Source organism: Scyliorhinus torazame, chromosome 7, assembly GCF_047496885.1.
Source record: "Scyliorhinus torazame isolate Kashiwa2021f chromosome 7, sScyTor2.1, whole genome shotgun sequence".
NCBI lineage: Eukaryota > Metazoa > Chordata > Chondrichthyes > Carcharhiniformes > Scyliorhinidae > Scyliorhinus > Scyliorhinus torazame.
Window position 1 is genome coordinate 185,998,744 of NC_092713.1, and position 121,896 is coordinate 186,120,639.

The following is a 121,896-nucleotide window of genomic DNA, read 5'->3' on the forward strand; positions in this document are numbered from 1 at the left end:
CCTTTTCGCATCCTTTAACCACTTATTATTTTTCTTTCTTCAATCCTTTAAAAAAAAAAATTCCCCCGGGACCGGACTTCAAACTTCTTAAAAAAACATCTTAAGCGGGAACCACCCAATGTGCTACTTCCCCTCTACATGCCGCGTCCTGGACTCGGGCCTGTTGCCTCTACTGCCTCGTGTTAGGATCTGCCCCCGCCACTCCAACTGCCACGCATTTGGTCTCGACGCCTCCGCTCCAGCTGCCCGATAATCCTGCAGGGTTCTTCACCGGTTTTCAACTGGTTCGATTTGCCGCCCATCCCCTCGGCCCTTAAGGCCGAAAACAATCGGAGGAAAAAAAACGGGAAAACCCCTGAAAAGAGCGGGCACCGGCGAGCCTCTTCTTGATGCGGCCGCTCCGCTCGTGAGCGCCACCTGCAGTCATGATGGTTATAATTATGATGCGTTTAGTTATGAATTGTTTCATTATGATGCGTATAATTATGATGTGTATAATGATATGTTTGATTCTGATGGGTATAATCAAAGGGCAGCATGGTAGCATAGTGGTTAGCACAGTTGCTTCACAGCTCCAGGGTCCCAGGCTCGATTCCGGCTTGGGTCACTGTCTGTGCGGAGTCTGCACATCCTCCCCGTGTGTGCGTGGGTTTCCTCCGGTTGCTCCGGTTTCCTCCCACAGTCCAAAGATGTGCAGGTTAGGTGGATTGGCCATTCTAAATTGCCCTTAAAGGTTAGGTGGCGATACGGGGTTACGGGGATAAGGTGGAGGTGTGGGGCTTGGTGGGGTGCTCTTTCCAAGGGCTGGTGCAGACCCGATGGGCTGAATGGCCTCCTTCTGCACTATAAATTTGATGATAGATAATTATGATTGATGGGTATAATTATGATGGGTATAATGATATGTTTGATTATGATGGGCATAAGTACGGTTGGCTGGACTTCTGTCCAGCGACGACACCGGGCTCAGGGAGAGCGATCGGGCGGAGAATTGCACGTCAGACGAAAATCGGGGACCACGCCGGGCACCCTACTGTATGCCATGCTCGACAGCGGTGTGAATTCACTATACATCACACACCGGTGGACATGCAAATTGTATAGTAATCTCTGTTGGCATATCATTAATGGGTCCGATCCACCAATTCCAGGCCCCCCATAATGCTCCGCCTCCGCCAGCAGGAATTACACATGGCGAGGTTCACTTGTGGTAGTTAAAATCGGGAAACAGGGGCCGTGGTTGCTGAGAGAAAAAGAGGGGGTACGGCCAGTGTCTACCGTCGCTATAGTGATGTTGCTATTGCTAATTGGGAAGTGGCAATCCAGACTAAGTGAGCATCGCACAGTTCCCAAGTGGGTCCTCATGTTTAGGCATGCCATGTAGCATGTAGGGGTTATTGCCTAGCATCCCAATCAGATCGTGATCCCTGGACACTGTGCCTGAACACTGGATGCAGTAGCCAACATCCAAACACCCAGGCGCTGGGCCCCAGCCCCGGGGACATTACGGCTGGAGGGTGTGTGAGTTCACCAGAGAGGGGACATGCGTCCGGTCCAGGTACCATTACATGTGGGTGTCTGGGGTGCAGTGTGTGGGGTCCAGTGAGCAGGGACCCTTGCTGCAGCTTGAGGTGCATGGGCAGCGTGTGCCATGGGTTTGGGGTGGAGCAATGAGGGGGACTGGAGGGACCCGGGGTGGAAGAGACCGCTGGTTGTTAGTCTCACACCTTCTCCCAAATCCTTACAGATGTTGCACAGTATGGATTATATTTTGGGCCCAGTGGAACTTGCCCTGGTGGTGCTGCTGGCAGGCCAGGCGGCCAGATGCCAGAGGCGGTGGTGGCAGCAGCTTTGACAGAGACATGAGGTGCCGGCCTATGTGCTGGGCCCTGCCCCACACCCTGCGGACCCAGCCGCCCATCAGGCCAGGGAGGGACCCAAAGGGGAGGCCTGCAACTGCCCAGGGTGTGCAGGCGTCGCTGGTCTTTCGAATAGATGATGGACAGCGTGTGTCGCAGGAGACTCGGCCTTAACAAGGAGACGGCGTGGCACCTGTGCCATGTCCTCGTGGACTTGCCACTATGTGGCGGAGGATACCCGCTCCCGGTGGCCTTCAAAGTCATCACAGACCTGAAGTTCTCAGCCTCAGAATCATTCCAGGACTCAAGCAGGGACTTGTGTGGCATCTCACAAGCTACAGCCCACAAGTGAATCCGTGAGGCCGGGGCAACTAACTATTAAACTTTGACACAGACCAAGCCCAACAAGATGCTCGGGCAGCAGGATTCTCCACAATCGACAGGATATCCCAGGTCCAGGGCTAGTAGATGGCACACATATTGCCTTGCGCTCACCGGGCCATTAGGGAGTGCTCTACATCAACAGGAAAGGGTTCCACTCCCTGAACCTGCTAGTGTGCGACCTCCACATGTGTGCAGACTTCCCAGGGCGTGTGCATGACAGCCAAATCCTGGGGCAGTCGGACAGCCCGTGAAGTGCAGTGGGACGGTTGGCTCTTGGGGGGATAAGGGGTGCCCGCTGAGGACCTGGCTAATGATACCAGTACGGAGGCCGGTGGCCGATGCAGAGACCTGAAACAAAGAGGCCCATTCGGCCACCCGTACTTTCATTGAGTAGTGCATCAAGCTGTTCAAAGTGCAATTTTGATGCATTGACCACTCTGGTAGTCCTTCCAGTACACCTCCCAGAGGGTCACCCGCTTTGCGGTGGTCTGTGTGCCCTCCACAACCTGGCACAGCAGCAGGGTGATATGCTGGAGGTAGAAGGGTAAGAATATGGCCACCAAGGAGGAGGAGGAGGAAGGCAACGCCAGACCAGGAGGGCTGGAGGACAGGTGGAAGCGGAGAGGGTCCGGCAGGCCAAGAGGGCAAGGGAGGCCCTCATCCTCACCCGCTTCACAAATGACGTGGCCTCGTCCATCATGCCCCCTTTGCACATCAGAGGTGGAGGCAGCCCGCTGCTTTCTATATCCCGTGGCCTTCATGCCCCTGACGGGCATCCTCTGGGGGCTCTAGGTCCGTAGAACCCCGGCTCACTTGCCGGCAGCACATGACCCGCTGTGCCAAACTGTACCGGGTGCTGACCGCCAGACGTGTGTCAGAGGGCTGAAACCCGGATGAGCGAGTGGCCGCTGTTGCCACTCCATAGTTTAGATCTGGGTTGGCATCCAGCACCCCCTTCTCCTAGTCGATGCCCATACGGCCCTGTGGTTCACCTTGGGATGGAGGGGCAGCTGGATTGAGTCCCGACTGCCCTGTATCATCTGGCTCTATCACCCTGGTGGCTCCCCAATGACTGCACCATGGAGTCAACACCCTCGACGATGCTCCTCAGTGACTGGGCCATCCTCAGCAGTGCCTCGGCAATGCCCACCTGCGACTGGGACAAGCTCCACAGCACCTCGGCCATTCCCATGTGAGAGCGAGACAAGCCCTGCAGTGCCTCATCAAGGTCAGCCTGATACTGGGTCACGTCACCCATCGAGTCGGACATTCTGCCGAGGGCCTCAGCCATGGTCGTCACAGATTGCGCTACGCCTTGGACACCTTCACTCATACTGCTGACGTCAAGCACCAGGCTCTCCACTGCGGTCACCATCCTAGCAGTGTTGGCCTCGGTGCCACTCATTGCCGGCGACAGCTCCAGCGCCCGTAGCCTCTGGGACTCCGCTCTGTGTACTTGCTGGAGGGTCGCTGGCATCCCCCTCTGAATCTCACAGCCGCACACTATCATCTACATCAGCTCCAGGTAAACCTGTTCCAGAGGATCAACATTTGACTGGGACCCAGCTGGGTCCTGGGATCCAGCAGACCTGTGATTGCTGTCTCACCTGGACGATTCTGTCTTCACCAGATGTACATCAGCAACTATGTGGTGCTCATCGGATTGTGCCCCAGAAGCCTGACCACTCCCATTGCCCACTGAGGTGTATGTCTCTGCGCTGGAGTAGGGTGGGGATGACAGCTGTGCCGCGACTATTATGATGGCATCATCGGAATTCTCCTCCGAGGTGTTCTCATTGGAGGCGATGGAGAGGGCTACCCCAGATGGGCCGGCACCGTTGGCTGGAGATCCTGCGGGAGCATGGACAGGTGGTCAGTGGGAGGGATGGGTCAGTGTGTATGACATTAACAACTCACTTGTGACATGTGGCCGGCCGGTGGATCATCACCTCTGCGATGTGTGCTGACCTCCACGTTGGTGATCGCTCTGTCCTCGGCCACCCCAGTCACCTCCAGGGCCCGTTCCTCATAGGGGGTCAGGACTCTGATGTCTGACACCCCCCACCCATCTGGGCCCATTCCCACCAGTTGTGGGCCAATTTTTCTGCAGTGAGAGGGGCATGGTTACTCGTGCATGCATGGAGGCTGTGGAAGGGTGCTTCGGGAGATGGGCCATAAGGGGGCTGGTGGGTGGTAGGTGGGGGTAAGAGTGTGTGGTGGATGGTGGGGGTCAGGGATCAGGTGTGAACTCACCAAGTGGCCCGATGGAGGTCATTCATCTTCTTACAGCACTGGATGCCGGTCCTTCTGGTCTCGCTCCCCGAGCTGACAGCCGCTGCCACTTCCTCGCAGATGGCGGTGACTGGTTGTGGCTGACTCTCCTAGACCCTCGGGAGAACGGGTACCCCGTTGGGCCTCCACCGCATCCAACAGTCGTCCCAGGTTGGCATCACCAAAATGTGGGGTGATCTCTGCGGTGGCATGGCTGCGAGTGGAGTGGGGTTGTTTGTGCAGGAGTGGTTTAGATGCTGCTATCAATTGTTAGCGGGGGTCTGGTGAGCGCAGTCCCTGGTAAATCAGCCGATGAACCATGATTTGCGGCGTGAATCCCGTGTGGCCTCGTTAAGTGGACGAATTAATGTTTTATAGCACTGAAGGCCTCGCTGTACCGAGCGTCAGGGAGCTTGCGGCATTTCCTGCTAGCTACAACAGGTACAGTACGGGCTTAAATAAAGAGTAAAGCTCCCTCTACATTGTCCCCATCAAACTCTTGCAGGACAGGTACAGCACAGGGTTAGATAGAGTAAAGCTCCCTCTACACTATCCCCACCAAACACTCCCAGGACAGGTACAGCAAAGGGTTAGATACAGAGTAAAGCTCCCTCCACACTGTCCCCATCAAACACTCCCAGGGCAGGTACAGCACGGGGTTAGATACAGAGTAAAGCTCCCTCCACACTGTCCCCATCAAACATGCCCAGGACAGGTACAGGACATGGTTAGATACAGAGTAAAGCTCCCTCCACACTGTCCCCATTAAACACTCCCAGGACAGGTACAGCACGGTGTTAGATTCATAGAATTTAAAGTGCAGAAGGAGGCCATTCGGCCCATCGAGTCTGCACCGGCTCTTGGAAAGAGCACCCTACCCAAGGTCAACACCGCTACCCTATCCCCATAACCCAGGAACCCCACCCAACACTAAGGGCAATTTTGGACACTAAGGGCAATTTATCATGGCCAATCCACCTAACCCGCACATCTTTGGACTGTGGGAGGAAACCGGAGCACCCAGAGGAAACCCACGCACAGACGGGGAGGATGTGCAGACTCTGCACAGACAGTGACCCAAGCCAGAATCGAACCTGGGACCCTGGAGCTGTGAAGCAATTGTGCTATCCACAAGGCTACCGTGCTGCCCCGAGGCCGAGATACAGAGTAAAGGTCCCTCTACACTGTCCCCATCAAACACTCCCAGGGCAGGTATAGCATAGCAGTGAGTTAAACTTCCTGCACATTGTTGTATCAAACACCCTCAAGAGAGTCAAAATACTGTAGGTACAGAGAAAACTCCCTCTACATTTACACTTCCAACCATCCTACGATCAGTAAAGCATAAGTTATTTATGGAGTAAATATCTTTCTACAATGTCCCTTGAAACATTAGCAGGACAAGTACAGGACAGGGTTAGATATGGAGCAACACTCCCTCTACACTGTTCCCATCATGCCCAGGCCTGGTTAGATGAAGAGTAAAGCTTTTTCAAAATTATCCATCTCAGGAGAAGTATGGATAAGACAGAATAAAATTTCCTCTACACTGCCCCATCAGATATTCTATGTGCAGGTATACCATTGTTATGCTACATGGTAAAGCTCCCTCTACAGTTTAACATCAAATACTCCAAGGACCAGGACAGTACAGGCTGAATAGAGCGGAATCTCACTCTGCACTGTCACATAAAGCACGCTCAGGTCAAGTACATTATTGATGCTCCATATGCATTTTATCCATAAAACACTCCCCTAACAGGTACAGCACGGGGTCAAATACAGAGCAAATCTCCCTCTACATTGTCCCCATCAAACAATCCCAGGACAGGTACAGCACGGGGTTAGATAGAGAGTAAAGCTTCATCTACACTGTCCCCATCAAACACTCCCAGGACAAGTACAGCACAAGGTTAGAGACAGAGTAAAGCTCCCTCTACACTGTCCCCATTAACACACCAAGGACAGGTACAGCATGAGGTTAGGTACAGAGTAAAGCTCCCTCTACACCATCCCCATCAAACACTCCCAGGCCAGATACAGCATGGGGTTAGGTACAGAGTAAAGCTCCCTCTACATCAGGGTTTATCAAAGTGTGGGTTACGATCCACCATTCGGTTGCATGCAGATATTGGGAGGGCCACGGAGCGATCAATTGCGCCATTCCTGCAGTGGTTCCAATCACGGGAGAAGCACCCAACAACCGCTACCTTCTGTTACATTGAGAATGTTGGCAGCTGTCACCTTTTAAATGAAAATAAATTAGGCTGTATGGAGTCTTCCAGCGGGAAGCGGCAACAGAGAGCAGGTCACACACCCTACATGTGCACTTGACGTCAAGCACCATCCAAGTACGTGATTTTGGTCACGGAGCAGTATTGCTTCCATTTTCCAGCTGCTGGCAAGCAAGGCAAGTGAATTGTGAAGATGAAGGGTTTTCTTAAAAGTAAGAGACAGCCAGAGACTCAAATAGAGACTCAAATCAGCAGTTAACCAATTGGATAAGATCTCACAACAGAATTGGTTGGAGAGAGCTGCCCAGGAGAGTCCTGGGCAGAACAGAGCAAAGCTCATGTTAGTTCTGTGCAGACCTCATGGCCTCTGGATAATAGCCTACAAAGGAGAAACATAATTCAGGAACAAAGATGTATAAAGGTGATATCTTGAGGTACGGTTTTGTTAATTGTGCCAATGCAAATAAGGCAGCACAGCCCATGTGTGCTATATGCAAGAAGGACTGGAAAATGAGAGGAGAAGTTTCAGATTTTGAAAGAGAAATGGTAGGTGGAAAATTCCTTTTGAAGTTGAGACTCAGAGTCAGTTATTAACTTAAAACTGTCTCCAAATTAAAAGGCTAAACTTCTGCAACTGACCTGTAATATATTACGAATGTGAAGGAAGCACAGTGTATAGCGAGCCTTATTCTGTATGTAACCCAATGCTGCACCTGTCCTGTGACTGTTTGATGAGGACAGTGTAGAGGGAACTTTCTTCTGTATCTAACCTTGTGCTGTACCTGTTCTGGGAGTCTTTGATGGGGACAGCGTAGAAGGAACTTTACTCTTATATTTAACCCCATGCTGTACTTCACCTGGGAGTGTTTGATGGGGTTAGATATAGAATAAAGCTCCCTATACACTGTGCTTCCTTCAATATCCAGCTCTCTTTTGAGACCTCCTATGGAATCCACCTCCACCACTCTCCCAGGCAGCGCATTCCAAACCCCAACAACTCTCTGAGTAAAGACTTTTCACCTCATCTCACTCCTAGCTTTCTCGTTGGCCATCTTGAAATTGTGACCCCCTAGTCACTGGCATACCAACTATTGGAAACAGAATATCCTTCTTTACCCCATCAAAATTGTTCATAATTTTGAACACCTCAATAAGGTCGCCTCTTAATCTTCTCTACTCCAAGGAGAAAAAGCCCAATTTCTCCAAACTTCCCTTGTATCTAAAAATCCTCATTCCTTGTATAATTCTAGTAAATCTCCTCTGCACTCTCTCCATGGATTTAACATCCTTCCTTAATTAAGGTGCCCAGAACTCAACACAATACTCCAAATGTGGTCTGACCAATGATTTGTCGAAGTGTAGCATCACTTCCTTGCATTTATACTTCTACCAAAATGCATTACCTCACATTTCGCTGCATTGAAGTTCATCTGCCAGGTGTCTGCCCATTTGGCCAACTTGTCAATGTCCCTCTGAAGCTTCATTCTCACAATTGGCCAAATTGTCAATGTCCCTCTGAAGTCGCTCAGCATCACCCTCACAATTCACTATTCTCCCGAGCTTATATCATCTGCAAAGTTAGAGATTTTGCACAACATTTCTATAAATTAGAAACAGCAATGGTCCCAACACTGAGCCCTGTCTCCAGCTTGTCTCCAGTCTAAGAAATGCCCACCTATACCTACCCTCTGTTTCTTATCTCTTAGCCAACTTCTAATCCATGCTGCCAAAGACACATCAATCCCAAACATTTTTAATTTGTTAACTTACCTGCCATGTGGCACTGTATCAAATGCTTTCTGAAAGTCCAAATTACAACGTCCATGACACTACCTTCATCCACTGCCTGTGTAACCTCATCACAAAACTCAATTAAATTTGTCAGACATGACCTGCCCATGACAAAGCCATGTTGATTTCCTAGTATTAACTGATTTTTCTCTAAGTGTATATTTATTTAATCCCATATTATGGCCTCCATCATTTTTCCTACTATTGAGGTCTGTAGTTTCCTTGGGTTATCCTTTGCTCCTTTCTTAAACAATGCCATCACATTTGTAATCCTCCAGTACCCCGGGACTAATCTAGTTCAGAGGGGCCTGGAATATTTCTGTCAATAGCGCTGCAATATGCTCCCTTACCTCTCTCAGCAATCGAGGATGCATCCCATCTGGGCCTGGCGACTTCTCCACCTGGTGCTCAGTTAGCCTTTTTAGCACCTTTTCTTTATCTATTACTATACTGCGTAGTTGCTCAACACCCACATTTTCAACTGGGCCATTGTCACCATTTTCCAGTTCAGTAAAAACAAAAGCAAAGTGCTCATTTAGTACCACTGCTATATCCTCTGCTTCAGCGAGCAGTTTACCCTGCCTGTCCCTTATGGGCCCCACGCTTTCCTTCAATAATCTTTTACCATTAATATGCTTGAAGAACATTTTGCAATTTGTTTCAGCACAGCCTGTAATCCTTTCCTCATGCTTTCTCTTAGCCTTCCCTATTCCAGCCTTAGCCTCTCTCCTGCATTTGAGATACTCATCTTGATTTCTATTGCTATTTTGTATCAGCCCCACTGCTTCTAGCCTTGCACAACCTACCCTTTAGTCACTTAATAGGCTGGATTCTCCGGTCTCCCAACTGCATGTTTCTCAGTTGCAGTAGGCGGTATGCTGTTCGCTGGTGGCGGAATTCTCTGTTCCCGCCGCTGTCAATAGGATTTCCTATTGAACCCACCCCACGTCACCGGGAAACCCATTGGCGAGAGCGCATGCCGGTGGAACCAGAGAAACCCGCCACCAGCAAACAGCTGGAGAATTCTGGACAATATCTCCTACCCTCCATCCAATCACAGACCTTCCCTGTTGTTGTTTTTTCCCATCTTCTCCTCTTTCATCTGCGTAACCCTATTACATTCTTAGCTTTTCCCAGTTCTGATGAAATATCACCACCTGAAACATTTGCTCTGTTTCTCTCTCCACAGACGCAGCCTGATCTGCTGAGTATCACCAGCAATTTTATTTCTGAATGCAGCGGCAGTTTGATACAGTGTGAAGCTTCCTCTACATTGGCCCCTCTGTCCCTGCCAGGACAGGCAAAGCATGGGGACAATACAGAGTAAGGTCCAGTCTACACTGTTCCATCAAAGACTTCCACAGCAGGAACACCATGGATTAGCTCCAGAGCAAATTCCCTCTACACCTTCCTGTCAGCAGATCTCTGAGGAAGAGGAATTAAGTACAAGGTGGAGGTCCTCCTACATTTTTACATCACATATTCCCAGGGTGGTTACAGCATTGTTTAGATTCAGGGTAAAGATTCCTCCCCATTATTCCATTAAAAACTCCCATTTCTGCTCCAGTATGGGTTAGAAATAAACTAAGATCCTTGTTGCCCTTTGACACACAGCTTACCCCTGTTCTGCCATTAACACATTCTGATCTCTTAATGTGCCACTATCACACCCTTTTTAGTCATTATCTCCAACAGTTACATTCCCTTTGTCTTTCTGTCCATGGTGCAGTGAGACATAGCTTCTCTTCTTTTGCAATCAATTCCCCTTGCAATAAATGACCACATTCTCTTAGCTTTCCTAATCACTTGTTGTACCTCCATACCAGCCTTTTGTGATTCAATGCGCGCAGGGTTACGGGGATAGGGTAGGGGCACGGACCTCTGTGGAGTGCCCTTTGAGAGGATCAGTGATGGGCTGAATGGCCTCCTTCTCCACTGTAGGGATTCTATGGTGTTGTACAGGACACTAGGCAGGCCTTAGTTGGGGTATTGTGCACAGTATTAATCTCCTTATTCAAGGAAGGATGTAAATGTGTTGGAATCAGTTCAGAGACTATTTAACAGACTAATACCAAGAAAGGACAGACAGATTGTCGTGTGAGGGCCCCTAGATCCCGCTGTCATCTCTCCCCGTTTAGATGATATGCTTCTCTTTTATTTTTCCTGCCAAAATTGACAATGGCACATTTTCCCACATTTTACTCCATTTGCCAGATCTTTGTCTAGTCATTTAAACGACATATATCTTTTTGTTAAGCCTCCTTATGTCATCTTCACAACTTACTTTCCTACCTTTCTTTATATCAATTGAAAATTTTGCAACTGTCCCATCCATCCCGTCATCCAAGTTATTTATATGAACTGTACACAGTTGTGGTCCCAGCACTGATCCCTGTGGCACAGCACTTGTTACATCTTGTCAACTCTCAGCTTCCTATTAGTTAGCCAATCTTCTATCCATGCCAATATGTTACCTCCTTTAACATGAGCTTCCACAATAACCTTTGATTGGCACTTTATCAAATGCCTCTAGAAGTCTAAGTACAGTACACCCACCAGTTCCCCTTTATCCACAGCACAGGTTACTTCCTCAAAGAACTCCAATAAGTTGATTAAACATGATTTCTCTTTCACAAAACCATGTTGACTCTGCCTGATTTCCTTGAGCTTATCCAAGTGCCTTGCTATAACTGCTTTGATAATGACTTCTAACATTACCCTACAATAGATGTTAAGCTAACTGGCCTGTAGTTTCCCGCTTTCTGTCTCCCTCCCTTTTTGAATAAGGGAGTCACACCGGCTATCTTCCAATCCTGTGAGACCTTCCCGGAATCTAGGACGTTTTGGAAAATGAAAACCAATGCATCAGACACTTCTTCCAAGACCGTAAGATAAAGTCCATGAGGACATAGGCACTTGTCAGTCCACAGCTCTGGTGATTAATTTTCCTGAGTTTGTCTCTCCCTTTCATTTTCTGATTTATAGCTGCTTTTGGGATGTTGCTTATATTCTCTGCAGTGAAGGTTGATGCTAAATACCTGTTTGAATCATCTGCCATCTCTTTGTTTTCCATTAACAATTCGCCAAACTCACTTTCTATAGGCTCATTTTGTTTTGTTTTTTGAAATAATTTTTATTCAAATTCTCACAAAATATCAACAACAAAATACAGAAAGAAAAGGACAACCCCCCCCCCCATATACATAAATAATAAATTAAGAGCCTTCATCAACACAAAGGCAAATATACACACCCCCTCAAGAAAAACGAACCCCCAACTGCGCCCCCCCCCCCCCCACCCCCCGGGGTTGCTGCTACTGCTGACCTTCTAACGTTCTTCCAGAAAGTCTAGGAACGGTTGCCACCGCCTGAGGTTCCCTTGCACCAATCCCCTTAAGGCAAATTTCACCCTCTCCAATTTAATAAACCCCGCCATATCGTTGATCCAGAATTCCACGCTTGGGGGCCTCGCATCCTTCCACTGAAGGAGAATCCTTCGCTGGGCTACCAGGGATGCAAAGGCCAGAATACCAGCCTCTTTCGCCTCCTGCACTCCCGGCTCCTCTGCCACCCCAAATATTGCGAGCCCCCAGCCCAGCTTGACCCTGGAACCTACCACCCTCGACACCGTCATCGCTACACCCTTCCAAACGTCCTCCAGCGCTGGGCATGCCCAGAACATGTGCGTGTGGTTTGCTGGGCTCCCTGAGCACCTAACACACCTGTCCTCACCCCCAAAGAACCGGCTTATCCTTGCCCCGGTCATGTGAGCCCTATGCAGCACCTTAAATTGTATGAGACTGAGCCTCGCACATGAGGAGGAAGAGTTCACCGTCCCCAGGGCATCTGCCCACGTCCCCTCATCAATTTCCTCACCCAACTCCTCCTCCCACTTACCCTTTAGCTCCTCCACCGAGGCCTCCTCCTCCTCCTGCATCACCTGATACGTTGCCGAGATACTCCGCTCTCCAACCCACACCCCCGACAGCACCCTGTCCTGTACCCCGCGTGGCGGCAACAGTGGGAACTCCACCACCTGCCGCTGAACAAATGCCCTGACCTGCATATATCTGAAGGTGTTCCCCGGGGGGAGCCCAAACTTCTCCTCCAGCTCACCCAGGCTCGCGAACTTCCCGTCCACAAACAGGTCTCCCATCCTTCTAATACCTACCCTGTGCCAGCTCAGAAACCCTCCGTCCATCCTCCCCGGGACAAACCGGTGGTTCCCCCGAATCGGGGACCACACCGAGGCCCCCACCTCCCCCCTGTGACGTCTCCATTGCCCCCAAATTTTGAGGGTAGCCGCCACCACCGGGCTCATGGTATACCTCTTTGGAGGAAGCGGCAGCGGCGCCGTCACCAGCGCCTCCAGGCTCGTGCCGACACAGGACGCCATCTCCAGCCTCTTCCATGCCGCCTCAACCCCCTCCATCACCCACTTATGCACCACCACCACATTGGCGGCCCAATAATACCCACAGAGGTTCGGCAGCGCCAACCCCCCCCATCCCTGCACCGCTCCAGGAACACCCTTCTCACCCTCGGGGTCTTCTGCGCCCACACAAACCCCATAACGCTCCTGTTAACCTGCCTGAAGAAGGCCCTAGGCATCAGGATGGGGAGGCATTGAAACAGGAACAAAAATCTCAGGAGCACCGTCATTTTAACTGACTGCACCCTACCCACCAGGGAGAGTGGCAGCACGTCCCACCTCTTAAACTCCTCCTCCATCTGCTCCACCAGTTAAGCTTATGCGGGGCCCCCCAGCTCCTAGCCACCTGGACCCCCAGGTTCCTGAAACTCCTCTCCGCCCTTTTTAACGGGAGCTCACCAATCCCATTCTCCTGGTCCCCGGGTGCACTACGAACAACTCGTTCTTCCCCATATTAAGCTTGTACCCGGAGAAATCTCCAAACTTCCTAAGGATCCTCATCACCTCCGGCATTCCCCCCATCGGGTCCGCCACATATAGCAGAAAATCATCCGCATAGAGCGACACCCGATGCTCCTCCCCACCCCGCACCAGCCCCCTCCAGTTCCTCGACTCCCTCAACGCCATGGTCAGGGGTTCAATCTCCAGTGCAAAGAGCAGGGGGGACAGAGGACACCCCTGCCTCATCCCCCGGTGTAGCTGGAAATACTCTGACCTCCTTTTGTTTGTGGCCACACTCGCCACCGGGGCCTCATACAGCAGCCTCACCCACCTGACAAACCCCTCCCCGAACCCAAACCTTTTCAACACCTCCCACAGGTACCCCCACTCCACCCTATCAAAGGCCTTCTCCGCATCCATCGCTGCCACTATCTCCGCCTCCCCTTCCATCACCGGCATCATTATAACATTCAAGAGCCTCCATACATTAGTATTCAACTGCCTCCCTTTCACGAACCCCGTCTGATCCTCGTGTATGACCTGCGGCACACAGTCCTCTATCCTCATGGCCAAAATCTTTGCCAGCAACTTTGCATCTACATTTAAGAGTGAGATCGGCCTATATGACCCACACTGTAGGGGATCCTTGTCACGCTTCAGGATCAGGGAAATCAGCACTCTAGACATCGTCGGGGGCAGAGCCCCCCTCCCCTAGCCTCGTTGAAGGTCCTTACCAACAGCGGGCCCAGCAGGTCCGCATACTTCTTGTAAAAGTCAACCAGGAACCCATCCGGCCCCGGTGCCTTCCCCGCCTGCATGTTCCCTATCCCTTTGACCAACTCCTCCAACCCAACCGGCACCCCCAAACCCGCCACCTGCCCCTCCTCCACCCTCGGAAACCTCAGCCGGTCCAGGAAGCGACCCATCCCTCCCTCCTCCAGTGGGGGCTCATACTGGTACAGTTCCTCGTAGAAGTCCCTGAAGACCCCATTGATACCCACCGCACTTCGCACCGTGGTCCCTCCTCCATCTCTAACTCCCCCGATCTCCCTAGCTGCCTCTCGCTTCCGAAGCTGGTGCGCCAGCATCCAGCTCGCCTTTTCTCCGTAATCATATACCGCCCCCTACGCCTTCCTCCACTGCGCCTCCGCCTTCCTGGTGGTCAACAAATCGAACTCAGCCTGGAGGCTACGCCGCTCCCTAAGCAATCCCTCCTCCGGGGCCTCCGCGTACCTCCTATCCACCCTCACCATCTCCCCCACCAACCTCTCCCTCTCTCTCCTCTCCCCCCTCTCCTTGTGTGCCCTAATGGAGATCAGCTCTCCTCTGACCACCGCCTTCAGCGCCTCCCAGACCACCCCTACTTGTACCTCCCCATTGTCATTAGCCTCCAGGTACCTCTGTATACACTCCCGGACCCGCCCGCTCACCTCCTCGTCCGCCAGCAACCCCATCTCTAGGCGCCACAGCGGGCGCTGGTCCCTCTCCTCCCCCAACTCGAGGTCCACCCAGTGCAGAGCATGATCAGAAATGGTTATCGCCGAGTACTCCGTATCCTCCACCCTCAGAATCAGCGCCCTGCTCATGACAAAAAAGTCAATCCGGGAGTAGGCCTTGTGGACGTGGGAGAAGAATGAGAATTCCCTGGCCCCCGGCCTCGCAAACCTCCATGGATCCACCCCTCCCATCTGGTCCATGAACCCCCTCAGCACCTTGGCCGCCGCCGGCCTCCTGCCCGTCCTAGACCTAGAGCGATCCAGTGCCGAGTCCAGCACCGTGTTGAAATCCCCCCCCCATTATCAGGCCCTCTGTCTCCAGGTCCGGAATCCGGCCCAGCATACGCCGCATGAACCCCGCATCGTCCCAATTCGGGGCGTATACATTGACCACCACCACCCGCTCCCCCTGCAGCTTGCCACTTACCATCACATACCTACCGCCATTGTCTGCCACAATGCTCGACGCCTCGAACAACACTCTCTTCCCCACCAAGATCGCCACCCCCCGATTTTTTGCATCCAATCCCGAATGAAACACCTGCCCTACCCACCCCTTTCTCAACCTTACCTGATCCACCACCCTCAGGTGCGTCTCCTGAAACATGGCCACATCCGCCTTCAGGTGCGCGAACACCCGGGCCCGCTTGACCGGCCCATTCAGACCCCTTACATTCCAGGTTATCAGCCGGATCAGCAGGCTACTCACCCCCCTCCCCCGCCAACTAGCCATAGCCCTTTCTAGGGCAGCCACGTGCCCGCACCCCCCGCACGACCCGTTCCCCACAGCGGCAGACCCCCGTCCCGACCTACTCTACAGACTCCAGCTCCCCCTTGGCCATTCTAGCAGCAACCCGGTCCGTCCGTCCACCACCCCACCCCCCCCACCCCCCCCCAAGCTATGTCCCCCCCTAGCTGCGTTGCTCCCCCCCCCATTGCACTCCTGTAAGTCAGCTGACTGCTGACCCCGGCCACTCCCGCCGCTCCATCGACCCCCCCCCCAGTGTGGAACTTCCCCACCCTTGTCCACCAGCAGGATCTCATCCATTCCATTCCCAGCGCGGGAGAAAAAGCCCGCGCTTCCCAGCTCCGGCCCAGCCCCTTCAGCCCTGACAGCGGGAAAAAGCCCGCGCTTTCCACTTGCCCGGCCCCGCCTCCCCTGTCCCAGATCCCTTTCCAGGCCCTGTCCCACTACCCCCAGCTCAGGCCTCTTTCTTCCCCCCCGCGGAGCCCCATCTCCCCTACCGACCATCAACCCCCCAAGCAGTTTACCCCCCCACAAGCCCACCCGGCGGACCTAATCAAAACAATGTCCAATCAACCCCGGAAAAACAAAGAACCCCCCCTCAAAACACAACCCAACAATCCCCAACCATCCCTCCACCGCGACCCCTCGTCCCCGACCCTTCGTCCGAGTCCAGTTTTTCGGCCTGAACAAAGGCCCACGCCTCCTCCGGGGACTCGAAATAATGGTGTCGATCCTTATAAGGTGACCCACAGACGCGCCGGCTGCAGCATACCGAACTTCACCCCCTTCCTGTGCAGCACTGCCTTCACCCGGTTGTAACCGGCCCTCTTCTTCGCCACCTCTGCGCTCCAATCCTGGTAGATCCGGACCTCCGCATTCTCCCACCTGCTGCTCCGCTTCTTCTTGGCCCACTGTAATACACACTCTCGATCAGCAAACCGGTGGAATGCACCAGCACCGGCCGCGGCGGCTCGCTGGGCTTGGGCCTCCTCGCCAGCACTCGGTGGGCCCCCTCCAGCTCCAAGGGCCCCTGAAAGGCCCCTGCTCCCATCAGTGAATTCAGCATGGTGATCACGTAGGCCCCCACGTCCGATCCCTCCAGCCCCTCCGGGAGACGCAGGATCCGCAGGTTTTTCCGCCTCGACCGGTTCTCCATCTCCTCAAACCTCGCCTACCATTTCTTGTGGAGCGCTTCGTACGCCACCACCTTCACCGCCAGGCCCAGGATCTTGTCCTCGTTCTCCGAGACCTTCTGCCGGACCTCCCGGATCGCCGCCCCTTGGGCCGTCTGGGTCTCCAGCAGCTTATTGATTGGAGCCTTCATCGGCTCCAGCAGCTCTGCTTTCAGTTCCTTCAAACAGCGCTGGAGAAGCTCCTGCTGCTCTTGCGCCCATTGCCTCCACGCTGCCTGGCCTCCGCCCGCCGCCATCTTGGTCCTCCTCCCTCGCACCTTTCTTTGCGTCAATGCTACTTTTTTTATCGCCCCACTCCTGGTCCAATTCATACACTATCGGGGGAATGTTGCTGTCCCCTTCCCACACCGGGAAACATCGAACAAGCGCTGTTACGGGCCCTAAAAAGAGCCCAAAGGTCCATTTTTAGCGGGAGATGCCGAACGTGCGACTTAGCTCCGCATAGCCGCAACCGGAAGAGGCTCATTTTGTTAACTCATTTCTTTTAAAAATATTTATATAAACTTTTACCATCTGTTTTTATATTTCTGACTAACTTTCACTCATACTCTAATTTCCCCCCCTTATTTTAGTCATCCTTCACTGCCCTTATATTCTGTCTAATCTTCTGACCTTTCACCAGTCTTTGCACAATTCCATGCTTTTTCTTTAAGTTTGATACTCTCTTTAACCTTTCTAGTTAACCACGGGTGGTATGTCCGTCCCTTGGACTTTGTCTTACTCTTTGGAATGTATCTATTCTGTGTATCCTGAAATATCCCTTTTGTGTTTGCCACTGCATTTCCATTGACCGGAACTGATGGCATCCTTTCTGAGCAGGACCGAGAGTTCCATACGGTATGTTGCCTACTCGGTGCCAGGCTGAGGGACATCTTTAACCGGCTTGAAAGGATATTGAAGAGGCGGAGGGGGGGGAAGATCCAGTTGTTGTGATCCACGTTGGGACAAACTATATCGGCAAGACTAGGAAAGCGGACCTGTTTGGGGATTATCAGGAACGAGGAACATTATTAAAGACGAGGTCCTCAGGGTTAGATCTTTTGATTACTACCCAAGCCAAATGCAAATTGACATAGGGATGAGAAAATTAGAGAACATAGAACATAGAACATAGAAAATACAGCACAGAACAGGCCCTTCGGCCCACGATGTTGTGCCGAACCTTTGTCCTAGATTAATCATCGATTATCATTGAATTTACAGTGCAGAAGGAGGCCATTCGGCCCATTGAGTCTGCACTGGCTCTTGGAAAGAGCACCCTACCCAAAGTCAACACCTCCACCCAACACTAAGGGCAATTTTGGACACTAAGGGCAATTTATCATGGCCAATCCACCTAACCTGTACATCTTTGGACTGTGGGAGGAAACCGGAGCACCCGGAGGAAACCCATGCAGACACTGGGAGGGTGTGCAGACTCCGCACAGACAGTGACCCAAGCCGGAATCGAACCTGGGACTCTGGAGCTGTGAAGCAATTGTGCTATCCACAATGCTACCGTGCTGCCCTTAAGAACAAATAAATCTACACTATATCATTTTACCTTAATCCATGTACCTATCCAATAGCCGCTTGAAGGTCCCTAATGTTTCCGACTCAACTACTTCCACAGGCAGTGCATTCCATGCCCTCACTACTCGCTGGTAAAGAACCTACCTCTGACATCCCCCCTATATCTTCCACCATTCACCTTAAATTTATGACCCCTTGTAATGGTTTGTTCCACCCAGGGAAAAAGTCTCTGACTGTCTACTCTATCTATTCCCCTGATCATCTTATAAACCTCTATCAAGTCGCCCCTCATCCTTCTCCGTTCTAATGAAAAAAGGCCTAGCACACTCAACCTTTCCTTGTAAGACCTACTCTCCATTCCAGGCAACATCCTGGTAAATCTCCTTTGCACCTTTTCCAAAGCTTCCACATCCTTCCTAAAATGAGGCGACCAGAACTGTACACTGTACTCCAAATGTGGCCTTACCAAAGTTTTGTACAGCTGCATCATCACCTCACAGCTCTTAAATTCAATCCCTCTGTTATTGAACGCTAGCACACCATAGGCCTTCTTCACAGCTCTATCCACTTGAGTGGCAACTTTCAAAGATGTATGAACATAGACCCCAAGATCTCTCTGCTCCTCCACATTGCCAAGAACTATACCGTTAACCCTGTATTCCGCATTCATATTTGTCCTTCCAAAATGGACAACCTCACACTTTTCAGGGTTAAACTCCATCTGCCACTTCTCAGCCCAGCTCTGCATCCTATCTATGTCTCTTTGCAGCCGACAACAGCCCTCCTCACTATCCACAACTCCACCAATCTTTGTATTGTCTGCAAATTTACTGACCCACCCTTCAACTCCCTCATCCAAGTCATTAATGAAAATCACAAACAGCAGAGGACCCAGAACTGATCCCTGCGGTACGCCACTGGTAACTGGGATCCAGGCTGAATATTTGCCATCCACCACCACTCTCTGACTTCTATCGGCTAGCCAGTTCGTTATCCAACTGGCCAAATTTCCCACTATCCCATGCCTCCTTACTTTCTGCAGAAGCCTACCATGGGGAACTTTATCAAATGCCTTACTAAAATCCATGTACACTACATCCACTGCTTTACCTTCATCCACATGCTTGGTCACCTCCTATCCTTCAGTACCCTTTCCATGACTTTGCCTACCACCGAAGTAAGACTAGCTGGCCTGTAATTCCCAGGGTTATCCCTAGTCCCTTTTTTGAACAGGGGCACGACATTCGCCACTCTCCAATCCCCTGGTACCACCCCTGTTGACAGTGAGGACGAAAAGATCATTGGCAACGGTTCTGCAATTTCATCACTTGCTTCCCATAGAATCCTTGGATATATCCCGCCAGGCCCGGGGGACTTGTCTAACCTCAAGTTTTTCAAATTGCCCAACACATCTTCCTTCCTAACAAGTATTTCCTCGAGCTTACCAGTCTGTTTCACACTCCTCTCCAACAATATGGCCCTTCTCATTTGTAAATACAGAAGAAAAGTACTCGTTCGAGACCTCCCCTATCTCTTCAGACTCAATACACAATCTCCCGCTACTGTCCTTGATCGGACCTACCCTCGCTCTAGTCATTCTCATATTTCTCACATTTGTGTAAAAGGCCTTGGGGTTTTCCTTGATCCTACCCGCCAAAGATTGTTCATGCCTAAAACACATGGCTAAAGGAGTGGTGCGGGAAAGGGGGGGTTCCATTTCATAGGGCACTGGAATCAGTATTGGAACAGGAGGGATCTGTCTTGTTGGGACGGTCTCCACCTGAACCGATCTGGGACCAGTGTTCTAGCGGAAAGGATAAATAGGGTGGTCACAAGGACTTTAAACTAGCAAATTGGGAGGGGGGGGGGTGGTGGGGAGGGTAAAACTACAAGAAGTAAAATAGTTAATGGGAACCAGAGCAGCAGGTCAGCATGTAAGAAGGTAGAGGTTAATAGGATGAACAGGCAGGGCCAGTCCAACGACTATGGGGGGAGAAAAGAAACGTAAAAAAATCAAAATGTAAGGTGACAATGGGAGTGAAAATTGGGGATGAGGGTGTTATCAGAGATTAATAAAGGAGGCCAGAAAGTGTGAAAAGCAATGTGCACAAGAAAATCCTGCAAGGAAAAGACAAATCAGTAGGATATATTTAAAAACCTTGTACCTAAATGCACGCAATATTCGGAATAAGGTCAATGAGCTGACAGCACAAAATAGAGACAAATGGGTATGATTTGGTGGGGATTACTGAAACATGGTTGCAGGAGGACCGGGACTGGGTGTTGAATGTCCAAGGGTATTCCGAAAGGATAGACAGGATGGAACAAGAGGTGGATTTACTTTATTGGCTAAAGGTGACTTCAAGGCTGTATTAAGAAATTATATTGGAACGAAGGGGCAAAATGTTGAATCGATCTGGGTGTCTTTGTTCATGAATCGCAGAAAGTCAGTTTGCAGGCACATGTAATTAAAAAGGCAAACGGAATGTTAACGTTTATTGCAAAAGTACTGGACTATAAAAGCAGAGAAGTGTTCTTCAAATTGTATCGGGTGTTGGTGAAATCTCATCTGGTGTACTGTGTCCAGTTTTGGTCTCTTTATTTGAGGAAGGATGTGGTGGCATTGGAGGCAGTTCAGAGGAGGTTCACCAGATTGATACTGGGGATGAAGGGGTTGACATCTGAGGAGAGATTAAACAATTTGAGTTTATACCCGCTGGAGTTCAGGAGGATGAGAAGGGATCTGATCGGGGTATATAAAATACCAAAAGGGGTGATAACGTAAATGTAGACCAAATGGTCCCCCTTGTAGGGCAATCTAGACTGAGGTTACAGATAAATGTTGAGAGGCGGAAGATTTCGGACTAAGGTGAGGAAGAACATTCTTCTCGCAGCGAGTGGTGAATTTGCCGAACTCACTGTCCCCTAGTGCGGTGAGGTCTGAATCATACAATGGTTTCAAGAAGGATATATATATATATTTATGATTACGTGTTAAAGGGATATGGGGAGCAGGTAGGGAGGTGGATTTGTGACCAGGGAGAGATCAGCCAGATTGAATGGTGGAGCAGGCTCGAGAGGCTGAATTGCTTAATTCTGCTCCTAATTCCTATGCTTCCCCTTCCATTTTGTTTAAATTCCTCTCTGATGCGCTGCAGGAATTCACCACGGCTCCTTAGGGAACAAATTCCAATCCAAAGGCCACTACCATCTAGAAGGACAAGAGCAGCAGACACAGGGTGACACCATCACTTGGACGTTCCCCTCCAAGTCACTCACCATACTGACTTGGAAATATATCGCCGTTCCTTCGCTGTCACTGGGTCAAAATCCTGGTTCTCCCTCCCTAACAGCACTGTGGGTGTACCTACACCCCATGGACTGCAGTGGTTCAAGAAGGCAGCTCACCATCACCTTTCCCAGGGCAATTCGTGATTGGCAATAAATGTTAGTCCTGCCTGTGAAACCCACATTCTGTAACTGAATTTAAAAAACACACAACAGGAACAGGCCATTCAAGCTGACAGATCTGTGCCTGTGTTCACACTCCACACAAACCTCCTCTCACTTCACTTCACCTCACCCTGTGAGAATGTTCTGCAATTCCTTTACCTCTCATGTACATTTCTAGAACCCCTTAAATGTATCTATTCTATTTGCCTCAACCACTCTTGCGAGGTTAAGTTCCACTTTTTCTTATCACTTTGGGAAAATAAGATTTTCTTGTTCGACTTATTAGTGATTATCTTATATTGAGGGCCACTAGACTTGGTCATCATCATGAGTGGAAGGATTTTCTTTACAAATATTTGGATCACAACATTCCAAAACCTTGGACAGAGTTGCGAAATCTATACTCTTGTGACCGGCTTCACTGTAGAGGTTTATGCTTGAGATATTACAACATTCTAGAGGTCTTAGCTGCAATGGGCCTTCATGAACTGAATGGAATAGATAGTGGTATCCGTGATAGTTCCTTGCTCTTCAAATAGTGCCATTAGCTTGTTAACACTTCATATTTGACACCTCATACAAAAGGTGACAGCCACTTCCTCTCAACCACACTGAAGTCTTTCCACTGAGGTTCTCGAGTGGGTCTTGAACCCACAACCCTTGACTCAGAGGCAAAGCACTGCCAAAAGAGCCAAGTCGCTGTCTTCAAATAGAAGATTCAGCAACAAAAATAGATTTGGGATGACTCAATGTGTGAATGCATCCAGCCAGGATCAAACTGAATGGTACAGAACCAAACAATCCCAGCTTCAATCTCCTGTTTGTGTGGTGTGGTATTTTTGCTCCAGTCTAGCGCTAACGTTACCCAAATGGTTAAATGAATCAGATTTGTTGTCCTTCAGAATTTAAATCAACATCATCTTAATGTCAGGATGAACAACTGCTCTGCTGTTAAACTCTGCAGAAGGGGGTCTAGTTGTAAAAGTGCTACATATATTTGATCTCGAATAGGCCTTGACAGTTTTGAATAGCTGCCAAGGGAGGTCAAAGAAAGGGGTTCTGTCTTCCTTGAATGGGCTTTTCCACCTTAGCTGGCTACTGGACTAAGGCCTCCCTCCATTTCGATGCAAGAATTCAGTCTCTCCTCCCAAGTCAGGGCCTGCCAACACAAAGAATAATTTCCCTGTAATTATGTGGTTCCTTTAACAGATGCGCTGAGGAGCTGATTGGCACTTTCTGTAAGAGAAATGCAAGATGAGAATCCCCCATCTCAGCTGTCCTAAGAATGGAATTCTATCAAAGTGTCAAAGGGCATTCAACATGTTCTTGTCACTCTATTATACACTCTATCCTGCTCAAAATTCTACATTTTTGCTGTTCCTTAATTAAGGTAGGAAACTAAGAGTACATCTCTGAGCTCACATCTTTGACCAGTTTACCTTCTTTTTGTATCACAATCTCAGGGACCCCAGAGCTCTGTGATGATCACATTCCATACAGAATTGCAACCTCCCAATCAGTTCTAATCTCTATATATTCACCCATCTCCTGAAGGCATTTCTTCATACAGTCGTCACAGTTCTTGTCAAATTCTGTTCCACACTTTGATTAGGGGTGAACATCATCAACTCCTCGGAACAGGAGGAGGCTATTCAGCCCCTCAAGTCTGTTCCCCTATTTAATGCATTGACCTGAACTTGGTTTCATAACCTTTGATGTCTAACAAAAATCAATTAATCTTAGTTTAGCTTTCAGTTGACCCTGAATCTCAACAACGTTTTGGCAGAGAATGTACCAGAGTTCCTGATGTGTGAAGATGTGTGTGGTGATGTGCATCAATGTAAATGCATGTAGGTTAGGTAGACACTAGAGGGAGCACCAGTGACATCACACACATACGCAACCAATAGATCAGTTAGATAGGACATGACCAATGGACATTCACGATACACACGGAGGTGTCACGACCACAGGGGGGCATTACACCAACCCATATATAAAGGACACCACACACATGATCTGCCTCTTTCCAGTGGAGACAGTCAGTGAGTAGAGACACAGGGTTGATTCAATATTACACCCACCACGTGGATTGCAGCAACTGGTTAGTCAGTCTGGGTAGCTATAGTAGGATTAGAAGCAGTGTCGAACCCGAGTAATAGAAGTGTAAATAGTTTAATAGACATGTTCAAGTTATCTCCACGTCTGAACCTTCCTTTGTCAAGTGCACCACAGGAAAGCCGCTTATGTTACACCTACAACATAACAAATCATGGTACCAGGACTGAACTGTTTCAATCCATATAGCCGTACCTCAGCGTACAATGACAACCAGCAATACCCAGGCAAGATGTTTGAGATCCGGGTTCCGCAGCAGCTCCGATGGCGATCTCTGCGAAAACTGGCGGGTATTCCAGCAAATGTTTGAATTCTTCCTGGTAGCAGCCGACCTGGACGACCTGGCCGAAGCTGAAAAGACAGAGCTACTGCTCACCATCGCCGGTGTCAGAGCAGAAGAAATCTTTTAAAAATTCAAGTTATCCAAAGGGCAAAACAGGAGCGACTTCCAGGCATTCCTGGACAAATTCGGCAAATACTGTGAGGAAAACACACTCCAACCAGCAAGAAAAGGTAAGAGAAGCGCCAATACTCACCACGAGGCCGAGATCCCGGAGCAGAGAACAGTTTTGATTGGCGGCCATCTTTCTAAAGGGACTGCACTTGCGCAGTTGCGAGACGCCGCGCATGCGCAATCGCTTCCGACATAGTACGTCACATGCGTCATGACATCAGAGGCCCCGGACCACGCCCATTTAAAGGGGAAATGTCCCAAATCAAAGAAAAAATCTTTTAAAGCCGTAAAACGACCTTATTTCACCTGGAATGACAGCACAATGCCTCAAATTGAACCAGGAAATGAAATTAACCTCCGAAGAACCCTGCAACAAGCAGTTACCTACGCCCAAACTGATGATTCCGACCTTGAATACTTCGATACCGACCTTTACAGTTTCTCTGGACCTCGTGAGCCCAATGCCAGCTCCGACGCAAACAGTGGTAATATGGTCCTAGAAGACAACGACTCAGACGAACCTTTCACCTTGAGAGGCTACCCCAGTATCAAATCCGAACCGTGTTGCACATTGGCGACCCCCGTACTGAATCCGACGCAGGCGCGGATTCGTTCTTCGGATTTGAGGATCCTCAGACCAGCAGATATGACATCCCGACTCGGGAGTGCAGGATGATGCTGCAGCCTGAAACCAAGAGACAGAGAGAGGGACAAGCCCAAAGAGAGCGGCCTGCTGCCATACAGAGCGTGGTCCACGCACCGCTCAGGGTTCCCGACTCTACGAAAGAAGGTTTTTAAAAGACATCTCGTAATCTTCTATATTCAAAGGAAGATAAGCCTTGCCAACACAACCTGTGTTCGTGGTTTGGTTAATTTATACTCCTATAGTTTGAGTGTGAGACCGCAATTACTGAGGGAAGGGGTATGGTCAGAGATTACACCCACACAGCGTCATGAGCGGCATGGTAGCACAGTGGTTAACACTGTTGCTTCACAGCGGCAGGGACTCGGGTTAAATTCCCTGCTTGGGTCACTGTCTGAGCGGATGCTGCACCTTCTCCCCGTATCTGCATGGGTTTCCTCCGGTTCCCTCACACAAGTCCCAAAAGACATGCTTGTTAGGTGAATTGGACAGTCTGAATTCTCCCTCAACGTACCTCAACAGACACTGTAGTGTGGTGACTAGGGGATTTTCACAGTAACCTCATTGCAGTGTTAATGTAAGCCAACTTGTGACACTAATTAGGATTATTATTATGTATCTCAAGGAGGCAATACCCAATGGGATTCGAGGATGAGCTGGGGTGACGATTCTGCGTGGCTAATTAGCCAGGCGTTGTACGATTATTTTGTACCAGCTACTAAATTCCAGCAGGCTTCTCGAGACACATTAGCATTAACCCCTGCCTCACTTAAAAAGGTGATTTTCCAATTGATCAGTCACACCCTCAGTTAGATGAGTGCATCCCTCCCCCACAGAAATTCCCCACAACTCAGCTCCAATTTAATTTGCATACGAGAGATAGTGTCCCCAGGGAGGGGAACATCCGTCGACAGTGGAGATTGTCTGTAGTCAGCCTATTTACTGTGTGCAGTGGTGGTCTCCAGCAAAAAGGATTTGAAGCATAGGAAAAAACTGAAGGGCCGGTATTCTCCCTTCTGGGGACTAAGTCCCCATGCTGTCGGGAGAACCGGCGCCAACCACACTGGCATCAACAGCCCCCGAAAGTGTGGAATTCTCCACACTTTCGGGGGCTAGTTGGACGCCAGAGGGGTTGGCGCCGCTCCAGCCGGCGCGGAAGGGACTACGCGAGTTCGCGCATGCGCCGAAGTACCGGCGTGATCGCGCGCATGTGCGGAACCGCCGGCGTGGTTCCCCACATGCGCAGACCGGCTGGCGTATTTTGGTGCATGCATTTCTCTTCTCCGCGCCGACCATGGCGGAGCCCTGCAGGGGCCGCGCGGAAGGAAGAAGTGCCCCCACGGAACAGGCCCGCCCGCAGATCATAGGCCCCGATCGTGGACCAGGCCACTGTGGGGGCTCCCCCCGGGGTCAGATCCCCCACGCGCACCCCCCCCCCCCCCCCGAGGACCACCCCCGCCGACCTACCTGCCAGGTCCCGCCGGTACATGAGTTGAGTGATTCACGCCGGCGGGACTGGCCAAGAACGGACGGCCGCTCAGCCCATCGGGGCCCGGAGAATTGCCGGGGGTGGGGCGCTGCCAACGGCCCCTGACCGGCGGGGGGGGTCGGGGATTCCCGCCCAAGGTGTTACTCGAATTGATGAAATGTAACAATCAAGATAGACTGGCCAGGGTGGAGATCTTTCCAGGGAACAGACATGAAGAGGAGACTTGACAGATGCCTTCAAAATTATGAAGGCGTTAGATGGGATGGAGAAATTGTTTCCACTTGTTGGTGAGGCCTGAACAAGAGGTCGTCACTGACAGATCAAATAAATGCCTTTATACAGAGAATGCTGAGAATATTGAACTCAAAAGGTCAGGATCCCTCCAAACTCACCATTTGCTGCCCATGGGATCTTCCAATATCGCCATAATCTTTGACGGTTTGCCTGTCCCACGACCAGGAAACCCACCGGGCCGGGGGGGGGGGTTGTCTTCTGAAGGACCGGAAGATCCCGCTGGCTGGAAGAGTCGTACAATCGCAGCCCAGGTTGAAGGAGCATTTTGATGTATGCATGAGAGAGGATGAAAGAGAGGGATCTGGGAGCAGCATGGCGGGATGGACGAGAGGATGGTCATGTGGATCGTACATAATCACTTGTATAGAAGGTGAGAACAAAGCTTTCTTTTAATTTCATTGTTTTCATTGGCAGCGAATGCTGTCTTAAAAGCACAGAAAACTCTGCTGACTTCTCCCAGACCAGAGGAAATCCACCCTCCCCCACGCCCTGAATCTGCAACTTCAGGAAGTTCCTTGCTCACCTTGAATTCATGCCAGGCACTCACTCCGACCTGGCAGGACCCACACTCGCAAAATGGCTGAGAGGTGGAGTAACAGTCGCATGTGGCCCAGCCTAGCTTTCCACCCTCACATTACCTGGAGGAATTTTCAACCTCAAGGCCTGATGTACCGTCAATTACCACGAGACGAGAATGGTGAAACAATCGAGGCTTTATTGCACAAGATGTTGTGCCTCCTGCAGCTGGAACCAGAATGGGAGCAACGCAGGAGAGCTTACACTTTTATACACTGCCTGCTGAGAGGAGCCAGCAGGCAGGGATTTACCATTGTATCTTTAATACACAGGCAGTGCCGTAATACATACAATATATCATTAGTGGTGTTTACCACATTCACCCCCTGTTTAAACAAGAGTCCGACGGGCGTGAAGAATAACATTACAGATTAAGTCTGTTGGGGGGCTTTGACCCTCCGCTGCGATCGCCTCAGTCCTGGTGGTGATGTGGGCGCCGACATGGTCACCTGCGACTCCGGGAGCGTGTTGTCCTCTCCTTCATCACTACTGAGTGGATCCAGTGGGAGGACGGATCCTGCTCAGGTGGGGGCTGCGGTGAGGTGCGCTGGAGGGAGGGCGGTTGGCGCAGGGGTGAATGTGGCAACCGGGGGGGAGGGGTGGCAGTGTCAGGTTGGGGGTCGTGGGCGGGGACCCAGTGGGCACCAGGTCCCGGAGGGAGACTGTGTCCTAGCGCCCGTCGGGGTGTGCCACGTAGGCGTACTGCAGGTTGGCATGGAGGAGGTGGACTTTCTCGACCAAGGGGTCTGATTTATGGCTCCGAACATGCTTCCGGAGAAGGACGGGTCCAGGAACTGTCAACCATGTTGGGAGCGAGACCCCGGAGGTGGACCTCCTGGGGAAGGCAAACACACATTTGTGAGGGGTCTCATTAGTGGCGGTGCAGAGGAGCGACCGGATGGAGTACAGCGTGTCGGGGAGGAACTCATGCCAGCGGGAGTCCGGGAGATTTTTAGACCGAAGGGTCAGCTGGACGGCCCTCCAGACCGTCCCGTTCTCCCTCTCCACCTGCCCGTTTCCCCGGGGGTTGTAGCTGGTCGTCCTGCTCGAGGCGATGCTCTTGCTGAGCAGGAACTGACGCAGCTCATCACTCATGAAAGAGGATCCCCGGTCGCTGTGGATGAAAGTGGGGAAACCGAACAGAGTGAAGATGCTGTGCAGGGCTTTAATTACTGTGGCAGAAGTCATGTCGGGGCATGGGATGGCGAAAGGGAACCGGGAGCACTCATCAATTACGTTGAGGAAGTACACGTTGTGGTCGATCGAGGGGAGGGACCCTTTGATGTCCATGCTGAGGTACTCAAAGGGGCGGGAGGCCTTCACCAGGTGCGCTCTATCTGGCCGCTTGATGTGGTTGAAGGCCTGGCGGGCCTCAGCCGTCAGGGGAAAAACTGTGGACTTGATAAGTGGGCAGTCCTTGTCCGCATAATTTGGGACCCACTGGGCATAATACGAGAAAAACCCCAGGCATCATTTCAGGGCCTTGGGGCAGTGGGGGAGAGGGAATTCGAAGAGGGGGCGCATACGGTCAGGGTCGGGCCCTAGGACTCCATTTTCCACTACGTAGCCAAGGATGGTTAAGCGGTTGGTGCGGAACATGCATTTCTCCTTATTGTAGGTGAGGTTAAGGAGTTTGGCGGTATAGAAGAATTTTTGGAGGTTTGCGTTGTTGTCTTGCTGATGGTGACGTTATCTAGGTACGGGAAGGTGGCCCGCAGCCCGTACTGGTCAACCATTCGGTCCATCTCTCGCTGGAAGACCGAGACCCCATTGATGACACCGAAGGGGACCCTGAGGAAATGATAGAGGCAGCCATCTGCTATGAATGCAGTGTATTGGCGGATGGGGAGCTGGTGTTAGGCGGACTTCAATTCTACTGTGGAGAAAACTCGATACTGCGCAATCTGATTAACTATGTCAGATATGCGTGGGAGCGGGTACGCGTCGAGCTGCGTGTACCAGTTGATGGCCTGGCTGTAGTCAATGACCATCCTGGGCTTCTCCCCAGTCTTCACTACCACCACTTGAGCTCTCCAGGGCCTGTGCTGGCCTCAATGATCCCCTCCCGCAGGAGCCGTTGGACCTCCGACTTGATAAAGGTCCTGTCCTGCGCACTGGACCGTCTACTCCTCGTGGCGACGGGCTTGCAGTCCGGGGTGAGGTTCGCAAACAGCGAAGGTGGATCGACCTTAAGGGTCGTGAGGCCACAGATGATGAGGGGGAGGCCAGGGTCCGCCGAATTTCAAAGTAAGGCTTAGGTGGTGGCATTGGAAATCAAAGCATAGTAACAGGGCAGCGCAGAGGTGGAGGAGGATGTAGAGCCTGAAGTTGCTGAACTCCACGCCCTGAACGGTGAGGGTCGCGATACAGTACCCCCGGATTTTAACGGAATGGGATCCGGAGGCCAGGGAGATTTTCTGGGTGACGGGGAGTACCGGGAGGGAGCAGCACCTTACCGTAGCAGGGTGGATGAAAGTCTCTGTGCTCCCGGAGTCAAAGAGGCAGGTTGTCTCATGCCCGTTGATCTTCACCGTCATCACAGCGGTCGTGAGGTTGCGGGGCCGAGACTGATCCAGGGTGATGGAGGCGAGCTGCGGAAGATGTTGGGTTGTCCTGGGCTGATCAGCGGTGGCGGAGGTATCTGTAGGCAGCGAACGGCCAGATGAGCAGGGGTCCTGAGGCGCAGTCCAAAATGGCGCCGAAGATGGCGGCGCCCACGGGGCGCACATGGCGGGCAGCATCAAAGATGGCGGCGCCCACGGGCCGCATGTGGCTTGCGGTGGAGAAGATGGCGGCACCCCTGGATTGCACGTGGGGGGTGTAGTAATGCCGGGCCTGGAAGCAGCGGCGACCGACCGGGCCTGGCAAATGGAAACAAAGTGTCCCCTCTTCCCACACCCGTTGCAGGTCGCGCTCCGTGCCGGGCAGCGCTTCCTGGGATGTTTCCACAGAGTAAACACAAAAATAACACTTGGGCCTCCCGGAGTTGGCTGGCTGCCGTGCGGCGCAGGCTTGCGGTGAGCTGGAGTCGTCAGCTGGTGGAGCCCACTATGCCCACGAGGGTGCCGCACAGTCTGGGGTGTAGGCCTCCAGATTCTGGGAGGCCACTTACAGTGAATTGGCAAGCTGCCTAGTCTCTGCAAGATCGAGCGTACCCCCTTCCAATAGCTGCTGGCGAACGTACGTAGACTTCATGCCCGTGACATAAGCGTCTTTGATTAAAAGTTTGATGTGTTGGACTGCCTGGCAGTCACAGTTCCTAGTGAGAATCTGCAGGGCCCGCAAGAAATCGTCCAGAGCCTCCCCCGGGAGTTGCCGTCTCGTGGCCAGGAGGTGCCTGGCGTACACTTGATTCACTGACTTAATGTAATGTCCTTTCAGTAGTGTCATTGCTTCTGCGTAGGTAGACGCATCCCGGATGAGGGGAAAAATTTCTGGGCTCACCCATGAGTAGAGGACTTGGAGTTTCTGTGGGTCCGAGGGTTCTTCAGTGGCTGCTCTGAGGTACCCTTCAAAGCAGGCTAGCCAGTGCTCGAAGGCAGACATGGCGTTGGCTGCGTGAGGGTTCAGCTGCAGGCGATCAGGCTTGATTTGGAAGTCCATCGTTTAAAATCTTGTGGAATAAATTGATGTACTTTTATTGGATGGCTTTATTGCACAAGATGTTGTGCCTCCTGCAACTGGAACGAGAACAGGAGCAGTGCAGGAGAGCTTACACTTTTATACGCCACCTGCTGGGAGGAGCCAGCAGGCAGGGATTTACCATAGTACCTTTAATACACAGGCAGTGCCGTAATACATACAATAGATCACTAGTGGTGTTTACTACAAGGCCATAATCACTGGGTTCAAGTCAAGGGATAAATTTCCGGCCTGAGGCAAGAACGTGCTGGATACCCATTGACCCCGTTCTTCGGGCAGCTGAAATGGGGATTCTCATGTTGCACGTTCCTGGCAGAAACTCTCCCTGGGTGGAAGTCTCAGAGGCTTGGTGAGGTGAGAAATGTTACTGGGTCTTTGAAAGTTAAATTATGAGGAAATTAAGCTTAAACCTGATTTATATTCCCTTGAATGGCAGAACAGACCCAAGGAGCTGAGTAGTCTGCTCCTGTGCATAGAATGTACACATTCCTGCATTCTTCAATTCATATACAGAGAATATTTGCGTAATGTAGAGGAGGAGGTGGATGTGCATTGGCCATCGCCTACAAGAGAAGGACAAAAGGAAGGAGGGACAAGAGAGGACGGACAGGATGTAAGTACTCATCACCCCTTGTTTACCCCCCCCCCCCCCCCCGCCCCCATCAAACAGCCCTCTTTAAATCTATGCAGTAATACAGCAGATAAGGTTTAAAAAACACCAGGTTGACTGAATAACAGGTACCTGGTGATATGCTATAAATAGTTTGAATAAAAATGTCTGCAGGGAGTCTGAAAGGTCGCAGCTGTAGCCTGTCATCTCCATGGTAAGGTGGTGATGGCTGAGTGGCTAATGTTGTCATGGCAATAACGTCTCCCAAGTGATGAGGCTGCAGATGGGCCTAGTCTGAATTGGAAGCCTGTGCTTATATTTTGGGCATGAAAGATCGCAGTTGCCAGGCGAAAAATAAAACCGAACATTTCTGCTTATTTAACTGTCCTAGCTTATCGGCAACAACCATAGATCAGATATATATACTTATCATAGGGATCCAATGAGATACAATACACCCCAGCATCGCCAAGCAAATGAACGAGGAATTTCTGACAAATGGTCACATATTACTTCCATAATTTGTCGCTGTTTTGTAAAAATGATATTGGTAAACTTACGTGCTTTTTATTCACAAAGCAATAACAGAATCTATTCAAATTGCAAAAAAATAAAACCTGTGCTTCCATGTCAGGCCCCCTTGAGAGCCTCACTTCACATGTAGTAGGTTATTTTGAAGTGCAGGGAAAGTAGACTCAATGATAATTTTCAAATTAGAATTGAATGATTGATTGAAGGGAGAAATATCTGCAGGACCATGAGGAAAGAGCAGGGAAGTGGAACTAATTGGATAGCCCTTTCAAAAGGTGTGATGGGCCAAATGGCTTCCTCTGTACGGTACCATGATTCTATCTCCTGATTCTAAAAGAGCATGTTATTGTTATTTAAAAAGGCATGATTTTGAAAATGTAACTGAACTCCAGGACTCACAGGATAGAAAATAGTTTTTGCTACCCTCTCACAGCTCTCAATGACACCCAAATCCCTTATAATTGCCCATGTGCTCCCAGTTTATAAGTTGTGTGTGGAAGTGGTCATGTTTCCTCCTGTCCCCAAATCCACCAGACAGAAAAAAACAAACCTCTCTGGGCCTCTCCAAAAAGCTGACACAAGGTGAAATATCTTTCCAAATGGGAATGAAAGTGCTAGTAACAGCAGTTATCCAAGGTAATGGGACTAGCAGCAGAATTAACAGCGAAACCTATGTTTGGACAGGATACCTTACATCGGAAAGACTTAATTTACTGTGCCAGCAATCCCAGAATCAAAGTACAGGATACATGAATACTTTTTGCTTGTGTTTAATGCCTGTGACATGTCCAGTAATATAATCAGATCTTAAGGGAATCCAACACTAGGGGGCCATCAATGTAACAGAGTCACTAAAAAATCCAATGACAGATCCAGAAGAAACCTTTTTATTCAGAGGATGTGAAAGACGTAACCACAAGGTTTGGTTGAGGTGTATCGTACAGATACAAATAAAAAGAAGCTGGATAACCGTATAAAGGGTTGAGAAATAAAAGGATATGTTGATGGTGCTAGATGGAATAAAGCGAGTGGCAAGATGGAGCTGAATAGCCTGGTTCTATGATGTCAAATCTATGGAAAGTGATGATATATCTGTACCTTGGGGTGGGCTAAACCTAGTTGAAATCTTTCTCAAGTAGATATTGAAGAAATGGAACAATTAGAATTTGGCCCAATGTTCTGATTTATATTTATCCCTGAACCAACACCTAAAAGAGATTACCTGGTGATTATCACTTTGCTGTTTGTGTGGGTTTGCTGTGTGCAAAATGATTGTTAAATTACACGAGTGAGTAACTTTGAAAGTATTTGATTGGCTGTGAAATACTTTGGAACATCCTGAGGTTGTGGAAGTCTGTTTAGGTAGACTATTTGACTAGAATAATGTGTGCACATAATTGTCCTGCACATTGCCTTCTTTTCCAGAGGGCCATTTAAGTTCAGGGATGCTTGGGGATATGTTGTTACCTCTCGGTGTCACTGAGGCCTCACAAACAGTGTTGTTATCCTCACTCACAGGCTGAGAGTCAAACCTGGGCCTGCTTCTCCTTAAAGAGGAGTCTGCATTGATCTAATTCCTCTTCAGGGGCACCCCCATACTCCGCTGATTTGTAGTCGCTGTGAGAATGCAAAGCAGATTCAGCAGCTAATTTGTGCACCGCACGATCCCATAAAGCACATTGAGTTAATAAGCAATTGGTTTTGGTGGTGTCGGATGAGAGAAAATGTTGGCCACTGAGAAGGCGGAAACTTCTACATCCAACTCATTTCAAAAGTTTGATTGTGCAGTCTTCCCTCAGCACTCGATGGAAGTGTCAACCTAGGTAAGGTCTTCTAATCTGGAGTAGAACTTAAACCCAAGATCTTTTAACTCAGTGCTGCCAAACATTAACCGAACTGACAGTCAAGAGGTTTGCTACTACACCAGGCTAAAGGATAAAAAGGACCTCATAATGAAGTAAAGTAATATAAAAGTAAAGGCGCCATAGTCCCAGATGAGCGTAGGCTGCTTTCCCATTTGAGGGAGAGAGCTGACTGGTGGTGATTTAACCTGAGGATCACCACACCTCAGACAAGGGGCAAGGTTGAGAAGGCAAGGCCTTCATGAAGGCCTCATAATAAATAATGGAATGGAATTGTGTAAACATATCCCGAATGAGGATTCAGCTTAATTGTGGGATAAATGGAAGGGTATTCCACCATCTTCTAGACAATCCCTTTTGGACCATTGAGAAATCCAGTACTACTTTACTACATAGAAAGATCCCGGATAATTAGGGGTGTTTTTAAAAAAGTTATTTACGGGATGTGGGCATAGCAGCTTAGGCCAGCATTTAATGCCTGTCCCTAGTTGCCCTTCAGAAGGTGGTGGTGAGCTGTCTTCTTGAACCGCCACAGTCCCTGAGCTGTAGGTAAACCCACAGTGCTGATAGGGAGGGAATTCCAGGATTTTTCTCCAGCGACAGGAATGGTGAAAGGTCCCAAGTCAGCGTGGTGAATGGCTTGGAGGGGAACCTTCAGATAGTGGGGTTCCCAGGTATCTGCTGTTCTTGTTCTTCTAGATGGTAGTGGTTGTGGGTTTGGAAGGTGCTGTCGAAGGAACCTTGGTGAGTTATTGCAGTGTATCTTGTAGATTGTATACATTGCTGCCACTGGTCGTCGGTGGTGGAGGGCTTGGACGTTTGTGGAAGAAGAAGCAATCAACCAGGTTGCTTTGTCTTGGATGGAGTAAAGCTTCCTGAGTGTTCTTGGAGCTGCTCTCATCCAGACAAGTGGAGAGTATTCCATTACACTCCTAGCTTGCGCCTTCTGGATGGTGGACAGGCTTTGGCATCAGGAGATAAGTTACTCGCCATAAGATTCCCAGCCTTTGATCTGCCCTGGTAACCACAGTCCAGTTCAGTTTTGTATCAATGGTAATCCCCAGTGTAGTGATCTCTGCATATCAATGTATGTAAATGTAGTACAGTTAATTCAACACTAGATGTCTCACTATCAGATGGTATAAAAGACTTCCCCACTCTTTCTGAGGGGGTGTGCTTCAGGAGAGTGAAGTGACAAGACATAGATTAGCTAGAGAGAGAGCAGTTATAAATTATTTCATTACTATATTGTGTAGTTAGTTATCTTTACTGTATTTTATTTCTTTTACTAGTACAAAGGACTCACAGAATATTATTTATATTACTCATTAAATTAGTTAATCTTTAAAAGAAGATTATTGTTTATTTCCTCAACTCGGCTGGTTCAAAGAGTAATATATATATATTACATAAAATAATATAACACCCAGGATTCAGCGATGGGGATTCAGTAATGGTAATGTCGTTGAATGTTAAGAGGTGGTGGTTAGATCCTCTCTTGTAGGAGATGTTCATTGTCTGACACTTGTGTGGCGTGAATGTTACTTGCCACTTGTCAGCCTAAGCCTGGATATTGTCCAGGTCTTTCTGAAATAAGACATGGACTGCTTCATTATCTGAGGTGTCACGAATGGTGCTGTGCCAGCTTCGAACATCCCCACTTCTGACCTTATGATGGAAAGATGGTCATTGATGAAACAGCTGAAGATAGTTTGACCTGGAACATCACCCTGAGGAACTCCTGCAGTCATGTCCTGGAGCTGAGATGATTGACCTCCAACCACCACAACCATCTTCCTTTGTGCCAGGTATGACTCCAACCAGCGGAGGGTTTTGCCCTAGAGCCCCATTGACTCCAGTTTAGCTAGGGCTCCTTGATGCCATACTCGATCAAATGCTGCCTAGATGTCAAGGGCAGTCACTCTCACCGCACCTCTGGCATTCAGCTCTTTTGTCCATGTTTGAACTAAGGCTGCAATGAGGTCAGGAGCTGAGTGACCCTGACGGAAGCCAAACGGAGCGTCCGTGAGCAGGTTATTGCTAAGTAAGTGCCACTTGACCGCTTCCATCACTTGACTGATGATAGAGAGTAGACTGATGAGGCGGTAATTGGCTAGGTTGGATTCATCCTGTTTCTTGCCTGCAGGGCAATTTTCTTGGGCCTCTGTTGTTTGTCGTGTACATAAACAATTTGGAGGAAAATGTAGCCAGACTGATTAGTCAGTTTGTGGATGACACCAAGGTTAGTGGAGTGGCAGATAGTGTTGAGGATTGTCAGAAGATACAGCAGGACATAGATAGATTGGAGACTTGGGCAGAGAAATGGCAAATGGAGTTTATTCCGGACAAATGTGAGGTAATGCATTTTGGTAGGTCTAACATAGAGGGGAAATATACCGTAAATGGCAAAACTCTTAGAAATATAGAAAGTCAGAGAGATCTGGGTGTGCATGTCCACAGGTCTTTGAAGGTGGCAACACAAGTGGACAAGGTAGTCAAGAAAGCATACGGAATGCTTGCCTTCATTGGACGGGACATCAAGTATAAAACTGGCAAGTCATGCTACAGTTGTATAGAACTTTGGTAAGACCGCACTTGGAATATTGCATACAATTCTGGTCACCATTCTACCAGGAGGACATAGAGGCTTTGGAGAGGGTACAGAGGAGGTTTACCAGGATGTTGCCAGGTCTGGAGGGTGTTAGCTATGCGGAGAGGCTGAATAGACTCGGTCTGTTTTCATTAGAAAGACGGAGGTTGAGGGGTGACCTAATAGAGGTCTACAAGATTATGAGGTGCATGGATAGAGTGGATGGACTGGCACTCTTTCCCAGGGTGGAGGGGTCAGTCACCAGGGGACATAGGTTTAAGGTTCATGGGGCAAAGTTTAGAGGAGACATGCGAGGCAGGTTTTTTACACGAAGGGTGGTGAGTGCCTGGAACGCGTTGCCAGGGGAGGTTGTGGAAGCAGATACATCAACGGTGTTCAAATGGCATCTCGACAAATACATGGATAGGATGGGTATAGAGGGATAAGGCATAAGAGAGTGCTGAGGGTTTTGGCAAAGGTTGGTACCATGACCGGTACAGGCTTGGAGGGCCGGAGGGCCTGATCCTGTGCTGTATTGTTCTTTGTTCTTACCTGGTGTGGCCTACATGGAACTCCAGATTCCCAGCAATGTGATTGACTCTTAACTACCCTCTGAAAAGTCCCAGCAAACTACTCAGTTCAAGGGAAATTAGGGATGGACAACAAATGATGACCTTTCCAGTGACACCCACATCCCATGAAGGAATAAAGAAAAAAAATATTTTAAAAGTTGTTGGTCTTTAAATGGCTTCTCTCTGAACAGGGGCATCCACGATCCTTTAAAGGAACAGGTTTGATCCTGTGAGAGATTCATTTACCTCGCCAAGTTGGCATTCAGGGAGCAGGTGAGTCACATTGAGCAGACAATCCCAAGATGTGTTCTCCAGTCTGACAGCTAAAGTCAGCATCCTCAATGTTTGTTTGTGTTTCGACTCAGCTTCTTCCAAGGAAGAGGTTTGACTTTCCCGGTTTTCAATACGGCCTTCACCGAGCCTGCACCCAAACAGGAGCCAGCATTCTAGCACTTTACCCACATCCCAGTGTTTGCTGAAGAAGGTCAGTGCAGAACTGCAGGTCAGGTGGCAGCGATGGTTAGTATAGCGAAATCATTGAATCATAGAATTCTAAGGGGTAATTTATCATGGCCAATCCACCTAACATGCACATCTTTGGACTGTGGGAGGAAACAGGAGCACCCGGAGGAAACCCACGCAGACACGGGGAGAACGTGCAGACTCCGCACAGACAGTAACCCAAGCCGGGAAGCAAACCTGGGACCCTGGAGCTGTGAACCAACAGTATTAACCACTGTGCTACCATGCCGCACGGTTCAATGTCACCACTGTTGCCTTGAATCAAAAGGCAGTGAGTTCAAGTCCCACTCCAGGGACTCAACCCTGTAATCCAGGCTGGTTCATCACTGCAGTTTTGAGGGGGTGTTTCACTGTCAGGGAGGTTGGTGTTTGGGTGAGAACTGAAATTAAGCCAGTTCTCCCAAACCGACGTAAAAGGTTTCATGGCAACTGTACGAAGAAGAGAGGAGAGTTCTCCCAATGTTCTGACCAATATTTATTCCTCAATCAGTAGGAGAATGTTGATAATTTATGTGAACCTCCTTCCATCCTACTTCATTGCAGCGGATCAACATAACCTGCTGTTTAATTCACCTTCATTTATTTATTCACTTCAGCTACTCCATGTTGCAGCGAGTTCCACATTCTCCTCATTCTCAACATACATCTTGAACGGTAAAATGTCTTAAAGATGCATCGGAAAAGCATTATCAAACAAAATATGATCCCAGGACATGTACAGAGATATTCAGACAACTAATGTTTCACTGTCAAGGAGGTTGCTTTTTGGGTGAGAACTGAAATCTCCCAAACCAACGTAAAAGGGTTCATGGCAACTATACAAAGAAGAGGGAAGAGTTAGGAGAGTGATAGATAGAAGCCACAGGGACATAGTTACACCTGAGAACAAAGGTAGCTGGGTAACAGTTAGAGGTGGGAAGAGGAGGAAGCAGTCAGTGCAGGGATCCCCTGTGGTCGTTCCTCTCAACAATAAGTATACTGCTTTGGATACTGTTGGGGGGGGATTACCTAGCAGGGGTGGGCTGCAGTGACCAGGTCTCTGGCACGAGGTCCGGCTCTGGGGCTCAGAAGGGAAGGGGGGAGATTAGGAGAGCACTAGTTCTAGGGGACTCAATAGTTAGAGGTACAGACAGGCGGTTCTGTGGGCACGGGTGAGACTCTCATTTGGTTTATTGCCTCCCGGGTACCAGGGTCCATGACGTCTCGGATTGTGTCTTCAGGATCCTTAAGGGGGAGGGGGAGCAGCCAGAAGTCGTGGTGCACATTGGTACCAGTGACGTAGGTAGGAAAAGGGGTGTGAATGTAATAAACGAGTTTAGGGAGTTAGGTTGGAAGTTAAAAGCCAGGACAGGCAGAGTTGTCATCTCTGGTTTGTTGCCGGTGCCATGTGATAGTGAGGCTAGGAATAGGGAGAGAGTGCAGTTGAACACGTGGCTGCAGGAATGGTGTAGGAGGGAGGGCTTCAGGCATTTGAATAATTGGAGCGCATTCTGGGGAAGGTGGGACCTGTACAAGCAGGACAGGTTGCACCTCAACCAGGGGGGCACGAACATCCTGGGAGGGAGGTTTTCTAGTACTCTTCGGAGGGTTTAAAATAATTTAGCAGGGGAATGGGAACCGGATTTGTAGTCCAGTTGCAGGCATGGAGATGGGTTGAAGTGTGTATACTTCAATGCAAGAAGCATCAGGAATAAGGTGGGTGAACTTAAGGTATGGATCGGTACTTGGGACTATGATGTGGTGGCCATCACGGAAACTTGGATAGAAGAGGGGCAGAAATGATTGTTGGAGGTTCCTCGTTATAGATATTTCAATAAGATTAGGGAGGGTGGTAAAAGAGGTGGGGGGTGGCATTGTTAATTGGAGATAGTATAACAGCTGCAGAAAGGCAGTTCGAGGAGTATCACCCTATTGAGGTAGTATGGGTTGAAGTCAGAAATAGGAAAGGAGCAGTCACCTTGTTGGGAGTTTTCTATAGGCCCCCCAATAGCAGCAGAGATGTGGAGGAACAGATTGGGAAACAGATTTTGGAAAGGTGCAGAAGTCATAGGGTAGTAGTCATGGGTGACTTCAACTTCCCAAATATTGAGTGGAAACCTTTTGGATCAAATAGTTTGGATGGGGTAGTGTTTGTGCAGTGTGTCCAGGAAGCTTTTCTAACACAGTATGTAGATTGTCCGACCAGAGGAGGGGCAATATTGGATTTAGTACTGGGTAATGAACCAGGGCAAGTGATAGATTTGTTAGTGGGGGAGCATTTTGGAGATAATGACCACAATTCTGTGACTTTCACTTTAGTAATGGGGAGGGATAGGTACGTGCAACAGGGCAAGGTTTACAATTGGGGGAAGGGTAAATACGATGCTGTCAGACAAGAACTGAAGTGCATAAGTTGGGAACAAAGGCTGTCAGGGAAGGACACAAGTGAAATGTGGAACTTGTTCAAGGAACAGATACTACGGGGACGATTCTCCGAGCCCCACGCCGGGCCGGAGAATCGCCGCAACCGCGCCCCGACGCCGGCACGTGATTCTCCGAGGTGCAGAGAATCGGCACCATTTGCGCTGGGGCGTTTGACGCGGCGCCGGTCGCGGGCCGCTGGAATTGGCGGGGCCGCCGATTCTCCGGCCCGTATGGGCCGAGCGGCCGTGCGGATACAACAGAGTCCCGCCGGCGCCGTTCACCCCTGGTCACTGCCTGTGGGAACTCTACGCGAAGGGTCGGGGAGCGGCCTGTGGGGCGGGGAAATGCGCTCCTTCACCGGGGGGGCCTCCAATGGTGTCTGGCCCACGATCGTGGCCCACCGATCAGCGGGCAGGCCTCTCCCACCCCTGGCCTACTTTGTTGCGCGGCCGGCCCCTGAACACCGACGCCATGTTGAGTCGGGGCCGGCGCGCTGAAGAAGTACCCCACGCTTGCGCAGGTTGGCGCGGTCCAAATGCGCTTGCGCGGGTTGGTGCGGCGCCCATTTGGCACCGGGAAGGGAGGCTGGAGCGGCGTGACCTGCTCCAGCGCCGTGCTGGCCACCTGTGGGAGACAGAATCGGTCACACCCGGGCCCGTTTCGCACCGTCGTGAAACGCGACGGCATTCACGATGGCGCGAACACTTGGTTTCCATTTTGGAGAATTGCCCCCTATGTGTCCTTGATATGTATGTCCCTGTCAGGCAGAGAAGAGATGGTCGAGTGAGGGAACCATGGTTGACAAGAGAGGTTGAATGTGTTGTTAATAGGAAGAAGGAGACTTGTAAGGCTGAGGAAACAAGGTTCAGACAGGGCATTGGAGGGATACAAGATAGCCAGGAGGGAACTGAAGAAAGGGATTAGGAGAGCTAAGAGAGGGCATGAAAAATCTTTAGCGGGTAGGATCAAGGAAAGCCCCAAGGCCTTTTACACATATGTGAGAAATATGAGAATGACTAGAGCGAGGGTAGGTCCGATCAAGGACAGTAGCGGGAGATTGTGTATTGAGTCTGAAGAGATAGGAGAGGTCTTGAACGAGTACTTTTCTTCTGTATTTACAAATGAGGGGGGCCATATTGTCGGAGAGGACAGTGTGAAACAGACTGGTAAGCTCGAGGAAATACGTGATAGGAAGGAAGATGATTTGAGCATTTTGAAAAACTTGAGGATAGACAAGTCCCCCGGGCCTGACGGGATGTATCCAAGGATTCTATGGGAAGCAAGAGATGAAATTGCAGAGCCGTTGGCAATGATCTTTTCGTCCTCACTGTCAATAGCAGTGGTACCAGGGGATTGGAGAGTGGTGAATGTTGTGCCCCTGTTCAAAAAAGGGAATAAGGATAACCCTGGGAATTACAGACCAGTTAGTCTTACTTCGGTGGTTGGCAAAGTAATGGAAAGGGACTGATGGATAGGATTTCTGAGCATCTGGAAAGACACTGTTTGATTAGGGATAGTCAGCACGGATTTGTGAGGGGTAGGTCTTGCCTCACAAGACTTATTGAATTCTTTGAGGAGGTGACCAAGCACGTGGATGAAGGTAAAGCAGTGGATGTAGTGTACATGGATTTTAGTAAGGCATTTGATAAAGTTCCCCATGGTAGGCTTATGCAGAAAGTAAGGGTACATGGGATAGTGGGAAATTTGGCCAGTTGGATAACGAACTGGCTAACCGATAAGAGGTCAGAGAGTGGTGGTGGATGGCAAATATTCAGCCTGGAGCCCGGTTACCAGTGGCGTACCCCAGGGATCAGTTCTGGGTCTTTTGCTGTTTGTGATTTTCATTAATGACTTGGATGAGGGAGTTGAAGGGTGGGTCAGTAAATTTGCAGACGATACAAAGATTGGTGGAGTTGTGGATAGTGAGGAGGGATTTTGTTGGCTGCAAAGAGACATAGATAGGATGCAGAGTTGGGCTGAGAAGTGGCAGATGGAATTTAACCCTGAAAAGTGTGAGGTTGTCCATTTTGGAAGTACAAATATGAATGTGGAATACAGGGTTAACGGTAGGGTTGTTGGCAATGTGGAGGAGCAGAGAGATCTTGGGGTCTATGTTCATAGATCTTTGAAAGTTGCCACTCAAGTGGATAAAGCTGTGAAGAAGGCCTATGGTGTGCTAGCGTTCATTAGCAGAGGGATTGAATTTAAGAGCCGTGAAGTGATGATGCAGCTGTACAAAACCTTCGTAAGGCCACATTTGGAGTACTGTGTGCAGTTCTGGTCGCCTCATTTTAGGAAGAATGTGGAAGCTTTGGAAAAGGTGCAAAGGAGATTTACCAGGATGTTGCCTGGACTGGAGAGTAGGTCTTACGAGGAAAGGTTGAGGGTGCTAGGCCTTTTCTCATTAGAACGGAGAAGGATGAGGGGAGACTTGATAGAGGTTTATAAGATGATCAGGGGAATAGATAGAGGAGACAGTCAGAGACTTTTTCCCCGGGTAGAACAAACCATTACAAGGGGACATAAATTTAAGGTGAATGTTGGAAGATATAGGGGGGATGTCAGAGGTAGGTTCTGTACCCAGCGAGTAGTGGGGGCATGGAATGCACTGCCTGTGGAAGTAGTTGAGTCGGAAACATTAGGGACCTTCAAGCGGCTATTGGATAGGTACATGGATTACGGTAGAATGATGGGGTGTAGATTAATTTGTTCTTAATCTAGGACAAAAGTTCGGCACAACATCGTGGGCCGAAGGGCCTGTTCTGTGCTGTATTTTCTATGTTCTATGATGTAATTTGCTGCAAGTTTTATATAGGGAATCCAGAGGTCAAGTCAGGGTTGCCAATGGCGTAACGATTAAAATGTGACTTGCATATATCGGAGGGTTTTGGGCTGCAGGAGGTAACAGAGATGGGTAGGGAGAAGGTGATGGAGGGATTTGAAAACAAGGGTGAGAATTTTAATACCGAGACATCGTTTAACCAGGAACTGGTGTAGTTCAGTGGGCGATGGGCGAACGGAACTGGATGGGGATAAAGACATGGGCAGTAGAGTTTACAGAGGGTAGAATATGGAAACCAGTCAGGAGATGGTTTGAATAGTCAAATCCATAGGTAACAATGACATAAATGAAGGTTTCAGCACCAGATGAGCTAAGGTAGGAACGAGGAGGCAATTACGGAGGTAGAAATAAGGATCTCACTGATGGGGTGGACATGCGTCCAGAAGCTTACCTGCGAAGCAAATATGAGCACCAAGATATGATTGAAGGTCAACATTCAACTCATTCCCTTTCTAAAATTGACTACAACTTCAGGATGCCAGGTCCGTGCAGATTATTGTGGTCTGTTACTCAGGGCTGTGATGTGACACCACCCTTTTCCCAAACAGCAACAATCACTGAAGTCAACAAGAATCTCAAGTTTCCCATTCCCTCATTACGATTGGAAACCCCACAAAGATTTATACCGTGTCCAATCAGGTACAAGCAGATTTTTAACATTGATGCTGTTGATAAAATCTGATCACCAATCGAACTGGCCCTGGAAAGTTAATTTTATAATCATGGTACGCTGCTCAATAATTAATTAGTAGAAAACTATTATTAAAATCTTTAGCTTAATGTATTTTCAGAATACTTTAGCTGTCATATTTGTGCCCAATCTTTAATTTGCTCTATGTAAACATATGAAATGAATTTTATTTCAAAGCTTTATGTTTTCCATTTGAGTGTCTGTGGTGTGATTGGCTCCTTGGGCAGCTCCACCCTGGGAACCTATCAAATCTCTGCATTGTAGAAGGAGGTCCTTCGGCCCATCGAGTCTGCACCGATCCTCTGAAAGAACACCCCACCTTGGCCCATTCCCATGTCATATTCCCATAACCCCACCTGACCTGCACACCTTTGAACACTGAAGGGACAGTGGAGTATGCCAGTTCACCTAACCTGCAAATCTTTGGACTGTGGGAGGAAACCGAAGCACCCGGAGGAAACCCAGGCAGACACGGGGAGAACATACAGACTCCGCACAGTCACCCAAGGGCGGAATCAAACCTGGATCCCTGGTGCTATGAGGCAGCAGTGCTAACCGCTGTGTCCGAACGAAGAACATTGCAATCAGTTACAGTGAGAGAGGACAGTACGAAGTCTTACAACACCAGGTTAAAGTCCAACAGGTTTGTTTCGATGTCACTAGCTTTCGGAGCGCTGCTCCTTCCTCAGGTGAATGAAGAGGTATGTTCCAGAAACACATATATAGACAAATTCAAAGCTGCCAGACAATGCTTGGAATGCAAGCATTAGCAGGTGATTAAATCTTTACAGATCCAGAGATGGGGTAACCTCAGGTTAGAGAGGTGTGAATTGTGTCAAACCAGTACAGTTGGTAGGATTTCGCAGGCCAGATGGTGGGGGATGAATGTAATGCGACATGAATCCCAGGTCCCGGTTGAGGCCGCACTCATGTGTGCGGAACTTGGCTATAAGATTCTGCTCGGCGATTCTGCGTTGTCGCGCGTCCTGAAGGCCACCTTGGAGAACGCTTACCCGGAGATCAGAGGCTGAATGCCCTTGATTGCTGAAGTGTTCTCCGACTGGAAGGGAACATTCCTGCCTGGTGATTGTCGCGCGATGTCCGTTCATTCGTTGTCGCAGCGTCTGCATGGTCTCGCCAATGTACCACGCTTCGGGACATCCTTTCCTGCAGCGTATGAGGTAGACAACGTTGGCCGAGTCGCACGAGTATGTACCGCGTACCTGGTGGGTGGTGTTCTCACGTGTAATAGTGGTATCCATGTCGATGATCTGGCACGTCTTGCAGAGATTGCCATGGCAGGGTTGTGTGGTGTCGTGGTCACTGTTCTGAAGGCTGGGTAGTTTGCTGCAAACAATGGTTTGTTTGAGGTTGCGCGGTTGTTTGAAGGCAAATAGTGGGGGTGTGGGGATGACCTTGGCAAGATGTTCATCTTCATCAATGACGTGTTGAAGGCTGTGAAGAAGATGTCGTAGTTTCTCCGCTTCGGGGAAGTACTGGACGACGAAGGGTATTCTGTCGGTTGTGTCCCATGTTTGTCTTCTGAGGAGGTCGGTCCGGTTTTTCGCTGTGGCGCATTGGAACTGTCGATCGATGAGTCGAGTGCCATATCCCGTTCGTACGAGGGCATCTTTCAACGTCTGTAGATGCCTGTTACGCTCCTCCTCGTCTGAGCAGATCCTGTGTATACGGAGCGCTTGTCCATAGGGGATGGCTTCTTTAATGTGTTTAGGGTGGAAGCTGGAGAAGTGGAGCATCATGAGGTTATCCGTGGGTTTGCGGTAAAGCGAAGTGCTTGAGGTGACCGTCCTTGATGGAGACGAGTGTGTCCAAGAATGCAACTGATTTTGGAGAGTAGTCCATGGTGAGTCTGATGGTTGGATGGAACTTATTAATGTCATCGTGTAGTCGTTTCAGTGATTCTTCGCCGTGGGTCCAAAGGAAAGAAATGTCATCGATGTATCTGGTGTATAACGTCGGTTGAAGGTCCTGTGCGGTGAGTAGGTCCTGTTCAAACTTGTGCATGAAGATGTTGGCGTATTGGGGTGTGAATTTGGTCCCCATGGCTGTTCCATGCGCTGGATGAAGAACTTGTTGTCGAAGGTGAAGACGTTGTGATCCAGAATGAAGCGGATGAGTTGCAGAATTGTGTCTGGAGATTGGCAGTTGTCGGTGTTGAGTACTGAGGCTGTTGCAGCAATGCCGTCGTCATGGGGGATGCTGGTGTAGAGTGCCGAGACGTCCATTGTGACACAATGTTCCTGGTTCAACTGGTCCATGGTTGCTGAGTTTCTGTAGGAAGTCCGTCGTGTCGCGACAGAAGCTGGGCGTACCTTGTACGATGGGTTTCAAGATGCCCTCGATGTAGCCAGAGAGGTTCTCACACAGGGTCCCATTGCCTGAAACGATAGGGCGGCCTGGAGTGTTGGCCTTATGTATTTTCGGGAGGCAGTAGAGATCTCCAATGCGGGGAGTACGTGGGATGAGAGCACTTAGGGTGCTCTGATGATCTGGATCCAAGGTCTTGATCAGTCTGTTAAGTTGGCGGATGTGTTCCTTGGTCGGATCTGCGGGTAACTGTCTGTAGTGTTCTTGGTTGTTCAGTTGTCGGTATACTTCTTTGCAGTAGTCCGTTCTGTTCAGTATGACAGTGGCCCCTCCTTTGTCTGCTGGTTTGATGACGATGCTGCGGTTGGTCTTGAGAGCGCGGATGGCATTGCGTTGTGCTTGGGTGACGTTCGGGGCTGTCTTGTGAATGCGACTGATGAATCTGGCATTGATGCGACTCCTGACGGCTTGAGCATACATGTCGAGTCTAGGGCAGCGGCCTTACGGAGGGGTCCAATTCGACTCTTTCCTCTTCGGTTGCCGCACCGCAGATCTCTCGGTCTGCTGTTCCGGTTCATTGGTAGACTGCTTGGGTTCGCTGTTGGCCTCTTGGGGTCTGTGGAAGAATTCCCGGAGCCTCATTCGCCTGATGAATTCCTCCGTGTCTGTCGCGAGACTGATGGGGTCCATTTTGGTGGTGGTGCAGAAATTGAGCCCTCTGCTGAGGACTTCGATTTCATCTGGTTGAAGGGTGTAGTCTGACAAGTTGACAATAGACTTCCCTGTATTAACAAAGAACAAAGAAATGTACAGCACAGGAACAGGCCCTTCGGCCCTCCAAGCCCGTGCCGACCATGCTGCCCGACTAAACTACAATCTTCTACACTTCCTGGGTCCGTATTGTTTTCTACTGTGGTACCGGGGGTGGCTTGGTTGCTGCTGGTGGTGATGCCGAGTTTCTCAAGCTTTCTGTTCTTGGTGTGCATATAGGTGGTGTAGTATCGTTGTCTCATCTGTTTGGCGGTGTTCCGCAGCTGGTCTGCTGCATCCTGAGCGCAAGTTGAGAATATGGCCTCTATCTTGGTTTCCAGGTTGCGTCCTCTGCTGTAGAGCTGGCGGACGAGGTGGTTGAGGAGTGTGAGAGAGGTGCGCTGGCAGAGTCTCTCAGCGTAGTCTGTGTTGTAGGTCGACTTGAGTGGGTTTGTGATCTGTAGCCCTTTCGGGATCTTGTCTGCTTTCTTGCATCTTTGTAGAAACGTAATGTCAGTGTCTATATGCAAGATGTTCATCTTCATCAATGACGTGTTGAAGGCTGTGAAGAAGATGTCGTAGTTTCTCCGCTCCGGGGAAGTACTGGACGACGAAGGGTATTCTGTCGGTTGTGTCCCATGTTTGTCTTCTGAGGAGGTCGGTGCGGTTTTTGGCGCATTGGAACTGTCGATCGATGAGTCGAGTGCCATATCCCGTTCGTACGAGGGCATCTTTCAACGTCTGTAGATGCCTGTTACGCTCCTCCTCGCCTGAGCAGATCCTGTGTATACGGAGAGCTTGCCCATAGGGGATGGCTTCTTTAATGTGTTTAGGGTGGAAGCTGGAGAAGTGGAGCATCGTGAGGTTATCCGTGGGTTTGCGGTAAAGCGAAGTGCTGAGGTGACCGTCCTGAGGTTACCCCATCTCTGGATCTGTAAAGATTTAATCACCTGCTAATGCTCGCATTCCAAGCATTGTCTGGCAGCTTTGAATTTGTCTATATATTTGTTTCTGGAACATACCTCTTCATTCACCTGAGGAAGGAGCAGCGCTCCGAAAGCTAGTGACATTGAAACAAACCTGTTGGACTTTAACCTGGTGTTGTAAGACTTCGTACTGTGCTCACCCCAGTCCAACGCCGGCATCTCCACATCAGTGAGAGAGGAGACAATCCTGCATCTCTCTGCGAGGCTCACTTTCGGTTCAGGGGGAGCATTCTTGCTTCACCATTGACCAATAATCCCAGGTTATTAATCAGGTCACGGATAGTGTCACTGAAGAACAGATTGTAGATGAGAAACGGGAGGGCCGAGGGTATCGCCAGAGGTCATGGTGTGGGAGCGGGAAGTGTAGCCATTTATTCTCTGAGTAAAGATGTTTCTCTTGAATTCTTTATTGGAATTAAGGCTTCCATCAGGTTATCACTCAGCGTTCTCTTTTCTAAAGAAAAGGGTCCAGCCTGTTCGTCAGAAAAGTTTATAGTGCTGTTCACAACTTTGGGGTGAAGGCATTTTACAACCAGTTATGTTTTTTTTTTAGTATTTGCTGTTGTAATATAAGAAACGCAGCAGTCAATCTATATACAGCAAGGTCCAATAAACAGCAATGAAACATTGACCAGCTGGTATTTAAGTGATGTTGGTTTGTTGGTTAAATATTGCCTGGGGCACTGTTTTTCTTTTAATACCTTTTACATGAGTCCGAGGGGGACACACTGGACCTTTGTTTGACATTCCACCTGGGGACTGTAACCATAGAATAGAACCATAGAAGGAGGCCATTCGGCCTATCAAGTCTGCACTGATCCTCTGAAAGAGCACCCTACCTAGGCCCATATCCCCATAACCCCACCTAACCTGCACATTATGGACACTAAGGATCAATGTAGCATGGCCAATCCACATAACTTGCACCTTTTTGGACAATGGGAGGAAACCAGAGCACCCGGAGGAAACCCACACGGAAAGTGCGAACTCCACACAGACAGCCACCCGAGGCCAGAATTGAACCCGAGTTCCAGGCGCTGTGAGGCAGTCGTGCTAACCACTTTGTCACCGTGCCGCCCTCACTCTGACAGTGCAGTGCTCCCTCAATACCGCATTGGAGTGTCAGCCTGGGTTATGTGCTCAAGTCTCTGGAGTGGGACCTGAAAACTGGGACATATAATTCAGAGGCGAAATTGCTACCACTGAAATTGCTACCACTGAGCCAAGCGTGACATCTGCATGTACCACAAGTTCAAGGGGAAAATCGTGACCTGTGACTCAGTTTACTCTTGAATCAAAGCCAATACCATTCCTGTCCTCCTCCGCAAAACTAAATAAGATGTTGGGAAGACACGAGAGTAAATAGATTCTCTCTTAGTTCTTGCTCATGGCCCACACGTGTGGTCAAAGAGGAGTTAGTCAGAATTTCTTGTTAAAATATTTGTTCTTGGGATGTGGGCACCCAAAAGGTAAATCTGGGTTTATTTATGACGCCCATTTACCTGGTAGCTTCATGGTTCTGGAACTGACTGAGCAATCCAGAGATTGTGAGATCAAGTGCTGCTATGGAAAGTATTGATTAAATTCAATAAAATTGCTTCCCTGAAGATTAGCAGTGGAAAATGACTGCAAAATCTTCCAGCTTGTAGTTTAACAAAAGAAAATCAACCAAGTTCATTCGTGTCCACCTCAAGCTGGTCTTTTTACACATGTGATAGATATTTCTCAGATTGTTAAGTTTAGGGACAGTCTCTTTAGTTTAGGAACAAATGAAGGGGTCATATGACCTGTTCTGAATTCTGCCTGACAAGAAGCCTGGATGGCATGGCAGTTAAAGACTAAAGAGAGGCCTGGGTTGTTTTGCTGGAAAGCAAAGAACAAAGAACATTACAGAGCAGAACAGGCCCTTCGGCCCTCGATGTTGCGCCGACCTGTGAAACCAATCTAAATCCCATCTACACTATTCCCTTATCGTCCATATGTCTATCCAATGACCATTTGAATGCCCTTACTGTTGGCGAGTCCGCTACTGTTGCAGGCAGGGCATTCCACGCCCTTACTACTCAAGGTGTTCACACTTGAAGACAATGGCAACCACCTCTGTGTTTATAATGGTCAAACTTAGTCTCCAAAACACTAGGAAAGGTGGTGAGAATGTTGGGCTGCAAACAGTTAAGTTTTAAACTTTCCATTTACTTCTAAGATAAAAGAGAGCTTGGGGGTCACATGATGTGAGCGTGGGAGCGGCTCCCTTTTCGCAAGCTCTGGCGCCACTCGTCTTTTAATCCTCTATTTTATCCGAATGCGCATTCTATAATTATCTTTTTTGGGGATATATATGTTCACTATGTCACTGGATGATCCTGGCCAGAGTTTGGTGATGAGGAGCCAAGTTGAATCAGAGAGAATCCTCATTTGATTGAAGCTGTCGGAGATGTCTGGGTTGGCGCCCAGCTTTTAGTGGCGGTTTTACTGGTAAGTGGGCCCATGCCTCACCAGTGCTGTCAGCATCTGGATGACGGCTGCTTTTGTGAAGGATGTTTTGGGTGGTGATCTTGGCTCCATGGCGCAGGTCTTTTGGTGCTCACTTTGATGAACTGCAAAGTATATTTAGGAGAATGGTGGAAGCGCTATAGGGAATCCTGGTATTTGATAGAGCAATTTCCCTTGTGGGAGCCGGCCTTCGGTTTGTAGAAACCCTGCTGTACAGTGTGTCGTCTATCCTGACTGACTCAAGAGGTGGGGGCCAGACAAGAAGTGTTTGTGGGTCTGGTCTCTTGCGAGGAGTGGGAAGCAAGTTACCGATAGGGTTTGGACATTGGCTGCTATACTTTAGCAATCTTGATTTGGAGGCTGTGCGCATCAGGTTCGACGGAGAACATTGTATCCAGCCTATGATGTCTGCGGTTGAATTTGGCCCCGACCACTGGTCTTGTATTGCCCTGTTCTCAATGGTCTTTGTGAGGGGTTGGAGGTGGCTGATCGTGTCGAGTTATTCCCACCCCTCCCTCCCCCCGGCTGAGGCCTAGATTCCATGTTGCCTGGGGGTCGGGGAGATGGCATGGCGGAGATGAAGGCCCTTCATTTGATGGAATTTTTGAGAGATTCTGGGGGTTGTTCAACAATCCTGTCATGACTTTGGTCTTTCCAAGTGACATAGATGGTGCTATTATCCTGCAGTTTCAATAATCTGGGACTTTGTTCCCTTGTGATTGTGCTGTTGATTTCTTGTTGTTGTCTTTTGTCCTGGCAAGGGTGGGCAAGGTGTGAGCACAGGAGTGAGGGTCGTCTGTAATCCTGTTTTAGCAAAATCTACATTGAGTCGGTAAAGTGATATGTGGTTTGCGCAGTCTTGCTCCTGTTTTTATTTCTGCTGCAATCCTTGTAGTTATGAGAAGGGAGTGCATTTTAGACCCCTCTATACTTGAAGATGAGTAGAGCCATGGTGGGTGATGGGTGGTAGGATTAGTTAAGACCCCATTGGATTGAGGATAACCCCCCAGTTAGAGTTAATTGTATCGGGTTCTTATTTTGCTTTTTTTGCCGCTCTGAATTTTGAGAATCCATGCGCATCTCCTTCAAAGGCCCAGGCAGATCATGCATCCTGGAGAATCCTCCTGATTCTTCCTTGGGGTTGGTTTGTTTTAGAGTTATTAGAGTAGGGGGAAATGAACAGGAGCAAACACCGGGGTGGGGGTGGTTAATCCTTGTTCAGATTTTCTGCATGCTGTGCCTCTATGTTGTTGGAGCCCTTCTGTCATGTGGGGGTAGGTTTTATGGGGGACTTAAGCACCCTCCTCCAAGTGGCCTTATATTTGGTGTATTGATGATTCTTCCTCTGTTCAGTGGTGAGGTCTCCCCAACTGAGGCTGACGTGATTTTCTTTAGCATTAATGGGGGTGGTGCAATGCCCTGGGTGGTAGGTTTTGGATTGTGCAGGGTGTCCTGGGGGTATTGACTCCCATATGACAAAGGGTGCTGGACTAGGCCAGATCCAGTGCTATGGCTGGTACACTGTTGCCCCCTTATGCTTAAGATGTCTCTGCTTGGAGACACTTGGGTCCGCGCATGTGCGTGGGTTGCCTTCTCCGCGCCGGCCTCTGGGCAACATGGCGGAGCCCTAAGGGGCCTGACGTGGAAGAACATAGCCCCCTTCCCCCACCCGGGATTAGACCGCCCACCGATCGGTAGGCCCCGATCGCGGGCAGGCCACCGTGGAGGCCCCCCGGAGTCGGATCCCCCCCTACCCCACACAAGGACGGCTCCCGCAGCCTGAATGCCGAGGTCCCGCCAGGTATGACCACACGCGAACAACGCCGGTGGGGCTCGGCTGAACTCGGCGGGCACTCGGCCCGTCGAGCGCGGAGAATCGGCGGCGGGGGGGGGGAGGGGGCTGTGTTGAGCAGCCCCAGACCGGCGCCGTGGCGACCGCGCGGCTGCCATTGCCGCTGATTCTCCAGTCACCGGAGGACCGGCGGAGAGGCATCGGAGCGGCATCGCAGGATTCGTGGCCCCCCCCACGGCAATTCTCCGACCCCGCGTGGGGTCGGAGAATCCCGCCCCCTTTACCTACAAAAATAATGTTTAGTCAAAAATGCTTTTAGTCTGTTTGTTACCGGAAAAATCTTAAAATGTGACATATTATCTGTAATATCCAGCACGGAACCTACGGGATGGGACTGTGTGTCTTCCCCATGCTGCTGTCGGAGTACGAGCTCCCCTGCTGGTGGCGGGATATCTCAATTAACCCATGTATATAAGGTCGGCCAGTAAGGTCCTGACAGGAGAGAGGAACCCAATAGGGTTCTACTGGATTGTATATATATCATTTGTGTAAAATGGTGTTTTATTTTACTCAGTGTGGAATCCCTGTGTCCTTATTAAATTGTCATTTCATCGTTTTAGCTAGCAACTAGAAGTTTGAATTTCTTTTTGAAGCTTTCGGTGTCAATCGGGATCAAAGCAGGTTGATCTGCATTTCACTCCAGTCCCGGGCTATGTGATTTACTCGAAATATCCGTATGAAACTAGGAATGGCCAATTACGGGAGCACATCCAAAACCCATTTAAAAATAAAAGTGGTCACAGCCTGGCCTATTCATTCTGGTCAAATCCACTGGGTGGGCTAATGTCACAGAGCTGTTGTATTGTTGTATTATAGGATTGATTTCTCACAATTCAGGTTCAGCTCAGTTAGCTGGACAGTTGGTTCATGATGCAGAGCGAGGCCAAAAGCATGGGTTCAATTCCCATACCAGCTGAGGTTATTCATGAAGGCTCAACTTTGCCCCTTGCCTGGGTCAGCTCTCCCCCTCAAAGAGCGTCATCTGGGACTGTGGCTACTTTTCATAAAATACTATAGCATGGAGTGACAGGATCTTGGTTCACACCTTCACATTTGCTGTTGTTACAACACCCTGGGCTAATGCGCAGTCGATTCTAGCCCCACAGACCCCGGAGTCACAACACAAGTAAATTAATCAATAATTCATTTGAATTTAATCTTTGGGCTTTGACTGCTCAATCAGTTATAGCCACTAGGTTTGTAAATTCAACATAATAACTTTATTTATAACAGAAACAAAGTTTCTAGGGCAGCATGGTAGCATTGTGGATAGCCACAATTGCTTCACAGCGCCAGGGTCCCAGGTTCGATTCCGGCTTGGGTCACTGTCTGTGCGTAGTCTGCACATCCTCCCTGTGTGTGCGTGGGTTTCCTCCGGGTGCTCCGCTTTCCTCCCACAGTCCAAAGATGTGCAGGTTAGGTGGATTGGCCATGATAAATTGCCCTTAGTGACCAAAAATGTTAGGAGGGGTTATTGGGTTACGAGGATAGAGTGGAACGGAGGGCTTAAGCTGGTCGATGCAGACTCGATGGGCCGAATGGCCTCCTTCTGCACTATATGTTCTATGGATATGCCAAATTTTATTAATTCCTGAGGAAGTATAAGCGCTGTTGTGCTTTCTTGGTGGTAACGTTGATGTGGGTGGACCAGGACAGATTTTTGGACATGTGTACCCCTAGGAATTTGAAACTGCTAACCATCTCCACCTCGGCCCCGTTGATGCTGACAGGGGTGTGTACAGTACTTTGATGCTGAAGTCACTGACCAGCTCTTTAGATTTGCTGGCATTGAGGGATAGATTGGTGTCGCTGCACCACTCCACTAGGTTCTCTATCTCCCTTCTGTATTCTGACTCATCATTATTCGAGATCTGGCCCACTATGGTCGGATCGTCAGCAAACTTATAGATGGAGTTGGAACCAAGTTTTGCCACGCGGTCATGTGTGTACAGGCAGTATAGTACGGGTCTAAGTACGCAGCCTTTCGGGGCCCCGATATTGAGGACTATTGTGGAGGAGATGTTGTTGTTTATTCTTACTGATTTTGGTCTGTAGTTCAGAAAGTCGAAGATCCAGTTGCAGAATGAGGAGCCAAGTCCTAGGATTTGGAGTTTTGATATGAACTTGGCTCGGATTATGGTGTTGAAAACCATAGTCTCGCAGAGGAAGGAACATTTCAGAGAAAAACCTGACCAATCAGCACGATCCATTGACAAGGCCTGGTAATTCAAAACTGACCATTGGCCGACGGCCAAGACTATCAAGGTGCATCATTGTGAGATTTTCCTGCAGCCTTGTCGGGGTCCAGCTTCCCTCCCCTCAGTTATCCCCCTGCCTTCCATCGTTAATCATCCTCATGTACCTCCTTGCCCCTCTGCTTGCCATCGTGAGCCCTCACCTTACACACCCTTGGCTTTGTCTGCCTAACCCATCCTACCCTTCCTCACCTCGCACTCTTCAGATCTTTATTGCGATGGCTGCATGGATCCCTCAGTACAGTGTTGGCTAGATAGACACTGGTGAGTGGCACCAGTGGGGCAGAAGACCCTTGTACTCCCCAACCCCAGGTACTGTACAGATCTGACTCAGTGACACAGGAGTGTCCATGGGTCCAGCAGCTTGGTGCTGTCCATGATGGACAGCATGGTAGCATTGTGGATAGCACAATTGCTTCACAGCTCCAGGGTCCCAGGTTCGATTCCGGCTTGGGTCACTGTGCGGAGTCTGCACATCCTCCCCGTGTGTGCGTGGGTTTCCTCCGGGTGCTCCGGTTTCCTTCCACAGTCCAAAGATGTGCAGGTTAGGTGGATTGGCCATGATAAATTGCCCTTAGTGTCCAAAATTGCCCTTAGTGTTGGGTGGAGTTACTGGGTTATGGGGATAGGGTGGAGGTGTTGACCTTGAGTAGGGTGCTCTTTCCAAGAGCCGGTGCAGACTCGATGGGCCGAATGGCCTCCTTCTGCACTGTAAATTCTATGAAGACCAGCTCGGCATGGAGACGGAGGGCAGGAACCAGTCTGTCCCGGCAGAGTAGTGAACAGTGCATCAGGAGAACAGCAGCATTATGGCGGGTAGTGTCGTGTTGGGTGTTCCGATACACAAACGAACCAACACTGTTTTAAGGAGCAAAAGATGCAAATGAATGCAAACAGAATTCATGCCCCCTCCCAGCGGAAGAGCGATCCACCATTAAACTGCCATTGGGAGAATTACAAGAAGATTTTATGTTAGTGGGTTTCTGCTCGATTCTCTGCTCCCGCCTACAACTAAACCTGCCATGGGTGTGATGAGAGAAATCTGTCTGAATCAGTGAACTGTTGATTAAAATGAGTTTATTTTACAAGCACATGTTAGAATGAGTGAAACAGAGCTTGCAATGATTCCTCCCTCCATGATACAGGCTTTGTAGCACATATTTATCATTCTTACTTTGCTCCTTTTCATTATGATGTTTCTCATCAATTACATAATAAACTAACCATACTGTACTATCATCAGACATTCTCAATATCTCATCGCTCAGTTCCTCCTTATCTACTCCTTATCTTGCTCAGTAATGATTGCCTTTGAAAGCTGTTGCTGTTATAACTGCAGGGCTAGCTGCCTCTGGAACTCTCCTTGGCCAAGGGTCCCATCATGCCTATAGTATTGGCTAAATTTCATATCATGCCGAGAAAGAGCTCTCATAACTACATTTGTCCACTTCAAAGCTGTTGATGCTGTTACTATCAGTCTTAATGCTAAATTATTTCAATTTTTACACTTCATTGCCTTGCCCACTGCTTTAGCAACTTCTGAAAAAAAAGTCACCCGGGTTATCAAGGATGCACTGCCCTTTGTAAATCGATGCTGGCTCTCTCTGACCAGCCTAAAATTTTCAAGGTATCCAGCCACCCTATCCTTAATTATACAGTTTGAGTAACTTCCTGATAATAGATATGAGTTTAATTTGGACGAATTTTCCGCCCACACCCTGCGGCATGTTTTGTGGTAGCAGAGGCAGCCCATCATTGGCCAGCAGTGGGACCTTCTGGGCGGAACGGTGGCACAATGGTTAGCACTGTTGCCTGACAGCGCTAGGGACCCTGGTTCAATTACAGCCTTGGGTGACTGTGACGTTTGTACATTCTCCCCGTGTCTGCGTGGGTTTCATCCGGGTGCTCCGGTTTCCTCCCACAGTCCAAAGATATGCAGGTTAACTGGGGTTACGGGGTTATGGAGTTAGGGCAGAGGGGTGGGCCGAGGGAGGATGCTCTTTCAGAGGGTTGGGGCAGATTCGATGAGCTAACTGGCCGCCTGCACCATAGGGATTCTATGGGCTGGTTTAGCACAGGGCTAAATCGCTGGCTTTTAAAGCAGATCAAGGAAGGCCAGCAGCATGGTTCGATTCCCGTACCAGCCTCCCCAAACAGGCACCGGAATGTTGGCGACTAGGGGCTTTTCACAGTAACTTCATTTTTATCATAGAATTTACAGTGCAGAAAGAGGCCATTCGGCCCATCGAGTCTGCACCAGCTCTTGGAAAGAGCACCCTACCCAAGGTCAACACCTCCACCCTATCCCCATAACCCAGTAACTCCACAATGCTACCGTGCTGCCCATTTGAAGCCTACTTGTGACAATAAGCGATTTTCATTTCATTTCATTTCATTTCGAATGGGATTTCCTGTTGTTCACACCCTCCACTGTCGGGGAAGCCGATGCAGGGGCTTGGCGTCCATGGGACCGGAAGATCCGGCTGGCAGGAACAGCTGAAAAATCCCGCTCCTGCTCTGTAATTCTCTGGTTTCACTCCTTCAGAATTTCTAAACAGCTCAATAATAGTTTCTAAGGCAGCTTAGTAACACAGTTTCTAAACAGCTCAGTAACACACAGTTGCTAAACAGCTCAGTAACACAGTTTCTAAACAGCTCAGTAACACAGTTTCTAAATAGCTCAGTAACACACAGTTTCTAAGGCAGCTTAGTAACACAATTTCCAAGCAGCTCAGTAACACACAGTTTCTAAACAGCTCTGTAACACACAGTTTCTAAACAGCTCTGTAACACACAATTTCTAAATAGCTCAGTAACACACAGTTTCTAAACAGCTCAGTAACACACACAATTTCCAAGCAGCTCAGTAACACACAGTTTCTAAACAGCTCTGTAACACACAATTTCTAAACAGCTCAGTAACATACACAGTTTCTAAACAGCTCAGTAACACAGTTTCGAAACAGCTCAGTAACACACACCGTTTCGAAACAGCCCAGTAACACACATAGTTTCTAAACAGCTTAGTAATACATAGTTTCTAAATAGCTTAGTAACACAGTTTCTGAACAGCTTAGTAATGCATAGTTTCTGATGCTCGGTCAATAACTCCAGAAGCGAGATTGGAGACAATTGAAGGCTTTATTACACTAGATGTTTCCCCCAGCAGCGCAGGTACAGAAGGCAGCTGCTGAGGAGACACGGGCTCTTATACTCCTCCTTACTGGGCGGAACCAGCAGGCAGGCTTAACCAATGAAAACAGTACCTCCTACATCAATGGTCTTACAGCATTACAGGATACCATAATACCTTTAATACTGACTACCACATTCACCCCCTGTTAAAAAAAGAGTCCGGCGGGGGTGGTGGTAGAGGTTAAGGTTATGGAGGTACCCGGTATACATCAGTACAGTGATTTTGCCTCGTTACATCGCAACTATTTACAAAATTTATTTGCAGTTCAGAATGAAGCAATTAGTCGATCGGGGGCCCTGGTCGTCCTCTGCGATCATCGTAACTTCGGTGGTGATGCAGGCCCTGGCTCGGGCATCTGTGGCTCCGGGAGCGTGGCTTCGGCTTCTGCGGCAGCTTCATCATCCCTAGACGGGACCGGTGGGAGGACCGATCCACCTGGGAAGGGGGCGGCTATGGGGTGCGCCGGTGGGAGGGAGGGTGGGATTGGTGGTGGGGGTGTGTGTGGGGATCCAGCGGGCGCCAGGTCCCGTATCCTGTCGGCCGTCGGAGTACGGCACGTAGGCGTACTGAGGGTTAGCGTGGATGAGATGGACCCTCTCGACCAATGGGTCCGACTTGTGCGCCCGCACGTGTTTGCGGAGCAGGATGGGTCCAGGAGCTGCCAGCCAGGTTGGGAACGAGGTCCAGAGGAGGACTTCCTAGGGAAGACAAGGAGACGTTTGTGAGGTGTTTGGTTGGCCGTGGTACACAGCAGTGACCGGATTGAGTGGAGGGCATCCGGGAGGACCTCCTGCCAGTGGAGACTGGGAGATTCCTGGACCGTTGGGCCAGTAGAACGGTCTTCCATACCGTTCCATTCTCCCTCTCTACCTGTCCGTTTCCCCAGGGGTTGTAACTGGTCGTCCTGCTCGAGGCAATGCCCTTGCTGAGCAGGAATTGACGCAGTTCGTCGCTCATAAAGGAGGACCCCCTATCACTGTGTATGGAGGTGGGGAAACTGAACAGTGTAAAGATACTGTGGAGGGCTTTTATGACGGTGGCTGCGGTCATGTCGGGGCAGGGAATTGCGAATGGGAACCGGGAGTACTCGTGAATCACGTTCAGGAAGTACGAGTTGCGGTCGCTGGAGGGGAGGGGCACTTTGAAGTCCATACTGAGGCGTTCAAAGGGACGGGAAGCATTTATCAGGTGCGTTTTCTCTGGCCTGTAGAAGTGCGGCTTGCACTCCGTGCCGATTTGGTAGTTCCTGGTGGCGGCCCTGACCTCCTCGATGGAGTAGGGCAGGTTGCGGGTTTTAATGAAATGGAAGAATCGAGTGACTCCCAGGTGGCAGAGGTCCTCGTGGAGGGCTTGGAGGCGGTCCACTTGTGCATTGGCACATGTGCCGCGGGATAGGGCATCAGGAGGCTCGTTTAGCTTCCCGGGACGATATAAGATCTCATAGTTGTAGGTGGAGAGTTCAATCCTCCACCGCAAGATCTTGTCGTTCTTTATCTTGCCCCGCTGTGCATTATCGAACATGAAGGCCACCGACCGTTGGTCAGTGAGGAGAGTGTATCTCCTGCCGGCCAGGTAATGCCTCCAATGCCGCACAGCTTCTACTATGGCCTGGGCCTCCTTTTCAACTGCGGAATAGCGGATTTCTGAAGCGTGGAGGGTGCGTGAGAAGAAGGCCATGGATCTGCCCACTTGAAATGAAATGAAAATCGCTTATTGTCACAAGTAGGCTTCAAATGAAGTTACTGTGAAAAGCCCCTAGTCGCCACATTCCGGCGCCTATTCAGGGAGGCTGTTACGGGAATTGAACCGTGCTGTTGGCCTGCCTTGGTCTACTTTCAAAGCCAGCGATTTAGCCCTGTGCTAAACAGCCCCTTGGTTGAGGGTGGCCGCCAGAGCTACGTCGGACGCGTTGCGCTCGACTTGGAAGGGGAGGGACTCGTCGATGGCGTGCATCGTGGCCTTTGCAATGTCCGCTTTGATGCGGCTGAACGCCTGGCGGCCCTCTGTCGATAGGGGGAAAACCGTGGATTGGATTAGTGGGCGGGCCTTGTCCGCATAGTTGGGGACCCACTGGGCATAATAAGAGAAAAATCCCAGGCAGCGTTTCAGGGCCTTGGAGCAGTGAGGGAGGGGGAAGTCCATGAGGGGACACGTGCGTTCAGGGTCTGGGCCTATAACTCCATCATGCACTACGTAGCCGATGATGGCTTGACGGTCGGTGCTGAACACGCATTTATCCTTGTTAGATGTGAGATTAAGGATTTTTGCTGTATGGAGGAATTTTCGAAGGTTGGTGTCGTGGTCCTGCTGGTCATGGCCGCAGATGGTGACATTGTCGAGTTACGGAAACATGGCCCGCAAACTGTACCAGTCAACCATTCGGACCATCTCTCGTTGGAAGACTGAGACTCCATTAGTGACACCGAAGGGAACCCTTAGGAAGTGGTAGAGCTGCCATCTGCTTCGAAAGCAGTGCATTTGTGATCGCTAGGGCGGATGGGGATCTGGTGGTAGGCGGACTTTAGATCCACCATGGAAAATACCTTGTATTGTGCGATCCTGTTGACCAGATCGGATATGCGGGGGAGAGGGTACGTGTCAAGCTGCGTATACCGGTTGATGATCTGGCTATAATCAATGACCATCCTATGTTTCCCCCCGGTCTTTACAACCACTATTTGAGTTCTCCAGGGACTGTTGCTAGCCTCAATGACACCTTCCCTCAGTAATCACTGGACCGGTCCGGTCCTGGGCACTGTACCGTTTGCCCCTGGTGGCGACGGGTTTGCAATCCGGGGTGAGGTTCGCAAACAGGGAAGGCGGATCGACCTTGAGGGTCGCGCGGCTGCAGACAGTGAGGGGGGTAATAGGGCCGCCGAATTTAAAGGTTAAGCTTTGGAGGTTGCATTCAAAATCTAACCCTAGGAGTGTGGCAGCGCAGAGGTGGGGAAAGACGTAGAGCCGGTCATTTTTAAACTCCCTTCCTTGGACCGTGAGGTTCGCCATGCAGAACCCCTTGATCTCCACTGAATGAGACCCGGAGGCCAGGGAGATGTTTTGGTTAACTGGGTGAACGGGGAGAGAACAGCGCCGTACCGTGTTAGGGTGTCTGAAGCTCTCCGTGCTCCCAGAGTCGATCAGACAGGATGTTTCATGCCCATTGATTAGCACGGTCTTCGTTGCAGTCGAGAGTGTTCGAGGCCAAGACTGGTCCAGGGTCACCGAGGCTTGTCATGGCAGAAGTTGGATGTTCTCCTCGGGCGGTGTGTGGTCATCCGAGTTGGGGTCCTGAGAGTCCAGCCAAGATGGCGGCGGCCAATGGTCGCACATGGCTGGGGGTGCACAAGCTGGCGGCGCCCATCCATCACACGTGGTGTCCGAGAGACAAGGTGGCGGCGCCCGGAGGCCACACGTGGCCCTGAAGGAGGAAGATGGCGGTGCCCGCTGGCCGTATGTGGCCCGTGGAGAGGGTTATGGTGGCGGTCCCGATTCGCCTCCGAAGACCGCAGCGACTGTCCGGGCCTGGCATACCGCCACAAAGTGGCCCTTTTTGCCGCACCCTTTGCGGGCCGGACAGCGCTGTCGGGGGTGCTTGGCTTGCCATCAAAAATAGCAGCGTGGCCCCCCGGGGTTGCCTGGCAGTCTCGCAGCACAAGCTTATGGGGGGATGGGGGATGCATCGGAGTCGGTCGCGGGGGGGTTCCACGCTGCCCAAGGGACTGCCGCGCGGTCGGGGACGTAAGCGTGGGCGTTTCGGGAGGCCATATCCAGGGAGCTAGCAAGGGCCCGTGACTCCTTGAGGCCTAGCGTCTCTTTCTCCAGCAATCGCTGGTAGATTTGGGAGGACAGCATACCTGCAATAAATGCGTCCCGGATCAAAAATTCTGTGTGGTCGCTGGCCGAAACTCGCGGGCAGTCACAGTCCCTCTCCAACACCAGGAGCGCACGGTAGAACTCCTCCAGCGATTCCCCAGGGATTTGTCGCCTCGTCGCTAGTAGATGTCGGGCGTAGACCTGGTTTACAGGACAAATATAGTGTCCTTTCAGCAGATTCATTGCGGCCTCAAAATCGTCCGCATCCTCGATGAGAGTGTAGATCTCTGGGCTCACCCTCGATTGCAGAACTTGCATTTTCCGGTCCTCCAGGGTGTAATTGTGGCCGTCCTGAGATATCCATTGAAACACGCCAGCCAGTGCTTGAAGGTTGCCGCTGAGTTTGCCACGTGGGGGCTGAGTTGCAGACACTCCGGCTTGATTCGGAGCTCCATTCTTTAAAATCTAGTGTGATAAATTGATGCTCGATCAATAACTCCAGAAGCGAGATTGGAGACAATTGAAGGCTCTATTACACTAGATGTTTCCCCCAGCAGCACAGGTACAGAAGGCAGCTGCTGGGGAGACACAGGCTCTTATACTCCGCCTTACTGGGCGGAACCAGCAGACAGGCTTAACCAATGAAAACAGTACCTCCTACACTAATGGTCTTACAGCATTAAAGGGTGCCGTAATACCTCTAATACTGACTACCACAGTTTCTAAATAGCTTAGTAACATACAAAGTTTTCCAATTTAAACAAATGATTCTCGAACTAAGAAAACCTTGGAAGGTTTATTGTTAGGACATCTACAATCTTCTCACCTACTTTCTTAAAAAATGCTGACATTAAAATCATCATATCTTGGGGATTTCTCACTCATTTTGCTTCCATTAATTTTGTCATATCCCTGTCCCTGGTTCAAGATTTGTTTCAGTGGGATTTCAACATGCAGGCTTTTTTGATAATAATAATCTTTATTGTCACAAGTAGGCTACAATGAAGTTACTGTGAAAAGCCCCTAGTCGCCACATTCCGCCGCCTGTTCGGGTACACGGAGGGAGAATTCAGAATGTCCAAATTACCTATCAGCACGTCTTTCGGGACTTGTGGGAGGGAACCAGAGCACCCAGAGGAAACTCTTGCAGACACGGGAAGAACGTGCAGACTCCACACAGACAGTGACCCAAGCCGGGAATCGAACCTGGGACCCTGGTGTTGTGAAGCAGCAGTGCTAACAACTGTGTTACCGTGCTGCTCATCAACTGTAGATACTAATCGATGGTGGATGGAGTGTATGTTTGTGGATGGGGTGCCAATCAAGTGGGCTGCTTTGTTCTGGATGGTATCGAGCTTCTTGTGTTGTTGGAGCTGATTATCCTTTCTGATTTATGCTTTATCTACCTCAGCTGATTGGCGAAATCTCAGAGGAGTGGGTGGCCCCCCTTCCCCGGCTACCGAGTGGTTTTATGGGTCTATTAATCATAGATTCCCAACAGTGCAGAAGGAGGCAATTCGGTCCATCAAGTCTGCACCGACCCTCTGAAAGAGCGCCCTTCCTAGGACTACACCCCCACCTATCCCTGTAACCCCATCTAATCTTTGAACACTAAGGGGCAATTTAGCATGACCAATCCACATAACGTGCACATTTTGGACTGTGGGAGGAAACCGGAGCAATTGGAGGAAACCCACACAGACATGGAGGGAACGTGCAAACTCTGCACAGGCAGTGACCCAAGGATGGAATTGAACCTGGGTCCCTGGCACCGTGAGGCAGCAGTGCTAACCACTGTGCCATCATGCCGCATGGATCTGAGGCATTTCTGAGTCCCTCATAGAAATAGAACAGAGGTCAATCCTTTCGGAAAGCTGAGAGATGATCTGATCAGTGGTCTTTCAAGTTATGACGGGGTTTAGTACAATGATGTAGGGAAGATATTTCAACCTGTGATGGAGATCAAAGCTCAGGGCCATTCTTACACAGAGAATGTGGAATTTGCATCTATCTTTCAGGATGTATTGAAAGGAAAGTTGTATTGCGAGACAAGAATAGCTGGATTTGTGGAAGGAGGTTCCTGTGGAGTGTAAGCACCAGCATGAAGCATTTGAGCCAAATGGTCTGTTTCTGTGTAGTAAATACTGTGTAAAACACAAGATGCAAATAAACTGGACTGACGACTTTCCCAAGCTGCAGTCCCACAGCAAGCATTGATCTATTCCGTGCCTGGAATCTGCCAGCAGCAGAATGCGCCCTGTGCAATTTCAATAAACATTACACTGGCCCAAAACTAGGCTTTCACCCTTCAATGTACAAGTTAATGTAATATTGATTTGCTGACTCCTTTCAGGCACCCAGGCTGGCTGGAATCTCTCCTGACCAGCCCTCTTTAGTCAAATCACAGATGCCGGGTTTTATAGAGCATGCACCATGTAGCAGTTTAACTTGTTTCTCTTTCTATCCCAAATTATAGATATCCTTCTGGGAAAACATGGGAAGGAAGTCAAGCTGAAACTGAGGATTAAAATATTGCAATAAAAACAAAAATAACAATCTGCATGGGCTCTCCAGTTCAAGAATGTTGATGCCCCATCTGGGGAGGAGCTGGGAAGAGGGTCACTCTTTGTTTCCACGACAGTTTATACTGCATTATGTCCTCCAGCTTTTTTACTGTTGGATTGTATCCGTTACAAGTTGAATCACATCACTTGTTGAAGAACTGGGGAATTCTCACACAGATATTGTTTTGGTCTACCCATTTGAAGGTGCAGGATAGACTGGTTCCCCTGTAAGGATTCTCATGGAGAAATGAATGTTGTCAATAACACAACATTATGGAAGCCTTCACACAGGTTCTCTGTAAATCTCCCAATTACCCATTCATTTGTCACCTCTATGCTCAGTCCGTCAATTCTTCTAATTTAAATTTTGCTTGCTTGTGGTGAGATTTTAAGGAGAATGATAAAAAAAATTATGGAGAAGTTTGATGCGCTAAGCGTCAAGAACCACAAAGACATGTGAGACTTTAACTCAGGCTTTAATATACTACATGGGAGGCTTACCCGACACAGACGACCCCAGACAGAATGGGGGCTGTCCCAGAAGAGGTTCTTATACTGACTCCCGGGGGAGTGGCTAAGGCGGAGCTCTCCGTGGCCAGGTCGGGTTACCTACCAGTGACCGAACCTCTGCAGAGTTACAGTACAATACACAGTATTACAGGGCCATGTTACGCACAACTATTATATACTACGTACAATGGTAGGGAGGTACAGTGGTGTATCACCACATTCACCCCTTGTTTAGAAGGAAGTCCGGGGTGAAAATTTGGAGCAGTGAACAGAGTCCATCAGGAGGTTCCGTGTCGTCAAAGGTCGAGACGAACGATGGGTTTGGTCGATCTCTTTGAACGTCGGAGCTGCGGCGCTGAGGTAGTGTCCGGCGGTATCCCTGCGGTCGGTGGTGCTGGTTCGCGAGGCGGCATGACTTCCCCCACCGCTTCGGCTGGCTCGAGGCGAAACTGCGGGATGACAGCGGCTGGCACGGAGTAGTAACAGGCCGAGGGATCGACGGGAGCAGAGAGGGAGTGGGGTGGAGGTTGCGGGGCGAGGGCGGCAGGGGCCCCAGAGGGGGCCAGGTCCTTGATGGAGACGGTCTCCTCACGCCCGTCGGGGTACGCTATGTACGCGTACTGTGGGTTGGCGTGGAGGAGACGGACTCTCTCCACCAGGGGCTCCGCCTTAGAGGTCCGCACGTGCTTGCGGAGCAGGACGTCTCCCGGGGACAGGAGCCAGGATGGAAGCGATGTCACGGATGCCGATCTCCTGGAGAAGAGAAACATCCGCTCATGAGGGGTAGCATTCGTTGCAGTACACAAAAGAGACCGGATGGAGTGGAGTGCGGACGGGAGGGCCTCCTGCCAACGGGAGACTGGTAGGCCTTTGGACTTGAGGGCTAGCAGCACGGCCTTCCAAACAGTCGCGTTCTCCCTCTCCACCTGTCCGTTCCCCCGGGGGTTGTAGCTGGTCGTCCTGCTCGAGGCAACGCCCCTGGCGAGCAGGTACCGACGCAGCTCCTCGCTCATGAAGGAGGAGCCCCGGTCACTGTGAACGTAATTGGGATAACCGAACAGCATGAAGAGGTCGTGCAACGCTTTGATGACGGTGGCAGAGGTCGTGTCGGGGCAGGGAATGGCGAAGGGGAACCGCGAGTACTCGTCGATGACGTTGAGGAAGTACGTGTTGCGGTTGTGGGTGGGGAGGGGCCCTTTGAAGTCAATGCTGAGACGTTCAAAGGGGCGGGTGGCTTTGATTAGGTGCGCCTTGTCTGGCTTGTAGAATTGCGGCTTGCACTCCGCACAGACTTGGCAGTCCCTAGTCATGGCCTTGACCTCCTCGACTGAGAAGGAGTGGTTGTTGCTGGGAGGTAGTGGCCACGTAGGGAGCGTGGACAGGAGCATAGGAAGTTTGTGCAGGCGTGTAGGACGCATTATTGTCATAGGCTGCCTGTTGGGCCTCTGCCATAGTGACTGCCGTGTCCAGAGTCAGGGTAGTTTGTGCCAGTAGGAGTTGGCGAATTGGGACGGAAGCGATGCCAGCTACAAAGGCATCAAGTGCCAGGGCCTCAGTGTTCTGCTCAGCGGAGACTGCTGGCGCGTTGCAGGTGAGCGCGAGGGCACGGAGGTCCCGAACAAACACGGATAGGGGTTCACCCGGCTGCTGGTGCCGGGAGGCGAGGCGGTGGCGGGCGTAAATAGAATTAACAGTTCGTGCATACCGGCTTTTGAGCTTCACGATGGCATCGGCATAGGTCGTTGTTCCCGTGATGAGGTCGAAAAGCCCGTAGTCGAGCCGTGAGCACAGGAGATTGAGTCGGTCGGCGTCCGTTTTGGCGAAGGCGGAGGATGCTTCCAGGTAGGCCTCGAAACACCGGAGCCAGCAGTTGAAAAGGTGATCCGCGCGTGGAGCGTGGGGGTCGAGCGAGAGCTTGTCGGGTTTCAGAGCAGCCTCCATTATAACTGTAGTATATTAAATTGATGCGCTAAGCGTCAAGAACCACAAAGACATGTGAGACTTTAACTCAGGCTTTAATATACTACATGGGAGGCTTACCCGACACAGACGACCCCAGACAGAATGGGGGCTGTCCCAGAAGAGGTTCTTATACTGACTCCCGGGGGAGTGGCTAAGGCGGAGCTCTCCGTGGCCAGGTCGGGTTACCTACCAGTGACCGAACCTCTGCAGAGTTACAGTACAATACACAGTATTACAGGGCCACGTTACGCACAACTATTATATACTATGTACAATGGTAGGGAGGTACAGTGGTGTATCACCACAAAGTTTACGGAGGGGGTTGCAGAGTTCAGGACATAGGCAACAGAATAGTGGAGTTCATGGATATGCTAGAGCGAGCAGTGGAGGACCGCAGAGAACACAGCTGGGGTGGAAATACAGAGAGATATAAAACTTGTTATGGTGAGGCAGAAAATTCCCTAGAATTATAGACGGAAATATTAGACTTTAAAAAGGGGCGAAATTCTCCAGTATCGGCGCGATGTCCGCCGACCGGCGCCAAAAACGGCGCTAATCAGTCTGGCATCGCGCCGCCCCAAAGGTGCGGAATCCTCCACATCTTGGGGGGCCGAGCCCTATCCTTGAGGGGCTAGGCCCGTGCCTGACTGATTTCCGCCTCGCCAGCTGGTGGAAAAGGCGTTAGCGTTAGCGGCCGCTCACGGCATGCGCAGTGGAGGGAGTCTCTTCCGCCTCCGCCATGGTGGAGGCCGTAGCGGAGGCGGAAGGGAAAGAGTGCCTCCACGGCACAGGCCCGCCCGCGGATCGGTGGGCCCCGATCGCGGGCCAGGCCACCGTGGGGGCACCTCCCCGGGGCCAGATCGCCCCGCGCCCCCCCCCAGGATCCAGGAGCCCACCCGCGCCGCCTTGTCCCGCCGATAAGAGAGGTGATTTAATCCACGCTGGCGGGACAGGCATTCTAGCAGAGGGACTTCGGCCCATCCGGGCCGGAGAATCGCAGGGGAGGGGGCCCGCCAACCGGCGCGGCGCGATTCCCACCCCCGCCGAATATCCGGTGCCGGAGAATTCGGCAACCGGCGGGGGCGGGATTCACGCCAGCCCCCGGCGATTCTCCGACCCGGCGGGGGGGGTCGGAGAATCTCGCCCATCAGTCCGGCATCACGCCGCCCCAAAGGTGCGGAATCCTCCGCATCTTGGGGGGGCCGAGCCCTAACCTTGAGGGGCTAGGCCTGCGCCGGACTGATTTCCGCCTGGCCAGCTGGTGGAAAAGGTCTTTCGTGCCCCGCCAGCAGGCGCGGAAATGACATTGCCGGGCGGCGCATGCGCGGGAGCGTTAGCGGCCGCTCACGGCATCCCCACGCATGCGGGGAGTCGGAGAATCTCGCCCCTGAGTTCTATATTTTAAAATGGACACAGACCCGAAGATGGCTGAGAATGTACCACTCACCACTGACTGGAATGGCTGAAGAGTCTTTCTCTAAAGAGCAATGTTGTTCTCTCTGTTGTTCCAGACATGGTAATTCTAAAAGAAGCCAAAGACCGATTACCACCTCTGACAAAAATAAAGAAACATAATGGCGGGATTCTTCGTCAGCCGATGCCAGAATCGGGAAACGAGATCAGGTGGAGAATCGCGCAGCAACCAAAAATCGAGGCAGGTGTCAGGCTCGATGGAATGCCATGCTCCGCTAGTGGCGTGAATGCATTCTACGCCACACGTACAGTAAACACCGTTGGGAAGGCAATGGTGAAGTGGTATTGTCATTGGACTAGGAATCCAGAGACCCACAGTCATGCTCCGGGGATCCGGGTTCGAATCCCGCCATGGCAGATTTGAATTTGAATTCAATATAAAATCTGGAATTAAAAGTCTAAGCTTGACCATGACACCCTTGGTGATTGCTGGAGAAACCCATCTTTCCCCAGGCAGCGGGAAGTGTAGACAAAGTCAATGGATGGGAGGGGGGTTTGTGTAACGGATTGGGCTGTGTTCACGACTCTCTGTAGTTTCTCGCGGTCTTGGGCCGAGCAGTTGCCATACCAGGCTGTGATGCAACCAGGTAGGATACTTTCTAGAGTGCATCTGTAAATATTGGTAAGAGTCAATGCGGACATGCCGAATTTCCTTAGTTTCCTGAGGAAGCACAAGCGCTGTTGTGCTTTCTTGGTTGTAGCGTCGTCGTGGGTGGACCAGGACAGTTGGTGTTGATGTGCGGATGACACAAAGGTTGGTGGAATTGCGGATAGCGATGAGGACTGTCAGAGGATACAGCAGGATTTAGATTGTTTGGAGCCTTGGGCGGAGAGGTGGCAGATGGAGTTTAATCCGGACAAATGTGAGGTAATGCATTTTGGAAGGTCTAATACAGGTAGGGAATATACCTGGAATATGAATGGTAGAACCCTCAGGAGTATTGACAGTCAGAGCGATCTAGGTGTACAGGTCCACAGGTCACTGAAAGGGGCAACACAGGAGAAGAAGATAGTCAAGAAAGCATACGGCATGCTTGCCTTCATTGGCCGGGGCATTGAGTATAAAAATTGGCAAGTCATGTTGCAGCTGTATAGAACCTTAATTAGGCCACACTGGGAGTATGGTGTTCAATTCTGGTCGCCACACTACCAGAAGGGTGTGGCGGCTTTAGAGAGGGTGCAGAAGAGATTTACCAGGATGGTGCCTGGTATGGAGGGCATTAGCTATGAGGAGAGGTTGAATAAACTCCGTTTGTTCTCACTGGAACGACGGATGTTAAGGGGCGACCTGATAGAGGTCTACAAAATCATGAGGGGCATAGACAGAGTAGATAGTCAGAGACTTTTTCCCAGGGTAGAGGGGTCAATTACTAGGGGGCATAGGTTTAAGGTGCGAGGGGCAAGGTTTAGAGGAGATGTACGAGGCAGGTTTTTTTACACAGAGGGTAGTGGGTGCCTGGAACTCGCTGCCGGAGGAGGTGGTGGAAGCAGGGACGATAGTGATGTTTAAGGGGCATCTTGACAAATACATGAATAGAATGGGAATAGAGGGATACGGACCGCGGAAGTGTAGAAGATTTTAGTTTAGACGGGCAGCATGGTCGGCGCAGGCTTGGAGGGCCGAAGGGCCTGTTCCTGTGCTGTACTTTTCTTTGTTCTTTGCACACCTAGAAATTTGAAGCTGTCTACTATCTCCACCTTGGCATCATTGATGCAGGCAGGGGTGTGTACAGTACTTTGCTTCCTGAAGTCAATAACCAGCACCTTAGTTTTGCTGACATTGAGGGAGAGATTGTTGTCGTTACACCACTCTGCTAGGTTCTCTATCTCCCTCCTGTATTCTGATTCGTCGTTTGAGATCTGACCCACTACGGTCATGTCATCGGCAAACCTGTAGATGGAGTTGGAGCCAAATTTTGCCGCACAGTCGTTATTGTATAGGGAGTACAGTACGCAGCCTTGTGGGGCCCCAGTATTGAGGTACATCATGGAGGAGGTGTTGTTTATCCTTCCTGATTGTGGTCCATGGGTCAGGAAGTTAAGGATCCAGTTGCAGAGGGAGGCGCCAAGTCCTAAGTTTTGGAGTATTGATATGAGCATGGCTGGGATTATGGTGTTGAAGGCGGAGCTGTAGTCAATGAATAGGAGTCTGATGTCAGAGTCCTTGTTGTCGAGATGCTCCAGGGATGAGTGCCAGGGATGTGTAAGGCCAGGGAGATGGCGTCTGCTGTGGACCGGTTATGGCGGTACGCGAATTGCAGTGGATCAAGGCATTCTGGGAGTATGAAATTGATGGTTCTCATGACCAACCTCTCGAAGCACTTCATAATGATCTCGGAGACACGCCACAACGACACCCATGCCGCGACCGAAGCGTGATAGAGTGGTGCATCGGTGTCCTGAATGTGTGGTTTAGGAGCCAGGACCGCTCTGGAGGAGCACTCCACTATAGCGCTAGGAGAGTTTCCCATATCGTGGTCCTCCATAACATCGCGCAGCAGAGGGGCAACATGCTGGAGGAGGGGGATGAATGGCTGGCCTCGCCTGATGAGGATGCGCAGGAGGGCCAGGATGGGCAGGGCATGGGGCCTGGGTAGGCACTGGAAGTCGCACAACATGTGCGCCAGTTCCAGTGCACACTGTAGCGGGATCCCCTTTTACCTCCACCTCCGTGAGCTTCTACCAGGCTTGGCACCCCGTCGTCCAAGCCCCACCACTGCCCGGGTGATCCACTCTCTCACCGGTGGATTCGCTCCCACCTGCGCCTGCTTCACCTGAGCAGCGCCCCCAAGAGAGAAAGGAAAACCTCTGCCCACCTGTATCTCTACTGCCTCCCAAAAATACATAAGGCCAACACACCAGGCCGCCCTATCGTTTCAGGCAATGGGACCCTGTGTGAGAACCTCTCTGGCTACATCGAGGGCATCTTGAAACCCATCGTACAAGGTACACCCAGCTTCTGTCGCGACACGACGGACTTCCTACAGAAACTCAGCACCCATGGACCAGTTGAACCAGGAACATTCCTCGTCACAATGGACGTCTCGGCACTCTACACCAGCATCCCCCATGACGACGGCATTGCTGCAACAGCCTCAGTACTCAACACCGACAACTGCCAATCTCCAGACGCAATTCTGCAACTCATCCGCTTCATTCTGGATCACAGCGTCTTCACCTTCGACAACAAGTTCTTCATCCAGACGCACGGAACAGCCATGGGGACCAGATTCGCACCCCAATACGCCAACATCTTCATGCACAAGTTTGAACAGGACCTACTCACCGCACAGGACCTTCAACTGATGTTATACACCAGATACATCGATGACATTTTTTTCCTTTGGACCCACGGCGAAGAATCACTGAAACAACTACACGATGACATTAATAAGTTCCATCCAACCATCAGACTCACCATGGACTACTCTCCAAAATCAGTTGCATTCTTGGACACACTCGTCTCCATCAAGGACGGTCACCTCAGCACTTCGCTTTACCGCAAACCCACGGATAACCTCATGATGCTCCACTTCTCCAGCTTCCACCCTAAACACATTAAAGAAGCCATCCCCTATGGACAAGCGCTCCGTATACACAGGATCTGCTCAGACGAGGAGGAGCGTAACAGACATCTACAGACGTTGAAAGATGCCCTCGTACGAACGGGATATGACACTCGACTCATCGATCGACAGTTCCAACGCGCCACAGCGAAAAACCGGACCGACCTCCTCAGAAGACAAACATGGGACACAACCGACAGAATACCCTTCGTCGTCCAGTACTTCCCCGGAGCGGAGAAACTACGTCATCTTCTTCACAGCCTTCAACACGTCATTGATGACGATGAACATCTTACCAAGGTCATCCCCACACCCCCACTACTTGCCTTCAAACAACCGCGCAACCTCAAACGAACCATTGTGTGCAGCAAACTACCCAGTCTTCAGAACAGTGACCACGACACCACACAACCGTGTCATGGCAATCTCTGCAAGACGTGCCAGATCATCGACATGGATACCACTATTACACGTGAGAACACCACCCACCAGGTACGCGGCACAAACTCGTGCGACTCGGCCAACGTTGTCTACCTCATACGCTGCAGGAAAGGATGTCCCGAAGCGTGGTACATTGGCGAGACCATGCAGACGCTGCGACAACGAATGAACGGACATCGCGCAACAATCACCAGGCAGGAATGTTCCCTTCCAGTCGGGGAACACTTCAGCAGTCAAGGGCATTCAGCCTCTGATCTCCGGGTAAGCGTTCTCCAAGGCGGCCTTCAGGACCCGCGACAACGCAGAATCGCCGAGCAGAAACTTATAGCCAAGTTCCGCACACATGAGTGCGGCCTCAACCGGGACCTGGGATTCATGTCACATTACATTCATCCCCCAGCATCTGGCCTGCGAAATCCTACCAACTGTCCTGGCTTGAGACAATTCACACCTCTTTAGTCTGGGGTTACCCCATCTCTGGATCTGTAAAGATCTGTAAAGATTTAATCACCTGCTAATGCTCGCATTCCTAGCATTGTTTGGCATCTTTGAATTTGTCTATATATGTGTTTCTGGAACAGACCTCTTCATTCACCTGAGGAAGGAGCAGCGCTCCGAAAGCTAGTGACATCGAAACAAACCTGTTGGACTTTAACCTGGTGTTGTAAGACTTCGTACTGTGCTCACCCCAGTCCAACGCCGGCATCTCCACATCATCACCTGTACCTGGCAGCCTTTCCTGAGTGAGCGGGTTCGAATCGCCCAGGGATTTCCCTCAGTTCTCGACACCGGATTTATGGTAAGGAGTATTTTAATAGAGTGACTTGGCTAGAGCTCGTTGGTGAGGGATTGAAGGAATTGAGACAGATTCCAAAATCCAAACACATATATTTATTCATTGCCAAGATCAACCACCACCAAATACAGAAAACACACAATTATATTATACTTTAATGACTATTACTATGGAAGGAATACTATCGTAGCACAACGTAAAACTTACAACACAATTTTAGCTATCTTTTAAAAGGACAAAATAGGAGCATGCACCCCCTTTCCCCAAAGCCTCAACCACTATACTAGTCCCGGGAGCTTCGCAAGCTGCTGCGGGATACTTACAATCCAAGGCTGATGTTGTGGGAGCAGAGAGTTCAGCACGAGCAGAAGATCCTAAGAGATCGAATGGCCGTTTGACCACCCTTTTTATAGTCCAAAATCCAAGTTTTTTCGCTCCAGTCCAGCTTCTTTTGTGTGAGCATGTCAGTTAGCATTTCAAAGTTCCCGCAGGTCCCGCCCCTTCTCCTGATAGGTCCAGGTAGCCAGCTCCAGTCTCCGGGCAGTTTCCCTCCAGGGTAAACTGCTTCCTGCCCGCTCCATTGTCCTGGGAGATCGCAGTCTTCCACACCTCGTTAAGAAGATGGGATTTTCGAGTCTGCCATTCGCTCGAGATTGCTGCCATTATAACCTGTTTATGCTGATAAGTTTTTCAGCTCCGATGGAGACAAGGTCATTATCATATGTAAGGAGTTCTTACCAACACATTGTTTCTTGGCTGGGGGAGTTTCAGGGCTTTTAGTATTTCCATTGTGTCTTTTGCTGATCCAATTAGTGCTGTCTGTCTACTGATGAGTTGTAAGTCCAGGGGGGGTTGCTGCAAACATTCCTTTTACACTCACAGACTGCCCTGCAAGCCAAGCTTGCTGGGAAAAATTTGGCCAAGAAAGGTGTCCATTTTACAGTTTCTGAGGTCAAAGTCCGGTTTCGCAGTTCAAGGGGACCAGGGGATGCCCAAGATTCTTACAACACGGCATACTCTAATCACCTCCAGGTTCGCCTACTCGGCGGCCTGGCTGACGGTGGCCCAAACCCACAAACCCCCCTTACCCCCAGCTGACCACCCCCTCCCTGCACCAACAACCTCCCCCACCTGCACCTGCAACCCCCTCCATGATACTTACCTGCCGCACTATGGGGTGCAGGTCCTGGGTGGGCAAAAACAGCGGGTTTGGTCCATGGGGTGGAGGATGATGACAACCCGCTCTGCAATTAGTTCTGGTGATCCGCATCATTTGACAACGTCTGACACCTGCCCACGGTAGCACACCCTCGCACACATACACACACCCCACTCTCTCTCAGAAACACACCCCACACACTCTCACACACATACCCCACACTCTCTCTCACACACATACCCCACACTCTCTCTCACACACATACCCCACACTCTCTCTCACACACACACCCCACTCTCTCTCTCACACATACCCCACACTCTCTCTCACACACATACCCCACACTCTCTCTCACACACATACCCCACACTCTCTCTCACACACATACCCCACACTCTCTCTCACACACATACCGCACACTCTCTCTCAGAAACACACCCCACACACTCTCACACACATACCCCACACTCTCTCACATACACATACCCCACACTCTCTCTCACACACATACCCCACACTCTCTCTCACACACATACCCCACACTCTCTCTCAGAAACACACCCCACACACTCTCACACACATACCCCACACTCTCTCTCACACACATACCCCACACTCTCTCACATACACATACCCCACACTCTCTCTCACACACATACCCCACACTCTCTCTCACACACATACCCCACACTCTCTCTCAGAAACACACCCCACACACTCTCACACACATACCCCACACTCTCTCTCACACACATACCCCACACTCTCTCACATACACATACCCCACACTCTCTCTCACACACATACCCCACACTCTCTCTCACACACACATACCCCACACTCTCTCTCACACACATACCCCACACTCTCTCTCACACACACATACTCCACACTCTCTCTCACATACACACACCCCACACTCTCTCTCACATACACACACCCCACACTCTCTCTCACACACATACCCCACACTCTCTCACACACACATACCCCACACTCTCTCCCATACACACGCTCTCTCTCACACACCCCACACTCACTCACTCACAAACCCCACACTCTCACACACTCCACACTCTCCCGCACACACAACCACTCTCACGTACCCCACACTCACACACACTCTCTCTCACATGCACCCCATATTCTCTCACATACATCCTACTCTCTCTCTCTCTCTCTCCCTCTCACAAACTCACACCCCACACTCTCTCCCAGACACACACTTTCACTCTCTCACACACACCCCACACTCTCTCCCATATACACACCCAACACTCTCTCACACACACCCACACTCTCTTTCACACACACACCCACACTTTCTCTCACAAACACCCACACTCTCTATCACACACACACCCCACTCTCTCTCCCATACACACACCCTACACTCTCACACACACCCCCCACTCTCTCCCATACACACACCCAATACTCTCTCACACACACCCACACTCTCTCTCACACACACCCCACACTCTCTCTCACACACACCCCACGCTCTCTCCCATACACACACCCTACACTCTCACACACACACCCCTCTCTCTCCCATACACACACCCAATACTCTCCCACACACACCCACACTCTCTCTCACACACGCACCCCACTCTCTCCCATACACAGACCCTACACTCTCACACACACCCACACTCTCACACACACACCCCACAATCTCTGACACACACACCCCACACTCTCTCTCACACACACACCCACACTCTCTCTCAGACACACACCCCACGCTCTCTCCCATACACACACCCCACACTCTCTCTCACACACACCCTACACTCTCTCACACACACACCACACTCTCTCCCATACACACACATTCACTCTCTCACACACACCCACTTTCTCTCACACACACACCCCAAACTCTCTCTCATACACACACCCCACAATCTCTCCCGTACACACACATTCACTCTCACACACACACCCAACACTCTTTCTCACACACATACCCCACACTCTCTCCCATACACACATACTCTCTATCTCACACACACACCCTACACACTCACACACACACCCCACACTCTCTCACACACACACCCCACACTCTCTGTCACACACTCACCCCACACTCTCTCACACAAACCCTACACTCTCGCCCATATACACACACACTCTCTCTCACACACACACCCGACACTCTCTAACACACACCCCAAACTCTCTCACACAAACCCTACACTCTCTCCCATATACACACACACTCTCTCTCACACACACACACTCCACACTCTCACCCATACACACCCGACACTCTCTCACACACACACCCGACATTCTCTCACACACACACCCCACACTCTCTCACACACACACCCGACACTCTCTCACACACACACCCGACACTCTCTCACACACACACCCAACATTCTCTCACACACACACCCCACACTTTCTCTCACACACACACACCCCACATTCTCTCACACACACACACACCCCACACTCTCTCTCTCACACAGACACCCCACACTCTCTCACACACACACCCTACACTCTCTCACACACACCCCACACTCTCTCTCACATACGTATCCCACAGTCTCTCTCTCACACACACACACCCCACACTCTCACACACATACCCGACACTCTCTCTCTCACACACACACACAGCACACTCTCTCCCATACACACACATTCACTCTCACACACCCGACACTCCCTCACACACACACACACACACACACCCTACACTCTCTCACACACATCCCACACTCTCTCCCATACACACTCCACACTCTCTCCTATACACACACATTCACCCTCACACACACACCAACACACTCTCACACACACACCCGACACTCTCACACACATACCCGACACGCTCTCTCTCACACACACACACCCCACACTCTCTCCCATACACACACATTCACTCTCACACACACCCGACACTCCCTCACACACACACCCGACACTCTCTCACACACACACCCCACACTCTCTCACTCACACACACCCTACACACTCTCACACACACACCCCACACCCACTCACACACACACACCCACACTCTCACACACACACACACCCACACTCTCTCACACACACACACCCTACACTCTCTCTCACACACACGCCACACTCTCTCTCTCATACACACACCCCACACTCTCCCATACACACACATTCACTCTCACACACACACCCAACACTCTTTCTCACACACATACCTCACACTCTCTCTCTCACACACACAACCACACTCTCTCTCACACACATACCCCACACTCTCTCCCATACACACACACTCTCTATCTCACACACACACCATACACACTCTCACACACACACCCCACACTCTCTCACACACACACCCCACACTCTCTCCCATACACACACATTCACTCACACACACACCCGACACTCTCTCACACACACACCCGACACTCGCTCTCACACACTCACCCCACACTCTCTCACACAAACCCTACACTCCCGCCCATATACACACACATTCTCTCTCACACACAACCGACACACTCTAACACACACCCCACACTCTCTCTCACACACCCACCCCACACTCTCTCACACAAACCCTACACTCTCTCCCATATACACACACACTCTCTCTCACACACACACACTCCACACTCTCTCCCATACACACCCAACACTCTCTCACACAAACACCCCACAGTCTCTCTCACACACACACCCCACACTCTCACCCCCCCCCCACACTCTCTCACACACTTACCCGACACTCTCTCACACACACACCCCACACTCTCTCTCACACACACACCACACACTCTCTCACACACACACCCGCCACTATCTCACACCCACACCCCACAGTCTTTCCCAGACACACACATTCACTCTCACACACACACCCGACACTCTCACCCACACACACCCGACACTCTCTCACACACATACCCCACACTCTCTCTCACACACACATACCCCACACTCTCTCCCATAAACACGCTCTCTCTCACACACACACCACACTCACTCACTCACAAACCCCACACTCTCTCTCACACACTCCACACTCTCCCGCACAAACAACCACTCTCACACACTCCACACTCACACACACTCTCTCTCACATGCACCCCATATTCTCTCACATACATCCTACTCTCTCTCTCACTCACAAACTCACACACCTCACACTCTCTCCCAGACACAGACTTTTCTCTCTCACACACACCCACACTCTCTCTCACACACACACATACACTCTCACACACACACCCCACACTCTCTCCCATACACACCCCACACTCTCTCCCATACACACACATTCACTCTCTCACACATAAGCACACTCTCTCACACACACACCCCACAGTCTCTCCCATACACACACATTCACTCTCACACACACACCCGACACTCTCTCACACACACACACCCCACAGTCTCTCCCATACACACACATTCACTCTCGCACACACACCCGACAGTCTCTCACACACACGCCCCACACTCTCACACACATACACCACACTCTCTCTCTCACACACACACCCGATACTCTCTCACACACACACCCCACACTCTCTCACACACACCCCACACTCTCTCTCACACACACACACACCCCCGACACTCTCTCACAAACACACGCTACACTCTCTCTCACACACACACACGCCACACTCTCTCCCATACACACACGCCACACTCTCTCCCATACACACATTGACTCTCACACACACCCGACACTCTCTCACACACACACCCGACACTCTCTCACACACATACCCCACACTCTCTCTCTCACACACACACCCCACACTCTCTCCCATACACACGCCACACTCTCTCCCATACACACACATTCACTCTCACACACACACTGACACTCTCACACACACCCCACACTCTCTCCCATACACACACATTCACTCTCTCACACAGAAGCACACTCTCTCATACACACACCCCACAGTCTCTCCCATACACACACATTCACTCTCACACACACACCCAACACTCTTTCTCACACACATACCCCACACTCTCTCCCATACACACATACTCTCTATCTCACACACACACCCTACACACTTACACACACACCCCACACTCTCTCACACACACACCCCACACTCTCTCTCACACACACACCCCACACTCTCTCCCATACACACGCCACACTCTCTCCCATACACACACATTCACTCTCACACACACACTGACACTCTCACACACACCCCACACTCTCTCCCATACACACACATTCACTCTCTCACACAGAAGCACACTCTCTCATACACACACCCCACAGTCTCTCCCATACACACACATTCACTCTCACACACACACCCAACACTCTTTCTCACACACATACCCCACACTCTCTCCCATACACACATACTCTCTATCTCACACACACACCCTACACACTTACACACACACCCCACACTCTCTCACACACACACCCCACACTCTCTGTCACACACTCACCCCACACTCTCTCACACAAACCCTACAATCTCGCCCATATACACACACACTCTCTCTCACACACACACCCGACACTCTCTAACACACACCCCACACTCTCTCACACAAACCCTACACTCTCTCCCATATACACACACACTCTCTCTCACACACACACACTCCACACTCTCACCCATACACACCCGACACTCTCTCACACACACACCCGACATTCTCTCACACACACACCCCACACTCTCTCACACACACACCCGACACTCTCTCACACACACACCCGACACTCTCTCACACACACACCCAACATTCTCTCACACACACACCCAACATTCTCTCACACACACACACCCCACATTCTCTCACACACACACACACCCCACACTCTCTCTCTCACACAGACACCCCACACTCTCTCACACACACACCCTACACTCTCTCACACACACCCCACACTCTCTCTCACATACGTATCCCACAGTCTCTCTCACACACACACACCCCACACTCTCACACACATACCCGACACTCTCTCTCTCACACACACACACCCCACACTCTCTCCCATACACACACATTCACTCTCACACACCCGACACTCCCTCACACACACACACACACACACCCTACACTCTCTCACACACACCCCACACTCTCTCCCATACACACTCCACACTCTCTCCTATACACACACATTCACCCTCAAACACACACCGACACTCTCTCACACACATACCCGACACTCTCTCTCTCACACACACACACCCCACACTCTCTCCCATACACACACATTCACTCTCACACACACCCGACACTCCCTCACACACACACCCGACACTCTCTCACACACACACCCCACACTCTCTCACTCACACACACCCTACACACTCTCACACACACACCCCACACACTCTCAATCACACACACCCACACTCTCTCACACACACACACACCCACACTCTCTCACACACACACACCCTACACTCTCTCTCACACACACGCCACACTCTCTCTCTCATACACACACCCCAAACTCTCCCATACACACACATTCACTCTCACACACACACCCAACACTCTTTCTCACACACATACCTCACACTCTCTCTCTCACACACACACACAACCACACTCTCTCTCACACACATACCCCACACTCTCTCCTATACACACACACTCTCTATCTCACACACACACCCTACACACTCTCACACACACACCCCACACTCTCTCACACACACACCCCACACTCTCTCCCATACACACACATTCACTCACACACACACCCGACACTCTCTCACACACACACCCGACACTCGCTCTCACACACTCACCCCACACTCTCTCACACAAACCCTACACTCTCGCCCATATACACACACACTCTCTCTCACACACAACCGACACACTCTAACACACACCCCACACTCTCTCTCACACACCCACCCCACACTCTCTCACACAAACCCTACACTCTCTCCCATATACACACACACTCTCTCTCACACACACACACTCCACACTCTCGCCCATACACACCCAACACTCTCTCACACAAACACCCCACAGTCTCTCTCACACACACACCCCACACTCTCACACCCCCCCCACACTCTCTCACACAATTACCCGACACTCTCTCACACACACACCCCACAGTCTCTCCCAGACACACACATTCACTCTCACACACACACCCGACACTCTCACCCACACACACCCGACACTCTCTCACACACATACCCCACACTCTCTCTCACACACACATACCCCACACTCTCTCCCATACACACACTCTCTCTCACACACACCCCACACTCACTCACTCACAAACCCCACACTCTCTCTCACACACTCCACACTCTCCCGCACAAACAACCACTCTCACACACTCCACACTCACACACACTCTCTCTCACATGCACCTCATATTCTCTCACATACATCCTACTCTCTCTCTCACTCACAAACTCACACACCTCACACTCTCTCCCAGACACAGACTTTTCTCTCTCACACACACCCACACTCTCACACACACACATACACTCTCACACACACACCCCACACTCTCTCCCATACACACCCCACACTCTCTCCCATACACACACATTCACTCTCACACACACACTGACACTCTCACACACACCCCACACTCTCTCCCATACACACACATTCACTCTCTCACACATAAGCACACTCTCTCACACACACACCCCACAGTCTCTCCCATACACACACATTCACTCTCACACACACACCCGACACTCTCTCACACACACACACCCCACAGTCTCTCCCATACACACACATTCACTCTCGCACACACACCCGACACTCTCTCACACACACCCGACAGTCTCTCACACACACGCCCCACACTCTCTCTCACACACATACACCACACTCTCTCTCTCACACACACACCCGATACTCTCTCACACACACACCCGACACTCTCTCACACACACATACCCCACACTCTCTCTCACACACACCCCACACTCTCTCCCATACACACGCCACACTCTCTCCCATACACACACATTCACTCTCACACACACACTGACACTCTCACACACACCCCACACTCTCTCCCATACACACACATTCACTCTCTCACACAGAAGCACACTCTCTCACACACACACCCCACAGTCTCTCCCATACACACACATTCACTCTCACACACACATCCGACACTCTCTCACACACACACACCCCACAGTCTCTCCCATACACACACATTCACTCTCACACACACACCCAACACTCTCTCACACACACCCGACAGTCTCTCACACACACGCCCCACACTCTCTCTCACACACATACACCACACTCTCTCTCACACACACCCCACACTCTCTCTCACACACACACACACCCCCGACACTCTCTCACAAACACACGCTACACTCTCTCTCACACACACACCCGACACTCTCTCACACACACACAAGCCACACTCTCTCCCATACACACACGCCACACTCTCTCCCATACACACACATTGACTCTCACACACACCCGAAACTCCCTCACACACACACCCGACACTCTCTCACACACATACCCCACACTCTCTCTCTCACACACACACCCCACACTCTCTCCCATACACACGCCACACTCTCTCCCATACACACACATTGACTCCCACACACACACCCGACACTCTTTCACACACTCACCCGACGCTCTCTCACACACATCCCACACTCTCTCTCACACACACACCTCACACTCACGCCACACTCTCTCTCACACACACATCCCACACTCTCTCACACACACACACCCAACACTCTCTAACACACACCCCACACTCTCTCTCCCACCCCCACCCCACACTCTCTCACACACACACACCCCACACTCTCTCCCATAAACACCCGACACTCTCTCACACACATACCCCAGTCTCTCACACACACACCCCATACTCTCTCACACACAGACCCGACACTCTCACACACACACACCCCACACTCTCTCACACAGACACACACCCCACACTCTCTCAAACACATACACCCTACACTCTCACACACGCACCCGCCACTCACTCACACACACACACCCTACAGTCTCTCCCATACACGCACATTCACTCTCACACACACACCCGACACTCTCTCACACACACACCCGACATTCTCTCACACACACACCCCACACTCTCTCACACACACACCCGACACTCTCTCACACACACACCCAACATTCTCTCACACACACACCCCACATTCTCTCACACACACACACACCCCACACTCTCTCTCTCACACAGACACCCCACACTCTCTCACACACACACCCTACACTCTCTCACACACACCCCACACTCTCTCCCATACACACACATTCACTCTCTCACACACACCCGACACTCTCTCACACACACACACCCCACAGTCTCTCCCATACACACACATTCACTCTCGCACACACACCCGACACTCTCTCACACACACCCGACAGTCTCTCACACACACGCCCCACACTCTCTCTCACACACATACACCACACTCTCTCTCTCACACACACACCCGATACTCTCTCACACACACACCCGACACTCTCTCACACACACATACCCCACACTCTCTCTCACACACACCCCACACTCTCTCCCATACACACATTGACTCTCACACACACCCGACACTCTCTCACACACACACCCGACACTCTCTCACACACATACCCCACACTCTCTCTCTCACACACACACCCCACACTCTCTCCCATACACACGCCACACTCTCTCCCATACACACACATTCACTCTCACACACACACTGACACTCTCACACACACCCCACACTCTCTCCCATACACACACATTCACTCTCTCACACAGAAGCACACTCTCTCACACACACACCCCACAGTCTCTCCCATACACACACATTCACTCTCACACACACATCCGACACTCTCTCACACACACACACCCCACAGTCTCTCCCATACACACACATTCACTCTCACACACACACCCAACACTCTCTCACACACACCCGACAGTCTCTCACACACACGCCCCACACTCTCTCTCACACACACACACACCCCCGACACTCTCTCACAAACACACGCTACACTCTCTCTCACACACACACCCGACACTCTCTCACACACACACACGCCACACTCTCTCCCATACACACACATTCACTCTCACACACACACTGACACTCTCACACACACCCCACACTCTCTCCCATACACACACATTCACTCTCTCACACAGAAGCACACTCTCTCACACACACACCCCACAGTCTCTCCCATACACACACATTCACTCTCACACACACATCCGACACTCTCTCACACACACACACCCCACAGTCTCTCCCATACACACACATTCACTCTCACACACACACCCAACACTCTCTCACACACACCCGACAGTCTCTCACACACACGCCCCACACTCTCTCTCACACACACACACACCCCCGACACTCTCTCACAAACACACGCTACACTCTCTCTCACACACACACCCGACACTCTCTCACACACACACACGCCACACTCTCTCCCATACACACACATTGACTCTCACACACACCCGACACTCTCTCACACACATACCCCACACTCTCTCTCTCACACACACACCCCATACTCTCTCCCATACACACGCCACACTCTCTCCCATACACACACATTGACTCCCACACACACACCCGACACTCTCTCACACACATCCCACACTCTCTCTCACACACACACCTCACACTCACGCCACACTCTCTCTCACACACACATTCCACACTCTCTCACACACACACACCCAACACTCTCTAACACACACCCCACACTCTCTCTCCCACCCCCACCCCACACTCTCTCACACACACACACCCCACACTCTCTCCCATAAACACCCGACACTCTCTCACACACATACCCCAGTCTCTCACACACACACCCCATACTCTCTCACACACAGACCCGACACTCTCACACACACACACCCCACACTCTCTCACACAGACACACACCCCACACTCTCTCAAACACATACACCCTACACTCTCACACACGCACCCGCCACTCACTCACACACACACACCCTACAGTCTCTCCCATACACGCACATTCACTCTCACACACACACCCGACACTCTCTCACACACACACCCGACATTCTCTCACACACACACCCCACATTCTCTCACACACACACACACTCCACACTCTCTCTCTCACACAGACACCCCACACTCTCTCACACACACACCCTACACTCTCTCACACACACCCCACACTCTCTCTCACATACGTATCCCACAGTCTCTCTCTCACACACACACACCCCACACTCTCACACACATACCCGACACTCTCTCTCTCACACACACACACCCCACACTCTCTCCCATACACACACATTCACTCTCACACACCCGACACTCCCTCACACACACACACACACACCCTACATTCTCTCACACACACCCCACACTCTCTCCCATACACACTCCACACTCTCTCCCATACACACACATTCACCCTCACACACACACCGACACTCTCTCACACACACACCCGACACTCTCACACACATACCCGACACTCTCTCTCTCACACACACACACCCCACACTCTCTCCCATACACACACATTCACTCTCACACACACCCGACACTCCCTCACACACACACCCGACACTCTCTCACACACACACCCCACACTCTCTCCCATACACCCCCCACACTCTCTCCCATACACACACATTCACTCTCACACACACAGCGACACTCTCTCACACACACCCCACTCTCTCTCTCTCACACACACACCCCACAGTCTCTCTCACACACACACCCCACACTCTGTCTCACACACACACTCCACACTCTCTCTGACACACACACACCCTCGACACTCTCTCCCATACACACACATTGACTCTCACACACACACCCGACACTCTCTCACACACACACCCGACACTCTCCCACACACATACGCCACACTTTCTGTCTCACACACACACACCCCACACTCTCTCCCATACACACACATTCACTCTCACACACACACCCGAGACTCTCTCACACACACACCCCACTCTCTCTCACACACACACACCACACGCTCCCATACACACAAATTCACTCTCTCACACACACACCCCACACTCTCTCACTCACACACACCCTACACACTCTCACACACACACCCACACTCTCACACACACACACCCACACTCTCACACACACACACACACCCACACTCTCTCTCACACACACACCCTACACTCTCTCTCACACACACGCCACACTCTCTCTCTGACACACACAACCGACATTCTCCCACACACATACCCCACAATTTCTGTCTCACACACACACACCCCACACTCTCTCCCATACACACACATTCACTCTCACACACACACCCGACACTCTCTCACACACACCCCACACTCTCTCCCATACACACACACCACACTCTCTCTCACACACACACCCCACACTCTCTCACACACACACACCCACTCTCTCTCACACACATCCCACACTCTCTCACACACACACACCCAACACTCTCTAACACACACCCCACACTCTCTCTCCCACCCCCACCCCACACTCTCTCACACACACACACCCCACACTCTCTCCCATAAACACCCGACACTCTCTCACACACATACCCCAGTCTCTCACACACACACCCCATACTCTCTCACACACAGACCCGACACTCTCACACAAACACACCCCACACTCTCTCACACAGACACACACCCCACACTCTCTCAAACACATACACCCTACACTCTCACACACGCACCCGCCACTCACTCACACACACACACCCTCCAGTCTCTCCCATACACGCACATTCACTCTCACACACACACCCGACACTCTCTCACACACACACCCGACATTCTCTCACACACACACCCCACACTCTCTCACACACACACCCGACACTCTCTCACACACACACCCAACATTCTCTCACACACACACCCCACATTCTCTCACACACACACACACCCCACACTCTCTCTCTCACACAGACACCCCACACTCTCTCACACACACACCCTACACTCTCTCACACACACCCCACACTCTCTCCCATACACACACATTCACTCTCACACACACACCCGACACTCTCTCACACACACCCCACACTCTCTCCCATACACACACACCACACTCTCTCTCACACACACACCCCACACTCTCTCACACACACACACCCACTCTCTCTCACACACACCCCACTCTCTCTCACACACACACACACCACACTATCCCATACGCACACATTCACTCTCTCATACACACACCCCACACTCTCCCCCATATACCACACTCTCTCTCACACACATCTTACGCTCTCTCACACACACACCCACACTCTTTCACACACACACACCCACACTCTCACACACACCCCCCCACACTCTCACACACACACATACCCACACTCTCTCTCACACACACCACACACTCTCTCTCACACACACACCCTACACTCTCTCCCATAAACACACATTCACTCTCTCACACACACCCACACTCTCTCTTACACACACCCTACACTCTCACACACACACCCACACTCTCTCACACACACACATTCCACACTCTCTCCCATACACACACATTCACTCTCTCACACACACCCTACACTCTCTCACACACACCCTACACTCTCTCACACACACATCCCACCCTCTCTCTCTTACACACACACCCCACACTCTCTCCCATACACACACTCTCTCTCTCACACACACACCCTACACTCTCTCTCACACACGTACCCCACAATCTCTCTTTCACACGCACACACCCCACACTCTCTCCCACACACACATACACTCTCTCACACACACACCTGACACTCTCACACACACCCAACACTCTCTCACACACACCCCACACTCTCCCATACACACACATTCACTCTCACACACACACGACACTCTCTCACACACACACCCCACACTCTCTCTCTCGCACACACACCCTACACTCTCTCTCACACACACACCCCACACTCTCTCCCATACACACTGTAGCGCACAAAGACTCCGAGAGACGAATAGAGTGAAGTCGATGAGGCTTTATTAAGCGTGACTGTTTCCCCCGCAGTTCGGAAGTAGACTGCCTGCGGGGGAGGACTCCAGGTACTTATACTCCGCCTTCAGGGCGGAGCTAGAGGTCAACGTCCAACCAGGACCCGGGATCTGTCAGCCAATGACATCATGGCTGCACAGTCCCACATGACCCCTAATGCATACTACCACATTCACCCCTTGTTAAAAATGAACCCGGCGGGGTGATGCTTCGCATGGAGGAATGGGTTTACAGGGCTGGTCCTGGGAGGAAAACTTTCACATGTTATAACAGTATGTACAAGGTTTTTTTTTTTGTTTCAAACTATTTACAGTAATCGTCAGAAAAAGACAAAAAGTTCTCGTTAAAAGTCCACATATTGTACTGTTAGATCGACGCCACGAGTCGGTCGGGCGGTCTGGTCGTCCGTGTTAATCACCTCGGCCCCGGTGGTGGTGGTGCTTGTTCCGGTGTTGTCTTCTCCGGGAGCCTTACGGTTTCAGCTTGGGCTTTATTCCTGGTCGGGCCTGGGAGGAGGACTGATCCTCCTGGGAAGGGGGCGGTCGCGGGGTGCGGCGGTGGCAGGAAGGGGGGGGGGTTGGGTGATTGGTGTCGGGGGGGTGTGTGTGTTGCCGGCGGGCGCCAGATCTCACAGAGAGACCGTGTCCTGATGGCCGTCGGGGTACTCCACGTAAGCGTACTGCGGGTTCGCGTGGAGGAGGTGAACCCTTTCGACCAACGGGTCCGCCTTGTGTGCCCGCACATGCTTTCGGAGCAAGATGGGTCCTGGGACCGCCAGCCAGGTCGTCAGCGACGATCCAGAGGAGGACTTCCTGGGGAAGACAAGGAGGCGCTCATGAGGCGTTTGATTAGTGCTAGTGCACAGTAGTGACCGGATGGAGTGGAGGGCGTCCGGAAGGACCTCCTGCCACCGGGAAACTGGGAGGTCCCTGGACCGTAGGGCCAGTAGGACGGTCTTCCAGACCGTGCCGTTCTCCCTCTCTACTTGCCCGTTCCCCCGGGGGTTGTAGCTGGTCGTCCTGCTCGAGGCTATGCTGTTGCCGAGCAGGAACTGGCGCAGCTCGTCACTCATGAAAGAGGACCCCCTGTCGCTGTGGACGTATGCGGGGCAACCGAACAGTGTGAATATGGTGTTCAGGGCTTTAATGACTGTGGCCGCGGTCATGTCAGAACAGGGGATGGCGAATGGGAAGCGGGAGTACTCGTCCACCACATTAAGGAAGTATATGTTGCGGTCGGTGGAGGGGAGGGGTCCTTTGAAATCCAGACTAAGGCGTTCAAAGGGGCGGGAAGCCTTAATCAGGTGCGCACCATGCGGCCTGAAAAAATGCGGTTTGCACTCTACGCAGATGTGGCAGTTCCTTGTGACTGTACGGACCTCCTCTAAGGAGTGTGGGAGGTTGCGGGACTTGATAAAGTGGAAAAACCGAGTGACCCCCGGGTGGCAGAGGTCCTCGTGGAGGGTTTGGAGGCGGTTAATTTGTGCGTTGGCACATGTGCCGCGGGATAGGGCATCGGACGGCTCGTTCAGCTTTCCGGGACGATACAAGATCTCGTAGTTGAAGGTGGAGAGCTCGATCCTCCACCTTAAGATCTTGTCGTTTTTGATTTTGCCCCGCTGTGCATTATCGAACATGAAGGCTACCGACCGTTGGTCGGTGAGGAGAGTGAATCTCCTGCCGGCCAGGTAATGCCTCCAATGTCGCACAGCTTCCACTATGGCTTGGGCTTCCTTTTCCACTGAGGAGTGGCAGATTTCTGAAGCGTGGATGGTTCGGGAGAAAAAGGCCACGGGTCTGCCCGCTTGGTTAAGGGTGGCCGCTAGAGCTACGTCGGATGCGTCGCTCTCGACCTGGAACGGGAGGGACTCGTCGATGGCGCGCATCGTGGCCTTTGCGATATCCGCTTTGATGCGGCTGAAGGCCTGGCAAGCCTCTGTCGACAGAGGGAAGGTCGTGGTCTGTATTAGAGGGCGGGCCTTGTCTGCGTACTGGGGGACCCACTGGGCGTAGTATGAAAAGAACCCCAGGCAGCGTTTCAGGGCTTTTGAGCAGTGCGGGAGTGGAAATTCCATGAGGGCGCGCATACGTTCGGGATCGGGGCCTATTATCCCATTGCGCACTACGTAGCCCAGGATGGCTAGCCGGTTGGTGCTAAAAACGCACTTGTCCTCGTTGTACGTGAGGTTCAAGGCTTTAGCGGTCTGGAGGAATTTTTGGAGGTTGGCGTCGTGGTCCTGCTGGTCGTGGCCGCAGATGGTTACATTGTCGAGGTACGGGAATGTGGCCCGCAACCCGTGTTGATCAACCATTCGGTCCATCTCTCGTTGGAAGACCGAGACCCCGTTTGTGACGCCAAATGGGATCCTTAGGAAATGGTATAATCGCCAGTCTGCCTCGAAGGCTGTGTACTTGCGGTCACTTGGGCGGATGGGGAGCTGATGGTAGGCGGACTTGAGGTCCACGGTGGAGAAGACTTTATATTGGGCAATCCGATTGACCATGTCGGATATGCGGGGGAGAGGGTACGCGTCTAGTTGTGTGTACCTGTTGATGGTCTGGCTATAGTCTATGACCATCCTTTGCTTCTCCCCTGTCTTCACTACTACCACCTGTGCTCTCCAGGGACTATTGCTGGCCTGGATTATGCCTTCCTTTAGTAGCCGCTGGACTTCGGACCGAATGAAGGTCCGGTCCTGGGCGCTGTACCGTCTGCTCCTAGTGGCGACGGGTTTGCAATCCGGGGTGAGGTTCGCAAACAAGGACGGGGGTTGCACCTTGAGGGTTGCGAGGCCGCAGATAGTGAGTGGGGGTATTGGGCCGCCGAATTTGAAGGTAAGGCTCTGTAGATTGCACTGGAAGTCTAATCCCAGTAATGTGGGGGCGCAGAGTTGGGGAAGGACGTGGAGCCTGTAGTTTTTGAACTCCCTCCCCTGCACCGTTAGGGTAACTATGCAGAAACCTTTGATCTGTACGGAGAAGGATCCTGCAGCTAGGGAAATCTTTTGTGCGCTGGGATGGGTGGTCAAAGAACAGCGTCTTACCGTGTTGGGGTGGATAAAGCTCTCCGTGCTCCCAGAGTCGACTAGGCATGGTGTCTCGTGCCCGTTTATCAGCACTGTTGTCGTCGTCGTCTGGAGTGTCCGGGGCCGAGCTTGGTCCAGCGTTATTGAAGCGAGACGTGGTTGTACTAGTTGAGCGTCTTCTTCGAACCCCGTGGAGCCGTCGACACTGGGGTCCGTTGTTGCCGTCCAAGATGGCGTCGGGGATGAACAAAATGGCTGCCCCCATGCATCGCACATGGCTGGGGGGTCACAAGATGGCGGCGGGGTGGACAAAATGGCCGCCCCCATGAGTCGTACAGGTCTGGGGTGGTCCAAGATGGCGGCGCCCTTCCTCCCCTCGTGGTGGCCGGGACCCAAAATGGCGGCGTCTGCGGGTCGCACATGGGGTGCTGGGGGGGTTGGGGAGCGTTAGGAACGCGCGGGGCTCCCTCATCTCTGGGGACAGTGGTGGTCGGGACCCAAATTGGTAGCGCCGGCGGGTCATACATGGGGCTGGGGGGGGGCTTTGGTGGGCGTTAGAGACGCGCAGAACTCCCTCTTCTCCGTGGAGAGCGGTGGTCGGGACCCAAAGTGGTAGCGCCGGCGGGTCATACATGGGGCGTGGGGGGGGGTAGTTGGGGAGCGTAAGCGGCGTGCAGGGCTCCCTGTTCTCCCGGGACCGCGGTGGTCGGGACCCAGAGTGGCTGCGCCTGCGGGTCGTACATGGGGCGCTGGGGCGGTTGGGGAGCGTAAGCGGCGTGCAGGGCTCCCTGTTCTCCCGGGACAGCGGCGACCTCGCGGGATCGGCACACAACCACGAAATGGCCCTTTTTCCTGCAGCTCTTGCAGATTGCTGCACGGGCCGGGCAGCGCTGCCGGGGGTGTTTCGCCTGGCCGCAGAAATAGCAGCGGGCGCCCCCGGTGCGACTTGGCGTTTGGACTGCGCATGCCTGTGGGGTGTCCGGGGGGGGGTTTGTCGCGACGGGTACGTACGGAGCCCAATGGGCTGCCGCGCGGTCGGGGCCGTAGGCGTGGGTATTTCGCGCGGCCACGTCTAGGGAGGCTGCTAGGGCCTGTGCCTCTGAGAGTCCTAGCGACTCTTTTTCTAGAAGTCTTTGGCGGATTTGGGAGGAGTTCATACCTGCCACAAAAGCATCGCGCATTAACATGTCCGTGTGTTCAATTGCGTTCACCGACGGGCAGCTGCAGGCTCGTCCCAAAATTAGTAGCGCGGCGTAGAATTCATCTATCGATTCTCCGGGACTTTGCCGTCTCGTTGCGAGCTGATAGCGAGCGTAGATCTGGTTTACTGGGCAGACATAGAGACTTTTCAGTGCTGCGAACGCCGTCTGGAAATCCTCTGCGTCTTCGATGAAAGAGAAAATCTCCGTGCTTAACCTCGAGTGCAGGACCTGTTGTTTTTGGTCTTCTGTGACCCGGCCGGTGGCCGTTCTGAGGTAGGCCTCGAAACAAGTCTGCCAATGCTTGCAAGCTGCTGCCGCGTTCACTGCGTGGGGGCTGATCCTCAGGCATTCCGGGATGATCCTGAGCTCCATATCCTTTTTAGGCACGCTTAATAAATTGTAGTGCACAAAGACTCCGAGAGACGAATAGAGTGAAGTCGATGAGGCTTTATTAAGCGTGACTGTTTCCCCCGCAGTTCGGTAGTAGACTGCCTGCGGGGGAGGACTCCAGGTACTTATACTCCGCCTTCAGGGCGGAGCTAGAGGTCAACGTCCTACCAGGACCCGGGATCTGTCAGCCAATGACATCATGGCTGCACAGTCGCACATGACCCCTAATGCATACTACCACACACACACACTCTCTCTCTCACACACACCCCACACTCTCTCTCACACACACACCCCACACTCTCTCCCATACACACACACCACACTCTCTCTCACACACACACCCCACTCTCTCTCACACACACACCCCACACTCTCTCTCACACACACACCCCACTCTCTCTCACATACACCACACTCTCCCATACACACACATTCACTCTCTCGCACACACACCCCACACTCTCTCCCATACACCACACTCTCTCTCACACACATCTTACACTCTCTCACACACACACCCACACTCTCTCTCACACACACACCCTACACTCTCCCATACACACCCACACACTCTCTCACACACACTCCCCCTACTCTCTCTCACACACACCCACACTCACACACACACACCCACACTCTCTCTCAAACGCACACACCCACACTCTCTCACACACACACACCCTACACTCTCTCCCATACACACACATTCACTCTCCCACGCACACCCACACTCTCTCTTACACACACACCCTACACTCTCTCACACACACACACACACTCTCTCACACACACACATTCCACACTCTCTCCCATGCACACACATTCACTCTCTCACACACACCCTACACTCTCTCACACACACATCCCACACTCTCTCCCATACACACACACTCTCTCACTCACACACACCCTCTCACTCACACACACACCCCACACTCTCTCCCATACACACACTCTCTCTCTCACACACACACCCTACACTCTCTCACACACACACCCCACACTCTCTATCACACACGTACCCCACAATCTCTCTCTCACACGCACACACCCCACACTCTCTCCCATACACACACATTCACTCTCTCACACACAACCAACACTCTCTCACACACACACTCTCTCACACACATACCCCACACTCTCTCTCACACACGCACACACCCCACACTCCCTCCCATACACACACATACACTCTCACACACACACCCAACATTCTCTCACACACATACCCCACACTCTCCCTCTCACACACACACTCTCTCCCATACAAACACATTCACTCTCACACAGACACCCGGTACTCTCTCACACACACATACCCCACACTCTCGCCCATATACACATATACACTCTCTCACACACACACCTGACACTCTCACACACACCCAACACTCTCTCACACACATACCCCACACTCTCTCTCACACACACCCCACACTCTCTCCCATACACACACATTCACTCTCACACACACCCGACACTCTCTCACACACACACCCCACACTCTCTCTCTCACACACACACCCTACACTCTCTCTCACACACACACCCCACACTCTCTCTCACACACACACTATACACTCCCTCCCATACACACACACTCTCTCTCTCACACACACACCCCACACTCTCTCTCATACACACACCCCACACTCTCTCTCACACACACACACCCCACACTCTCTCCCATACACACACATTCACTCTCTCACACACACACCCACACTCTCTCTCACACACACACCCCACACCTTCTCTCTCACACACACCCACACTCTCTCTCACACACATACCCCACACTCTCTCTCTCACACACCTACCCTACACTCTCTCTCACACACACACAGTCTCTCTCTCACACACACACCCCACACTCTCTCCCATACACACATATTCACTCTCTCACACACACACCCTACACTCTCTCCCATACAAACTCATTCACTCTCTCACACACACACACCCTCTCTCTCACACCCACCCACACTCTCTCTCTCACACCCACCCACACTCTCTCTCACACACACACACTCTCTCTCTCACACACACACCCCACACTCTCTCCCATACACACATATTCACTCTCTCACACACACACCCTACACTCTCTCCCATACAAACTCATTCACTCTCTCACACACACCCACCCTCTCTCTCACACCCACCCACACTCTCTCTCTCACACACACCCACACTCTCTCACACACACCCCACTCTCTCACACACACACCCCACTCTCTCTCTCACACACACCCCACTCTCTCTCTCACACACACACACACTCTCTCTCACATACATACCCCACTCTCTCTCACACACACATACCCCACTCTCTCTCCCTCACACACACTGTGATGGTATGTATTAGGGGTAATACGGTACACCACGTGTCGACAGGCTATTGGTGGAGGGATGCCAGGTCCTGATAGGATCTGCCACCTACTGGACTCCACCCAGAAATGCCGGTATAAGTACCCAGTTTTTCCCGCCATTTCCCTCAGCAGCTGCATTCTGTAACCACGCTGCTGGGGATAAAGTTCTGCTTAATAAAGCCTTCAATTGACATACCTCAACCTGCCTCGCGTCATATTGACGGTGCTACAATTTATTAAGCAGAATTTAAATTGAAAAAAACGATATGGGAACATGGAGCTCCGAATCACCCCGGAGTGCCTGCGCATCGCACCCCAAGCAGCTAACTCGGCCTCTGTCTTCAAACACTGGATGGCATGCTTTGAGGGCTACCTCCGAACGGCCCCCGGCACACCGACAGACGAACAAAAGATGCAGGTCCTCTATTCCAGGGTGAGTCCTGACGTCTACTCCCTTATCGAGGACGAGGACGGTTTCACCGGTGCCATCGCCGCGCTGAAGGATATCTACATCCGGCCCGCCAACCAGGTTTTTGCTCGCTACCAGCTCGCCACACGACGGCAATTTCCGGGGGAATCGCTGGACGAGTTTTATAACGCCCTGCAGATCCTGGGTCGAAACTGCAACTGCCCGGCGGTAACAGCGAGTGAACACACAGAGTTCCTGGTCCGCGATGCGTATGTGGCAGGATTGACCTCTTCCCAGATCCGCCAGAGGCTTCTGGAGAAAGAATCTCTGGGACTTGCAGAAGCTCGGGCCCTGGCCGCATCCCTCGATGTGGCCTCGCGTAACGCCCGCGCCTGCGCCCCCGGCCGCACTATAGCCCCTTGGGCTCCGTGGACCCCCGCTGCGGTCGATTCTCCGACACCCCCCCCCCCCCCGCAAACATGCGCGGCCAAAACACCAGACCAACCGGGGCTGCTATTTTTGCGGCCAGCCGAAACACCCTCGGCAGCGATGCCCGGCCCGCGCGGCTACCTGCAAAAGCTGCGGGAAGAAGGGCCACTACGCGACGGTGTGCAAGTCCCACGGGGTAGCCGCTATCTCCGGGGAAGAAACGGGACCACAGACCCAGCCCCCCCAGCGATCCACGTGTGACCAACGGACGCCACCATTTTGGACCCCGGACGCCACGAGGGAGAGATGGGCGCCGCCATTTTGTCCACCCCCAACCGCGCTCGATCCGTCGATCGTCCATCTTGGCTGAAGGACCCCGACACAGACGGCCACATACTGCCTGATTACGATGCTCAACTTCAACAACCACGTCTGGCTTCGACGACCCTCGACCAGTCGCGACCCCGGACGCTCCAGACTGCAACCACTACAGTCCTAGTGAATGGCTATGAGACGCTGTGTCTTATCGACTGTGGGAGCACGGAGAGCTTCATTCAGCCGGACACGGTAAGGCGCTGTTCCCTCGTAATTCGGCCTTGCACCCAGAAAATTTTCCTGGCGGTGGGATCCCACTCCGTTCAGATCACGGGGTTCTGCATCGCTAACCTAGCGGTGCAGGGGAGGGAGTTCCGAAATTACCGGCTGTATGTCCTCCCCCATCTCTGTGCACCCACACTCCTAGGGTTGGACTTCCAATGCAACCTCCAGAGTTTAACATTTAAATTTGCAGCCCTATACCCCCACTGACTGTCTGCGGCCTCGCGACCCTCAAGGTTGAACCGCCTTCCTTGTTTGCGAACCTCACCCCGGATTGCAAACCCGTCGCCACAAGGAGCAGACGGTACAGCGCCCAGGACCGAGCATTTATCCGGTCCGAAGTCCAGAGGCCACTGAAGGAAGGCATCATCCAGGCTAGCAACAGTCCCTGGAGAGCCCAGGTGGTAGTTGTTAAGACCGGGAAGAAACAGAGGATGGTCATCGACTATAGTCAGACCATCAACAGGTACACTCAGCTAGATGCGTACCCTCTCCCCCGCATATCCGACATGGTCAATCGGATTGCACAGTACAAGGTCTTTTCCACCGTGGACCTCAAGTCCGCCTACCACCAGCTCCCCATCCGTCCCGGTGACCGCAACTATACTGCCTTCGAAGCAGACGGGCAGTTATCCCACTTTTTAAGGGTTCCATTCAGCGTCACGAAAGGAGTCTCGGTCTTCCAACGAGAGATGGACCGAATGGTTGACCAGCACGGTTTACGGGCCACGTTCCCGTATCTCGACAACGTCACCATCTGCGGCCACAACCAGCAGGACCACGACGCCAATCTCCAAAAATTCCTCCAGACTGCTCACGCCCTGAACCTCACTTACAACAAAGAAAAATGCGTGTTCCGCACCGATTGTCTAGCCATCCATTACGCAGTAGTGCGTAATGGAGTGATAGACCCCGACCCTGAATGCATGTGCCCCCTCATGGAGTTCCCTCTCCCCCACTGTGCCAAAGCCCTGAAACGTTGCCTGGGCTTCTTTTCTTATTACGCCCAGTGGGTCCCCCAGTACACAGACAAGGCCCGTGCACTAATACAGTCCACTACTTTTCCCCTGACGACAGAGGCATGCCAGGCCTTTAGCCGCATCAAAACGGATATCGCAAAGGCCACGATGCGCGCCATCAACGAGTCCCTCCCCTTCCAGGTCGAGAGCGACACATCGGATGTAGCTCTGGCGGCCACCCTCAACCAAGCGGGCAGACCCGTGGCCTTCTTCTCCCGAACCCTCCACGCTTCAGAAATCCGCCACTCCTCAGTGGAAAAGGAGGCACAAGCAATAGTGGAAGCTGTGCGACACTGGAGGCATTACCTGGCCGGTAGGAGATTCACTCTCCTCACTGACCAACGGTCGATTGCCTTCATGTTCAATAATGCACAGCGGGGCAAGATCAAGAACGACAAGACCTTGCGGTGGAGGATCGAACTCTCCACCTTCAATTATGAGATCTTGTATCGTCCCGGAAAGCTGAACGAGCCATCCGATGCCCTATCACATGTGCCAATGTACAAGTGGACCGTCTACAAGCCCTCCACGAGGACCTCTGCCACCCGGGGGGTCACTCGTTTCTACCACTTCCTTAAGGCCCGCAACCTCCCTTACTCCGTCGAGGACGTCCGAACAGTCACCAGAAACGGCCAGATCTGCGCTGAGTGCAAACCGCACTTTTTCAGGCCAGATAGAGCGCACCTGGTTAAGGCCTCTCGACCCTCTGAACGCCTCAGTTTGGATTTCAAAGGCTCCCTCCCCTCCACCGATCGCAACGCGTACTTCCTGAACGTCGTTGACGAATACTCCCGTTTCCCTTTCGCCATCCCCTGCCCCGACATGACAGCGTCCACGGTCATTAAAGCCCTCGGTACCATTTTTACACAGTTCGGTTTCCCCGACTATATCCATAGCGACAGGGGGTCCTCCTTTATGAGTGACGAACTGCGTCAATTCCTGCTCAGCCGGGCATAGCCTCGAGCAGGACGACCAGTTACAACCCCTGCGGGAACGGGCAGGTAGAAAGGGAGAATGGAACGGTCTGGAAGGCCGTCCTGCTGGCCCACCGGTCTAGGAGCCTCCCAATTTCCCGCTGGCAGGAAGTCCTCCCGGATGCCCTTCACTCTATCCGGTCCCTACTGTGCACCATCACGAATCAAACGCCTCACGAGCGCCTCCTCCTCTTTCCTAGGAACTCTTTCCTCTGGAACGCCACTTCCAACCTGGCTAGCAGCTCCGGGACCCATTCTGCTCCGGAAACATGTGCGGGCGCACAAGTCAGATCCGTTGGTGGAACGGGTGCATCTCCTTCACGCCAACCCGCAATACGCCTATGTGGAGTACCCCGATGGCCGACAGGACACGGTCTCCCTGCGAGATCTGCCGCCCGCTGGAGCTACCCACGCCAATCACCACCTCCTCACTCCCGCCGGTTCATCCCGCAGCCACCCCCTTCCCGGGGGGGTTCGGTTCTTCACCCAGACTCGCCCAGGAGTAAGGACACAGGGGACAGCGCCATCACCACCACGCCCGAGACGATCGGAAAGGACGACCAGGGCGCCCATCCGGCTCATCAAATCACTTTAACTCTCAACGTTTTCAGTTATTGTGTCTTGTTATAGTTATGGCATCATGCCGACCCTGTTTGGCCCGTTGGCCCAGTTGAAGCGATAATTTTGTGTTTTGTTCAAAGTTACGGCACAGTACCGACTCTGTAAACCCCTACCACCATGGGAACCACCATCCCACCGGGTTTCTTTTTAGCAAGGGGTGAATGTGGTGGTATGTATTAGGGTTAATACGGTACACCACGTGTTGACAGGCTATTGGTGGAGGGATGCCAGGTCCTGATAGGATCTGCCACCTACTGGACTCCACCCAGAAATGCCGGTATAAGAACCCAGCTTTTCCCTCCATTTCCCTCAGCAGCTGCATTCTGTAACCACGCTGCTGGGGATAAAGTTCTGCTTAATAAAGTCTTCAATTGACATTACCTCAACCTGCCTCGCGTCATATTGACGGTGCTACACACACCCCACACTCTCTCTCGCACACACACACCACACTCTCTCTCTCACACACACCCACACTCTCTCTCACACACACACACACACACTCTCTCTCACACACACACTCCACACTCTCTCACACACATACCCCACACTCTCTCTCATACACATACCCCACACCTTCTCTCTCACACACACCCGACACTCTCTCTCACACACACATCCACACTCTCTCTCACACACACACTCTCACACACATACCCCACACTCTCTCACACACATACCTCACACTCTCTCTCTCACACACACCCACACTCTCTCTCACACACACACACACACACTCTCACACACACACTCCACACTCTCACACACATACCCCACACTCTCTCTCATACACATACCCCACACCTTCTCTCTCACACACACCCGACACTCTCTCTCGCACACACATCCACACTCTCTCTCACACACACACTCTCACAAACAGACCCCACACTCTCTCTCGCACACACACACACACTCTCCCTCACACACATACCCCACACTCTCTCCCATACACACACATTCACTCTCTCACACACCCCACACTCTCTCACACACATACCTCACACTTTCTCTCACACACATACCCCACACTCTCTATCACACACATACCCCACGCTCTCTATCACACATACCCACACTCTCTCACACACACACCACACTCTCTCCCATATACACACATTCACTCTCTCACACACCCCACACTCTCTCACACACATACCTCACACTTTCTCTCACACACATACCCCACACTCTCTATCACACACATACCCCACGCTCTCTATCACACATACCCACACTCTCTCACACACACACCACACTCTCTCCCATATACACACATTCACTCTCTCACACACCCCACACTCTATCTCTCACACACACCCTACACTCTCTCTCTCTCACACACACACACACACTCTCTCGCGCGCACACACCCCACACTCTCTCACACACATACCTCACACTCTCTCTCTCACACACACACCATACACTCTCTCACACACACCCCCCACACTCTCTCTCACACACATACCTCACACGACACTCTCTCACACACATACCCCACACGACACTCTCTCACACACATACCCCAAACAACACTCTCTCACACACATACCCCACACCCTCTCTCACTCACACACCCACACTTTCTCTCACTCACACACCCACACTCTCTCTCACACACATACCCACACTCTCTCACACACACACCCCACACTCTCTCACACACACACCCCACACTCTCACTCTCACACACACACCCACACTCTCTTTCACACACACCCCACACTCTCTCTCACACACACCCCACACTCTCTCTCTCACACAAACTCTCACTCTCACACACATACCCCACACTCTCTCTCACACACACACCCACACTCTCTCTCACACACATACCCACACTCTCTCACACACACACCCCACACTCTCTCACACACACACCCCACACTCTCACTCTCACACACACACCCACACTCTCTTTCACACACACCCACACTTTCTCTCACTCACACACCCACACTCTCTCTCACACACATACCCACACTCTCTCACACACACACCCCACACTCTCTCACACCCACATACCCCACACTCTCTCTCACACACACACCCACACTCTCTCACACACTACCCCACACTCTCTCTCTCACACACATACCCCACACTCTCTCTCACACACACACCCACACTCCCTCACACACATACCCCAGACTCTCTCTCTCACACACATACCCCACACTATCTCACACACCCACACTCTCTCTCTCGCACACATACCCCACACTCTCTCTCTCACACACATACCCCACACTCTCTCTCTCACCCACACTCTCTCTCTCACACACATACACCACACTCTCTCTCACACACATACCCCACACTCTCTCACACACACACACACACACTCTCTCTCACATACCTACCCCACACTCTCTCAGATACCCACACTCTCTCTCACATACACACCACACACTCTCGCATACACACACATTCACTCTCTCACACACACCACACACTCTCTCTCACACACATACCCCACACTCTCTCACACACACACACACACACTCTCTCTCACATACCTACCCCACACTCTCTCACATACCCACACTCTCTCTCACATACACACCACACACTCTCCCATACACACACATTCTCTCTCACACACACACCCCACCCTCTCTCTCTCACACACACACCCCACACTTTCTCTCACACACCCACTCTCTCTCACACACACACCCCACACTCACTCTCACACACACCCACACTCTCTCACACACACACCCACTCTCTCTCACACACACACCCACACTCACTCTCACACACATACCCCACACTCTCTCTCACATACACACCCCACACTCTCTCTCACACACATACCCCACACTCTCTCTCACACACATACCCCACACTCACTCTCACACACATACCCCACACTCTCTCTCACACACACACACCACACTCTCTCACACACACACCCCACACTCTCTCTCACACACACACCCCACACTCTCTCACACACACACATACCCCACACTCTCTCTCTCTCTCACACACCCACCCCACAATCTCTCTCACACACACCCACACTCTCTCTCTCACACACACACACGACACTCTCTCACACACATACCCCACACTCTCTCTCTCACACACATACCCCGCACTCTCTCTCACACACTCTCTCACACACACCCCACTCTCTCTCACACACCCCACTCTCTCTCACACACATACCCCACACTCTCTCACACACACACCCCACACTTTCTCTCTCACACACACACACCACACTCTCTCTCACACACACCCACACTCTCTCTCACACACACCCACACTCTCTCTCTCTCTCTCTCACACACACCCCACACTCTCTCTCACACACACACCCCACACTCTCTCTCTCACACACACCCACACTCTCTCTCACACACACCCCACACTCTCTCTCACACACATACCCCACAAGACACTCTCTCACACACACACCCACACTCTCTCACACACACCCCACACTCTCTCACTCACACACACACACCATACACTCTCTCACACACACACCCCACACTTTCCCGCACACACATACCCCACACTCTCTCTCTCACACACACACCCCACACTCTCTCTCACACACATACCCCACACTCACTCTCACACACATACCCCACACTCTCTCACACACACACACACCACACTCTCTATCACACACATACCCCACACGACATTCTCTCACACACATACCCCACACCTTCTCTCTCTCACTCACACCCACACTCTCTCTCTCACACACCTACCCCACACTGTCTCTCTCACACACCCCACACTTTCTCTCTCACACAATCCACACTCTCTCCCATGCACACACATTCACTCTCTCACACACCCCACACTCTCTCCCATACACACACATTCACTCTCTCACACACCCCACACTCTCTTTCTCACACACACCCTACACTCTCTCCCATGCACACACATTCTCTCTCACACGCACTCCCCACATTCTCTCTCACACACACACCCACACTCTCTCTCACACACACCCCACACTCTCTCTCACACACATACCCCACAAGACACTCTCTCACACACACACCCACACTCTCTCACACACACCCCACACTCTCTCACTCACACACACACACCATACACTCTCTCACACACACACCCCACACTTTCCCTCACACACATACCCCACACTCTCTCTCTCACACACACACCCCACACTCTCTCTCACACACATACCCCACACTCACTCTCACACACATACCCCACACTCTCTCACACACACACACACCACACTCTCTATCACACACATACCCCACACGACATTCTCTCACACACATACCCCACACCTTCTCTCTCTCACTCACACCCACACTCTCTCTCTCACACACCTACCCCACACTGTCTCTCTCACACACCCCACACTTTCTCTCTCACACAATCCACACTCTCTCCCATGCACACACATTCACTCTCTCACACACCCCACACTCTCTTTCTCACACACACCCTACACTCTCTCCCATGCACACACATTCTCTCTCACACGCACTCCCCACATTCTCTCTCACACACACACCCCACACTCTCTCTCTCTCACACACACCCTACACACTCACCCCCCCCACCCACACACACTCTCTCCCATACACACACACTCTCTCTCGCGCACACCCACCCCACACTCTCTCACACACATACCTCATACTCTCTCTCTCACACACACACACCATACACTCTCTCACACACACACCCCACACTTTCCCTCACACTCATACCCCACACTCTCTCTCTCACACACACCCCACACTTTCTCTCACACACACCCCACACTCTCTCACACACATACCTCATACTCTCTCTCTCACACACACACACCATACACTCTCTCACACACACACCCCACACTTTCCCTCACACTCATACCCCACACTCTCTCTCTCACACACACCCCACACTTTCTCTCTCACACACACCACACTCTCTCCCATACACACACATTCACTCTCTCACAAACCCCACACTCTCTCTCTCACACATACCCCACACTCACTCTCACACACATACCCCACACCCTCTCTCACACACAAACCCACACTCTCTCACACACACACCCCACACTCTCTCTCACACACATACCCCACAAGACACTCTCTCACACACACACCCACACTCTCTCTCACACACACACCCACACTCTCTCACACACATACCCCACACTCTCTCTCACACACACACCCCACACTCTCACACACATACCCCACACGACACTCTCTCACACACACACCTCACACTCTCTCTCACACACATACCCCACACTCACTCTCACACACATACCCCACACTCTCTCTCACACACACACCCACACTCTCTCACACACACACCCCACACTCTCTCTCACACACATACCCCACACGACACTCTCTCACACACACACACCCCACACTCTCTCTCACACACACACCCTACACTCTCTCTCACACACATACCCCACACGACACTCTCTCACACACACACCCCACACTCTCTCTCACACACATACCCCACACTCACTCTCACACACACACCCACACTCTCTCACACACACACCCACTCTCTCTCACACACACACCCCACACTCACTCTCACACACACCCACACTCTCTCACACACACACCCACTCTCTCACACACACACCCACACTCACTCTCACACACATACCCCACACTCTCTCTCACATACACACCCCACACTCTCTCTCACACACATACCCCACACGACACTCTCTCACACACACACCCCACACTCTCTCTCACACACATACCCCACACTCACTCTCACACACATACCCCACACTCTCTCTCACACACACACCCACACTCTCTCACACACACACCCCACACTCTCTCTCACACACACACCCCACACTCTCTCACACACACACATACCCCACACTCTCTCTCTCTCACACACCCACCCCACAATCTCTCTCACACACACCCACACTCTCTCTCTCACACACACACACGACACTCTCTCACACACATCCCCCACACTCTCTCTCTCACACACATACCCCGCACTCTCTCTCACACACACACACACTCTCTCACACACACCCCACTCTCTCTCACACACACCCCACTCTCTCTCACACACATACCCCACACTCTCTCACACACACACCCCACACTTTCTCTCTCACACACACACACCACACTCTCTCTCACACACACCCACACTCTCTCTCACACACACCCACACTCTCTCTCTCTCTCTCACACACACCCCACACTCTCTCTCACACACACACCCCACACTCTCTCTCTCACACACACCCACACTCTCTCTCACACACACCCCACACTCTCTCTCACACACATACCCACAAGACACTCTCTCACACACACACCCACATTCTCTCACACACACCCCACACTCTCTCACTCACACACACACACCATACACTCTCTCACACACACACCCCACACTTTCCCTCACACACATACCCCACACTCTCTCTCTCACACACACACCCCACACTCTCTCTCACACACATACCCCACACTCACTCTCACACACATACCCCACACTCTCTCACACACACACACCCCACACTCTCTCTCACACACATACCCCACACGACATTCTCTCACACACATACCCCACACCTTCTCTCTCTCACTCACACCCACACTCTCTCTCTCGCACACGTACCCCACACTGTCTCTCTCACACACCCCACACTTTCTCTCTCACACAATCCACACTCTCTCCCACGCACACACATTCACTCTCTCACACACCCCACACTCTCTCCCATACACACACATTCACTCTCTCACACAACCCACACTCTCTCTCTCACACACACCCTACACTCTCTCCCATGCACACACATTCTCTCTCACACGCACTCCCCACATTCTCTCTCACACACACACCCCACACTCTCTCTCTCTCACACACACCCTACACACTCACCCCCCCCACCCACACACACTCTCTCCCATACACACACACTCTCTCTCGCGCACACCCACCCCACACTCTCTCACACACATACCTCATACTCTCTCTCTCACACACACACACCATACACTCTCTCACACACACACCCCACACTTTCCCTCACACACATACCCCACACTCTCTCTCTCACACACACCCCACACTTTCTCTCACACACAGCCCACACTCTCTCTCTCACACACACCACACTCTCTCCCATACACACACATTCACTCTCTCACAAACCCCACACTCTCTCTCACACACATACCTCATACTCTCTCTCTCACACACACACACCGTACACTCTCTCACACACACACCCCACACTTTCCCTCACACACATACCCCACACAATCTCTCTCACACACACCACACTCTCTCACACACACCCCACACAATCTCTCTCACATACACCCCCCACACAATCTTTCTCACACACACACCCCACACAATCTCTCTCACACACACATCCCACGCAATCTCTCTCACACACACACCACTTTCTCTCACAGACTCATTCACTCACGTATATTTTCTCACACAAATGCACACTCTCGCACTCACACACTCTAACACCCACCCACATCCTCTCTCACGTACACCCCACTCTCTCTCACACACACACACTCACCCATCCCACTTTCTCACACCCACTCACTCACACAGACACCCTCCCCACTCCTTTTACACACACATGCACACACAGACCCATCCCACTCTCTCACACACAAACTCACTGACACATACATCCACTCACACAAGTTACACACACAAACACAATCACATACACACAAGACACACAATCATACATACACAAACTCACCCCTACCCCTGCATGTACACACAGGCACGTACCCATCCCCTCCCACAGCCACACACTCATGCACACAAACACACAGACTCAACCACCCCTACATACACACACACACACAGAACCCCCACCCCACCACAGTACCCCACGCACACAGATCCACCCTCACCCCTCTCTCTCCACGCACGCTCACACTCACCCCCACCTCCGCCCCTACACACATGTACACAGACTCCCCCCACCCCCCACCTCCCCCACTCCATACCCACAAACACACAGACTCACACTCCCCTGACCTGACACACACACAAACACACACACATCCACTCCTGCCAACCCCCACACACACATTTGTAAAAAAACCTCCTCCTGGAAGTCAGTGGACAGTAATTAGACTGGGAATTCAGGATGACCTTTCCTCTCCCTGGCCCAGACATGCACATCCTGAATTAAAGATTCGTGAAAATCTGCAGTTTTAATTTGTGAACAACAGGCGCAACCCAATGCCACGCTGTGCCCAAAAAGCAGCTCGCCACGGCGCAACGTGGCCGACTAAAGCCAGGAGACCCCGCTCCCGGGATCTACCTGACTCGCAATGCCTCGCGATATCTAATGCGATCTCATGACGCGTTGCAATGTGAATGCTGCTGAGTGTTATGTACTCTGGGATAACACAGGCTGCAACTGGATGCAGTTTTAACCAAAAGATACTCCAGACCTTGAAGTTAATTCAATCTGATTTATTGACCCAGTAGCACAGTTAGCACAGTTCTCTATGAGTTCGACTCTCTGCTAACCTAAGTGTGGTTACTCTGTCTGACTGAACCAGACTAGCTTAGCCACGTGCTGGAGGTGTGATACTGTATGTACACCCTGACTCACTCTGTAGATGTTCATCAGTGGAAAGAGGCGGAGTGTGAGTGCCTCGTGCCTTTTATAGTGAGATACCACCCCTGAGTTTCTTGCCTGCTCATTGGTCATGTCCTGTTCTCATTAGCTGCCTGTCTGTGCCTGTCTGTATATCATTATCTGCATGTCTGCATATCATGACACTGCCCAGCTAGTCTCATTTTAATATGCAGATTCCCGAGGTACCTGAGGCGCGGGATCAATCCCCTTCGCCTCGGGGACCTCGGGTGAGTGCCATTTAGTACTGGTCCCTACAAATGGGGACCAAATGGAGCGGCACTTGTGAGGATCACCCAGGGGATTGCAGGCCCCCAGATCTATGTCTTTTCGGCAGGGTGTTGCCCTGGCACTGCTGGCCTGGCAATACCAAGGTGCCCAGGTGGCACTGTCAGTTGACAAAGTACATAGAACATAGAACAGTACAGGCCCTTTGGCCCACAATGTTGTGACGACCATTTATCCTAATCTAAGATCAACCTAACCTACACCCCTTCAATTTACTGCTGTCCATGTGCCTGTCCAAGAGTCGCTTAAATTCCCTGATGACTCTGACTCCACCACCTCTGCTGACAGTGCCTTCCACGCACCCATCCTGCACGGTAGCATTGTGGATAGCACAATTGCTTCACAGCTCCAGGGTCCCAGGTTCGATTCCGGCTTGGGTCACTGTATGTGCGGAGTCTGCACATCCTCCCTGTGTGTGCGTGGGTTTCCTCCGGGTGCTCCGGTTTCCTCCCACAGTCCAAAGATGTGCAGGTTAGGCGGATTGGCCATGATAAATTGCCCTTAATGTCCAAAAATTGTCCTTAGCATTGGGTGGGGTTACTGGGTTATGGGGATAGGGTGGAGGTGTTGACCTTGGGGAGGGTGATCTTTCCAAGAGCCGCTGCAGACTCGATGGGACGAATGGCCTCCTTCTGCACTGTAAATTCTATGATAAAAAATCTATCTCTGACATCTCCCCTATACCTTCCTCCAATCACCTTAAAATGATGTCCCCTCATGACAGCTATTTCCACCCTGGGGAAAAGTCTCTGGCTATCCACTCTATCCATGCCTCTCATCACCTTGTACACCTCTATCAAGTCACCTCTTTTCCTTCTTCACTCCAGTGAGAAAAGCCCTAGATCCCTCAACCTTTCTTCATAAGACATGCCTCCATTCCAGGCAGCATCCTGGTAAATCTCCTCTGCACCCTCTCCAAAGCATCCACATCCTTCCTATAATGAGGCGACCAGAACTGGACACAATATTCCAAGTGTGGTCTAACCAGGGTTTTATAAAGCTGCAGCAAAACCTCACGGCTCTTAAACTCAATCCCTCTGTTAATGAAAGCTAACACACCATACGCCTTCTTAACAATCCTATCAACCTGGGTGGCAACTTTGAGGGATCTATGTACGTGGACCCCAAGATCCCTCTGTTCCTCCACACTTCCAAGAATCCTGCCTTTAACCCTGTATTCAACATTCAAATTCGACCTTCCAAAATGAGTCACTTCACATTGATCTAGGTTGAACTCCATCTGCTACTTCTCAGCCCAGCTCTGCATCCTGTCAATGTCCTGTTGTAACCTGCAACAGCCCTCAACACTATCTACAACTTCACCAACCTTCATGTCATCAGCAAACTTACTAACCCACCCCTCCACTTCCTCATCCAAGTCATTTATAAAAACTACAAAGAGCAGAGGTCCCAGAACAGATCCCTGCAGGACACCACTGGTCACCGACCTCCAGGCGGAATACTTTCCATCCACTACCACTTGCTGCCTTCTTTCGGCCAGCCAATTCTGTATCCAGACAGCCACATTTGCCTGTATCCCATGCCCCCTAACTTTCTGAATGAGCCTACAATGGGGAACCTTATCAAATGCCTTACTGAAATCCATATACACCACATCCACTGCCCGACCTTCGTCAATGTGTCTCGTCACACCCTCAAAGAATTCAATGAGGTTTGTGAGACTATCTTTAATCAAACTATGTTTTTCTAAATAATCATCAATCCTATCTCTCAGAATCCTTTCCAGTATTGTGCTCACCACAGATGTAAGACTAACTGGTCTGTAATTCCCAGGGATTTCCCTATTCCCTTTCTTGAGCAGGGGAATTACATTCGCCTCCCTCCAATCATCTGGCTGCCAGGTTGGTACTGCCAAGGTGCCAAACTGGCATTTCTTCCGCGTGAGCAATTGGGCCGGGATGCCCAGCATAGGTGTTGAGGGGGATGTGGGGGCAGCCGGAGACCCTCCCATAGTGCTTTGGGGCTGGGGGGGCCACTTCGGGGGCCTTGGATATGGGATGCCATTTAAAAATGGCGCTCCGATCTCTCGCTACACTGGGGAGTACCGGTGAGCAGAGCTCCTTGGTAGAAAATGGGGCTATGTGCAACCTCCCCGCTGAGGCCCCTTATACAACATGAGTCATGTTGTGTAACCATGTGTTTCTAGGGCTGCAAGCTCACTATGGGACTTTGTTCCCACTTAGTTGAATCGCGCCCAACACTTTACATAATGTGAACAAAATATAAGTCAGAAGAAACTGTTTCCATGAGCAGACAGATCACAAAACAGAGGTCAGAGGTTTAAGGTGAAAGAGTCAGGGGGAATTGAGATTGATTATTTTACACAGCGAGGTTTGATCTGGAAGGCAAGCGGATCAACAGTCACTTTCAAAAGGGAATTGGATCAATATTGGAAAAGGAATGATCTGCAGGGCAATGAGGAAAGCGCTGAGGGATAGGACTTATTGTGCGACTCTATCAAAGAGCTGGCAGAGCCAGGATAGGCCGAATAGCCTCCTTTTGCTGTCCGATTCTATAATTGTGCTGACCTCCGGGATGAGTCTCGTGTCCATAAACTAGTCAGGAATCTCTTGCATACCTGATGGTGTGTGTTGAAATCAGCAACCCTTAAAGCGACCAATTGTGAGTCAATCCAAAACCAATATTTTGAAGGGTGGGGTGAGATGGGAAGGTGCTGGTTATTTAAAGAAAAATCTTCTCAGTCATTGCAAGCTATACTCAAGGATTGATTTCAGCCACATACCCTCTACCCCCAGCACCTGCTCGCCAATGGTTAAAATCTCACAGATTCAGAACATTCCAGCATTGCTGGAGGTTTGTTCACAAAAACTCCACATACCACAAAGGTCACACAGCTGCCAAGAGATTTGCTGGATGTGAATGAGATCAAATAAATGGTAGGTTTAAACAGGTTGACCAATATAAACCAGGATTTCGGACTTGGTGCCAGGGCCTGTGGCATTCAGGCCCAGCTGCAAAACAGGTGCCACGGGAATTCGTAAACATCCCTTTCCAGTATCCATAATGATTGGAAAGATAGGAAGGTCCTGACGTGAGCAAAGTAACCCAGAACAGGGCGTTTCTGAGGGGGTGCAGGATGGGGATGAGGGGGTACTGGGATTTTTGGCAAGAGGTGGGGAAAGTATCCAGAGAATCCCTCCAACCTTGACCGGGGCAAGAAAAAAATCTCCCCAATGCCAGACACCAGCCTCCCTGTCAGCACTGGGAGGTGATTCCCACCCGCTATCCAATGCCTTGCAAATTGGTATATACAGGAAATGAGGATATATGTGAAAGTATTTACCCTTATTTAAATAAAAAGTACACACTATTCTTTCTGGTTGGGCTATTTTCCATAATGTGTGGTTCTGGATAGTTGGTAGCTCCGGAGATGAATGCATCAACTGGTGGCCTTGAGAAACTGGTCAAATAGGCAGAAGAGAGCAGGCTCCGAAGGAGTAACCAGGGGTAACAACACTGTGTGGTGGGGAGCAGTGATGTCTCTCACAACAATAGCCAGAATGATTCAACTTGTAAACAAAATGCAACCTTTTTCCTCTCCAAAAAAACACCTCAATCCCAGATCAGTACTCTGGCACAGTTCCCAAAGCAGATTAGGACGTGCTCTGGTCTGTAAATGTAAGAGAGGTCGAGGCCCCAACTCGCTAAATTAAACATTCGACCAACTGAACCCAAGGAGCTGATACTGAGCAAGCCGAGCTCGGCAAAGAATGAGACCAGTGGGGGAGAATCTATCCTTGAGTTGAATTCTTGGGGTTTGGAACAAAACATGAAACCTCAAGCTGCTGGCTGTACTTTCCTTAAATATCCATAACACCCAGAGCCTCAGAATTGTGAACGAGAACCCTGTCTACACACAGCTGAATGCATGAAATACTTTACCAGAGTGAGATTTTTAATTGGGCATCACTTGCTAGTCAAGAATCTATTACTCAGTGCTAATTGCCCTTGAGAAGGTGGTGCTGAGAGAACTGTAGGAACACCCACAGTATTGTTAGGGAGGGAGCTCCAGGATTTTGACCCAGTGACAGTGAAGGAGCAACGATATATTTCTAAGTCAGAATGGTGTGGAGGGAAACTTCCAGGTGGGGGTAATTATATTACTTTGTGTAATTTATATGTTAGTCTATTGAACCAGCCGAGTTGTTGAAATGAGCAGTCATCTTCTTGTAAAGATAAACTAATCTATTGAGTAATATAAATAAATATTGTGAGTTCTTTTTACTTAATACTCAACTAGTAAAAGAAAGAAACAATTGTAGACATAACAAATTAAATTATACAATACAATACTTTGATAACTAATAACTTCTTCTCTCTCTAGCTTCCCTATGTCTGTTCTCTCTGCACTCCTGATACACACTCCTTCAGAAAGAGCGGGAAAGCTATTTCTATAGGTGAGACATCTTGTGTTCAATTGACTGTACTAGCTTTACATATATTGATCATGTATATTGATATACAGAGATCACTGCCATAATCGGTCAAAAGCTGCCTTGAAATGAAATGAAAATGAAATGAAAATCGCTTATTGTCACAAGTATGCTTCAAATGACGTTATTGTGAAAAGCCCCTAGTCGCCACATTCCGGCACCTGTTCGGGGAGGCTGGTACAGGAATTGAACCCGCGCTGGTGGCCTGCCTTAGTCTGCTTTAAAAGCCAGCCCTTTAGCCATGTGCCAAACCAGCCCTGATGTCAAGGGCAGTCACTCTCACCTCACCTCCTGTGTTCAGCTCCTTTGTCCATGTTGAACCAAGGCTGTAATGAGGTCGAAATCTGGGTGACCCTGACGGAACCCAAACCGAAAGTCAGTGAGACTTCAGCTCATCTGGAGTAAACAAAATGAATTCAGTAACTAACTCCAGATGTTTACACCATCCATCAATTAGAACACAACCGAAGTGAGCTGACTGCCCATCAAACATGGGACCAATTAACAGTTTTCACAAACAAGACCCCTGCCACCCACCCCTACTCCCCCTCTGCCTGGCCTGTAACAAGGCCTTCAGGAACCTGGACACTTGGCATTGGCTTCCTCCACCATGTGTAAAATCTCAGTGCCGGCAGGGGAGATCTTAATTGCTCAATCCAGTGCCTGCTCCTGCTGCTGGAGGATCGGCAACAAGTACATCAGCATTTCCATCATGCACTCAACCAGGAAAGTGGAGAGCATTCCACCACACTCCTAACGTGCCTTATAGACAGGCATTGACGGGACAGAATTCAACATGCCTAATTTAATTTCCGTACTACCTGCATAAGCAAGAATGATCCCAAATCCTTTTGACTAACAGGCAACAGACCCACCACTTGAGCTACAACCGCCATCCACTGGTCTGGGCTCTTGTTATGTTATTATTAGTAGAGCTGAATCTTTAATGCAGGCCGGAATCTTGTGCTGCTACTGGCAATGGAAAATGAAATGGGCGGCAGGAACTTAATTGTACACAAGAGCGACAGGATGAAAATCGGGAATTGCAGTTGTGGTGGATTGAAAGAACACGGAGCTTCCCAATGTTAAGTCGCACGTACCTATTTTTAACAAATTATAATTTCAATGCATAATCCTTAAAAAATAATTTGGCCAGATTAAATGGCTCCTTCGCAACTAACTCTGCAACAAAGGAGAAACATGAGCATTCAGATTCATTACCTGGTGAAAAGTGGCAGCACCAGGTGAGATAGTCTTCCTGATCCGGACAGAGATAGGAACTGCATTCCCCCATGAGGACCAGGGAAGAGGAGGCATTTATGCGCTGAGATTGAATATTGGCTGTGTAAGGGGATTGGAGCATTGGTTAACTGAGGGAGGGAGAGAGATGTCAGTGTACAACAAAGACCCCGAGAAGAAAGAGCTATTCAGCTGGCGCTCACAGCTAACCTGGCGACAACCAATGAGCCAGAGCCGCAGAACACCCACAGCGCCTGGCCTGCTTTAAAAGCCACCATAGTTAACACTTGCGAGGAGACACTCGGGCTCTCAACCAAGAAACACCAAGACTGGTAAGATGAGAATGATCAGAAGATCTAGGATCTCATTGACCGCAAGTTCAAGGCCGTCCTGAACTGGCAGCTCCACCAAAACACGAGTGAGACGAAACAAGCCGACAGGCAACTGAAGGCCGAGGTGCAACAAAGAATCAGCAACCTAAAGAATAGATGGTGGGTGGAAAGAGCGCAAGAGACTCAGCAACTCACCGACAACCACGATGTGCGCGGCTTCTTCAGCACAATCAGAACCATTTACAGTCCGAGTACCCAGGGGCCCGCCCTACTGAGAGCCAAAAATGGAGAGGCGCTCATCAAAGACAGAGAGGCAGTCAATGCCGCTGGAGAGAGTATTTCTAGGACCTCCTCAAATAAGACACAACCTTCAACACAAGCGTCCGCGACAGCATCCCACGACATGCTACCCGCCGCCATCTAAGCGCAACCCAGCTCGTCGTGAGTTCGAAAAGGCTATCAGCTAAAGAACAACAAGACATCTCGTAGTATTCGGAATAAGGTAAATGAGTTGATGGCGCAAATCATCGTGAATGACTATGATTTAGTGGCCATTACTGAAACATGGTTAAAGGATGGTCACGACTGGGAGTTAAATATCCGAGGGTATCAAACCTTTCGGAAGGACAGAGTGGATGGTAAGGGAGGTGGTGTAGCTCTGTTACTTAAGGATGACATCTGGGCAACAGTAAGGGATGACATCGGTGCTATGGAGGATAAGGTTGACTCCATTTGGGTGGAAATCAGGAATAGTAAGGCGAAAAAGTCACTGATAGGAGTAATCTATAGGCCACCAAATAGTAACATTATGGTGGGGCAGGCAATAAACAAAGAAATAACAGATGCATGTAGAAATGGTACAGCAGTTATCATGGGGGATTTTAATCTACATGTCGATTGGTTTAACTAGGTCGGTCAAGGCAGCCTTGAGGAGTAGTTTATAGAATGTATCTGCGATAGTTTCCTAGAACAGTATGTAATGGAACCTACGAGGGAACAAGCGGTCCTAGATCTGGTCCTGTGCAATGAGACAGGATTGATTCAGGATCTCATAGTTAGGGATCCTCTCGGAAGGAGCGATCACAATATGGTGGAATTTAAAATACAGATGGAGGGTGAGAAGGTAAAATCAAGCACTAGAGTTTTGTGCTTAAACAAAGGAGATTACAATGGGATGAGAGAAGAACTAGCTAAGGTAGACTGGGAGCTAAGACTTTATAGTGAAACAGTTGAGAAACAGTGGAGAATGTTCCAAGTGATTTTTCACAGTGCTCAGCAAAGGTTTATACCAACAAAAAGGAAGGACGGTAAAAAGAGGGAAAATCGACCGTGGATATCTAAGGAAATAAGGGAGAGTATCAAATTGAAGGAAAAAACATACAAAGTAGAAAAGATCAGTGGGAGACGAGAGGACTGGGAAATCTTTAGGGGGCAACAGAAAGCTACTAAAAAAGCTATAAAGAAGAGTAAGATAGATTATGAGAGTAAACTTGCTCAGAATATAAAAACAGATAGTAAAAGTTTCTACAAATACATAAAACAAAAAAGAGTGGCTAAGGTAAATATTGGTCCTTTAGAGGATGAGAAGGGAGATTTAGTAATTGGAGATGAGGAAATGGCTGAGGAACTGAACTGGTTGTTTGGGTCGGTCTTCACAGTGGAAGACTCAAATAACATGCCAGTGACTGATGGAAATGAGGCTATGACAGGTGAGGACCTTGAGAGGTTTGTTATCACCAAGGAGGTAGTGATGGGCAAGCTAATGGGGCTAAAGGTAGATAAGTCTCCTGGACCTGATGGACTGCATCCCAGAGTGCTAAAAGAGATGGCTAGGGAAATTGCAAATGCACTAGTGATAATTTACCAAAATTCACTAGACTCTGGGGTGGTCCCGGTGGATTGGAAATTAGCAAACGTGACACCACTGTTTAAAAAAGGAGGTAGGCAGAAAGCGGGTAATTATAGGCCAGTGAGCTTAACTTCGGTAGTCGGGAAGATGCTGGAATCTATCATCAAGGAAGAAATAGCGAGGCATCTGGATGGAAATTGTCCCATTGGACAGACGCAGCATGAGTTCATAAAGGGCAGGTCGTGCCTAACTAATTTAGTGGAATGTTTTGAGGACATTAACAGTGCGGTAGATAACGGGGAGCCAATGGATGTGGTATATCTGGATTTCCAGAAAGCCTTTGACAAGGTGCCACACAAAAGGTTGTTGCATAAGATAAAGATGCATGGCATTAAGGGGAAAGTAGTAGCATGGATAGAGGATTGGTTAATTAATAGAAAGCAAAGAGTGGGGATTAATGGGTGTTTCTCTGGTTGGCAATCAGTAGCTAGTGGTGTCCCTCAGGGATCAGTGTTGGGCCCACAACTGTTCACAATTTACATAGATGATTTGGAGTTGGGGACCAAGGGCAATGTGTCCAAGTTTGCAGACGACACTAAGATAAGTGGTAAAGCAAAAAGTGCAGAGGATACTGGAAGTCTGCAGAGGGATTTGGATAGGCTAAGTGAATGGGCTAGGGTCTGGCAGATGGAATACAATGTTGACAAATGTGAGGTTATCCATTTTGGTAGGAATAACAGCAAAAGGGATTATTATTTAAATGATAAAATATTAAAACATGCTGCTGTGCAGAGAGACCTGGGTGTGCTAGTGCATGAGTCGCAAAAAGTTGGTTTTCAGGTACAACAGGTGATTAAGAAGGCAAATGGAATTTTGTCCTTCATTGCTAGAGGGATGGAGTTTAAGACTAGGGAGGTTCTGCTGCAATTGTATAAGGTGTTAGTGAGGCCACACCTGGAGTATTGTGTTCAGTTTTGGTCTCCTTACTTGAGAAAGGACGTACTGGCACTGGAGGGTGTGCAGAGGAGATTCACTAGGTTAATTCCAGAGCTGAAGGGGTTGGATTACGAGGAGAGGTTGAGTAGACTGGGACTGTACTCGTTGGAATTTAGAAGGATGAGGGGGGATCTTATAGAAACATATAAGATTATGAAGGGAATAGATAGGATAGATGCGGGCAGGTTGTTTCCACTGGCGGGTGAAAGCAGAACTAGGGGGCATAGCCTCACAATAAGGGGAAGTAGATTTAGGACTGAGTTTAGGAGGAACCTCTTCACCCAAAGGGTTGTGAATCTATGGAATTCCTTGCCCAGTGAAGCAGTAGAGGCTCCTTCATTAAATGTTTTTAAGATAAAAATAGATAGTTTTTTGAAGAATAAAGGGATTAAGGGTTATGGTGTTCGGGCCGGAAAGTGGAGCTGAGTCCACAAAAGATCAGCCATGATCTCATTGAATGGTGGAGCAGGCTCGAGGGGCCAGATGGCCTACTCCTGCTCCTAGTTCTTATGTTCTTATGTTAAGACTTCTGCGCAGATAGAATCCAAGTGTACACAGCGGAAGGAGAGCGCAGAATCCAGAGCATCCCATCCACTCACCCATCACATTAAACACCACCTGCCAAACCTGTGGCAGAGCCACTGTCGAATCCACCTCCCCGGAGTGGAAGGAGGCCATCCTCGATCCTGAGGTACTGCCCAAGAAAGGAGAAGATCTGAGGGATTGGATTGGATTGGATTTGTTTCTTGTCACGTGTACCGATGTACCGTGAAAAGTATCTTTCTGTGAGCAGTTCAAACAGATCATTTAGTACATGAAAAGAAAAGAAAATACATAATAGGGCAACACAAGGTGCACAATGTAGTAATAATAAGTGTCAGAATTACATTTTTAAAGATTAGTACGATTATAAGAGATGTAAAAAGAGGATCTGTTTGGGAGAGCTAGCAGAGAGTCGCCACGCACCAGCTCCATCTTGGATCAGTTCAGCTGGGAGGGAGGGAGATGTCAGTGTAAGGGGATTGGGGCGTTAGCTAACCGAGGGAGGGAGGGAGATGTCAGTGTAAGGAGATTGGGGCGTTAGCTAACCGAGGGAGGGAGGGAGATGTCAGTGTAAGGGGATTGGGGCGTTAGCTAACCGAGGGAGGGAGGGAGATGTCAGTGTAAGGGGATTGGGGCGTTAGCTAACCGAGGGAGGGAGGGAGATGGCAGTGTAAGGGGATTGGGGCGTTAGCTAACCGAGGGAGGGAGGGAGATGGCAGTGTAAGGGGATTGGGGCGTTAGCTAACCGAGGGAGGGAGGGAGATGGCAGTGTAAGGGGATTGGGCGTTAGCTAACCGAGTGAGGGAGGGAGATGGCAGTGTAAGGGGATTGGGGCGTTAGCTAACCGAGGGAGGGAGGGAGATGGCAGTGTAAGGGGATTGGGGCGTTGTGGTAGTATGTATTGGGGGTCATGTGGGACTGGAAGCCCTAATGTCATTGGCTGACAGATCCCGGGTCCTGGTTGGCCGTTGACCTCTAGCTCCGCCCTGAAGGCGGAGTATAAGAAGCCGGAGTCTTCCCCCGCAGGCCAGTTTATTATCGAGCTGCGGGGGAACAGACACGCTTAATAAATTGTAGCGCACAAAGACTCCTTGAGACGAATAGCCTCATCGACTTCACTCTATTCGTCTCACGGAGTCTTTGTGCGCTACAGGCGTTAGCTAACCGAGGGAGGGAGGGAGATGGCAGTGTAAGGGGATTGGGGCGTTAGCTAACCGAGGGAGGGAGGGAGATGTCAGTGTAAGGGGATTGGGGCGTTAGCTAACCGAGGGAGGGAGGGAGATGGCAGTGTAAGGGGATTGGGGCGTTAGCTAACCGAGGGAGGGAGGGAGATGGCAGTGTAAGGGGATTGGGCCATTGGCTGACCGAGGGAGGGAGGGAGACGGCAGTGTAAGGGGATTGGGGCGTTAGCTAACCGAGGGAGGGAGGGAGATGGCAGTGTAAGGGGATTGGGGCGTTAGCTAACCGAGGGAGGGAGGGAGATGGCAGTGTAAGGGGATTGGGGCGTTAGCTAACCGAGGGAGGGAGGGAGATGGCAGTGTAAGGGGATTGGGCCATTGGCTGACCGAGGGAGGGAGGGAGATGGCAGTGTAAGGGGATTGGGGCGTTAGCTAACCGAGGGAGGGAGGGAGATGGCAGTGTAAGGGGATTGGGGCATTAGCTAACCGAGGGAGGGAGGGAGACGGCAGTGTAAGGGGATTGGGGCGTTAGCTAACCAAGGGAGGCAGGGAGATGGCAGTGTAAGGGGATTGGGGCGTTGGTAACCGAGGGAGGGAGGGACATGTCAGTGTAAGGGGATTGGGGCGTTAGCTAACCGAGGGAGGGAGGAAGATGGCAGTGTAAGGGGATTGGGGCGTTAGCTAACCGAGGGAGGGAGATGGCAGTGTAAGGGGATTGGGGCGTTAGCTAACCGAGGGAGGGAGATGGCAGTGTAAGGGGATTGGGGCGTTAGCTAACCGACGGAGGGAGATGGCAGTGTAAGGGGATTGGGGCGTTAGCAAACCGAGGGGGTGAGGGAGATGGCAGTGTAAGGGGATTGGGGCGTAAGCTAACCGAGGGAGAGAGGGAGATGGCAGTGTAAGGGGATTGGGGCGTTAGCTAACCGAGGGAGGGAGGGAGATGGCAGTGTAAGGGGATTGGGGCGTTAGCTAACCGAGGGAGGGAGATGGCAGTGTAAGGGGATTGGGGCGTTAGCTAACCGACGGATGGAGATGGCAGTGTAAGGGGATTGGGGCGTTAGCTAACCGACGGAGGGAGATGGCAGTGTAAGGGGATTGGGGCGTTAGCTAACCGACGGAGGGAGATGGCAGTGTAAGGGGATTGGGCCATTGGCTGACCGAGGGAGGGAGGGAGATGGCAGTGTAAGGGGATTGGGCCATTGGCTGACTGAGGGAGGGAGAGAGATGGCAGTGTAAGGGGATTGGGCCATTGGCTGACCGAGGGAGGGAGATGGCAGTGTAAGGGGATTGGGCCATTGGCTGACCGAGGGAGGGAGGGAGATGGCAGTGTAAGGGGATTGGGGCATTAGCTAACCGAGGGAAGGAGGGAGATGGCAGTGTAAAGGAGTTGGGCCATTGGCTGACCGCGAGAGGGAGGGAGATGGCAGTGTAAGGGGATTGGGCCATTGGCTGACCGAGGGAGGGAGGGAGATGGCAGTGTAAGGGGATAGGGGCATTAGCTAACCGAGGGAAGGAGGGAGATGGCAGTGTAAAGGAGTTGGGCCATTGGCTGACCGCGAGAGGGAGGGAGATGGCAGTGTAAGGGGATTGGGGCATTAGCTAACCGAGGGAAGGAGGGAGATGGCAGTGTAAAGGAGTTGGGCCATTGGCTGACCGCGAGAGGGAGGGAGATGGCAGTGTAAGGGGATTGGGCCATTGGCTGACCGAGGGAGGGAGGGAGATGGCAGTGTAAGGGGATTGGGCCATTGGCTGACCGCGAGGGGGAGGGAGATGGCAGTGTAAGGGGATTGGGGCATTAGCTAACCGAGGAAAGGAGGGAGATGGCAGTGTAAAGGAGTTGGGCCATTGGCTGACCGCGAGAGGGAGGGAGATGGCAGTGTAAGGGGATTGGAGCATCATTGCGAAATCACTGAGGCAGGAAGAGGAGGTAAAACCGGCTGGGCCAAGATCAGGCTGGGTGGTTGATGAAGGCACCTACCGGATGGGTTGACAGTGCTGGTGTGGTTGGGAACGAATCAGGCACCGGCTCCAATGGGGACACAGTGCAGGGTTATAAGCCCGAGAAGCAGCACCCAGAGGGCTGCCAGGGTTTGAGGGGGAGATGGATGGATTGTGTGAAGATGAGTAGAAGATTTTCGGAGCAGCCGTGTCATCTGGTGGGCATGGGAGGCAGGAGGCCAAGTCTGGTGGGCTCTCTGCCACAATGTTTTCCGGTGAGTGCCTGGGAGTCCTGCTGGTGGAGGTCAGTGCCAGGCGGGACATTCTCATGTTCAGGGACGGCAAGAGAAGGGTGACTCATTTGACCAAAAGGACCTGAAAAGAGGTTGGTCAGTGAGCACAACTTGCTGTGTCACACATGGCTGCAGTGCTGCACAAGGTTCAATGATCTATTGCAGTTGTCAAGGGTGGTAGCACAGTGGTTAGCACTATTGCTTCACAGCGACAGGGGTCCGGGTTCGATTCCCGGCTGGGTCACTGTCTGTGCGGAGTCTGCACGTTCTCCCCGCCTCTGCGTGGGTTTCTTCCGGGTGCTCTGGTTTCCTCCCACAAGTCCCGAAAGACGTGCTTGTTAGGTGAATTGGGCATTCTGAATTCTCCCTCAGTGTACTCGAACAGGCGCGGAATGTGGCGACTAGGGGATTTTCACAGTAACATCATTGCAGTGTTAATGTAAGCCGACTTGTGACAATAATAAAGATTATTATTATATGGGCATGGGCAGAGAAGTGTCTGTTCCTTGGGATGCTCAGGCGAGTAAGACTGCCTACATGTCAACTGGCACTGAAAGCTTCTGTGCCAAGGCTGGGATGATAGCACACTTGATCTCAGTTCATTATAGTTGAGCCTCTCTGACACCTCGCTAACTGGCTGTGGGGTAGGGAGGTCCAGGAGCAAGCTGGGATGATCCTTCAGGGAGCACAAATAATGAATTCTTTGTTTTTCTTCCAGCAGAAGAAAAGGCACAATGCTGTGGAGCATCAGAGGACCAGTGGTGGTCTGTTCATTCCGCATGTCCCTAGCCATTACTGGGGCTGAATTGCCACCGTCCAGCTCGCTCCAGGTTGTGATGAGGCGGGGGGTCTCGGATGAAGCCTGCGGACAGGTTGCCTGCTGTCCTTGTCTCAGGGTGCTCCAGGTGAGAGTGCCAGCTTATAGAGTTTTACAACATGTAAAGTGGCCCTTCGGCCCATCCTGCTCACGCCGCCCATCAAGGACCTATCTACTCTAATTCCATTTTCCAGCACTTGGATGCTATGGCAGTTCAAGTGCTCATCTAAATACTTCTTAAAAGTTGCCAGGGTTCCCGCCTCTCACACCCTTTCAGGCAGTGAGCTCCTGATTCCAACCCTCTCTGGATGAAAAAGTTTTTCCTCACATCTCCTCGCCCATTACATTAAATCTA

General features: G+C 51.0%; 1 long non-coding RNA gene across 1 annotated transcript; it reads left to right on the forward strand.

Moving 5' to 3' along the window:
• The first annotated feature begins 49,996 nt into the window (after window positions 1-49,996).
• Window positions 49,997-121,623, forward strand: LOC140426740 (uncharacterized). The gene is made up of 3 exons (XR_011948288.1): window positions 49,997-50,192; window positions 112,248-112,320; window positions 121,443-121,623. It is a non-coding gene; the product is annotated as an uncharacterized lncRNA (long non-coding RNA).
• The last annotated feature ends 273 nt before the right edge of the window (window positions 121,624-121,896 follow it).